This window comes from Haliotis asinina, chromosome 12, assembly GCF_037392515.1.
Source record: "Haliotis asinina isolate JCU_RB_2024 chromosome 12, JCU_Hal_asi_v2, whole genome shotgun sequence".
NCBI classification, from domain to species: domain Eukaryota; kingdom Metazoa; phylum Mollusca; class Gastropoda; order Lepetellida; family Haliotidae; genus Haliotis; species Haliotis asinina.
In genome coordinates, this window is record NC_090291.1 from 49938260 (window position 1) to 50069925 (window position 131666).

At 39.6% G+C, this 131666-nt stretch overlaps 6 protein-coding genes across 10 annotated transcripts; 3 read left to right on the plus strand and 3 right to left on the minus strand.

The window, feature by feature from the left end:
- Positions 1-233: 233 nt before the first annotated feature.
- Positions 234-5829, minus strand: LOC137257661 (tubulin beta-4B chain-like). Its single transcript, XM_067795022.1, has 4 exons — positions 5657-5829; positions 3643-3751; positions 2917-3272; positions 234-1297 (listed from the first exon to the last, which is right to left on the minus strand). Exons 1-4 carry the CDS (start codon positions 5711-5713, stop codon positions 482-484), a joined length of 1338 nt encoding a protein of 445 aa, XP_067651123.1. The 5' UTR covers positions 5714-5829; the 3' UTR covers positions 234-481.
- A 708-nt stretch (positions 5830-6537) lies between these two features.
- LOC137258230 (proteasome assembly chaperone 4-like) lies at positions 6538-30194 on the plus strand. Its single transcript, XM_067795823.1, has 4 exons — positions 6538-6771; positions 18807-18882; positions 28885-29032; positions 29927-30194. Exons 1-3 carry the CDS (start codon positions 6574-6576, stop codon positions 29001-29003), a joined length of 393 nt encoding a protein of 130 aa, XP_067651924.1. The 5' UTR covers positions 6538-6573; the 3' UTR covers positions 29004-29032; positions 29927-30194.
- A 4685-nt stretch (positions 30195-34879) lies between these two features.
- Positions 34880-43605, minus strand: LOC137257654 (FAST kinase domain-containing protein 1, mitochondrial-like). Of its 5 annotated transcripts, none has more exons than XM_067795013.1 (7): positions 43474-43605; positions 40287-42628; positions 38650-38766; positions 38025-38129; positions 37046-37127; positions 35895-36009; positions 34880-35554 (listed from the first exon to the last, which is right to left on the minus strand). In XM_067795013.1, exons 2-7 carry the CDS (start codon positions 42433-42435, stop codon positions 35486-35488), a joined length of 2637 nt encoding a protein of 878 aa, XP_067651114.1. In that variant the 5' UTR covers positions 42436-42628; positions 43474-43605; the 3' UTR covers positions 34880-35485. The 5 variants fall into 5 exon arrangements, with proteins under 5 accessions (XP_067651114.1, XP_067651111.1, XP_067651110.1 ...); XM_067795010.1 differs by having other exon boundaries at positions 43407-43593; XM_067795009.1 differs by lacking the exon at positions 43474-43605 and adding an exon at positions 43183-43252.
- On the plus strand, positions 43499-72194 carry LOC137257656 (large ribosomal subunit protein mL38-like). Its single transcript, XM_067795015.1, has 8 exons — positions 43499-43776; positions 44172-44315; positions 45302-45510; positions 47357-47475; positions 47795-47953; positions 49003-49139; positions 70594-70681; positions 70955-72194. Exons 1-8 carry the CDS (start codon positions 43620-43622, stop codon positions 71163-71165), a joined length of 1224 nt encoding a protein of 407 aa, XP_067651116.1. The 5' UTR covers positions 43499-43619; the 3' UTR covers positions 71166-72194.
- A 9592-nt stretch (positions 72195-81786) lies between these two features.
- On the minus strand, positions 81787-86799 carry LOC137258909 (CCAAT/enhancer-binding protein gamma-like). The gene is made up of 2 exons (XM_067796602.1): positions 86636-86799; positions 81787-82905 (listed from the first exon to the last, which is right to left on the minus strand). Exon 2 carries the CDS (start codon positions 82831-82833, stop codon positions 82450-82452), a length of 384 nt encoding a protein of 127 aa, XP_067652703.1. The 5' UTR covers positions 82834-82905; positions 86636-86799; the 3' UTR covers positions 81787-82449.
- A 572-nt stretch (positions 86800-87371) lies between these two features.
- LOC137258910 (CCAAT/enhancer-binding protein beta-like) lies at positions 87372-88664 on the plus strand. The gene is made up of 2 exons (XM_067796603.1): positions 87372-87607; positions 87749-88664. Exons 1-2 carry the CDS (start codon positions 87559-87561, stop codon positions 88336-88338), a joined length of 639 nt encoding a protein of 212 aa, XP_067652704.1. The 5' UTR covers positions 87372-87558; the 3' UTR covers positions 88339-88664.
- The last annotated feature ends 43002 nt before the right edge of the window (positions 88665-131666 follow it).

The following is a 131666-nucleotide window of genomic DNA, read 5'->3' on the forward strand; positions in this document are numbered from 1 at the left end:
CGTGTTTGGAATGACAAACCCAACCTCTAACCAATAGGCTTCCTCGCCACCCTGTATAAAACCTGGAGCTGTATGCCAGTCGATGATGGCATACACTCATTCCGCATGGTATCCACTATGCTTGGTTTACAAGCAATTACTAAGTATTTATACAGGTGTAACTTTAATACATGCAAGATCTTCACAGCCTGAACCTTAACACTAATCACAAACATACAAACTAGAGAAATGAAATTTGTAATACTGACAGCTTTATTTGAAATAATTTCCACTTAACATTTCACTGAGACAGAAGACAAAAGATCTTCAAAGCTGTGTTCTTTACACAAAAAATGTAAACCAAGAAACACACAGTAAAATGTGACTGACAGATACAGGCAGAATATAGGACAAGAAATGTCAAGAGGAAAGTAAATCGTATAACATTAAGCTTGGAAAGCCTTGTAGTTTGGTCGTGCTTTTAGAGGACTGCGCTGAATCTTTATTCAGCCTCTTCCTCTCCCTCCTCCTCAAATTCAGCATCCTCCTCTGCAGTAGCCTCCTGGTACTGCTGGTACTCAGACACCAAGTCGTTCATGTTGGACTCGGCCTCAGTGAACTCCATCTCATCCATGCCCTCGCCAGTGTACCAATGGAGGAAAGCCTTTCTCCTGAACATGGCAGTGAACTGCTCGGAGATGCGCTTGAACAGCTCCTGGATGGCAGTGCTGTTGCCAATGAATGTAGCCGACATTTTGAGGCCTCTTGGTGGAATGTCACAGACAGCAGTCTTCACGTTGTTGGGGATCCATTCAACGAAGTAGCTGCTGTTCTTATTCTGGACGTTGAGCATCTGTTCATCGACCTCCTTCATGGACATGCGACCACGGAACATGGCAGCCACAGTAAGGTATCTGCCGTGACGGGGATCACAGGCAGCCATCATGTTCTTGGCATCAAACATCTGCTGTGTGAGCTCAGGCACGGTGAGTGCACGATACTGTTGGCTTCCTCTGGAGGTGAGGGGAGCGAAGCCAGGCATGAAGAAGTGAAGACGGGGGAAGGGCACCATGTTGACAGCCAGTTTACGAAGATCAGCGTTCAGTTGTCCAGGGAATCTGAGACAGGTTGTCACTCCTGACATTGTTGCCGAGACGAGATGGTTGAGATCTCCGTATGTTGGCGTAGTAAGCTTCAGTGTTCGGAAGCAGATATCGTAGAGAGCCTCATTATCAATGCAGTATGTTTCATCGGTGTTCTCAACCAGCTGATGTACAGAGAGAGTGGCGTTGTAAGGCTCCACCACTGTATCGGAAACCTGGAAAGAAAAATAGATTATAGCACATGTTTAAAACATGACAGCATATCCAACAAATGGCAATATAAAATGTAACTTTCTTTTTAAAGGTGGAAAACATATGAGTCTCCAGTGGTTTCAACACAATATATTCCATCATATCTCACAAATGCCCTAAACAAATAACAGATAGCAGTAGTAGTTTCAAAGTCAAAGACAACAATACAATCACTAATTCATGGACTACCGCAAGGTAAAATTTATTTGGAAAGCACTAACAAAAATGACTTCATCATAAAAATAACTCAAGAAAGGTACTACTTCTACTATCCAAGTAGACACAAAACATCTAAACAACATTATCATAATCTTCTTAAAGCTTGATTTCCAAAAAAATGTTACATGAAACTATGCTGCTATCCTATGTTCAGAAGATTAACGTAAAAGTTTACAACACAATCACTAAAGGTTACTCTAAAGTTTCTAATAGATTCTGCTTATCTTCTTTACATACATCATTTAGAAATTTTTCTACCATAAATACCCAAGACACAAGTAAAGGGATCAATGTTACTTTGCATCAGACAGTGTTTGCCCATGTCATGAAATTCTAGTTGTAATGACACCCTGGTGTCAAGAGAGGGAGCCATGGGCATGTTTTTTGGAGTCGAGTTCAGTATGGAACTCAACTCAAGAAATCAACTGACTGTTCAATAACAATAAAAAACAATGTATTAAGCATGTATTTAATCAGCTATGAGCAGTTAACTAGCAAACAATGAACTAAGTTTTTAACAGCAAATTACCAGCTTAGAATATCTGAACTTAAGGCCCAGTAGCACTGTGTCAAAAATAAGGCAAGCTTTAATTTCAAGGTGTAATTGAGAATTTGAGCATCAAATGCCCCGGCTCTCTGCAGCTGGGGAAACACTGAGTCAGTCGTATAAGATCAACACTACTAATGGTGGTCCGATAAATCGAAACAAAAGGCCATCTATCATGTTTTCACTTAATTCAGCATGAACGATTTCTGAACACTTTTTAAAATTACCAACATTTTTTCCACAAGGTTAGTTTTGTTTGTTACACTTCATAAGCACCACAAGCTTGTTCCTTGTCATGGTTGAATTTATCTCCGACTCCAGGAAATTTATGTTCCTAACATACCAGTCATCCCTGATGATGTAAAATTTTTAAGAGCATTTTGTGCAATTTGTGCAATTTACAAAAAACACTCACTCAGGATTTATCAATCTTTATCACTGAAAAATGTATTTCATATCATCAACCATTCTACAACATGAGGTGAAGGTAACTTTGGTATATATTTCTGATAACTAAAGTTCAAATAAAAAAATACTGTTGATAAAATACTTTAATCACCTTGATAAAAATAGCTCCACATCAAAACATGCCATAGAATGGTTGAACATCTAATTCTTTCCATTATGGTTAATTAGGAACAATCTGTTGAATTTGTTGCAACTTATACTGAAAAGACAGGAAGTCTTTAAGTTGTTATACTGTTTATAAATTGCCCACCAAAGAAAAACTACTATTCTGCATGCCAATATGATAAAAACAAACATTAATAATCGCTTTCTTTATCCTGTGAGTACACGACTTCAGATGACCCTTACCTTTGGTGATGGCACAACGGAGAAAGTGTTCATGATTCTGTCAGGGTACTCCTCCCTGATCTTGCTGATGAGGAGGGTGCCCATGCCTGACCCGGTGCCGCCGCCCAGAGAGTGGGTCAGTTGGAAGCCCTGAAGACAGTCACAGCTCTCGGCCTCTTTACGGACCACGTCAAGCACAGAGTCTACCAGCTCGGCGCCCTCTGTGTAGTGACCCTTGGCCCAGTTGTTGCCTGCACCACTTTGACCAAACACAAAGTTGTCTGGGCGGAAGATTTGCCCGAAGGGACCAGATCTGACAGAGTCCATGGTGCCGGGCTCAAGGTCAACCAGTACCGCACGGGGGACATACTTTCCTCCTGCAAACATGGATTACATTATAAACCTAATACAATAGATTTGTGTTCACCTAGTGCTAGCTCTTAATACTACAACAATAAAGCCCTCCATACATAAATCACTGTTCGTACAATTAAAACAACCAATCTGAACCCTAAAGCCTGATAGGTTGCACAGGTGTACATTTAGATAGTACTGAGGGCAAGCCTAACCTTTTCACCAACAATCATGTATAAGCCTGGCTTTTATTTTCTTAATAATGGTAGTTATGCCCCTGTTATAACCATGGAAAGCATCCACTTTTGAAGTCTTTCAGAGAAGCCAAACCATCTGATATTGATCTGATAATTTCTTTGTTCATGAGACATCTTGCTTTTCCTGTCCACAAACCTGTTGCTTCATTGTAGTACACGTTTATTCTCTCTAGCTGAAGATCAGAGTCCCCATGATAGGTGCCAGTGGGATCAATACCATGTTCATCCGATATCACTTCCCAGAACTGGAAAATAATGCAAATAACTTAGAAAAACTATCAACATAGGTCTACTTTCAATTTGAAAATGACCATACCAGGGTTATGCGGGCATGCCAAAATTATGACTAATGCTCCTGAAAAATACCTTTAACTGGATATGACAAAGTCATTTAGACATGCTTTCAAAGTATTTGTTATCACACTGTCAAAACAAAGACTGTCTTATTCGTAAGAGCTCGTAGGAACTTTAATATTAATAAAACAGACACATGCCAAGTATCCCCCCCGGTTCATTTTGTACAAAACATCTTCCTAGATTTATTTTAAGAGATTTTTTTTATTTAACTAAGATTCGGCAGTATGTACGTCGCACTAGACGAAAGACATCGCCCAGTTTGTCTTATCACCTCTAAAGCTCCGGACAGAGATTGAAAGACTGATTCCGAATGCTGACATCCGTCTGTGGATATTGGGATAAACAAACGAAACGAAAGGTTTTCTACAGCACTTAAGAAATAATGTCATGCAATCTCGAGGCATCTACTAGACATTCTAAAAATGTTTTCTCTTGTTTTCAACGACAACTTTGGATCGAAAACTGTGTCAAAGATCGGTTCTAATAGACTGAGTTCAGAAACAGAAGACGCCATTTTGAAACTAATGCCATGATGCCAGAGAAAGCTGCTTTCTGATTGGCCATTGTCGACTTCTTGTCTCTCATTCCATTGGTCGGTCCAAGTCTGTTAAGGTTGTTCTAGCTTGACCCGTAATATAATGTCCCCTGTCTTCCGTGTAGCAGGAAGAGGGCACCAACATCGGCCAACATCAGATGTTTATGAAACTGGACGAAAAACTCAAATGGCTACACCTACCACGTATGCGCGCGAAATCGGTTGTGCAATGAGATAAATGTTCGGGCCATCACGGATTTATGACCATAGATAATGACTTAGTTAAAAAAAACTACCTTAATGTAAAATTCAAATATATAAATATCTACTTTTTGCTATTTTTTGCACTCAAAGCTGGAAACTATCACTCGGAAGTTAATTTTTTTCTTAAAGATGTTGTTAAAGATGCTAAACACTGACAATACAGCTCCCCTATTCGTTGATTAGGTCTGCTGGTACTTGGTGCTTCCCTTTATTAATGTATTATCTAACCTTTGGAAACAGTTGACTAACAACACCATCCTTCATGAACAAGCATGGCGTGATGATTCAGCGCCCGATCAGCTTTGGTGCAGTCGACCTGGCTGCCAACATCACATCACCTAATGCGCAAGCTCGACATTATTCATTCTCAGTCTTATTCACTCTCGTCTGAATCACGATACATGAGCTGTTTTAGGTAACAAATATGGCAAACATAGGCCCTCATTACTTTCTATAATATCGCCATTATACTACAAAATTTAGAGCATGCTGCCTTTGCGATACAAATCATAAGAATACGCAAGTATGCAGTACGCCTTGCACTGGATCGGTATTGAATGATCTCTTGGCTGTTGATGTATATTAATAATGTTATTCGGTGTATCTAATTTCTGTTTGTGGGATAGATAATTTATGTTAGACGTCACTGCGTCATCACATTAATATTAATATCCTAGACTATGAGTTACAGGATGAAAAAAAACGGTTACTAATCTAATGAAAGTAGGTCACTGAAGATGGGGATTTAAATGGTGTACTGCAGCAGTACTAAAAACCACAAACCAGCATGAAAAAGGTTTAAGCTTTTTCGGTCAGACTTAAGAAACGAAAGGTTTGAAGGCAGACGTTGAATCTGACAAGTCTACGGTGTCGTCTACTGACAGAAAATTATACCCCATCAATTTGTCGTGTCAAGATGGGGGCGAGCATCCCTTATTCCAAGGAATATAATTTGGTAAATCCCTGGAAAAAAACACAATTTTCGAGGGCTTACCTTAGCACCAATCTGGTTGCCGCACTGTCCAGCCTGGATATGGACGATTTCACGCATATTGTAAATTAGGAGATAGGAGTTTAAAGTATGTTGCACACCGTGCCTCTGAGTGGAATAACCGTTGAAACTGGCCCCGTATCCTTTCTGACAAGCATTTATATGCAGAGAAGAATTCCTCCGCAATTTCGTCTGTTTTCATTGGCTGAACCGCCTTGGACGGACTAATTCGTCTGCTAAAATATGACTTATGGTATCTGTTCTCGTGGTTACGCATCTGTATTAATCTTATTTTCATAGTTATGCTACTTCATAGAGATGATATGCACTGATGCACTTGCATATATGTCAATTGATATTGCATAATTATTATATCAGACCAAACTAAGCGTAATAATACTTCGCTGTGTGTGACGTCATGAGAATTTAAACTCTCCGACGATTGGTTGGTCGCTTTTCTCAACCTTTGTGTTAGGTGATTATGGACGTTATACTACTGTCAGACAAACGGTTTATGAATAACATCTAAATACATCCGTCTGTCGAGCATTTATAAATATAATTATCCATGCGACTGATCGTATTATTCATACATTTGTGAATATCGTGTTTAATGCTTTTTAATGCTCACAAATGTATTCGGACTAGAGTTTGGCCTGTTCCAATGATAATATTAATAATTTTGAAAAAGTATGTTTGTAGTTTTACAAGTGTCCGTGTATTTCTAAAGAGTTAAACTCACGTGTGTGTTTGTCAATGCTAGGGAATCTAGGCATAATCCATGCTTCTCTATTTACGTTAATACGAAAACCCGTGTTTTTGTTGAACATATACTGAGGTAGTTGTAGGGAATACAGTTCATGTGAACACGTGCTAGTAAATGAAAATAGTGAAGTGTCGAAAACCGGACAGCGTGGTACATGTCCCTCATTATTGATGCCATGGCAGAATCAGACATTAAAACGGGACCACCCTCAGTGACAGTGCACACATTTACTGAACATATCATGGATACCGCAGTGTTTTATCAAGTTATCAAAATGAGCGATAGTTTCCATCTTTGGGTCGGAGCGAAACCGTCTCTTGAAAATATGACTCTTGCAATGAACACCAGATTTGTAAGTCATCGTTTCATGATTGGAAAAGTAAATTTTCAAGTGATACCTTTATTCATATGTGTGCAATAGTACTATGGGAAAAGGTTCCCCGCTACCCACTTCGTTAGATTACACAGTAAAAGGGGAGTCCATCCCCGAAGTAATATTCCACTGATCACTGAAAAAAGTTCATTGTTTTTAATACCTGTTCTAGTTAATTGAATGTATATTTAGGGTGGGGCTTGTATGTCAGTTTGTAATTTTGGTTTTTGATTGGGTCGGGGGGTATGGGCGGGTATGAGGTGGTTATGCCAAGTCAGTCGATACTTCTCCGGTCTTTCTAGACTTGAGATGGACTCTTTTTTTTTATATGTAATCTGCAGTGTATACTCTGGGAGACCGCCAAGAATCGATTGTTTGGGGCAAGACGCGGTATTGCATGCATGTGTTAATGACAAATACCGATTTGTGAATTCCACTGAAAGTATGTATAAGCAGTTTACCATAATTTAAAGAAAAAAATATCCAATTTTGTATATTCAGAAGAGAAGAGAATAGTTTTCTTTGAACTCTGTAATAGGGCATTCCGCTAGTGGCCAGTCTGTTAATGACCAGATGACTCACACCGGGCAAAGAGGATTCGCTATTCTAAGATGCATTAAGAACGCTTTACAGCATAGTGCTTACTTGGCAGCATAATTTATATATATTTTGTTTTTATTTTATCATATTTCAAACTAATACAGATTTGATAACACATTTTATTATACAAACTATAAATATAAAGTTGCAATATTCTGAAGAATTAAGAATTGTATTAATAATGGAATTTTAGACTTGTTTTAGTAAACTTATATCTTTCTTTGTTAATATGAAGTCATTATCAAACTTTCATTGGTAATATAACCTAAAGGTATAATAATTGGAGTTGTATGATTATTTAAATTACATTATTGCATCGCTAAATGAGTTTGTGAATATTGCTTTATACCACATCAGTGTAGTGAAGTAGTCTTGTACATTGTAGGGTTTATAGAGAAGCCAATGACCGAGTTGCAGTTTTATACCACTTTTAGCAATGTTCCAGCTATGTCACGTTGGGGTACTCGAGAAATTGGTTTCACACATTGTACCCATTTTGGAAATCAAACCTGGTCCTCAGTGTGATGAGTAATCTCTTTATCCACTGGTCTGTGAACATAGTTACTATTTGTCATGCTATCTTAATATTATCAGCAGTGTGCAAGCAGTTCATGAAACAAGGAACTACATCTGGTTAACTACACACAGTCAGAACAGAGTCAGTTTGTCACTATTTTCAGATGGAAGGTGCACCCACATGACAAGAAGAAGTGTCACACATGCAAGCAGTTCATTGATTATTTTTTTGTTCCTGAAAGATAAAGACAAACTTTCCTGCTTTTGTTTCGTATACCTAGGTCATCAGAGGAAGTCAAGTTTGTGAAGATACACCTACTGAGTATATTTCCGTGTTCATGTAATCTTAAGTTTTGATATATTTTTATGGTATTTCTAAAATATGCCAGATGAAATGTTATGCATTTATATTACTGTGTTAGGGTAGTGGACTTTGTTGAAAATGTCTGTAAAATGAATTTCATGTGATTAATTAAATGTCCGGTGTCTGGTGCCAGTTGATAAGTTGAAAGCACATTGTTGATCAGCATGGGATTATTGCCAGTGATATTGGTGCCATTCTGCTTGATATCGACACCTAGCTGCTTGATATTGACATCTGATTCTTCTTGATACAGGTGCCATTCTTCTTGATACAGGTGCCATTCTTCTTTATATTGGTGCCATTCTGTTTCATATTGACACTATTCTACTTGATATTGACTCAGTTCTGTTTGATATAGACTCAATTCTGTTTCATATTGACACTATTCTACTTGATATTGACTCAGTTCTGTTTGATATAGACTCAATTCTGTTTTATATTGGCACCATTCTGCTTGATGTTGACTCAGTTCTGTTTGATATAGACTCAATTCTGTTTTATATTGGCACTATTCTACTTGATATTGACTCAGTTCTGTTTGATATAGACTCAATTCTGTTTTATATTGGCACCATTCTGCTTGATATTGACTCAGTTCTGTTCGATATAGACTCAATTCTGTTTTATATTGGCACCATTCTGCTTGATATTGACTCAGTTCTGTTTGATATAAACTCAATTCTGTTTTATATTGGCCCCATTCTGCTTGATATTGGTGCCATTCTGTTTCATGTTGGTGCCATTCTGCTTGATATTGACTCCATTCTGCTATATATTGACACCATTCTGTGTGGTATTGACACCAATCTGCTTGATATGGACGCCTTTCTGTTTGATATTGGCGCCTTTCTGTTCCACGACTCCAAGAGCTACCTGGAGTTGGGCTATATTGGTGGGTACTAGGTTTCAGACATACAGAGATGACACAACTTTATGCATGATCAACTTCTTTATTATAACAATGGCAATGTTTTGACATAGGTTCTTCTACTGTGTTCAAGCATATGGGAGAATGATGGGTTACACTGGTTTATATACGTGATGAGCTAATGCAATAACAATAACAAAGGCAGGAAAACAAAGTATGGAAGAAAGTTACATGATGAGGAGCAGTGACATGATGATGTGCGTAAGATAATAGACTGACACGAGTAGGATTACCATGAAAATTGTGAATGTAAGTTAGTTAGACAGAAACCATGGTGGGGGGGATTAATTAGGGAGAAGCCAGTTGTGAGGAATCTCTACAGTCTAAGTAAACTTAGTCTCAGTGTATTTCGTTACACTCCACTACTGAGTCTAACAAAACCTTATGGGAGGTTGCATCAGGTAACCTTTGACATTGACCAGTCAGAACACAGCTTACCAAATTGCAAAAGCGCACATTCGCACATACCTTATGAACATTTTTATCTTGAAAAGTTTCGTACCCGAAAGATTCGGAATACTATTTAGCGTACACTTGCTTCTGGGTGATACACACAGCATACCTACAACCATGACAGCGTTGAGTAAACAGTTGCTGAAAATAGTATTTTTATTCAATATTCAATGATGTCATCTTGCGGAAATATTAGCTAGTGGTAACCATGTCAACAAAAACCCCAAAGCGTATATACTGCAGGTCAAATAACTGTGTTATATGCAGTTTTTTTGTGTGGAGAGATCAGTGTCAGTGACCTGAATATTTTGAAAGTCCCTCCAATCCCTAAATAGTGGACGTTGTCTGATTGGTTAAATCTATTTAACAGTCTCGCGTTTGATTGGATGGTCATTGGTCGCTCAAAGGTTACCTGACGCGACCTTTTACTGGGTTTTGTTAGACTCAGTGGTGGAGTGTAACGAAAAGTACTGAGGGTAAGTTTACTTAGACTGGGAATCTGAGTTGGACAGATTCATTAGAAGCCACAGTGGGTTGAGTGGATAATTATTTGTTGATTTGGTGTTAGTAAACTGAGATGTTGTTATAGCCTTGATTTCTGTTGAGAGATCAAAACAGTGTATTTGTAATGGTTCAGCCAATTTCCCCTCAGTGTAATCATGTTGGCTGCTTCTAAGTGTTTTGACAGTGTCAGTAAGCTTATTTGGATAGTTAAGTTGGGCGAAGACTTGCCAGAGGTGTTTAAATTCAGGTTGAGGGATAACTGAACTGAACTTATATTTTCACTTAGGCTGCAAAACTGCAGCATAGGAGGTACATGAATAGTGTTTACATTTCTACAAATTATATACAAACTGTATGATAGATAAAATGTACATGAGAGAAGTTACATATATGTTATTGAAGTTATTTCTTAACCCCCTGAATGCCACAGGGACATATATGTCCCTCATCTTCACCCCTCACTTTGAAGTCCAATAAAATTCTACATTTACCATGCACATATATATATTTCACAGTTTTGAATTCTGTGGAAAATACCCCATTTCCTGATACCATCCACTATTATCTCAGACCAAGCTAAAGTGCTTAAAATTGCCTTTCAATTCAATGACATTGCTTCATTGGAAATTAGGCATTTTTCACACTATACAAAATCGCGATTCAGAGCATTATTTGCTGTATGTTTTGGAATGTGAAAATGGGATATTTACTGAGAGTATTGAATTTCAAAAATAGCCTATTAATGTTCACTGATATCATGTTTTCATGTAACCAGTAATGATAATTATGAAATGTCGCCAATGAACCCAGAATCGGTTGGAATGTTTTTGAAAGTACACTTGCATGAACGCCGAAGTGCGCTTTCCGCCATATTGGATAGTGTTTACAAAATCACGTTTTGAGAAGGCCAGTATTGAGATGCCTATCACATCATGTATGTTTCATTGTCAGCTGCGACAAATGCATCATTGAATTCCCCAAACATCTTAGAATCAAATTTACAAATGGTCTTTGTCACCAATACCAACTGTCTAGATCGATAAAACGAAACAAAATATACTTGGTATGAAAACAAACACTGTGCTTAAAAGACAGCAAGTGTTGAAATGTAAACAAAGAAAAATTCTGATTTTACACTGTGTAGCATTTTAGGAATATCATAGCAAGAAATAGGAAATTAAAATTAAATACAATGCAATCATGTGATAATTCATAAGAAACTGTCAAACTTTTAGTGCAGCTCGACGCCATAAATGACGCAAAATCACGCAGAACGACAACGGTACTTGTCAGCATTTCTGGCTTCTTCCGTCATTTACAATGCAAACGATAACAACATATAGCAATACACAGATAGTCAGAATATTTCTGATTACTTACATCTCACATTTATGTACAAAAGATCCCTGAATCAAGGAAAGAGTCCTCATAAAATCTTGTGTACCCTTGTCAGTGATGCTGCCATTTTGAAAGAAATCAGCCGTAGGTAGTGATGTCACAAGTGTTGGAAGACACATGTAGCCATTATTACAACATGTGCTTTAGTTAACTTTGATGTACAATTTTCAGATTTTTATAAATATTGCAGATTCATATAAACAGGTTGATAAACAGCGATTTAATTCCAACTTATAAGAAAAGCTGATTATATTAATGAAAATAATTTGTACATTTTATGAAATGTAGAGGCACACATATTTAAACGAATTGTCTTGTTCATTGCATTGGTTAGTGTCGTTATTATAGACAAAACAATTCTGAATATTGATTGACCAGATGCGAGTTTGTCAAAAATGTTTTATGATTCATTATCATTCTATTTGATAATAATGTCCATTCAAATTTGATTAAAACATATCTGATGGCAGAATATCTTACTCAAACAATATTTATATGAAATTTGTTAAAAATATATAAACCAAGTCATGTCTTAATGTGGACAAACCTTAGGTCCATATTCTAATAGTGTTGTACTGAAAAAGGGATCTCTTTGTACCTTTCACTGCATACTTATGAAGTGAAATAATTACATAATCATAAGAAGAAAAGTCTATTTCGTAAATGAATATTGAGTGAGTATTCAGGTGTTGTGAAATTTTCATTTATGCTAAACTGATGCCAGACAGGTGCGTGTGTTGATCACAATAAGATACGTAGTAAAACCATGTTATTGTTGATATATTCAGGACACTATTTCAGTGGTAAAACCATTGATTTTATGTTTTGTCTAAAAAGTGTGGAATTCTAACACAGAAGCCAAGATCTTTTACACACTGAGTGGAAATTAGGTTAGATATATACTAATCAGCAAACCAGTGCCGCCTTTTTCCGACATCACAAAATGCACAAAACATGCCATGACGTCAACTAAAGTGTCACATTATTTTCAGTTATTTCATTACATTTGAAAATATGGCTGTTACTCTGTTAATAATGATGCAAAATTAATCAAAATACATTTACACAAAAAGGAGAATATGGGAATCTAGGAACTAAGTTATGTATCGGATAGGTCCATCCAAATTGCTATTACCTGCTTTCTCATGTAGTGCATTGGCATCTTTTCTTACAAAATGTGAAACTACCAAAAGGTATCCTCTCACATTAGATAACTTTGTATTGGAATAGTTTTTTTCTCTGTGAACAAAACATAACAAAAATATACTGTCTGTATCCTCAGCAAATTCTCTCAATGTGATCTGAGTTACATTGACCTAATGTAAAGCACAGCAGAGTTATGCCCCTTATATTTATACGTGCATGACCTCTCTGTCGACGTTTGATGTCATAGAAGAAAATCGATTTTTGACATTTATTGCAGGTCATTTTGATTTTGTGAGTATGATGTTGTCGGATCCACCGAAAATAAGGATTTTTTATTTGGATGTGTTAAGTTTAAGCTTCCATTTTTTACAGTATTTGTGAAAGGAACATATTTTGCAAATCACAAGGGTCCGAGGATATAAAGACGGTATCATGAGCATACAGCCATGCTAAAAGTGTAATGAGCGTACCTAAACGGTGGTGGAAAGCACCGAGTTTAAGTTGTAAACCACAGCATGAGTCTGAGTTCTCTCCTTGGCAGACACCCTGTTTACACAAGAAGAAATAAGAATAATTTCTGCCGTTACAGACACATGATTTAATATTTTAATATATGTTTAAGATCACCTTGAAGCATTTCCCAGATATCTTATTTTACAGAAGTTTTTTCCAGAACCCAGATCTCCAGACGGTATCAAATGCTTTTTGAAAATCGATAAATGCGCAATATAATTTCTTTTTGCAACATATTAATAGTTCCGACATATGAAATAAACTGAAAATAGGGGTCTGTAGGTGAATATCTATGTACAGTGGGAGTGGTATTTGTATTTACACTGAAAGGCTTTGTATAAAAGAATACAGAAACTGTTGAATGAATGTCAGAGAACAATGGTTCAAAATCGTGCACCTTAAAACCAGCCACAGTCTGACAAATAACTGCACTTGCTATGGCGTAATCAACCACGTTCACACCTTTACATGTAATCCCTTTATCCTCTCCTCCAATCCGACCATTAAGGATATACAAATTATTATTTTTACAAAACTCCAGAGGTTTATAACCATGTGAGTTTACTCTACCCTTGTCTTCTCTACATCTATGGGTTGGAATACTGTATAATTGTAGTTTGTCACCATCATTCATAAAATCACACAGTTCTAATGGAAGTATTTCCTCATTTACAACGTCATAGTCACATGATACATAATCTTCCAATATTCCCATACAGGCATTTATATCCCCGATTAAGAATAAACGTTCACATATATCAAATGAAACAGTGTCCAACTCAGCGAATTTATCATGATCATAATACCTGGAGATCAGATTCAGTGCTCGGTGGGTAATGGTGGGTAGTGCTCGGTGAGTGGTGATAATGCCTGTTTCAGTTCTGAGAGGGTGGTTAGAGTCAAAGTGGATGTACTGGTCAGTGTGTTGGGGTTTGAAGTAGACAGAGGTTTGGATACTGTGGTCAGTCTACACGTGACTAGGACATCAAGGAAGTCAAGTTGAAAGCTAGTCAAAAGCTTTCTTTGATTCTTTGTTTCCCACCTTTGCTTTTGTTATCTCATTATCATTTGTACATCTTGTATATAAACTGGTGTACGCCATCATTGCCCCAAATCCTTGAAAATGGTATAAGAATAAGTACTAAAACGTCACCAGTGTTAAATTAAAAATATTTATTATGCATAAGGTTGTGTCATCTCTAAACCAGCAGTAAACCTCTAGTATAACAATCCGACATACACTCTTTGTCGAAGAAAAAACCACAGCTCTGCTGGCGACATGTCGGGACTAAGGAGTCAGTCCATTGTTCAGGTTGGTTACAATCTGTGTATGCTATGGTCTGACATGGCCATTTTGCAGTTCAAAATTTCTGCTAGTAATTCTTGTTAATGGAACAATAAAATGTCATGAATATATTGGTTCGATGCTCAGGTGTCAGTCCAGATTCATCTGTCTGGTGGTACCTTCAAAAAACTTCACTTTTTCATTAGCCAAACATTTGGGTTACAATGGAAACTGACACCTCAACTGACTTGATTGGTTCATTGTATGCTTGGAATATCTATCACTGGATTAAGGTCATTTAGTGGTATTTAGAAAAGATACACAGAAAAGCAGAAATGTACGGATACCAACTTCTTTAATATGAGAACCATGGTATTTCAGAATAGATTCTTACTCCTTTATCAGACATGCTGAATGTACTCTCAAACATTGTGTTCCTCATATTACAGGAGCTAGCATCAATAAATTGCCGCTTTCAAAGTCAGTGATTTACAGGCAACATTGGAAAGCTAGAATATTGCTGAAGGTGGCATTTAACAGCAAACAAACAAATCACAGTAAAGTTTATGTAGTGTAAGTTCATGAAACTAATGAGGTATATTCATATATTATGTATATGACAGTAATAGTATACACAATGAATCATTATAATTGCTGAACAGCCGGCTTAATGCTTGTATATTTAACCTGATTAGAAGCTCATGACATTACATACATATATATGTATATTGTGCATGTATATTTATGTCTGAACTTCTAATCAGCATCCGTGAAGGTCTCGGTGTAGAATAGGCCTTCAGCAACCCATGCTTTGCCATAAAAGGTGACTATGCTTGTCGTAAGAGGCGACAAACGGGATCGGGTGGTCAGCCTCGCTGACTTGGTTGTCACTAGTCATCGGTTCCCAAGTGCGCAGATCGATGCTCATGTTGTTGGTCACTGGATTTTCTGGTCCAGACTTGATTATTTACAGACCGCCGCCACATAGCTGGAATATTGCTCAGTGCGGCATAAAACTAAACTCACTCACTCACTCACTCTAATCAGGTTAAGTAATCAGTTGTTCAGCAAATAATGCTGCATAGTGTGTACTATTACTGTTATTCAACAGACAGCACAACCCAGTCACCCTGGGAGTAAATTGCCCAAGTACACAGCTATTACTGACATGACAGTAATAGCCACTGGCTAATGATCAGAAGCTTCACTCAGGTATCACTGAAACTAGGTCTGAACAATGCATTTACGGCTTCAGATTTCATGGATGCATGTAGGCTGTGGGATTGTTGGGTACACATTTTTCTCCATTAATTCCGCAGAATGAAAAATCAGGTTGCCACTTTCCAAGCTAAAATGGTTCAGATGTGGCACTTGGTTGATGTGCGTTATATGATTATAACAAGACTTTCAATATAAACAGCACTTAAGTAGTTGCCATGCTGGTCGAAAGCTTTAAGTTGTATCTTTGAAAAAAACAATCAGGGCAAACCATAATATCCCGAGGTATCTATGGTCTAACATACCAATTGCTTTCTTGGAATTAGTGAGTGAGCATGATCATTTTTATCCTTTAAAGATCAAATACTGAGGTCATAAACATAAAAATAAAAAAAAAACATGCTGGACCATGTTCAGATGGTTCAGTAGGTCATTTGGTCCAGTTAAGTGGAAAGATGAAAGCATCCCTGGAATTTTGCTGTCCCTGCTATTTGTTTAGTTGTGAAACAATGCTAAGTACATTTATGTAAGGTGTGGTATGGTAGCCTAGTGGTTAAAGCCCTCGCTGGTCATACTTTAAACCTGGTTTGATTCCCCACATGGGTACACTGTGAAGCACATTTGTGGTGTCATCTGTCGTGATATTGCTGGAATATTTTGATAAATGTAACATAAAACTATATTCATTCACTCGTTCATAATTGTGTGAACCAGTAAAGTTTTTTAGGCATAACAAATGTTTACTGTTATAAATGTTAAGTCAACATTCATTTTCTTCTGACAGAGGTATATAGCTCTTTTCCCTTTTTTGAGGTGTAACAATGTTCACAATTTGTAAATACAATTCATGTGTGAAATATAATGTAAGGCCAGACCAATTTTAAATCTTGTTTTATGGACTTTGTTTTTTGAATTGATATTCAGCAACCCATGCTTGTAGGAGGCGACTAATGGGGTCGGGCTTGCTGCTTTGGTTGATTAGTCATTGTAGTTTGTATCCCAATAGCATAGATAGATGCTCCTGATGTTGGTCATTGGATTCTCCGGTCCATACTCACTTATTTACAGACTGCTGCTACGTTTGGTTAAAAACAATAACTGAACAAGCATAGCTGAAGTTATCACATAACTGACATATTTTGAGAGTTATTTTTCTTAGTGTGCGAGGTATTTTGATGGGATATTTCTGTTTATTGTTTGTTAGCAGTGAAAAAAAAAGTCACCTTTATCAAGCTGTCATAGTAGTAACAAGCTTTTGACATGAATATATTTGTTGAGGAGATCTGACTTGCAGTTACGCTAGGTGTTGGGGAAGTTTTACACTGTGAGTTGATTCACATGTGTTGTAGGTACTTGTATTATATTTGCGTGTCTAATATACAGGTAATATGTACAGGTAAAATGGCCCAGGGTTAAAGTAAGAATGCTCATTTCACAGGAATGTGTAGATATGTACATAAACATGATAACAGATCTGCCTGATAGTATAACCTATGAGTGGGATGTTGATATCGTTGTAGGTACACTGTAGATCCGGGACAGTTTCCATATATTGAATACACAGATCAGCTATGATGTACTAGTGAATTTGGAAGTTAAAATTCCAGACGTTGGTGTCACTGCTTCTGGCAAGATAAAATAAAGCTATCACTTTATGCTGAATATGTTGCTTTTAGACTATTGACATTTCCCACATATAAAGGGGGTGAGTTGGTACACTGTCAAGCTATTTTCTTCTTGTTGTTTAATCCTGTGCTCAGCAGTATTCCAGTTTTCCGGCACCAGTTATTAAAGTCATGATCTATGCAGATAGCCCTAGAGGTCATGATTTTTTTTGTATTTTTTCCTGTTTTAATGTTTTCATGACAACCTTTGACTTGACTTCAATGAGGGTTGAACTTGTTTTTAGTGTTCCAAATGTGATCAGTGAAGTGGTGTCTTTCGGTTGCTTGAGATATTGAAAAAATACTGTTTAATGTTTAATACCTCCATAAAAAATCTCTCAGTTATATGATTGTGGTCTTTAAATAATTGAGTCTGAATCACAGACAGAATCAGTTTCAGTCTATAGTTCTAGATACAATGACGTGTGGTCAACCTAGTCAGCAAGCCTGACCACCCAATCCCATCAGATGCCTCTCGCAGCAAGTATGGGTTGCTGGAGACCAATTCTAACCCAGATCTTCATTTGTACCATTAAACAAGGAAATCTCCCTGCATTGAATCATCCCGCAAGCTGTCATGATCTTATGATCTGGGGTTTGAATCATTGATTCACTCTAAATATGAAAGATGAAGGTTGGCAGTGTGGTTCCACATTTGCATAAGAACAAAAAATGTTAAAACTTGGCGTATGAAGTTTTGGCAGATGAAACAAGCACGGCGAATACCATGTCGTGTCGTAAAGGAGCATCAGTGTTAGACTTGGAATAGTATCTCCTTGGTTCAGCCCTCTCAAGCAGACATTCACCCAGACTATGTACGAAAACCAGATCCAGTATTTATTATCACGTGACTTATCGTGAACGATTATCGACTGCAATTGCAAAATATGTACTTTTTTTTGTGTAACCACCGATCTTAAGGGGTTTTTTTTTTCAACTTTTTTCTAATTTGTGTTTTTTATACCTATTACTGTCATTCTTTGTATTTATACAAAACACATTTACCAGTATGTCACATTGCATTCACAATAGATGTTAAATATAAAAATGGACAGGGTATTGTAATATTTACTGTAGTGATGAATGCGAAACGTTGAATACAATCGCATAGCTTTACATTGTTGCTGTTTGTGAATATATATAAAACTAAAAAATTGTAATCCTTGTTTAGATCAGTTTTCAGTGATTTTTGATCATTGGATCACCTGTTAATCTGCTCACATACATGCTTCACCTTTACATACATGCTTGTCAAGAGCAATATTCAAAGCTGTTAGGGCTAAGATAGTCGTAAGTTAGTGTTAATGTATAGCACTTACGACAGTTTTAGTGCTGATAGAACCTCAATATAACTCTAGACCCAGATGACCTCACTTGACTGACTGTGGTCAGTGCCAATGCAGTGGTTTATTTCATTTTTTCTAGGAAACACAGCCACTTGCCAGCCACTTGTTCGGAGACAGCTCAAACTCGACTGCAATGAGTCTGGCACAGAGATTGGGTAAGACTGACATTTAGCTTAGTAATGTGTTCAGTTGTCATAGCTCTGGCTAATGGCTTAATTGGTCATATAGAATTAACATTCAGGGCAAACACATCATGAGAGCATTCATGAAATTCCTCATTGTTTGTAGGTCGTTTGCTATCTGAAAAGTCATCAGATCAAACTTTACGTAGGACTGTATATGAGATGAGATGTCAGTTTCTATAGACAGAGTAGGTGATAATTAAATGCACAATCCCTTATATTTATGTTAATATTCAACTGTTTACACAAAGCTACTTTGAGAAGCTGTTGACCCAAACATGTTGCAGAACGTGTTATCAGTTATGTCACTACTAATTCAGAAAGCCTTTGGAAATGGTTGGTAATTTCCTGTTTGAGAAACATCAAGCTCATTGAAATATGAAGAATGATAGTGCTCTTCATGCGTTCATGTCTCATCAGTTTAGTATCTAGAAAAAGTGGTGATTTGGTGACTGGAATGTGTGAGGTGGTTGATTGTTGTCATTTCTATCGTGCAGTGATTTATCGGGTTCAGATTTGATTATTTACATGAACAAGTTTAGTTTTATTGCACACTCAGCAATATTCCAGCTGTATGGCAGTGGTCTTTTAAACAATCAAGTCTGGACCAGACAATCCAGTGACCAACATCATGAGCATTGATCTACTCAGTTGGGATACAATGACGTGTTAACCAAGTCAGCAAGCCTGATCCTGTTAGTCGCCACTTAAGACAATGGATTTACTTGGGTTGATTATTTACATGAGCATATTTAGGTAGTCATGAGCATATTGAATGGATTTTCTTGATGTGTTTGGATGAATTTGACTTTAATCGATTACTGCAACTGACTTCGGTATGGTTTTGACAAGAAGTCAGGGACTTATTGCCAGATATATCTCCTATATAACCTTGGCAATGTTTTCTTATGTATAATTGGAGGATCGTGAAGGTCAAGGTCTCTCAGTATGAAGACATCCAATATCCAGATATAGATTTGGTACATTATGACCTATGGATACTATTTGATGAACCTCTCTCCATTAGGTTAAGGTCAAATCATGAAATGTGGTTGAAAAATCCGATAGATACATGAGAAATCTAAACCTTTTTCAGTCACTTATGACTGATATACAGATTTAGTTAATCCTCGTCCCATGTCAAAGTCATGTCAGATGTAAAGATCAGTTCCAAGGTCACACTCTTGTGCAAAGACTTTTAATAGTTTCATTTACAATAGATTGGCATTTGATATTGCAACTTTATGCATGCAACACCACTAATGTTTGCTTAAGTAATATTTATCGCATGTAGTTGAATGAACGTGAAGGTTGTTGTCACTGTGTCAAATCATTATCCAGAAAGCTAACAAGATAACCTGTGGCTTAATTATTGGAGTCGTCGAAACTTTGTGTATGTGATCTGTAGGAATGGATCTTGATTGCTTGAACTTTAAGATGACGTCCATTTAAAGTCAGTATCATGAGAGGAAGGCTAAAGGAATAGTTCAGCCTGCAATATTATCATTGAGTCCTTGTGTATGGAACGTATGGAGCTCGGAAATCCACCTTAATTCGAGAGACCTTCTTTTTTTCTGGTTTGTTCTGTCTGGGTGGAGTGTGCCTGACCCTGTTCACTAGAGAGAAGAGATGCCATACTGAGGCATACCTAAGTAAGCAGGGTAATGTTCACCACATTTGTGGAATCTGCGACAAAAGTAATACAGTGGAAGCTGTCAAAATCGGCATCTGACCAATCTGGCAAGTTGTCAACACCGGCATGAAATCACAGTCCCATCCATGACTTGTACATTTATCAGCTCTACAATCCGGCACATTGTCTAAACTGGATTATTTGTCAGTCCCAGTGAGTGCCGGTTTAGACAGCTTCCACTGTAGTTGAGAGGACGAAGAGGACGTTGTTCAAAGCACATTCACTGGGCCCATGGATCCCAGCTTGTTCCCGAAGTCTATTGTGAACAAGCAGTTCCCACCACCTCCACTTCAAAAGTCTAAGCGACCATTTACAAGGATTCAACTAGCGCCCACCCCCGCAACCAATTCAAACATTTAGTCATTGAACCAGCAGCTTATGTGGGATTCACACCATCAATGAGGATCAACTTATAACAGAACCATGGGTGGTCTACAGAGCCCCAGACAGGGAAGACATCCCACATCGATATGTCCACCCAATGACATCACTACAGCTGCTTTCCATCCTTCAAGAATATCATCAGTTCCACCCAGGAGCAACACATGAGGACGTCTTAAAGACTCCTGAGCTGCTTACGTTTATGGAGCTAACAGTCTAAATGGCACTCATTTGTGCGCCAAAGCATCAGTGTGCGCACATGTGTTTTGTACATTAACCATGTAGCCATAACACTCCAATCGTGAGTTTATATTAAATTATACGGATTACCTCACTCATAACAGTGTTACTTTTCCCTATTTATCTCTCCGATATCTGGGGACCCTGAATCATTTGGAGAGACCACATTTGTTTTCCTTAGCAAATAAAACAAATTCTTATTCTATATGCAATAAAATCTTTATTCATTAAGGGGTGTCACAGTGGTACAAAAAACAATTTTTTACAACAATTTACAGTGTCTTCACACTAACTACATGCCCCTTCATTGTAAGACAATACAATCTGACAACGTTTCACAAAATCACAAATTTTCTCAATAATTCTGAATAAGAATTAATACATTCTCAAACTCAAGAGCAAGTGAATCTATCTCCAAATAATGAGACTGAACCAAACACGGCAGGACAATGCTGACATTACTGACAACTCCCCACTGGTAGAGAGCTGTGAAGTCTTGACGTCAAAAAATGAACTTGTGTAAGTAATCCTGTTGCACTTCTAGTATGAAGGAGGCCACATTGAGAAGCTTTAAGTTTTGTCATGATCAGCGGTTAAAAAATCTCATCGCCTGATGCCCATGTTTTCATTTTTAGCAATCAAGATTAATAATGGTAGCTTACATGTCCATGGGGCACTAGATAATTTCTGCTAATGGTTTCAAACTGCAAAAATAAACTTGGATTTCATTTCATATCTGCTCAAAATGTAGCTATTAAATTTAATGATGATCATAATATAGAGTTATCTTTCTTTGCTATTTATCACTTCCGGTCCATTAGTCTTAATATTGAATATCATGTGGATATATTCTTTCATAATTTCATTATCATGATTATGTTATAGAAACCAGGGCAAGTGGAAATTTAGTCAGGACAAAATTTATTACTTTCTTAAAATCACTTAACCTGTAGCAGGTGGCTTTTTTGGAAATAAATTGAACCCCAGGTGATGTTCTGACGTTATGTAAAATCTTTGCCACATAAGTGTTGATAGTTCAATGGGAATATGCTTGGTTCACAAGAACAACTTTTACGGTCACTCTAATGTGAAAGTTTCATATTGTAAACTGCTGTGGAGTGTCTTTATCTCATTTATACAGGCAAGAGTACCAGTCATGCACTTACAGTAAAGACTGGTCATGATGTGATTGTGCCATTCACTTTGTTCTTTGTATGACAGTGTTGTAAATGTATCACATTGTTTCTGTTGAGATTAGGAACAGGGCAGTCATGTTCTAGTTGTTTAATTAAGTGATTGACATGGGTTTGAGACTACTTTTAGCAATATTCCAGCAATATCACAGCAGGGGACACCAGAAATGGGCTTCATACATTGTACCCATGTGAGGAAAGGAGTCTTCAGCATGACAAGCAAATGCTTTAATTGCAGTCGTCTGTTATTTGAAAACTTCTTGAACAACATAGACCTGATGCATGCTTGAAATGTTCTAGGGGTTGTTTATAGTCTATATAGGGGCATGTATGTGCCTCTGTGTTGTCCAATATTATCAGGACCAGCAGACTGATAAATACTATTCTTAGCCCTGGAAATGTTTTGAAGCATGGTCTTTGTCCCTAGTGAATATCATAATCAGTGTTCATTGTTGTCAATGCTGTCATTATTTCATGCACTGTCATCACAATTCCCCTGTAGAAAAATGTGAATCTAATTCTATAAAAGATCCAACTATTAATTGTAAATAACACACAAAGTTCTTCTAAGTACAGGTTTATGATAATGGGTAATTTATTGTTTCAAATGGGCAATAATTGTGTAATATATCACTGTTGTGAAAATCAGCATTGGCCAGATGGTCACTGCGATTTATTTTTGTTTTGTTTTATAAATGTAAACTAACAGGCCCCGTATGCATTAGCGTGAAGTTAGGTTCGATGTCACACCCATTAAAGAACAGCTACTGAATGAGTGAACAGGATGTGATAGGGTAGGACAGCTATGCCTTACACAAAGGAGCTTTTCATTTCTCGGACTTAATGATACTGACTGGGCAATGTGAAGAGCCTGAATGTAATTGTATTCTATACAAGTATGGGTGTAATGTTTTTCTCCGGACCATGGTAGTTAAAAGATAACCCCCAGGCCGTAAACTATTCACAAGAAAGAGATTTTAATAGCCAGTGAGATCTCTCAGATCAATTGTAAACAGAAGGTGCAGTTTTATGGTGACCGCGGAAGGTTTGTAAGATTGAGTGCAGAAAAAAAATTATAACTATGTGGTCCAACACTTTTGAGTGTGACATTTTCAAAACAATCCTGAATCGTTTCAAAATTTCTTGTTTTATTTTTGTGTGTTCCTGTTTTAAGGTACTTTTTAAAATTAAGTAAATGAGAATCTATGCACCCAAAACATGCCTGCAACACATGTTTTGCATGTTTTTATTATATTTTTGTGTGAATAACACAGGTTTCTGAGTTAACGCAAAGACTGATCTGAATTTCCCAGTCTGTCGTTGCTCAAGCAGTAACACTATATAATGACAACTAATGTTTCCCTGATCATGGGGGTAGCCCAGTGCTTGAAGCGTTCACTTGCTATGCCAAAGACCAAGTTTTGATTCCACACATGGTTACAATGTGTGAAGCCTATTTCTGGTGTCCCCTGTGGAGATGTGGGCATATTGTTGAAAGCAGCATAAACCATACTCATTGACTTCTGATATATGAAGTCTACCAACAGGTAATGATTTTGGATCCTCTTTGATGAGATCATGAAGTCTACCAACAGCTAATGATTTTGGATCCTCTTAGATGAGTTCATGCGGTCTACCAACAGCTGTTGATTTTGGATCCTCTTTTTAGAGTTCATACAGTCTACCAATAGCTAATGATTTTAGATCCTCTTTTTAGAGTTCATACAGTCTACCAACAGCTAATGATTTTAGATCCTCTTTTTAGAGTTCATACAGTCTAGCAACAGCTAATGATTTTGGATCCTGTTTGATGAGATAAAGTCTAGCAACAGCTAATGATTTGGTATCCTGTTTGATGAGATAAAGTCTAGCAACAGCTAATGATTTTGGATCCTGTTTGATGAGATAAAGTCTAGCAACAGCTAATGATTTTGGATCCTGTTTGATGAGATAAAGTCTACCAACAGCTAATGATTTTGGATCCTGTTTGATGAGATAAAGTCTAGCAACAGCTAGTGACTTTGGATCCTGTTTGATGAGATAAAGTCTACCAACAGCTAATGACTTTGGATCCTGTTTGATCAGCAATGCCAATTACTCATCTTAACTGCTGTTCACAAACAACTTATTGGAGAGGTTGAAGAAAAGAGCTTCAGGGATCTCAGGGAGCTTCAGATGAAGATTTCTGTACATGGAGGAGTAGCATGCTTTGAACAACGGATGTATATTGTCTGCAGGAGTCCCACAGTCATTGCAGTTGATGTGTGCCTGAGACATACACGAGCGAAACTTCTGTGGAGAAGTGGAGTAGCTGTGTTCTTGTGGCACAAGAACTAGGTGTGAATATTTAGGCTTGTACATAGAGTGTGTGAGCACTTAGTAAAAAAAATAGCCTCATTGAAAGCCATACTGTTGGCAAAACTTCATGGACTCCATAGAATGGTCATTGCTCTGCCTTTCTGTTAAGATATTCACCCAACCTTGTCACAAGCCTCCACCTATTCCAAGGCCATTATCATCAACAAAGCTGCTGAGATTGTGAGGAGACTTCTGATTGTCTAGAGGTCCCAGCTTGCTTTAGTTCTCTTTACTCCTCCAGATACACGGCCAGAGGCTAATGTCATCAGTGGGTCAGCTTTGAGGAAAGACATAAAAGACGTTTGAGGATGAACAGTTTTAGACAAGGTTCTCAAAGTGTAGTTTTATGTGCATGAATACAGACAATGAGTTCAATAAGCTCAAACGTGGTCAGAGTAAGACATAGGAGCCACACAAGGGGAACATTGCTTTACTCCTGGCAGAACATCTTTAAAGAGACTAGAGCAACAGGACAAAACTCTTTAATTATCCTGTTAACTCATTTGTGCGCTAATGATATTGTAATAGTGACACACCTAAGTCACAGAAATGCCCAACATGGCTGTACAAGGAAGTATTCACGGGGGACTGATACTATACATATATAATCCTTGCATCACAGAGTGAGATATTTCTCTGCAGGACCAGTTATGAGATGAAGGCCTGTTGTATTGCATAGTATAACATAATACACATGAATTTAAAATAACCTGAACTGAAAAATTCACAAATACGCAGAGCTTAGGGGTAGCTTGGTTTTTTAGAGCATTTGATCATCGAACTCAGGACACTGACACACTCACTCACTCCTTGGATACATGGGTGTGATATGTTGGGATGAATATCTAGCTACGTCAGCTTGCTGATAATTGGACATTAATAAAACATGACTAATATACTGATAGGGACTGTCTCAAAATCATTTATACTAATTAGTACTGAATCTGTGTGTGTACAGTGGTGTATGACAAAGTAATGCTTGTAGCGACATTTGAGGTGGCTACTGACAAGTGGAGTGGGGCTCAATCTTTGCGATTTAGTTAAGTGCATTTTGTCACAGCCCTGTGGTGAAGGACTGTCAGTCATGACTCCTGATATTGATCAGTGGTCTCAGATTTGATTATTTTCTGTAAATGTCATATGCCTGGGATACTGTTGTGTGGGGTGTTAATAGTAGGGTGACCAACCTACAGGGAATGCTGCTAAAACGAATGGACTGATAGTCTGGCAGTTTTCATACATTATCTGTCACAGACATCTGGACCAGTGAGGCTGACAATCGACCTTCCTTTTCCCAGTAGTAATGAAGTTCGAAGCCGGTGTTCAATCAGCTGTCAAGGCAGCCATATTTAGAATGTATTTGATGCCATACAGGCTTGTTACGTAAGAATTAGACGTCAAGGTATACACTGCCACTGACTGTGTTCACGAACTGTATAAATGGAATGTTGGGTAGCAATGTAAGCGTATCAAGTTCAATTCAAGGCAAATTAAACATTTCCCAATATTTACCCCTATAAAATTTACATGCATTTCAAGCCAACATATTTACCTATAAAATATGAACTTTTGTAAAGGGAAACCTTAAGACCGGAGATGGGGTCTTTAGGAAGCTCAAAGTGAAAATGTAATTTTCTGTATGATCCAAAATCCCTAATCACTATTTGCCATTCTTTTAGAGACACTTACACCAAACTGTCATGCAGAGTTTACATACATTTATTCATTGTAAGGAGGCTAGTGTTGTGCCCATTCTCCATTGGCCATGACTTACCCCCCTCTGAAAACAGATAGTGATCTGAATGGCTATAAATGCGATAAGTCCCATCAGATCATTTGTGGACATATCTGTGCCAATATGATGTTGCTTGGCTATTGCTTGAAGTGCTGTAAAACTTGTGTATTTCATTTCCATGTCATATAGTGTTATTTTGGTAGTCTGACCCACCACTGTTGTGCCTGGGTCCCTGTAATGAATCATTGATTATGAATCCCTGAATTAATAATGAGGTAACTATGTTGAAAAATAAACAAGTCTGTCTGGGGCATCAGTTTTGCTCCTTGAGCTTATGAAACATGTCAACAACATTCTATAAATATTCTCTCACAGTTAGGAACAAGCAGAATCTATTTTCTTTCTGAACATTGGTGAATTCTAAAAATAAACTGGCAAGTCTCTTACAGTACTTCATACATGCAGTAGACAGACAGATGGCAGAGTTGGGCCGTGCCTTGGAAACAAGACATGCACACTGAGGGGCAGATCCCAGCTTGTGTGATGTCTGTACAGCTGGCTATTAATATATCAAAGTTGGTTATCTCTTTCCTATTGCTATCTCACACTAATTGTTATCTTGAATTACTGGACATCTCTGGGTGTTGGATATGCCAGGAACAGGCTAGGAATGTAGAGAGAGGGATTAACATTTTTTGCGTGTATGTGTGTTAGACTGACATTTGAATCCTGAAATATAGTTAACTGATATATTAAAAAATAACACTGAAGGTAACAATTATTTGGGCCCTGTTCCAACAAATTTCTTTGGAGATGCTCAGGCTAAGGCATTGTCAAATGTTGTACAGTGTTTAATTTCTGTTTAGAAGCTGAGGCAGTCTAGACTTGCCCAGTTATTCAAGACTTAGGTTGCACTTTTTGAATGTGACCATGTCTTGAAAATTACAGCCAGATTCTTTTCTAACAAAATGGAGATTTGAAGGTTGATTTAAGTATTTCAATTATATTTTTCATTTTTAGACATGGATCAGGTAATCCAGTGATCAACAGCATGAGCATAAATCTGTGGAATTGGAATGTGATGACGTGTGTATCTGTTTTAGTGCTAATGGAGCTATTATTGAGAGAAACTCACAAAATTATTATTACAGAACCAAGCTGTTAGTTTGGAAGCTCAAAACATATAGAATTTAATGATAATTGTATTCATAGTATATAAGGCTTAGAATTGCAACTTGTAAGTTTTATAAGTGTGTTTGCAATTAATTGGTACATTTACTCTTCAGTAGTAAATTCTTAATAGTTGCTCGTTTGGTGTGTAGAAGTTCACCTCCCATGTTGCAGGGTGATGATGAGAGAAGGAGACCAAGGTTCATAGGTGTACAGGTATCCAGTTAGTTTATGCACACCTTCCATATGGAAAATGACCTAAGCTTCACACAGTTGTTCTTGCTGTCCTTGGTACATATGCAGAAAATATTTGAGAAATAATGCTGCTAGTGACCCTACAGGGTAGGGCTGAGATGATGTATCGAACTATCGATTCATTGCAATTGTTGAGTCTCCGATAGCAATCAATTATCTACAGTATGTGCGACTTTTGAAAGCTCAGTAATTGACGTCCATTGATAAATGCACAGCGCAAAATACAGGAGGTGTCAGATTTGTTCACTCTGATATAGAGTTATCTGCCCCTTTTACATCTGAAACAAATTTGATCTGGGTTTCAAGTTTCTTGTCAGTTATCAAAAGAGAGTTGAAACTTCAACTTGTTTTCATTCCAAATGAACTATACGTTCATTTAGGAAATAACTTCAAATGAGACAATTCTAGGAGAAAAATACTGTTGTAACAATACTGCAATAGTATGTCGCAATAGACTATCGCCATCGCAGTAGCTGTTTCCCACTTAATAGTCACCCATACTTTTGTGTCCTACTCTGTTCTCTTCGGACCCTGAAGGTCCGCAGTAGAATAGGCCTTCAGTAACACATGCTTGCCATAAAAGGTGACTAGGCTTGCCTTAAGAGGTGACTATGGTGTAGGGTGGTCACGCTTGCTGATTTGGTTGGCACATGTCATTTGTTCCCAATTGCGCAGATCGATGCTGATGTTGTTGATCACTGGATTGTCTGGTCCAGACTCCATTATATGCAGACAGCCGCCATATAGCTGGAATATTGCTGAGTGTGGCATAAAACTAAACTCTCACTCACTCACTCACTCACTCACTCACTCACTCACTCACTCACTCACTCACTACTTTCTTCGTATTCAGTCATGCTGCTGTGGCTCTATATTTAGGGCAGTTTCCTGGTATTTGTAAACCAGCAAATGAAAACTGATGACCTTGCATATGATTGTTCCTCCTACAGCTAAGAAGACAGGGAAGCAAGTGTTTGTGAGTTGTAATATTGGCTATGATCAGCTGGCCATGCCCGTGGTGGAGAAGCGCATTATAGAGGAGATGAAACAGAGGCCAGAGATGTTCTGAACCTTCTCAGAGACAACAGATGGTCAAAGGTCAGGTAACCTTTGGAAAAATAACAAATAAAAAATAACAAAATCACCAGTAACTGTTTGTCAAAATGTTAGATAAAATTTCTCTGTTTTACCTCAATTTCTTTTCAATGCTGAACTAAAACCTTTGTTGTAGTAAACACATTGCAAATTTTTGTTGAAAATACAACAAAAAATGTCCAATCTTACTGCAGGAAATACAAAAAAAAATAACAGAAACACATGAAGATACCTGATACATGTTATATCTAAGCAGCACAATGGCCATGCTGTGTATCATTACCAAGAAAAAATTTACATCTGAAGTCAGAGATGTTTGTTCAGTGACAAAGCAACATGATGTGCATATGTATGTTTGTTCGTGTCTGCTGATGTAAACTTGGAAGTAGAGTGCACTCCCCCAGAATAGTCCGGCATGGGTAACAACAAGTGAGGTTGTGGGCTTTACAGTAGTTGCAGAAACTTTAAGAACAGGGTGACATCGCTAGAGGTTTTCAAAATTCAAGACCCCAACTCCAATTGTGAATGCAGAGTGTGTTTGTGTGTGTGTGTGTGTCTGTGTCTGTGTCTGTGTTTATGTGAGTGTCTGTGTGTTTATGTTTGCATCTGTGATTATGTGTGTTTATATGTCTGTGTTTGTTTTCTGTGTGTCTGTGTTTATGTGTGTGTCTGATTATGTGTCTGTATGTATGTGCGTGTCTGTGTGTATGTCTGTGTCTGTGTGGGTTAAGGCAGGGTGCACTCATCTTTGATCAGACTCTATTTTTCCACCCAACTTGTCAACAGATCGTGGGTTTTGTTTTCTCACAAACTCTTTGTTACTGCTGCTCTTGTTCCTGAAGTATTCATGGCAGTTCCGATCTACTACCTTTTCTGATTCTGAGATTTGTTTTGTAGATCGTGGAATCATCAGAGATGTCCCAGGCAGGTCAACTGAGCCATTACGCTACTGATGTCTTTGGGTGGCTTTGGGTGACTGGAATGGACAAGGAAAGAGGACAGTCCATTCAGATGAACAGAGGTGTTTTGCACATTTTTGGTTGAGGAGATGACAAAATGTGAAGAAAATGTTTTGGTAGTAGAATATGTTACACACTCAAAGCAACATTAACTGTGATTGTTGAAACACATTTTAAGTTGCAAATAAAGCTTTTTGTTGTACATACATCTTTTTGTGTCCTCTGTACCACTGACAAGCAAAAACAAAATGCCTGTGGGTGTCCTGTATCTCAGATTTGTCCGTCATCTTCTCAGAGGTGGAGTTTCTACCCGTGCCAACAAAAGAGACTGCAAGTGTTGTGCAGGCTTTTGACCTCTAGGTTTTCACTGGACCAGATCACTTAATGATAGTGACCATGATGTTGCTGTAATAATTACTGGACATTAGATAACTGAGGAACTTAGGGACAGCTGTAATAATTGCTGGATGTGAGATAACTGCAGTGCTTTATAGCCTTGGGATAGCTGTAATAATTGCTGGATGTGAGATAACTGCAGTACTTTATAGCCTTGGGATAGCTGTAATAATTGCTGGATGTGAGATAACTGCAGTACTTTATATCCTTGGGATAGCTGTAACAATTGCTGGATGTGAGATAACTGCAGTACTTTATAGCCTTGGGATAGCTGTAACAATTGCTGGATGTGAGATAACTGCAGTACTTTATAGCCTTGGGATAGCTGTAATAATTGTTGGATGTGAGATAACTGCAGTACTTTATAGCCTTGGGATAGCTGTAATAATTGCTGGATGTGAGATAACTGCAGTACTTTATATCCTTGGGATAGCTGTAACAATTGCTGGATGTGAGATAACTGCAGTACTTTATAGCCTTGGGATAGCTGTAACAATTGCTGGATGTGAGATAACTGCAGTACTTTATAGCCTTGGGATAGCTGTAACAATTGCTGGATGTGAGATAACTGCAGTACTTTATAGCCTTGGGATAGCTGTAATAATTGCAGGATGTGAGATAACTGCAGTACTTTATAGCCTTGGGATAGCTGTAACAATTGCTGGATGTGAGATAACTGCAGTACTTTATAGCCTTCGGATAGCTGTAATAATTGCTGGATGTGAGATAACTGCAGTACTTTATAGCCTTGGGATAGCTGTAAGAATTGCAGGATGTGAGATAACTGCAGTCCTTCATAGCCTTGGGACAGCTGTAATAATTGCTGGATGTGAGATAACTGCAGTCCTTCATAGCCTTGGGACAGCTGTAATAATTGCAGGATGTGAGATAACTGCAGTGCTTTATAGCCTTGGGATAGCTGTAATAATTGCTGGATGTGAGATAACTGCAGTACTTTATAGCCTTGGGATAGCTGTAACAATTGCAGGATGTGAGATAACTGCAGTACTTTATAGCCTTGGGATAGCTGTAATAATTGCAGGATGTGAGATAACTGCTGTACTTTATAGCCTTGGGATAGCTGTAATAATTGCAGGATGTGAGATAACTGCAGTACTTTATTGCCTTGGGATAGCTGTAGTAATTGCTGGATGTGAGATAACTGCAGTACTTTATATCCTTGGGATAGCTGTAATAATTGCTGGATGTGAGATAACTGCAGTACTTTACAGCCTTGGGATAGCTGTAATAACTGCTGGATGTGAGATAACTGCAGTACTTCATAGCCTTGGGATAGCTGTAATAATTGCTGGATGTGATGTTACTGAGGTACTTATAGCCTTGGTATAGCTGTAATATTTTCTGGCTGTTGGACTCCATGACAGTGCCTGGCTGCATGTTGGAGTGACCTCATGGCCACATTGAATGCTGGGGATGACTTCACACATTTTGTAGTGTGTACTCTCTTATATTTAGGTAGATGATAATTTCCAGGCTCTTTATAACCTTTGATTGAAAACTAAGGGGATATAGCAGTTGGCATATTGTTACCAGAGGAGAACTCCTAAATGGTTGAATGTTTTCCTTTCCTATGCAGATAACTAAAGGAGAAGTGGTGCCTTATGATGGCTTGGACACAGGTTCTTGTAATGCTAAATACTGCCTTCAAGGTTTACACTGTCACTGATGGGATATTAGTATTATATAAAAGGATACTAGCATCCCGTCAGTGACAGTTTATACCTTGATGGTTTTTAGCATTACAAGCCTCTTGTGGATTTGGATTCGTATTTGTTTTCTGTTCATAATGTTTTCATTACAAGGTGTTGGACTTTACTGAAAATGAGGGTTGAGCTCTAAAACTTGTTTCTGGGGGAAGTTGATACTACAAATCAGTCTAGTCACGAGTGATGCCTTTTGGATGATTGGGATAATGAAAGATACTGAAGAGTATTATTGTTTCCTTGCACTTAATTGAAGGTTCCCAATAACATTGATCTGATACTAGGGTATACATAGCCTAACCCCATTTCTGAATGGCTCAGATGTCATCTGGTGATGACTTGTTACTGCATGGGAGGTCAACAGTGTAGTCTGACTTTGGAAACTTGAAACAGATCCACAGGAAACATGTTTAGTGTTATTCAAAGGACAAGGTCTAATGTAGACAGTGTAAGATCATATAGAGACCTCTTGGGCCTTGTTCATTGTTAATGTCCAGCTACATGTAAATATTAGAACTGTTTATTCTGCTGCACAGTAGAGCCCTTGGAACAATTGCTCCCAGCTTCATGCTATGTTTAGACGGGATGATAGCCTGGTTTTCTTCCCAAACAAACAGACATTCAACGTGCTTGTTGTGATAACAGATATGTATGTTGTATTTCTTCCCAAAGTATTTGTTCATGGAAATCTTATTGGTGTATTGGCTGTCTGAAAGAACATGTATCTCTTGTCACTTTATGGAGGAAATACTGTGTGAAGGTGAGCTGTTATTATTTCACAGCATGGCAAGGTGAGGATTGTATCAACAGAATTATCCCCCTTTGTGCAGCAAGGTGCTTTATCATTTTTGTGCTGTTTATTTGTTGTTGCTCCATGCTTGAAAAGCAGAGTGAAGTGACATAAAAGAGGATGGTCTCTCTAGAACCCCATTACATGAAGCCTTGTAAAACTCAGTATTGTTGTGAATGAATTGTGATATTGTGAACTGATGCTTGTGAAGCCATGTGAATTTGGTCATTTTGTTGGACTTGGTAATGTGCCACCTGCATGTTCAGAAAGTGAGTGAGTGAGGATGGTTTTACACTGATCCTAGCAATGTCACAGCTAGGGACACCAGAAATGGGCTTCCCAGATTGCACGTACTTGTGTGTATAATCGAACCAAGTCTGACAAGTTAACACTTAGACAACAAGGTACCCTACCACCCTGTATGTTATGTAATTATCAAGACAGTCTAGTTATTGACAAGACACATCAGTTTATGCTGTTAAAATGCTATAATGTTCATCAACCACGTCAGTGAGGTGCACCACCCAATCCAGGCAGCCACCTCTTGCAACCATCCTCGATATCTCCTAGGCCTACGTTCCGATGATTTTCCACTATACTATGGATGCGTCTACGGGTCGGCCTGATAATTCAATTACCTCCCTTTGCTGTCAATCAGCTAAGTCACCATTACAACCGAGCTTGCCAGTGTCAACAAAGCCAGCAGTCAAAGCTGCGAAGGTTTGTTTGCAGGGTGACTCAGATTTAGGGGAAATTATACAGACACATTGATAGGTCCGAAATTTATAGAAAGTACATGTAAGAACTCCTTCTGCCTTCAGAGAACCTCTGCTGGGTTTGTGTTGCCCAGTTAGATAAGTGAGTAGGTTGGTTTGAGCAACCTCCTACAGACACCTGATTGGATAAAAAGGCAGCCAAGTGAGATAATCAATTTATCGGGCTGAGTCGTAGGTGCATCCAGGGTATAGTGAAGACTGAAAGAAACGCTGGAGATATCAAGGATGTCTTGCAACAAGCATGAAGACAAATTCTAACCAAGATCCTCACAAAGCACTGGGTGCTTAAGATAAGTTCTAACCCTGATCTTCACAAGATATTACTTTGGTTCCTGCTCCAGATGCAAACTGCAGACCATCATAACTGACATATCTGTTGTGATATAGAGAACCCCTCAAGGTGTATTTTAGGGATAACATTTTGAACTTGATTCATGCTTACAAGTACTGGGAGCCAGTGGAGATTCATCAGTACTGGTGTTACACTGGATGTTTTCTTGCTGTGATGAATCAACCATGCTAAGGCATATTTCACTCTTGAAGCTTCATGAGTAGATCTTACCTGATGACATATGTTGATTAGCATGCTTTTGCCACAGTCAATCCTGGACAGAATAAGAAACTTGACTAACTGGCTAGGTGTGGCCATGGCCAATACATCTCAGGTGGTAGAAGCAGATTCTACAGATGTGCTGTATATGCTTTTTCCCTTGGATGTCAACTCTCAACTCAACTCATACAACTCTTGCGGTCACTAGGTGCACCATATTATTGAGGCATTCACATCTTCATGAGGTACCCATTCACACAGTACTTTGTTAAAGTATATTGGATGTTGTTGTACTTGCCACTAGGTGTTGACACGTATTATTGTGACCACCATCTGGTTATATACCAACAGATTTGTGGGTTCTTTTTGCACAGGGTTGTGTACTGCGCACTAGGGGTTGAGACAACACTGAAAAAGTCTGCATACAAAGCTGACTCCAAGGTGACCCCAGTCAGAAGTGGGCTTGATCTCGACACCTGAACCTGGCTGGATAACTAACCTGGTCCCTTTGAGAGCTTGCCCACCATGCCCCCCGTATGTGAGCCCAAGAACATGGATCACTGGCCTATCCAGGCCCATTCATTTCTGATCACTTTCACTTTTAGAAATCGTTGCAACTGAAAGATCTATTTTTTCGGCAATGAAAGAGAGAGTATAAAAAAATATGATATTTATTTTCTAAAACATCACAATATTTTGCAGCATGTATAACAGCAATGGCAAGTCCAAAATATTCATATGCTGGGGAAACAGTAAAGGTAATCACATTTTCATTTATCACACTGTAATTTTATGATAACACCGAAACTGGAAACTTTTTTCCAGTAAGAGTATCAAATCTCCATTCTGATCAAAAGAAATCCTGATTAATTTACCACTGTTCATTTTGCTCCTGACCTTGGAAATTTATTAACTCCAGGTCACTATAAATCGATTTGCTATTTCAGTTCTGGTGATATTGTCTTTTCTTTTTGTTGTGAAAGCACACTGCAACAAAGTTTGGTATCTAAAGTCAGAATGAAGGATCCTGTTTCTGACAGTTTTATGTGACTGGGTAGAGGGTTCCATGCCACTGTCTGAAGTAGGTCCTGCTTGGGATCGGAACAGTGGCATCAGGTTTCCTACGATATGACAGCAGTCACCCTGTCCATACACAAGGAGAACTTGAAATGGCCCTTGACTAGACACTGCTTGACTTGAACACAACAGTATACAATGCAGAAAGTGCAGTCGGCGATCGAGTATCAGAAACATGGCTTGATTACAGCTGTATCTTCCTTCTCAGGTATTCTCTGTTATCTCCCATTGACTGCCATTCATAATAAGGCACCTTGGAACAGAAACAAATATGAACATAACTCTCTCTCAACCAAAGCCATGCTGCACAAGAGCTACCAACAGCTAAATCACTCCTGACACTCAGTCAACACTACATCACTCATTAACCTTAAACAGTGTCACATTATTCGAAGAACTGTTTCTGTTGTTGACCACTACATATCTGCATAAAACTGGCTAACTTTTACATGGCTTGTTAATGTTTCATGTTATTATTCAACCAAATCATGCATTCTGTTTGGTGGTGAGGTACAGTAGAGAAATAGAATTAAATATGAAACAAACCATGTTGCCAGGTAATTTTGCAATGCATTGTTACACCACATACATACCGGAATAACTTTGTAGCCAAGGATTTCCAGATGGCGCTGTTTGCTGATCTTGTCATGGCCCAAAGTATAGCTGTTCAAGGGATAGCTGTCCTTCCCATACCACAGAATAGCGACCCTGAAGTCAGAGGACATTATTACATACAACCACCAATAAACACTGACCATATTCCATTCCTTGTATTGAAAGAAGAGCCAGTAATTATGAGTTAAACTTACTATACTTTTAAGGTATAGCTGGAATAATTGGTTGAATTTAGGCCTGAAAGTATTAAATTTTCATAACACTCAAGTCAGATACAGAAAAGGCCCTTAATTTGAACCACAGTGTTTTCCTTAATACATGAAGTGAATCTACACTCTTTAGGTTGATAGTGAGTTTCACTGCCAACATCAGTTCCAACATCTAGTGCCCCACATATGTCAAAAATTCCAGTAACTGGAAGTCATCATTTTGTAACCTAACTTCCTTTTTAATGTATGTCTATCTAGAATTTAAGACATGAGATTTGTTCAGGTTCAAGAATTGTCCCAAGTCATAGTAGAATAGATACTCCATTAATCAAGACAACAAAGCAAGCAAATGCACAAAATATGGTTAAAATGCCATTTAAGCTTTCTGTACAAGGGGGGATAACTCTAATATGGTTCAGCTGATGATATAGACGTACCTATTGTGATGAAAAGAAATGACATTTGACATTAACCATTACTATATGAAGTACTTTGAGTTTTAATATATGGAAAATACACAAACAACTCCTTAGTGATTGAAATCAATCATTATTCTGGTGGAATGACAAGGATTCCTGCAAGGAATTTAGTAGAGAACCAACTAGTCTCAGAAAATATATTTCACAGAAATAAAACCAAGTTCCTTCATCATATTAATGGAATATAACAAAGGAGGCCATAATATGGAATATAACAAAGGAGGCCAGAGACTTTCTTCATTCCTTAACTGTGAATATCTACACTGATCACAAATTCTAGACTTGCATGGGCTCTCTTGGATATATTTGTTTCCAGTCTGAATGACAGACAGGGAATTTATTCTTATTTTAAATACATGATGACCTCCTACACTAAACTTAAGTGTCAACAGACTTCATATGGCTTAGAATGGCAGAGATGTGATATGTTGTTCTGTATACCTCTGATACTCTTGGTCTTCATCATCCTCAACAGATGTGTGCTTCACAGGTAGACCATTGGCATCCAGCAACACCTCAAAATCTGAATTACAAAAATTATGTGATGTGAGTGAATGAGTGTCAGTGTCTCAGCTTGACCATGTGGACGTGGAGTTTGCCTAAACACATAACTACTGTGACAGTGAACATATAACCGGAGACAATATAATATATTATAAGGTCTCTGATATCACTACTTTCCACTGCCCCCTATGCCCCCAAGCAAAATATGTTACGCTAAAAGGAAATGGGTTTATTTGATAGAAATATGAAAGTGTTTGTGTGCTTGTAGCATAATGGAGTCTAGGGATACACCTCTGAAAGTCTATTATATGACCCATGAAAACAAATGAAAATGAAGTGTGCAGCCCACTTCTCACAACAGTGTGCAGCCCGCTTCTCACAAGAGTGTGCATCCTGCTTCTCACAAGAGTGTGCAGTCCCCTTTTCACAAGAGCGTGCCGCCCCCTTTTCGCAAGAGTGTGCAGCCCCCTTTTAACAAGAGCGTGCAGCCCCCTTGTCACAAAGTGTACAGCCCGCTTCTCACAAGAGTGTGCAGCCCGCTTTTAACAAGAGCGTGCAGCCCCCTTTCTCAAAGCACCTGTCCTTACCAAGACAATGATGGTAGGGTGTGTAGGCTTGGTCTGGTAGTACTCTGCCTCCTACACAGTGAGTCAGTTTTCATTTCATGCAGAATATTTGACTTAGTTATGTCACAGCATCTCAGCTTTACCATACTGACATGGGAGTGAGCCTAAACATGTAACTACTGTGTCTTGCACTGCCCCCTACGTCCCCAAGTAAAATATGTTATGCTGAAATCAAATTGATTTATTAGATGGAAATGTGTTTTTGTGCCTGCAAACCTCCCCCTTCCCCTCCTTTCTCAAGTGTCTGCAGCCCCCTTCCTCAAAATGTTGTACTGGCCCCAGGTCCATACCGAGACAATGATGGTAGGGTGTGTAGACCTTGGTCTGGTAGTACTCTCTGCCTCCTACAGTATTCTTTACCAACGACTCCAGTTTCCGTGGATACCGGTTGTAGTCTGCAACAAATACATACACCAACATGATTAACAGTAACATTTTATGAATTCAACATCTGCTGCCATTACATCCTCTGGGCATACAAATGTTAACAGACAAAACTCAAGAAATATGAAAAGACAGCTGTTGCAGATGGCAGTTCAGTTATCAATTCCATCGATGTTCAAGGTTACACATGGTCTCGTAAGCTACATGGCTTAATATGATTACCGACTCTGAAAACAATTCTCAACTGCACTTCTCCAATCATTACTTGCCCACTCACTAAACCACACATTAATCAGACAGACAGAAACTAATTCATTATTGAATATTTGGCAATTGATGCTTACTACATAATCTCCATACAACCAGAATTGTCATCATATTAAAATATACACTTGACATGTTAAATGAAACATTAAAATATTACATGAAAAGACATCATGGATATTATGCACAGTGATCGATGCCGTCTGAGTAAAATTATGTGTGCTAACCAAGTTATTCAATAGACATTCCTTTTACATAGTTACTCACGACGTTCATACTGGATGTAGAAGTCCTTGTGGAACCAGGGGATGTCCAGCTGAGGGCAGTCCATCACCATGTGTCGGTTAAGGAGCATCATCGGCAGCTCCAGAGTTCTTTTGGTACCTAATGATCAGAGAAAGTGATGGAGAATCTTGTTTTAGCGTATAACATTACTATTTGTCACAATGTCCAGACTTGATACATGAAGGTCAGTTCGTTAGAAACACAACACTGTGTTTCTAACAAGGCTATCGTAAAAAGTATCTCCATAAACTCTGGTTGATCTGTGGATTCAACATCAGGGAAAATAATCAGGACGTTTGGCATGATATTTTCAGGCATTGCAAAAGTCTGCCTTGATAATGTACTATAAATTATGAAATTAATGCATGACATGGTCCATTCAAGTGTCAATCTCTTGTCAAGAGTGAGTGAGTGAGTTTCGTTTTATGCCGCTTTTAGCAATATTCCAGCAATATCACGGCGGGGGACACCAGAAAATGGGCTTCACACATTGTGCCCATGTGGGAAACCGAACCTGGGTCTTCAGCATGATGAGCGAACGCTTTAACCACTAGGCTACCCCACGACCCCATCTCTTGTCAAGAATGCATTAGGACATTAATGAATGTATCCCTGCCTTTGAACTATGAAAAGTATTCATCCAACAAAAACACCAAAACAGTACACTGTGAAGAACTCTTTTGCAGTTACCCTATGTTAGTTTGCTGCAGACTGCCCAACTCAACGATGTTCCTCTTAAATGAAAGTGGTGTGTAAATAATTGAGTCCAGACAATCCCATGATTAACACCATGAACACTGATCTATGCAATGGTGATATGATGACATGAGCCTGACTGATAATAACATTAGTCACATCTTATGGGTTGCTGAAGACCAACACTAACCCAGATCTTGGTTTGCAAGTGCAATATGATTCACATGCAAAATTCTGTTTCTTTCATTTACATGGCCAACCATGAGAGAATATCGAGTGTCTACCAATGACTGTCATGACATCAGGAACTAAATATGCTTGATTTGTAACTTAAGCTGGTCCATTATTATTAATACTTTAAATGATTTCTAGCAACTATAACAAACAATTCCATAGATGTCAATCATATGTCCAAGTTGGGCAAGTGTCATTGGTAGTATAACCATCGTAACTCACTGGGCTCCATGTAAGGGCTATGACGTACATACAGATATAAAATATACATGATATGGTAGGAAATATTCTTAGAAGCGTAGTAGCTACGCACTACAGCACTGGTGTACGGTCTTAGAATCATTTACAGACGTATTTATCTGAAAAAGCATTGTTTTATTGCTTAGTGACCTGTCTACAGAAAAGTATGTGGTGGAGCATATACTTAATGAAACACAAGATTACACCATTGCATTCAATGCTGTAGATGTCTCCCAAGTTTTTCCAATACTCATAAATTGATAAAATATGGAGTATGTATTCCTGATACTGAAAACTTATATGGAGCCCTGAAACCCAATGAAAGAGATCCTGGGATGCATGACGTCTGCACTTTTACAGTTTGAATCTAGGGCCCACTAAATATATAAATCATAACAAGAAACTATAACAAAACCCTGTGCTCACTCATGTACACTGGCAACACTGACCTTCTCGCATCTTGTCAAACATTTGCAGATAGTCGAGACTGAACATTTGACCGAGTTGCATCTCAGGGTAGATCTGGAACCGACAGAGGTTCAAGGCCAGGGAGACCTGAACATGAACGTCATTCTTCCGCAGAGCAACATCCATCATTTCACAGCACACTCCACTGAAGGCCTCCATGTTCTTGGGATTATACCCAACTAAAACAAACCATTCTAGAATCCTGCTTGCAATACTAGGGCTAATCTTCCACCCATAGTCAAGAAAATACATTTCTAAATTCTCCGACACCTGAGGATCATAATACCGAATATGTTCCAAGGTGTCAAGAAGAGGAGACACTTGGGATGAGGTCAAATATTTCGTCACCTGCCCCAGGTGAGGCATCAGCACCTGGAGGGGTGTCATATCTTTGCTAGAGCTGTCAAGGTACAATCCCTGGATGATTCGGTTGATCATATCAAACTCCCTCACAGCCTCTAACTTTTCGGACAATTGTTTCTGAAGGCTGAGGTGAAGTTCCAGAACAAGGTTTGGATTTTGTTTCACAAATTGTTGATTTTTTATCCGGATCATTATGGAGCATATCTGTTCTGGATGCAGCCATGATATGTTGGCTTGTAGATTTTTGACAAACTTTTCTGGCAATTCATCCCTGAGGTTTGAAAAGATTATGAGCGTGCTAGAATACATTAGTGATCGTTTGAAGAGAACTTCATCTCCCTGAAGCTGAATCAGTTTCTCCACAAGCTCAGTTCGAATGGATTCATTTTCAGCCGCCCTTCTTACTAGGAGTCTGAGAACTTTAAGAAATCTTGCCTTGAAAGTAGTTAGATTGTCAAACAGATGTAAAGCTTGTTTTTGAAATGCCATCATCACATTCTTGTCATCTATCTCAGCGTAAAGGAATATTTCAGCCAGAGAAGAGAGAGCATACACATCGGCATCTTTCATTTTACTCAGGAGCAGGGGGTAGATGCGGGTTTTCACTCGAAGAGGTGTTTGAGCAGTGAAGGACTGACACACTTGTACTATATCCCTGATTTCTATAGTGGCTGATGATAAGTCAAAGAGGTCCATGCTTCTCTTCTGCAAATCGTTTGCTATTGATCCATCAAACCTATGAACTAATTTCAAGCATCTGCAGCATGATGCAATATCCCCTGAGTCAAGTCTGTCAATATGATACGGAAGCTGACACACAACATAGTCCACTAATTGATATATGGTCTTTCTTGATATGGATTGCATTAGGAAAAGACGCTTCACATATCTCAAAAGATGTCCTAAAATGTCTGAGTTGGAGACACTTGGCAACTTTTGAAGCATATCGACAACACTGAATAGCAGTCTGCTGGACAGTTGAGAGCTCAACCATGGAGTCTGTGAGATGTGGAACAAACACATATTCCTCACCAGCTCTTCATCAATGGTTTTAAAGCCTTCATTTAGCAGCTCTTGAATTCTTGACGTCATCTGTTTAAGTATGTCATCATCAACATCATTCACACTCCTCAGACTTGCAGCAAGTGTGGCAAGACTTTTTATGTCCATATGTCCTATCCTGGTTTGAATCCTATCAAGAAGCTTCCTCACAATGTCGTTTTTCTCCATGCCCAGATACTTGAGATGCAACAGCAAGCTCAGGCAGTCCTCATGGGGAATCTCACATGATCGTACCGTTAACTCTCGCAGAAACTCTTGCATGGTCATGTGATCAACCACAGGACCGAGGAATGTTTTTACTTCCTTATTTAGAATCATCTGCATGAGTGTTACATCGGGTGAGTTGAAGTAAAGCCAGGGAACACTATACAGCTCCCTGTATCTGGCTCTTTGTATGGCTGCAACAATATTAGAGAAATCCTTCCCTGTAAGTCTACCTGCTTTCAGTTCTCTTTGAATGTAATGAAAGATTCTTTCTATTTCAAAATTTGCATCAGGTATTACTGCATCCGTTGTAGTTTCCCTGAAAACAGAATGTTTTAAAAACATGGACACATGGCTAGCTTTCACCCGATGCCTTTTCTGTACTGTCCACACATTTTTACATTGAATGGTGTGGATTCCAAAGGGAGATAACACTCTTGCAAAGTTGATGTGATACTGTGACAGCCTGAATCCTCTACATATCCAAAAGAGAGCTTGCATGTCGGGACACTAATGAAGGTGTGCGTCACTTGCAGTTCATGTTGCCAGAGTAGAGGACTTGACCGTTCAGTAGTAGTGGCCCTAGCTTTTCAGGAGTGATAAATCCTTTGGGCTGGGGTGCCTTTGTCAGTAACTCTACATCAATGATCCATATCCAGAGGCTGTTACATATGCCAGCCCAATATCTTTGTACCTGCAATATTTAACAAAATAGTTACCACTTTTACATTAAATACCAGAGTATGACAGTTTTGGTCAAATAATTGGCAAGAAGCGGAATGACCTCATCCTAAGAAACATTTCAGTATTCAAGTTTGGCCCAGGGTACGTTTCTCAAAGACTTCAGATAGATCTAAACAGGTCAATGCAGGCAAACAATAAAAGTCCAGATGGCATGCCTGTTGCAAATTTCTCTATAGTTCCTTTCAAGTTACAGAATTTACCATGTTGTTGCACTATTCTCATATTTTTAACAGACAAGTGTCCACACCACCAGTCATAGTACTCTAGCTGTTCCTTTGCATGGAATGACAGATATTTAGAGACACACACAAGAAAGACACATACTTCCTAAAGTTTCTGCTCATGTAGGGAACTGAACGCAGAAATTAGATCTAAAGACTATCAATACCAGTGATTTAACTTCCAGAAACACATGCGTGGATGTTCCGGATTGAGACCGTGGACTGTTTTCATGGTTACCACGGCTACGCCAATTTCTGCCACAATACATTGAGTTAGTGTTACCTAAGGACGGGACATTCGACGCACGTGACTGTGTTTATAGAATGTTATTAGTTTATCGAGTGGTAAATACTTCGAAGGGAGATAATTTGAATTATATTTTCAAATTGCCACCCGTATCAACATGGCATGGAATGGCTATAAACCATCACATAAATGGGTGGCGATAGCCGTCTTAATTACTCCGTATCCGAAAAAAAAATATGAAAAGTTTAAAAAATGATGACCGTTTCTCGTTATATCTGCTCATTAACGTAGGAATACGCCCTGAGTGTCGTTCTGATGGAATACTACTCGATAAAGTCGTTGTTCGCCTTTCGTGAGAGGCTCCAGCTTGTGCGTGTTACTACCATCCCTTTTCTTGAAGGTCGTTTCATTGCAAACACTGTTCGGAGCATCCGCGCTTCGCAAAGTATTTCAGAGTGACGTCCCTTTGAAACATGGCGACGTCCTTGGTGTCACTCGTGAGATGCAATGCTGTGAAGTTACTTGCAAACAGGGCCTGCATTACTTACCAAACTGTACGATTCCGTCGTGCAAAGAGGGTCTGGGGAACAAGTTACGAAAATGCAAGAAGTTACGAGGAAAGAATGGCAGGTAATGAAGTAGTGCGTTTGAAATCATACACTTAAAATGTTCTGAACTTTTGTACCAGTTCCATTGGCACTCTAGCTTGACAGCCTGTTTGCATTGAACATGGAATAAGTGAAATGTCAAAGTAAGTGATGTGTTACATATTGTAAGCAGAGCACGACACAAGTCATGTGATATATATGCGATCCCCGGGGACCCAGTGATTGTCTTCCCCTGTTCCCCACTACTCCTGTACAGTCAAGTCATGACCATCTTTGGCACTATTTCTTGTGTCCCAGCCATTATTCAGCTATAACCCGTGCAAAACGCAACTTATGGCATTTGTATGTTTGGGGTTTAAATTTTCTCACTACAGACATGATATTTGCCATTGAGAAACACAATACCTATTGTTTCAGAGCTGAAAAGTCAAGAACCAATCTTGAACCAAGGTATAAACATTGGGTTTCCCCTGAGAACAGCCAGTTTCAACTCTGACCAACTTCACAAGGACTGGCTAAAGAAGAGACTAGGAAAAGAACAACAAGCACGGAAAAGAGAATGTAAGATCCGCAATTTCTGTTTACCTGGCTCAAAGTCAAGTGTGCATATGTGTTGACATGCTCATCAAGATTCACTAATCATTGTATTTTGAACAGCATCTCTGAAACTACAAAACCTGTTAAGTTGAACCTAAGTATGAATTATCCCAGCAATGGTGTTTGGAATCAATTATTTACACATTGCCATCTTCAAAGTCATATTACTTAAATAATGCTATGTTTATGCCTCAAACAAAAAAATATCTATTTCAGTGGAACGTGATGGTCATATTATTCAGTACAGTTTCAGTCCACAAATTAGGGGTGCAGCTGACTAAGTTATCAGTGCTATAACTATTTGTTGTACAGAGTTCCATCCCCTCGGCTGTATCTTGGTTTGTCTGTAACACACTAGGTTAATGACTTTTATCAGTGAATCCACGGAAATACACGTATTTAAATGCAAATCAATCAATCCTTGACCATTTTGGGGGCTTGTGGCCCCCAGACCCCTAGCGGATTTTCAACTGAACTCACATGGCCATCTCTCTTCTGCTTTTCTAAGTTTCCATGAAGTTAATTAATATGGTATAACTGGAATACTGCCCTCAACTGCGTCAGTCATTGACTGGGTGTAAAATTCAAAATTCTTGGCATCAACTTTGTGTGCAGACTCTTTCAGTGTTGTCACAATGTCTACTGTACATTACACAACAGTGTCCACTTGAAAGAACCAATGAATCCATTGGTAAATTATCAGAATGCTTGTGAACACCTAATTTACATTAAACCTGGACCAAGTACTGTGACTGTACTGAAGATTTCTGATTGTTACAAAGTTTTCCGAATGCAAGTCAAAATACTGGTTTTTGATCGCAATACAAATCATTTTCATGTCTGAATCGGTAAATAGTGGTAAACCGGTTATATTGCACAGCCCTAACCATGATAATGATTAGGATAACCTCACGAAAAGACTACTAACATAATATTATATTCTGTTACAGTAATTATCTCCCTGGAGGATGTTAAAGCAAAATGGCAGGAAGAGCAGGGCAGCAGACATGTACACCAGATAGCGAAGCACCATGGCATTTACCAGGACATGTTTGACCATGCTTTCTTCTACCCAGCGACAGACATCGACATCAGTTACGACTACAATGAGGACTTTGTCACAATGGTCTTCACAGGAAATAAGATATCACCAGCTGATGTAAGATATCTGTTGAAACCATTATTTCATAAAATCATTCCTATGAAAAATGTGCAGTGTAACCTTTGTACACTGCATTTTAATTACATATAACTCAGTGTCCTTTATGATATGACATTCTTGTTCCATATGATTGTATAATGTTTAGATGATAGTATGTCCTTCATCATGTTTATGTCTGTATTGGCAGTGATTGTTCATATGATGATATAGTCTTGTTGATCCTGCAAGCCATCCTTTTACAGGCCATCAGTGTTATGCTCTCTTTGTTTTTCTCATACTGTGGATATTTCAATGCTTCCATTAAAATGTCGTCAATGTATGCACACTTACGAGGTTTAATGACATGTCTGATATGTAAATAGTTGCTTGATTAGTGGGATTAATATTTGAATTAATTTAAATATTTTTGGATTCAACTTTTCTGTATTAAGCACAGAACAAAACAGCTGTGTCACTGGTATAAGTTCATGTGGGTCTTAGTTTTATATTGAGGTTGATGTTAATGTTACTGTTAGCTTGTTGGTGATATGATGCAAGGGAGGCAACTGTTACCAGTAGTTAGGAGTGAAAGATAAAGTGGGAAGGTAGGCACTCATGAGTTTTAACACATTACCGATAGGTTAGTGAGAAAAAGATTTTCAGTTTGGCCTGCTGTTATACCACATACTTATATTGTAATTTAATGTGCAGTTACCACAGAACCTCATCAGATGGTAGTCCATGGAAAATCAAGGCAGGTGGTCAAAACCTGCATGTGATATCAAATTGTCTAAAATTTTGAGATGTGTTTCTTTAGCTTTCATTAAGATCTTATGGCTGAATGTTGCAATTCATTTATCTAAAAGTTTACTTCATTAGAAGATGGTTTTCTTGCTGATTGACAAAGTCCCCAATGATCAGTTTGGTTTACATGTATACTTGTTACTGGTTACTGATGTAAAGATACCAGACTGTTACAGTTTCAGTGTCATCTCTGAAACCCAATATCCAATGCCATAAATACTAGTATCATGCACATTGTGAGTGAATTTGCGTTTCTGCAGTTTTAAACAATGATCCAGCTATATCTCACTCAGTGTAACATTATATGGTAAAGCTGTCTTGGGGTGGCCATCATCAAACTGTGTATCATGACTGTAGTTTCATCCGTCACTTGAGTTGTAAGAGGCGACTAACGGGATCAGGTGGTCAGGCTTGCTGACTTCGTTGGCACGTCATCGGTTCTGAAATGTGCAGATTGATGCTCATGTTGTTGATCACTGGATTGTCTGGTCCAGACTCGATTATTTACAGACCGCCACCATATAGCTGGAATATTGCTATATGGAGTGCGGCGTAAAACTAAACTCACTCACTCACTCCGTCACTTGAGCTTGTCTAGTCCAAAATGGATTATTTACAGACCACCACCCTCTTGCTGAAATATTGCTGAGTGCAGTAAACTCACTCACTCTGTCACTTGAGTTAATCATAATACATGTATCTCATTACAGATTATCCAACTAGTGATAGTGTTTATGCATTATATCATGCTTGTCGTAACATTGCCATATATGTACTTTTATAGTAAATACTGTGTTAAAATCCATGATAGTTATCATGGTGCCATGTCAACATATATCTGGTATATGTTGAACAGTATTCATTTGTGGATCACAATTATTCCATTTGACTTTGTGCAACAAATTGTTGTGAGGCTGAATTATGATCGCTTTTTGTGAAAGTAATAATAAGTGTCAGCAAGTGTTCTTACAGTTACACATTCTGACTTTCAACTGAGTTGAAACTTTTTGAAGACCTTGTCAGTGTTTCAGTGAGCTACAATGCATTGCATGTTTTCCAGGCTGCTGAGTGCCCATATGTTACGTACCAGAGTGATGACAAGTCATTGTGGACGCTTGTCATGTCCAGTCCTGATGGTCATCTAGAGCAGGACGACAAGGAGTGTCTACATTGGATGGTGTGAGTACAGAACAGGTGCTTCCTGAACCTGGATTCCATGGTCCACACTCAGTGGCCTTGACCATGCCAAAATCTTGCTAATTGTTAGACATGTCACCATCTCTTACATCCAACATGTAAAGGAATCAGAAGTTAGTGTAAGAAAGGTAATCTGACATGTTGCCCTCGGATATATAATGTATGCAGTGATTGCCATCTTAAACCAAAAAGACAAATGAAATACTTTCAGCCAATTAAAAAAAACCCCTGGATTCATGAGTTGACAAAGTGTGAGATGTTGTTTATCGAAATGTACATTATGATGTATATGTTTTCTCAGTGCGAACATCCCAGGTAATGATGTAGAGAAAGGGGAGGTAATCTGTGACTACATGCAGCCCTTCCCTCCGAAGGGCACAGGGCATCTCCGCTATGTATTCATCCTCTACAAACAGTCAGAAAAACTTGACCTCGGTCAGATACAGAGGCCATCAAAATGGTAAGAATTTGTTTTTCAAGTATGTCAAGTGCTGATTCATATTTTTATGTAAAATGAGGGAAAGATTTTTGGTGTTGTGAATTCTTGTATACTGATAATGACAGTGTGTTGAAATGTGCTACCGGTAGATGATTTAAATATAAGGTGTTCATATGTTTATGAATTTATTCGATAAGAGGACTCTGTTTAGACAATATTCATGACCTGCTCTAAAGATAGTGTAGACTTCTAGATTAAAGTAAGCCCCCAACAGATTCTGGTGGTATGTTCATTGACAAAATTATGGATGATGTCAGACTTGGTCAGTTAGTGCCTTGGTTGTGGATCATTGTATATGTTGGTGAATACCTTACAGCTTTGGTTGGGTCAAGGCTCATATTAGATTTCTCATTTATCAGTGATTTTAACCTTTTTTCCAGAGTAGATAACCAACTGGACAGTCCATAATAAAGTTTTAATTTGAAAGGCTGAATAATTTAGCCAAGTTAGGTTACCATATTTCAATAGTGAAATAGTCTTGGCTCATCCAAATTGGCAGTCACAGTTCCTTTAATTCAAACACCATTTCTTGTGGTGAGTGAATGAATGAGTGAGTTTAGGTTTATGCCACACTCGGCAACATTCCAGCTATGGTGGTGGTCTGTCAATAATCAAGTCTGGACTAGACAATCCAGTGATCAACAACATGAGCCTCGATCTATGCAGTTGGGATATGATGACATGTGTCAACCAAGTCAGCAAGCCTGACCACCTGATCCCCTTTGTCGATTCTTATGACAAGCATGCCTTCTGAAGATCATTTCTAACCTGGGTCTTTTCTGTGGTGACATAGTACAATTTTTGCACACCATATGGATAGTTAATGGTAATAATAGTTACACAGTAACAGTTTTTAACATTCACACGACACAAATGACAACAGATATGAAATCTGGTATGTAGTGGTCGTCCCTTTAAGGAATGACATTTCAGGTTTGAAACGGGCATTGATCATTTAGACTTATGCGTACATGAAGTGGAAACTGTGCATCACTTTGTGTCTGTTTCAGCCTGTCTCTACAGGAGAGAACGTTCAGCACACTCAGCTTTTACTCGGAGAGACAGGATGTTCTGACACCAGCAGGACTGGCCTTCTTCCAGTCTGAGTGGGACCCATCAGTCAGGGAGTTTTTCCAAAATAAACTAGGTAGCTGGCAACATAATTCTCTATATTTTTCCTTATCCTGACTCATGCTTAATAGCTTATCTCCTCCACCCTGGCGAAGGTAGTGCAATACCTGAAATCCCTTGAAATTCTCTTCCAAAAGAAGCAGACGTAAAATACACTCAACCAACCGGAAGCCTCCCTTTTCCTGCCAAAACAGTCATATGACTTGCCATGCTTGTCACTCTCTCCTCATCGCCCAACTAATCGGCTGGAGGCATCCTGGGGTCTTGAATATGTCAAGAAGTTTTTCAATTATTTTGGTCCTTTAACTAATTTTATGTCATATGTGGTATTTGGCTTATGTATAAGCATCAGAATTTGTTAAATTTGTGATGATTTTGTATCTATATAGCACATAACTTCGTGAAATCGTGCTTTCAGTGTAGATTACGGCTGTCAGTGGTTGTCCCTCACTTAGTTTGTCTGGCGTGTCTTTTCTTCTACTATTTGTTGTAAATTTTGCAGAAATTTATCTGATTCAGAATTTACATTGTATGTTCGTTCTGTTCATAGACATGCAAGGGCCAGACAACTTTGGCTTTCATTAGTCATGTCTAAATCGACTCATTTAGCCTCGGCTAACCGTTTGTCATTAACTGCTAAAATTCAACATTCTAGTGACTGGTGTGTCTCCGGGGCAGTGTCTTGGTTCGAGTGAGTCGTCCCCTAGACAACACAAGGGAACCTCAACGTAGACGGAGTCGTCTCAGCCTAAGAAGTGTAGGTCATCGAAGACGTCAGTGAGTCAACATACTTCGACAGCAAAGAAGTCTTTCGGCAACGAGATCGTCCCTCTGCAGGAATGACATATCTACGATGAGCCACCGCTGATTCTACACAGCGAGCAGAATGTCAACTGCCTTCATCTAGACCAACTCCAACTACATCGTCACTATTACTGAACGTCAGCCTAGGTCATCGCAGCAGACATCTCTACGAGTCAGACATCACTACACACAGCTCGGCCTTTCAATGCCAGCGTCTTCATGCAGCAGTTCACCGTGCACATAATGTAGTATGTAGTGGTCGTGTGAGCACTCCATTAGATCTGCACTCCCTCCAGAGGATGAAGAGGCATCGTATGCATGCACCCGCTCAAGGAGATCATCACCATCGTCTTTGTTATTCCGTCACAGTCTGGAGAGAGATCCACCCAAGCACTTGTCATGTGAGTCTCCCCAGTCCGTCAAAGGCACCGTCAGTGCTCGTCATCCCCTTCAGACCCAGACTCACATAAGAAGGATCATCAGCATTCGTCGAATGCATCTCACTCATGGAAGGATGGAGACAGCTATTACCTATCGTCATCTCTAGAGGAAGACCTCTTCTTGGACTCTGAAGTCACGTCGTGGATCACAAATGGTCTGGACTTGGTCTCGCCATTCAAGAACTCCAACGAAGCCAACATTTATAGGATAAAGAATGAGGACATAGACACGTCAATGTTTCTGCCAATAGCTCGGATATCTACAATTACTGAAGATTTATTTTGCAGCATTCCAGTTGGCAACCAAGTTTCTGCAACAACATATGCCACCTCTCAATGCTCGCAGTTTCCTCTTCACCACATGGGGCCCTTTATCAGAGCCCCAAATGTAGATGAATCATAAAAGATCGTCAGTGATGCCCGCAGTAGATCTTACAAGATAGAGGACAAGCGTCTTGCTCAGCTGGACACCACTACGAGATGTACCTTTTTCGGACTAGCTCGATCTAGAGCCATCAAGGAGACTCTCATCCCCAAGTTCAGCAACCCTGCCAATGAGGAAGAGAGAATGATCCTGTCAGCGCTCATCACACAGAAGGATCAGCAATTTATGTCCGAACATCTTGTCTCAACTACAGCGGGATTGAATCTACTACGTCGACAAGGTGTCTTGTCCACCTCATCATGGAGTGAAAGTTTTACATCAAGCCCCTTGGTCGGCGCCTACAGTTTTTGATGGGAAAATTGAAGAGGTAGCAAGGTTGGTCGCCCAAGATTCCAGAGAAGTTATGATGATAAAGTCCATTGACACCTTGACAACGATGCTCAAGTAGACAAGTCTGTGTTACTCTAACAAGTCCAAGTTCTTCAGTTTCCAGAGAGTGAGATGTAAGAAGTTTAATACTCGAGGAGGCAAATCTTCTTCTTTTCGTCGCCCCTATGGAGGAAATAGCTGCTCTCAGACATCAGGCCGTTCGCCCAAGGATGGTAGAGGAGGTAAACGTTGAAGATCAGGTTCAGAACGACTGGAGTCTTCCACCCCCAGCCGTTCCCGTACAACTGCCTCAAGTGGGTGGACGTCTTCAACTCTACTGGAAGAATTTGGGAATTCTCAATGACGATTACATCACATTCGAGACGGCTACGAGGTTCTGCTCGAAACTACACCTCCGGTCACAAGAGTAACAGCTCCCATCATTTATGCAAAGGATCAAGTAGACAAATTGACCAATGCCATAACAACGCTGTTACAGAAGGAAGCAGTAGAAGTAATACAGCCACAGAGTCTAACACCCAGCTTTTACTCCCCAATTTTTCTGGTACCCAAGAAGAATTCCAAAGAAAACTTTCGGCTCATATACAACATGAAGGCATTCAACAAGAAGTTTCTATGGAAACCAGAGCGCTTCAAAATGATACATCTTCCACAACTACAGCTCCTCATCTGAACAGCGGACTATCTCGCTAGCATCAATCTACAGGATGTATATCTACACATCCCTTTTCCTGCCAAAACAGTCATATGACTTGCCATGCTTGTCACTCTCTCCTCATCGCCCAACTAATCGGCTGGAGGCATCCTGGGGTCTCGAATATGTCAAGAAGTTTTTCAATTATTTTGGTCCTTTAACTAATTTTATGTCATATGTGGTATTTGGCTTATGTATAAGCATCAGAATTTGTTAAATTTGTGATGATTTTGTATCTATATAGCACATAACTTCGTGAAATCGTGCTTTCAGTGTAGATTACGGCTGTCAGTGGTTGTCCCTCACTTAGTTTGTCTGGCGTGTCTTTTCTTCTACTATTTGTTGTAAATTTTGCAGAAATTTATCTGATTCAGAATTTACATTGTATGTTCGTTCTGTTCATAGACATGCAAGGGCCAGACAACTTTGGCTTTCATTAGTCATGTCTAAATCGACTCATTTAGCCTCGGCTAACCGTTTGTCATTAACTGCTAAAATTCAACATTCTAGTGACTGGTGTGTCTCCGGGGCAGTGTCTTGGTTCGAGTGAGTCGTCCCCTAGACAACACAAGGGAACCTCAACGTAGACGGAGTCGTCTCAGCCTAAGAAGTGTAGGTCATCGAAGACGTCAGTGAGTCAACATACTTCGACAGCAAAGAAGTCTTTCGGCAACGAGATCGTCCCTCTGCAGGAATGACATATCTACGATGAGCCACCGCTGATTCTACACAGCGAGCAGAATGTCAACTGCCTTCATCTAGACCAACTCCAACTACATCGTCACTATTACTGAACCTTTCGAGGGTTTGCAGTCTACGCAGACTTCGTCAGCCTAGGTCATCGCAGCAGACATCTCTACGAGTCAGACATCACTACACACAGCTCGGCCTTTCAATGCCAGCGTCTTCATGCAGCAGTTCACCGTGCACATAATGTAGTATGTAGTGGTCGTGTGAGCACTCCATTAGATCTGCACTCCCTCCAGAGGATGAAGAGGCATCGTATGCATGCACCCGCTCAAGGAGATCATCACCATCGTCTTTGTTATTCCGTCACAGTCTGGAGAGAGATCCACCCAAGCACTTGTCATGTGAGTCTCCCCAGTCCGTCAAAGGCACCGTCAGTGCTCGTCATCCCCTTCAGACCCAGACTCACATAAGAAGGATCATCAGCATTCGTCGAATGCATCTCACTCATGGAAGGATGGAGACAGCTATTACCTATCGTCATCTCTAGAGGAAGACCTCTTCTTGGACTCTGAAGTCACGTCGTGGATCACAAATGGTCTGGACTTGGTCTCGCCATTCAAGAACTCCAACGAAGCCAACATTTATAGGATAAAGAATGAGGACATAGACACGTCAATGTTTCTGCCAATAGCTCGGATATCTACAATTACTGAAGATTTATTTTGCAGCATTCCAGTTGGCAACCAAGTTTCTGCAACAACATATGCCACCTCTCAATGCTCGCAGTTTCCTCTTCACCACATGGGGCCCTTTATCAGAGCCCCAAATGTAGATGAATCATAAAAGATCGTCAGTGATGCCCGCAGTAGATCTTACAAGATAGAGGACAAGCGTCTTGCTCAGCTGGACACCACTACGAGATGTACCTTTTTCGGACTAGCTCGATCTAGAGCCATCAAGGAGACTCTCATCCCCAAGTTCAGCAACCCTGCCAATGAGGAAGAGAGAATGATCCTGTCAGCGCTCATCACACAGAAGGATCAGCAATTTATGTCCGAACATCTTGTCTCAACTACAGCGGGATTGAATCTACTACGTCGACAAGGTGTCTTGTCCACCTCATCATGGAGTGAAAGTTTTACATCAAGCCCCTTGGTCGGCGCCTACAGTTTTTGATGGGAAAATTGAAGAGGTAGCAAGGTTGGTCGCCCAAGATTCCAGAGAAGTTATGATGATAAAGTCCATTGACACCTTGACAACGATGCTCAAGTAGACAAGTCTGTGTTACTCTAACAAGTCCAAGTTCTTCAGTTTCCAGAGAGTGAGATGTAAGAAGTTTAATACTCGAGGAGGCAAATCTTCTTCTTTTCGTCGCCCCTATGGAGGAAATAGCTGCTCTCAGACATCAGGCCGTTCGCCCAAGGATGGTAGAGGAGGTAAACGTTGAAGATCAGGTTCAGAACGACTGGAGTCTTCCACCCCCAGCCGTTCCCGTACAACTGCCTCAAGTGGGTGGACGTCTTCAACTCTACTGGAAGAATTTGGGAATTCTCAATGACGATTACATCACATTCGAGACGGCTACGAGGTTCTGCTCGAAACTACACCTCCGGTCACAAGAGTAACAGCTCCCATCATTTATGCAAAGGATCAAGTAGACAAATTGACCAATGCCATAACAACGCTGTTACAGAAGGAAGCAGTAGAAGTAATACAGCCACAGAGTCTAACACCCAGCTTTTACTCCCCAATTTTTCTGGTACCCAAGAAGAATTCCAAAGAAAACTTTCGGCTCATATACAACATGAAGGCATTCAACAAGAAGTTTCTATGGAAACCAGAGCGCTTCAAAATGATACATCTTCCACAACTACAGCTCCTCATCTGAACAGCGGACTATCTCGCTAGCATCAATCTACAGGATGTATATCTACACATCCCTTTTCCTGCCAAAACAGTCATATGACTTGCCATGCTTGTCACTCTCTCCTCATCGCCCAACTAATCGGCTGGAGGCATCCTGGGGTCTCGAATATGTCAAGAAGTTTTTCAATTATTTTGGTCCTTTAACTAATTTTATGTCATATGTGGTATTTGGCTTATGTATAAGCATCAGAATTTGTTAAATTTGTGATGATTTTGTATCTATATAGCACATAACTTCGTGAAATCGTGCTTTCAGTGTAGATTACGGCTGTCAGTGGTTGTCCCTCACTTAGTTTGTCTGGCGTGTCTTTTCTTCTACTATTTGTTGTAAATTTTGCAGAAATTTATCTGATTCAGAATTTACATTGTATGTTCGTTCTGTTCATAGACATGCAAGGGCCAGACAACTTTGGCTTTCATTAGTCATGTCTAAATCGACTCATTTAGCCTCGGCTAACCGTTTGTCATTAACTGCTAAAATTCAACATTCTAGTGACTGGTGTGTCTCCGGGGCAGTGTCTTGGTTCGAGTGAGTCGTCCCCTAGACAACACAAGGGAACCTCAACGTAGACGGAGTCGTCTCAGCCTAAGAAGTGTAGGTCATCGAAGACGTCAGTGAGTCAACATACTTCGACAGCAAAGAAGTCTTTCGGCAACGAGATCGTCCCTCTGCAGGAATGACATATCTACGATGAGCCACCGCTGATTCTACACAGCGAGCAGAATGTCAACTGCCTTCATCTAGACCAACTCCAACTACATCGTCACTATTACTGAACCTTTCGAGGGTTTGCAGTCTACGCAGACTTCGTCAGCCTAGGTCATCGCAGCAGACATCTCTACGAGTCAGACATCACTACACACAGCTCGGCCTTTCAATGCCAGCGTCTTCATGCAGCAGTTCACCGTGCACATAATGTAGTATGTAGTGGTCGTGTGAGCACTCCATTAGATCTGCACTCCCTCCAGAGGATGAAGAGGCATCGTATGCATGCACCCGCTCAAGGAGATCATCACCATCGTCTTTGTTATTCCGTCACAGTCTGGAGAGAGATCCACCCAAGCACTTGTCATGTGAGTCTCCCCAGTCCGTCAAAGGCACCGTCAGTGCTCGTCATCCCCTTCAGACCCAGACTCACATAAGAAGGATCATCAGCATTCGTCGAATGCATCTCACTCATGGAAGGATGGAGACAGCTATTACCTATCGTCATCTCTAGAGGAAGACCTCTTCTTGGACTCTGAAGTCACGTCGTGGATCACAAATGGTCTGGACTTGGTCTCGCCATTCAAGAACTCCAACGAAGCCAACATTTATAGGATAAAGAATGAGGACATAGACACGTCAATGTTTCTGCCAATAGCTCGGATATCTACAATTACTGAAGATTTATTTTGCAGCATTCCAGTTGGCAACCAAGTTTCTGCAACAACATATGCCACCTCTCAATGCTCGCAGTTTCCTCTTCACCACATGGGGCCCTTTATCAGAGCCCCAAATGTAGATGAATCATAAAAGATCGTCAGTGATGCCCGCAGTAGATCTTACAAGATAGAGGACAAGCGTCTTGCTCAGCTGGACACCACTACGAGATGTACCTTTTTCGGACTAGCTCGATCTAGAGCCATCAAGGAGACTCTCATCCCCAAGTTCAGCAACCCTGCCAATGAGGAAGAGAGAATGATCCTGTCAGCGCTCATCACACAGAAGGATCAGCAATTTATGTCCGAACATCTTGTCTCAACTACAGCGGGATTGAATCTACTACGTCGACAAGGTGTCTTGTCCACCTCATCATGGAGTGAAAGTTTTACATCAAGCCCCTTGGTCGGCGCCTACAGTTTTTGATGGGAAAATTGAAGAGGTAGCAAGGTTGGTCGCCCAAGATTCCAGAGAAGTTATGATGATAAAGTCCATTGACACCTTGACAACGATGCTCAAGTAGACAAGTCTGTGTTACTCTAACAAGTCCAAGTTCTTCAGTTTCCAGAGAGTGAGATGTAAGAAGTTTAATACTCGAGGAGGCAAATCTTCTTCTTTTCGTCGCCCCTATGGAGGAAATAGCTGCTCTCAGACATCAGGCCGTTCGCCCAAGGATGGTAGAGGAGGTAAACGTTGAAGATCAGGTTCAGAACGACTGGAGTCTTCCACCCCCAGCCGTTCCCGTACAACTGCCTCAAGTGGGTGGACGTCTTCAACTCTACTGGAAGAATTTGGGAATTCTCAATGACGATTACATCACATTCGAGACGGCTACGAGGTTCTGCTCGAAACTACACCTCCGGTCACAAGAGTAACAGCTCCCATCATTTATGCAAAGGATCAAGTAGACAAATTGACCAATGCCATAACAACGCTGTTACAGAAGGAAGCAGTAGAAGTAATACAGCCACAGAGTCTAACACCCAGCTTTTACTCCCCAATTTTTCTGGTACCCAAGAAGAATTCCAAAGAAAACTTTCGGCTCATATACAACATGAAGGCATTCAACAAGAAGTTTCTATGGAAACCAGAGCGCTTCAAAATGATACATCTTCCACAACTACAGCTCCTCATCTGAACAGCGGACTATCTCGCTAGCATCAATCTACAGGATGTATATCTACACATCCCTTTTCCTGCCAAAACAGTCATATGACTTGCCATGCTTGTCACTCTCTCCTCATCGCCCAACTAATCGGCTGGAGGCATCCTGGGGTCTCGAATATGTCAAGAAGTTTTTCAATTATTTTGGTCCTTTAACTAATTTTATGTCATATGTGGTATTTGGCTTATGTATAAGCATCAGAATTTGTTAAATTTGTGATGATTTTGTATCTATATAGCACATAACTTCGTGAAATCGTGCTTTCAGTGTAGATTACGGCTGTCAGTGGTTGTCCCTCACTTAGTTTGTCTGGCGTGTCTTTTCTTCTACTATTTGTTGTAAATTTTGCAGAAATTTATCTGATTCAGAATTTACATTGTATGTTCGTTCTGTTCATAGACATGCAAGGGCCAGACAACTTTGGCTTTCATTAGTCATGTCTAAATCGACTCATTTAGCCTCGGCTAACCGTTTGTCATTAACTGCTAAAATTCAACATTCTAGTGACTGGTGTGTCTCCGGGGCAGTGTCTTGGTTCGAGTGAGTCGTCCCCTAGACAACACAAGGGAACCTCAACGTAGACGGAGTCGTCTCAGCCTAAGAAGTGTAGGTCATCGAAGACGTCAGTGAGTCAACATACTTCGACAGCAAAGAAGTCTTTCGGCAACGAGATCGTCCCTCTGCAGGAATGACATATCTACGATGAGCCACCGCTGATTCTACACAGCGAGCAGAATGTCAACTGCCTTCATCTAGACCAACTCCAACTACATCGTCACTATTACTGAACCTTTCGAGGGTTTGCAGTCTACGCAGACTTCGTCAGCCTAGGTCATCGCAGCAGACATCTCTACGAGTCAGACATCACTACACACAGCTCGGCCTTTCAATGCCAGCGTCTTCATGCAGCAGTTCACCGTGCACATAATGTAGTATGTAGTGGTCGTGTGAGCACTCCATTAGATCTGCACTCCCTCCAGAGGATGAAGAGGCATCGTATGCATGCACCCGCTCAAGGAGATCATCACCATCGTCTTTGTTATTCCGTCACAGTCTGGAGAGAGATCCACCCAAGCACTTGTCATGTGAGTCTCCCCAGTCCGTCAAAGGCACCGTCAGTGCTCGTCATCCCCTTCAGACCCAGACTCACATAAGAAGGATCATCAGCATTCGTCGAATGCATCTCACTCATGGAAGGATGGAGACAGCTATTACCTATCGTCATCTCTAGAGGAAGACCTCTTCTTGGACTCTGAAGTCACGTCGTGGATCACAAATGGTCTGGACTTGGTCTCGCCATTCAAGAACTCCAACGAAGCCAACATTTATAGGATAAAGAATGAGGACATAGACAAGTCAATGTTTCTGCCAATAGCTCGGATATCTACGATTACTGAAGATTTATTTTGCAGCATTCCAGTTGGCAACCAAGTTTCTGCAACAACATATGCCACCTCTCAATGCTCGCAGTTTCCTCTTCACCACATGGGGCCCTTTATCAGAGCCCCAAATGTAGATGAATCATAAAAGATCGTCAGTGATGCCCGCAGTAGATCTTACAAGATAGAGGACAAGCGTCTTGCTCAGCTGGACACCACTACGAGATGTACCTTTTTCGGACTAGCTCGATCTAGAGCCATCAAGGAGACTCTCATCCCCAAGTTCAGCAACCCTGCCAATGAGGAAGAGAGAATGATCCTGTCAGCGCTCATCACACAGAAGGATCAGCAATTTATGTCCGAACATCTTGTCTCAACTACAGCGGGATTGAATCTACTACGTCGACAAGGTGTCTTGTCCACCTCATCATGGAGTGAAAGTTTTACATCAAGCCCCTTGGTCGGCACCTACAGTTTTTGATGGGAAAATTGAAGAGGTAGCAAGGTTGGTCGCCCAAGATTCCAGAGAAGTTATGATGATAAAGTCCATTGACACCTTGACAACGATGCTCAAGTAGACAAGTCTGTGTTACTCTAACAAGTCCAAGTTCTTCAGTTTCCAGAGAGTGAGATGTAAGAAGTTTAATACTCGAGGAGGCAAATCTTCTTCTTTTCGTCGCCCCTATGGAGGAAATAGCTGCTCTCAGACATCAGGCCGTTCGCCCAAGGATGGTAGAGGAGGTAAACGTTGAAGATCAGGTTCAGAACGACTGGAGTCTTCCACCCCCAGCCGTTCCCGTACAACTGCCTCAAGTGGGTGGACGTCTTCAACTCTACTGGAAGAATTTGGGAATTCTCAATGACGATTACATCACATTCGAGACGGCTACGAGGTTCTGCTCGAAACTACACCTCCGGTCACAAGAGTAACAGCTCCCATCATTTATGCAAAGGATCAAGTAGACAAATTGACCAATGCCATAACAACGCTGTTACAGAAGGAAGCAGTAGAAGTAATACAGCCACAGAGTCTAACACCCAGCTTTTACTCCCCAATTTTTCTGGTACCCAAGAAGAATTCCAAAGAAAACTTTCGGCTCATATACAACATGAAGGCATTCAACAAGAAGTTTCTATGGAAACCAGAGCGCTTCAAAATGATACATCTTCCACAACTACAGCTCCTCATCTGAACAGCGGACTATCTCGCTAGCATCAATCTACAGGATGTATATCTACACATCCCTTTTCCTGCCAAAACAGTCATATGACTTGCCATGCTTGTCACTCTCTCCTCATCGCCCAACTAATCGGCTGGAGGCATCCTGGGGTCTCGAATATGTCAAGAAGTTTTTCAATTATTTTGGTCCTTTAACTAATTTTATGTCATATGTGGTATTTGGCTTATGTATAAGCATCAGAATTTGTTAAATTTGTGATGATTTTGTATCTATATAGCACATAACTTCGTGAAATCGTGCTTTCAGTGTAGATTACGGCTGTCAGTGGTTGTCCCTCACTTAGTTTGTCTGGCGTGTCTTTTCTTCTACTATTTGTTGTAAATTTTGCAGAAATTTATCTGATTCAGAATTTACATTGTATGTTCGTTCTGTTCATAGACAACTTTGGCTTTCATTAGTCATGTCTAAATCGACTCATTTAGCCTCGGCTAACCGTTTGTCATTAACTGCTAAAATTCAACATTCTAGTGACTGGTGTGTCTCCGGGGCTGTGTCTTGGTTCGAGTGAGTCGTCCCCTAGACAACACAAGGGAACCTCAACGTAGACGGAGTCGTCTCAGCCTAAGAAGTGTAGGTCATCGAAGACGTCAGTGAGTCAACATACTTCGACAGCAAAGAAGTCTTTCGGCAACGAGATCGTCCCTCTGCAGGAATGACATATCTACGATGAGCCACCGCTGATTCTACACAGCGAGCAGAATGTCAACTGCCTTCATCTAGACCAACTCCAACTACATCGTCACTATTACTGAACCTTTCGAGGGTTTGCAGTCTACGCAGACTTCGTCAGCCTAGGTCATCGCAGCAGACATCTCTACGAGTCAGACATCACTACACACAGCTCGGCCTTTCAATGCCAGCGTCTTCATGCAGCAGTTCACCGTGCACATAATGTAGTATGTAGTGGTCGTGTGAGCACTCCATTAGATCTGCACTCCCTCCAGAGGATGAAGAGGCATCGTATGCATGCACCCGCTCAAGGAGATCATCACCATCGTCTTTGTTATTCCGTCACAGTCTGGAGAGAGATCCACCCAAGCACTTGTCATGTGAGTCTCCCCAGTCCGTCAAAGGCACCGTCAGTGCTCGTCATCCCCTTCAGACCCAGACTCACATAAGAAGGATCATCAGCATTCGTCGAATGCATCTCACTCATGGAAGGATGGAGACAGCTATTACCTATCGTCATCTCTAGAGGAAGACCTCTTCTTGGACTCTGAAGTCACGTCGTGGATCACAAATGGTCTGGACTTGGTCTCGCCATTCAAGAACTCCAACGAAGCCAACATTTATAGGATAAAGAATGAGGACATAGACACGTCAATGTTTCTGCCAATAGCTCGGATATCTACAATTACTGAAGATTTATTTTGCAGCATTCCAGTTGGCAACCAAGTTTCTGCAACAACATATGCCACCTCTCAATGCTCGCAGTTTCCTCTTCACCACATGGGGCCCTTTATCAGAGCCCCAAATGTAGATGAATCATAAAAGATCGTCAGTGATGCCCGCAGTAGATCTTACAAGATAGAGGACAAGCGTCTTGCTCAGCTGGACACCACTACGAGATGTACCTTTTTCGGACTAGCTCGATCTAGAGCCATCAAGGAGACTCTCATCCCCAAGTTCAGCAACCCTGCCAATGAGGAAGAGAGAATGATCCTGTCAGCGCTCATCACACAGAAGGATCAGCAATTTATGTCCGAACATCTTGTCTCAACTACAGCGGGATTGAATCTACTACGTCGACAAGGTGTCTTGTCCACCTCATCATGGAGTGAAAGTTTTACATCAAGCCCCTTGGTCGGCGCCTACAGTTTTTGATGGGAAAATTGAAGAGGTAGCAAGTGATGATTTTGTATCTATATAGCACATAACTTCGTGAGATCGTGCTTTCAGTGTAGATTACGGCTGTCAGTGGTTGTCCCTCACTTAGTTTGTCTGGCGTGTCTTTTCTTCTACTATTTGTTGTAAATTTTGCAGAAATTTATCTGATTCAGAATTTACATTGTATGTTCGTTCTGTTCATAGACATGCAAGGGCCAGACAACTTTGGCTTTCATTAGTCATGTCTAAATCGACTCATTTAGCCTCGGCTAACCGTTTGTCATTAACTGCTAAAATTCAACATTCTAGTGACTGGTGTGTCTCCGGGGCAGTGTCTTGGTTCGAGTGAGTCGTCCCCTAGACAACACAAGGGAACCTCAACGTAGACGGAGTCGTCTCAGCCTAAGAAGTGTAGGTCATCGAAGACGTCAGTGAGTCAACATACTTCGACAGCAAAGAAGTCTTTCGGCAACGAGATCGTCCCTCTGCAGGAATGACATATCTACGATGAGCCACCGCTGATTCTACACAGCGAGCAGAATGTCAACTGCCTTCATCTAGACCAACTCCAACTACATCGTCACTATTACTGAACCTTTCGAGGGTTTGCAGTCTACGCAGACTTCGTCAGCCTAGGTCATCGCAGCAGACATCTCTACGAGTCAGACATCACTACACACAGCTCGGCCTTTCAATGCCAGCGTCTTCATGCAGCAGTTCACCGTGCACATAATGTAGTATGTAGTGGTCGTGTGAGCACTCCATTAGATCTGCACTCCCTCCAGAGGATGAAGAGGCATCGTATGCATGCACCCGCTCAAGGAGATCATCACCATCGTCTTTGTTATTCCGTCACAGTCTGGAGAGAGATCCACCCAAGCACTCGTCATGTGAGTCTCCCCAGTCCGTCAAAGGCACCATCAGTGCTCGTCATCCCCTTCAGACCCAGACTCACATAAGAAGGATCATCAGCATTCGTCGAATGCGTCTCACTCATGGAAGGATGGAGACAGCTATTACCTATCGTCATCTCTAGAGGAAGACCTCTTCTTGGACTCTGAAGTCACGTCGTGGATCACAAATGGTCTGGACTTGGTCTCGCCATTCAAGAACTCCAACGAAGCCAACATTTATAGGATAAAGAATGAGGACATAGACACGTCAATGTTTCTGCCAATAGCTCGGATATCTACGATTACTGAAGATTTATTTTGCAGCATTCCAGTTGGCAACCAAGTTTCTGCAACAACATATGCCACCTCTCAATGCTCGCAGTTTCCTCTTCACCATATGGGGCCCTTTATCAGAGCCCCAAATGTAGATGAATCATAAAAGATCGTCAGTGATGCCCGCAGTAGATCTTACAAGATAGAGGACAAGCGTCTTGCTCAGCTGGACACCACTACGAGATGTACCTTTTTCGGACTAGCTCGATCTAGAGCCATCAAGGAGACTCTCATCCCCAAGTTCAGCAACCCTGCCAATGAGGAAGAGAGAATGATCCTGTCAGCGCTCATCACACAGAAGGATCAGCAATTTATGTCCGAACATCTTGTCTCAACTACAGCGGGATTGAATCTACTACGTCGACAAGGTGTCTTGTCCACCTCATCATGGAGTGAAAGTTTTACATCAAGCCCCTTGGTCGGCACCTACAGTTTTTGATGGGAAAATTGAAGAGGTAGCAAGGTTGGTCGCCCAAGATTCCAGAGAAGTTATGATGATAAAGTCCATTGACACCTTGACAACGATGCTCAAGTAGACAAGTCTGTGTTACTCTAACAAGTCCAAGTTCTTCAGTTTCCAGAGAGTGAGATGTAAGAAGTTTAATACTCGAGGAGGCAAATCTTCTTCTTTTCGTCGCCCCTATGGAGGAAATAGCTGCTCTCAGACATCAGGCCGTTCGCCCAAGGATGGTAGAGGAGGTAAACGTTGAAGATCAGGTTCAGAACGACTGGAGTCTTCCACCCCCAGCCGTTCCCGTACAACTGCCTCAAGTGGGTGGACGTCTTCAACTCTACTGGAAGAATTTGGGAATTCTCAATGACGATTACATCACATTCGAGACGGCTACGAGGTTCTGCTCGAAACTACACCTCCGGTCACAAGAGTAACAGCTCCCATCATTTATGCAAAGGATCAAGTAGACAAATTGACCAATGCCATAACAACGCTGTTACAGAAGGAAGCAGTAGAAGTAATACAGCCACAGAGTCTAACACCCAGCTTTTACTCCCCAATTTTTCTGGTACCCAAGAAGAATTCCAAAGAAAACTTTCGGCTCATATACAACATGAAGGCATTCAACAAGAAGTTTCTATGGAAACCAGAGCGCTTCAAAATGATACATCTTCCACAACTACAGCTCCTCATCTGAACAGCGGACTATCTCGCTAGCATCAATCTACAGGATGTATATCTACACATCCCTTTTCCTGCCAAAACAGTCATATGACTTGCCATGCTTGTCACTCTCTCCTCATCGCCCAACTAATCGGCTGGAGGCATCCTGGGGTCTCGAATATGTCAAGAAGTTTTTCAATTATTTTGGTCCTTTAACTAATTTTATGTCATATGTGATATTTGGCTTATGTATAAGCATCAGAATTTGTTAAATTTGTGATGATTTTGTATCTATATAGCACATAACTTCGTGAAATCGTGCTTTCAGTGTAGATTACGGCTGTCAGTGGTTGTCCCTCACTTAGTTTGTCTGGCGTGTCTTTTCTTCTACTATTCGTTGTAAATTTTGCAGAAATTTATCTGATTCAGAATTTACATTGTATGTTCGTTCTGTTCATAGACATGCAAGGGCCAGACAACTTTGGCTTTCATTAGTCATGTCTAAATCGACTCATTTAGCCTCGGCTAACCGTTTGTCATTAACTGCTAAAATTCAACATTCTAGTGACTGGTGTGTCTCCGGGGCAGTGTCTTGGTTCGAGTGAGTCGTCCCCTAGACAACACAAGGGAACCTCAACGTAGACGGAGTCGTCTCAGCCTAAGAAGTGTAGGTCATCGAAGACGTCAGTGAGTCAACATACTTCGACAGCAAAGAAGTCTTTCGGCAACGAGATCGTCCCTCTGCAGGAATGACATATCTACGATGAGCCACCGCTGATTCTACACAGCGAGCAGAATGTCAACTGCCTTCATCTAGACCAACTCCAACTACATCGTCACTATTACTGAACCTTTCGAGGGTTTGCAGTCTACGCAGACTTCGTCAGCCTAGGTCATCGCAGCAGACATCTCTACGAGTCAGACATCACTACACACAGCTCGGCCTTTCAATGCCAGCGTCTTCATGCAGCAGTTCACCGTGCACATAATGTAGTATGTAGTGGTCGTGTGAGCACTCCATTAGATCTGCACTCCCTCCAGAGGATGAAGAGGCATCGTATGCATGCACCCGCTCAAGGAGATCATCACCATCGTCTTTGTTATTCCGTCACAGTCTGGAGAGAGATCCACCCAAGCACTCGTCATGTGAGTCTCCCCAGTCCGTCAAAGGCACCGTCAGTGCTCGTCATCCCCTTCAGACCCAGACTCACATAAGAAGGATCATCAGCATTCGTCGAATGCATCTCACTCATGGAAGGATGGAGACAGCTATTACCTATCGTCATCTCTAGAGGAAGACCTCTTCTTGGACTCTGAAGTCACGTCGTGGATCACAAATGGTCTGGACTTGGTCTCGCCATTCAAGAACTCCAATGAAGCCAACATTTATAGGATAAAGAATGAGGACATAGACACGTCAATGTTTCTGCCAATAGCTCGGATATCTACAATTACTGAAGATTTATTTTGCAGCATTCCAGTTGGCAACCAAGTTTCTGCAACAACATATGCCACCTCTCAATGCTCGCAGTTTCCTCTTCACCACATGGGGCCCTTTATCAGAGCCCCAAATGTAGATGAATCATAAAAGATCGTCAGTGATGCCCGCAGTAGATCTTACAAGATAGAGGACAAGCGTCTTGCTCAGCTGGACACCACTACTAGATGTACCTTTTTCGGACTAGCTCGATCTAGAGCCATCAAGGAGACTCTCATCCCCAAGTTCAGCAACCCTGCCAATGAGGAAGAGAGAATGATCCTGTCAGCGCTCATCACACAGAAGGATCAGCAATTTATCTCCGAACATCTTGTCTCAACTACAGCGGGATTGAATCTACTACGTCGACAAGGTGTCTTGTCCACCTCATCATGGAGTGAAAGTTTTACATCAAGCCCCTTGGTCGGCGCCTACAGTTTTTGATGGGAAAATTGAAGAGGTAGCAAGTGATGATTTTGTATCTATATAGCACATAACTTCGTGAAATCGTGCTTTCAGTGTAGATTACGGCTGTCAGTGGTTGTCCCTCACTTAGTTTGTCTGGCGTGTCTTTTCTTCTACTATTTGTTGTAAATTTTGCAGAAATTTATCTGATTCAGAATTTACATTGTATGTTCGTTCTGTTCATAGACATGCAAGGGCCAGACAACTTTGGCTTTCATTAGTCATGTCTAAATCGACTCATTTAGCCTCGGCTAACCGTTTGTCATTAACTGCTAAAATTCAACATTCTAGTGACTGGTGTGTCTCCGGGGCAGTGTCTTGGTTCGAGTGAGTCGTCCCCTAGACAACACAAGGGAACCTCAACGTAGACGGAGTCGTCTCAGCCTAAGAAGTGTAGGTCATCGAAGACGTCAGTGAGTCAACATACTTCGACAGCAAAGAAGTCTTTCGGCAACGAGATCGTCCCTCTGCAGGAATGACATATCTACGATGAGCCACCGCTGATTCTACACAGCGAGCAGAATGTCAACTGCCTTCATCTAGACCAACTCCAACTACATCGTCACTATTACTGAACCTTTCGAGGGTTTGCAGTCTACGCAGACTTCGTCAGCCTAGGTCATCGCAGCAGACATCTCTACGAGTCAGACATCACTACACACAGCTCGGCCTTTCAATGCCAGCGTCTTCATGCAGCAGTTCACCGTGCACATAATGTAGTATGTAGTGGTCGTGTGAGCACTCCATTAGATCTGCACTCCCTCCAGAGGATGAAGAGGCATCGTATGCATGCACCCGCTCAAGGAGATCATCACCATCGTCTTTGTTATTCCGTCACAGTCTGGAGAGAGATCCACCCAAGCACTCGTCATGTGAGTCTCCCCAGTCCGTCAAAGGCACCGTCAGTGCTCGTCATCCCCTTCAGACCCAGACTCACATAAGAAGGATCATCAGCATTCGTCGAATGCGTCTCACTCATGGAAGGATGGAGACAGCTATTACCTATCGTCATCTCTAGAGGAAGACCTCTTCTTGGACTCTGAAGTCACGTCGTGGATCACAAATGGTCTGGACTTGGTCTCGCCATTCAAGAACTCCAACGAAGCCAACATTTATAGGATAAAGAATGAGGACATAGACACGTCAATGTTTCTGCCAATAGCTCGGATATCTACGATTACTGAAGATTTATTTTGCAGCATTCCAGTTGGCAACCAAGTTTCTGCAACAACATATGCCACCTCTCAATGCTCGCAGTTTCCTCTTCACCACATGGGGCCCTTTATCAGAGCCCCAAATGTAGATGAATCATAAAAGATCGTCAGTGATGCCCGCAGTAGATCTTACAAGATAGAGGACAAGCGTCTTGCTCAGCTGGACACCACTACGAGATGTACCTTTTTCGGACTAGCTCGATCTAGAGCCATCAAGGAGACTCTCATCCCCAAGTTCAGCAACCCTGCCAATGAGGAAGAGAGAATGATCCTGTCAGCGCTCATCACACAGAAGGATCAGCAATTTATGTCCGAACATCTTGTCTCAACTACAGCGGGATTGAATCTACTATGTCGACAAGGTGTCTTGTCCACCTCATCATGGAGTGAAAGTTTTACATCAAGCCCCTTGGTCGGCACCTACAGTTTCTGATGGGAAAATTGAAGAGGTAGCAAGGTTGGTCGCCCAAGATTCCAGAGAAGTTATGATGATAAAGTCCATTGACACCTTGACAACGATGCTCAAGTAGACAAGTCTGTGTTACTCTAACAAGTCCAAGTTCTTCAGTTTCCAGAGAGTGAGATGTAAGAAGTTTAATACTCGAGGAGGCAAATCTTCTTCTTTTCGTCGCCCCTATGGAGGAAATAGCTGCTCTCAGACATCAGGCCGTTCGCCCAAGGATGGTAGACTAGGTAAACGTTGAAGATCAGGTTCAGAACGACTGGAGTCTTCCACCCCCAGCCGTTCCCGTACAACTGCCTCAAGTGGGTGGACGTCTTCAACTCTACTGGAAGAATTTGGGAATTCTCAATGACGATTACATCACATTCGAGACGGCTACGAGGTTCTGCTCGAAACTACACCTCCGGTCACAAGAGTAACAGCTCCCATCATTTATGCAAAGGATCAAGTAGACAAATTGACCAATGCCATAACAACGCTGTTACAGAAGGAAGCAGTAGAAGTAATACAGCCACAGAGTCTAACACCCAGCTTTTACTCCCCAATTTTTCTGGTACCCAAGAAGAATTCCAAAGAAAACTTTCGGCTCATATACAACATGAAGGCATTCAACAAGAAGTTTCTATGGAAACCAGAGCGCTTCAAAATGATACATCTTCCACAACTACAGCTCCTCATCTGAACAGCGGACTATCTCGCTAGCATCAATCTACAGGATGTATATCTACACATCCCGATACATCGAGAATCCAGGAAGTATCTGCGCTTTCTTTTCAACGGTCAGCACTACCAATGGACGGTTCAACCGTTTGGAATATCTTTGACCCCGTGCCTATTTCCTCGAGTAACCAAACCCATCGTCAATTATCTACACCTGAGAGGGCTATGCAGCACATTTTACCTGGATGATGGCATACAAACTCATCATGAGAAAAGTCTACTCACCATCAGGCTACTAACACAACTGGGATGGTTAGTAAATCACCTGAAGTCGGAATTGGAACCTCAACAAGATCTAAAGTTCCTCGGGATTCGTTTCATCACCACATTGAATCAGATTGTTGTCTCAGACAACCGGTGAGTCGAGACTGAAGACAAGATAAATCAAGCACTACTCTCTCCATTGAGAGTACATCAGTGGCAGTGTCTCCTAGGTCTTCTGCGAAAGCAGTTAGCCTTAGCTTTACGGAAATACACTAACACCTTATATGATGACAAGTGGAAACGGTTTGAGACATATGCGAGGAAGAAAGGATTCACAGCTATGAAGGCTACTCATCCACAAATAGCGGATTATCTATGTCATTTACGACATTCCAGAGGTCTGAAAAGTTCTGTATTACCTACATACTTGATGGCCCTCAGCCTGGTTATAACCATGAAAACAGGGATCAAGCTGACTAAAGATCAACAACGCAGGTTTAGAGCTCCAGCTTCAGAAGATGCTGTTTCTACTTGCCTTGGCTACAGAAGCACAAATGTGAGAAATTCATGCTCTAGACTTCAATCTAGAGCCTCTGCAAGCCTCCAACCCACATGAAGTCAGATCCTTGGCCTCTACAATAGCTCTGCACGGAAATTGCTCACTATCAACTATTATGGAGGGCTGCTTCTGGAAATCAAACACATGTACAGTGTTTGCCAATCATTATCTATGAGACATAGCCACGGAGGATGTCACTGGCATTCATCAGTTTGGGCCTGTTGTTGTTGCACAGCAACTAACAGTTCCTCAAAGGCGCTGAGGCCCTGTACTCGAAAAGAAGATACTTCTACAATAAGAAGGTTTGCAACTGGTCTTGATTTTAACATCTTGACATTTAGTTGTATTGGATAATAGTAGCAGGCTAGTTAATCTAGATATCATCAGGTTCCAGTCAACGAAGCCCTCTTCAGAAGACAAGTTCGACTGGATGTGATTCCCCCTGGAAATTACAGATGAACATTGGAAGGTACAGGACAGAATTATTGCAATTACAAGTACTTTTTAGTGGGGAAATATCAGATGTAATTTGGACAGAATCCAGTGTGGCCTTACACATCGCCGTTTCCATCGGATTCTGTAAGCAATCAAGCATGAGTCAGGATAAGGAAAAATATATAATTTTCTGAATAAAATTGATATTTTATACTTATCCTGACTCATGAAGTAAGCCTCCCAGTCACCCCTCTCAGGCACGCTTAATTCGAAAATTCTCATGTCTGATGATTTTTTGTTAGGAGAGAATGACAAGTATGGAAGGTCATGTGACCAATTTGGTGGGAAAAGGGAGGCTTACAAGTGGGCGAGTGTATTTTACCTCTGCTTTTTTTAGAAGGGAACTTCAGGGGATTTCCGGTATTCCGCTACCTTTGCAAGGGAGGAGAACTTAAGCAATTAAGCATGAGTCAGGGTAAGTATTAAATATCAATTTTATTCAGAAAATTACATGCTTCTTTCAATTACTGTTGACCCTTTGTGATGATTCAGGGTTAGAATAGGTGACTTAGCAACTCCTGTCAAATGTCGTAGAGATTCTTGCTAAGAATAGGTTCCTCAGCAGCATATGCTGAACCTTGCAATGGATTCTAGCTTAGAAAGGGTCCTCATGCAACTTATGAGTGTTGTACAAGGTAAATGTTACAAGAACTGACTTCCTTTTATCAGTCGGTTTGTTTGTCCTCTCCTCTGTGGGAACTCTTCGTCTCAAAACTATATAAATTCATTAAATGAAAATTTAGTCTGCAGTGCTACGGGGTCCCAGTCTCAAATGTTTCCAAAAGAACATTTGCCCATAATTCTATTTTCAGAGTTACCCTGTCTTTTACCATGCTTTATATATTTTACATCCTGTTTGTTGGGCATGCTTTTAGAAAGTCAGGATTGACATAAACACATCCAATTCTCAGAAGGCATAGGGACAGTGATAACTTGTATTATCATTCCAGGGGCAGATACAGCTTTTTGAGAAAGGGTGTGCACTCTATTGAGAAAAGAGGGGGTGCACACTTCATTTTCAACCGAGTTTAAATGGTCATTTAACAAAATTTCAGAACAAAAGGTGAGGGGTGTGCACCCATGCTACCCCTCTCTGGATCCGCCTTTGCAATCACGTGTTTGTCTGGTCCAGGCTTCATTTACCAGTTCATTGATTTTGTTTACAGAAATGCCAGAGCCAGCATTTGAGTTCATGCACCCCCCACCATACCATCCGAAACAAGTGAAATACCCACACAAAGAACCATTTAACTTGTGAGTATGCCCTTTAGCTCTGTTTTCAAGGGGTGAAATAGGATGGTGTCCATCTTTAGAACCTTAGAGCATGGCTATAATGTATGTCATGTGACAATTATGTGTGTTGTTTGAACATGTTTAGACTTCTCTCTGATATTCCATGGCAATGATGAATTATTTTCAATAGACTCCACTAATAGTAACTAACATTATAGAAACAATCTTTAAAATTCCATATTTACACACATCGGTTACAAAACATGAACTAAAGTGTTTTTTGTATGGTTGCAGATATTTAGATCGATATAGACACATCAAAGATATCAACGAAGAAGTCTTGAAAGAAAAGTTAAAAAGAATATCCCCCTTCAGGCCAAACAAACCGAACCCTTTGTACCCAGGAATAGTTCCTTTGCCAAAGTCGATGCCAAGCTGGCTGAAAACACGGACCAGGAATATTCGGTTCGGTCGGCACCAGTGGAAGGGCCTACCAGGAGAGTAGTGTTGTGATGTTGCCATGGTTACAGACTTATAAACAAGTGAAGAACCTTTGGACTCTACATTGTCAGAGTTTCCATTGACTATGAGGTAATGGTAGCTGTATTTCAAAAGACAGACGAAGGAATGTGTAGATGAGGTTGCAGATTCTGGTACAGCGAGCAATGAAATATGACAACAGATCTCTTTAGTGCTTGTCCACCATTAATGGTGTGACAGGGACACAAGAATATTTCATGACCAATGTTCGATTCTACACATTGTTGCAATGTGTGAAGCCATTTAAGGCGTCCCTGATGTGGTGTGGCTGAAATGTAACTGAAAAAACACTGTATTATTTCCTAGATCACTCATGATATTGTTCAGGTAGACTCACAAATAGAGAGATAGATAAGACTAAACTGAAAAACAGTTATACAACAGAGATGATGTATTTAACCATATATTGATTGTTTAAGACATGTATAGAATGTGAGATTGTGGGTTTGAATCCCATTTACCCTGGGCTTGTTTCCTGGCATGTTGGGATTATGTCCATGATCAGTAGGTTCACACTATGACCCGCATCACTTTGGCGTTCTCTGCAACATCAAGTTTACATTCTGATGTAAAACTGAATGAGTGTTCAAAGTGACATTACTTACAGCTTACGCACTCACCCACTGAATGATGGTGAACTGACAGTGTGAGAAGCCCATTTCTGGTGTCCCCAGCTGTGATAGTGCTGGAGTATTGCTATAAGTAGCTGAAAATCCAACTTACTTATTAGTATTCATGATAGGGGATAAATATCAGCTGTTGGACACTTGACCGGATCAGTTCGCTAGTGAGGGCAGGGCAGACATGAACTGTTACCTGTCTAAAGTTGTGGACTACAGACAGGACTGTCATGATATGTCACCAGGTTCAGACTTTACTGAGAAACGTGTGACATTGTGTCAGAACATTCAAGGATGTACGTTTCCATGAAATAGCTGAATTGAATCATTTGGACAAAGATGTGATACCATTAATAAAGTGCTGATGTGTTTCATTACTAGGGTTGGCTCATATTTGTTTCCAAATTCACATTTGTCACATGACAAATATTAAACTTTGAATAGTCTTAGTGTCCAGTTTGATTGTAGGTCCACTGATGCGGATCAGTGATGGTCAGTACAATTCAATTAACACTCCACCATAATGTATTCTTGTTATTGCTGAACCTTGCCTTGATGTCATGCTACTCTCAACAAGGTTCCACTTACTTGACAATAATCTATAAACAACTTCATAATCCTCAGCCTCGATCTGGTTGTACCAAGACATTCATCAAACATGTCAGCCAATCTTAACTTCCTGATCGTGGTATCCTAGATGCATAGATTGATACTTATGAAGTTGATCACTGGATTGTCAGGTTGAGACTCAGATATTTACAGACCACCGCTGTATAGCTGGAATATTGCTGACTGTGGTGTTAAAAACAAACCAACTAATGTTAGCAAGCTTGGAGGACAAGTTTTAGCTTGGATCTTCAGAAGCTTCACATTTGGTTCCATCTACCTGCTGACCTTTTCCCGTTACACCATGAAAGGAAGATTTCTTTATAACTTGATGTAAACTTTCCTTCATTAATCTCAAGTGTTTCAACCTGTTGAGATAGTGAAATCCACGACAAAATGTAGGTTTTTAAGTATTACTGCTGACAAAGTCTTAATATGTAGGTGAAGTTTCTCGGAAGAGGGCAGAGAGTTGTCTCCCTTTCACCAGTGAACTTTTCCTTCGTTATTGTACACGTATGCTGGAATATTAATACATCTTGTCAAATGAAAATCATGAATTTTCCGATATATTAACTACAGTAATTGACTGTATTGTCTTTTCGTCCTGACAATGGTGAATGTTGGATATTATTGTGGACTATGGTGCCTGAAAAATTTGGAATGTTAAAATAATCTTTATTTCATCGTTATATTTTACTGACAATGCTTTCTCGGCTATATTGCCAAAGACTAGCTAGTATTCAATTTATTAAGTAGGTCAATTACTTAGGCTCTAACGTTTATTACTTCCCAGTGTCATAATACATTACTATAAGTAAACCAGGCAACAACTCTGTGCATCATGATGCAATAACACTAGGAAGTTGCACAATCTGATGTCAGCTGCCCATAGGATTTGGAAAAAAATCAGTTATTTTGATGGTAAAATGACACAGCACAAAGTGTGACTTGTCCTAAATTCGAAAACCAAAAAATTTATATTGGATTTGCTAAACATGGCGATCTGCGACTGTGGTGACTTACACAATGGCGAAACCTTCCACCGAACACACACCCGCTGGAAGAACATAAAACTTCAACAGCCAAGACAGACGACAAACAAGTTCTCCTGACAACTAAACTTCATTGGGGGGGTCATATTCATTTTCACAAAGTCCATGCCCTCTCAACCAAACCCCAGGCCTTTTCAGAAAAAACTTCTCACAAGCTGTAACAATCTGCCATCACGAACCATTGTTCGGTAGAATTCAACTACAGTGACTGTACATCTCGTCTTGTTTCTAAACAGCCATATCATTTATATAATTGGTATACAATCATCTTGTAGGAACAGGCATCCTTACCTGGGTGCTGATTTTGTCACATTCCCCTCCTGAGTTATAAAGTTGTTAATCTGTCACAGATTATATCATATGTACATGTACAATGTACATATAGTGATTTAACCCCCACACCTTGATGTACTCGTGTTAGTACCTTGTACAGTGGCGGATCCGGCGGGAGGGGATGGGGTTGCAACCCCACTTTTTTGCCCAAGGTCATGTTCTGATTCTCAATACAAACAAACAAACAAACACACACACACACACACACATGAAGAATATTAATGAATAAACGCACCTCTCAGTGCGTGGCTATAGTCACCCTAACTTCATAACGCAGAAAAACTCTACAGCAAACATCGCTAAATGCAGTTAAGTCGTTATGAATTTCTAATTTTTTTACTCACCAGCTCCCAGAATGACAGCTACAGTCAAATATCCAAGGCAGTGAACTTTAAGTAGTGTGATTGTAGATATGAAAAACATTGGTATATCTTGCCTAGATTAACGTCTTCTGTCTCCCAACTGGTTTGTGTTACAGGGAAACAACTCATTTATATTGAAAAAGGGCCTCAGAGATAGAAATTCCGACTGAAACCTCAGGAAATCTAGACTTACTTCATTTAGAGCAGTTGTATTGTAAGAAAGGGTTGTTATGGGGAAATGATATGGTTCAGACATTGAAGAAAGCCTGCCAAGTTGGGAACGAGCTAGTCGGCAACAGTGTTATTGGTGGCAACGCACCCCGCGAATCGAAACGCCTGTAAAATACTCACACTTCGCACACTGTGGGGAAAAACCAGCAGTCTCGGTTGGTAACGTCCGGTGTTGACCCTATTTCTTCAACAGAGACCATATTATATGGTATCTGGTTTCAGAAGGACAGGACTGCTATGTACATAAAGACCTAAAATGCACTGAACTCGGCCCATACTACTGATATTTCATCTGCGTCATGTTATTTGAACATCGGACTGAACGGAAATAACGGAACAGCATAGCGTTATTGTTCATAGCACAGTGTAATTAATCATAACAATAAAAGTACCATCATCTAACATTTCGACAACTACGTGTGAATGTTTGTGTCTCTGGGCTTCACTCAACTGAATTTTATTAAGATAATTTCAGGATTGTTCTGATTCTGCCAGGTACGGTAATGCTTGAGATTCGTTGCATGTTTCGATTCAAGAGTACACCCGCACTTGAAGCAGGCATGTAGTAACACAAGCTGCGGGATCTCGCGAGGCAATGAGCCGTGACACCAGTAAGGAGGGCATGTCCTACATACGTGACCTGACGGAGGAACTTACATTGTGTAAAGGGACGAGAGGGATTGCTGGGCTCTGACTGGAGACAACAGAAACCACATACACTCTATTGTTTATCCTCTCTCGAAGTAATTCATGCAAGTTGACTGAGGTCCCACTACAACCCCGATTTCGCTTGCTTAACCAGTAAACACGCACGACATAAACAACATTGCTGAGATAGATGAAATATCTTTTGACTCGGAGTAAGTCTTCCTTACAACCGTAAAACCATATTCCCCACACTCGCACCCAGTCCTTTCACCAAAGCCCAAGCCCCAAGTGAAGCAAGTCTTGATTTCCTCCGGTTAAGGACTGAATATCCATCTCAGTCTCAACGGAAGTCAGTAAGTCTCGCGTACAGTCCCTGAACCACATCAGTTTCCAGACTGCCCAACCCTCCCTGGCAAGGCTTAAGCCCTAAACAAAACAAGTCGACATTTCCTCAGGTTAAGGACAGAATTTCCATCTCTTTATGGCTCCTTTTTCACTGAAATGGAATCAGCTAGTGGTTTAATGCCAGTCGAACTTATACATACATCAAGAGATTAAGAACAGTCTAGCCTTAAGATATTTTACTTATACAGAGATCATATTGGGGATTGTGAAGTGTCAGTCCTCAAATACACCTGTATTTTCTATGGATGTCCATCACTAAACTGCCCATGTGTTCATTTAAAACACGATGCCATGGATGACCAGGACTACATTCATATTCTGTGGAAAGTTCAGAGAAAACAGGGTTAGAGTTCCGCACGTACCCCCAACCCCAATCAAAAGCCAAACTTACAAATTGACATGCATGCCTCACCCTAAATACACATTCAGTAAACTAGAACAGGTATAAACAAACAAAACAATGAATTTATTGGAGTATTACACCGGCGAGGGTGGAAATCATCTATGTAAAAAGAAAAACAGACAACCGGTTCGATCAATCTACACGTCAGGAAAGAAACATTGTTGTGTCCACGTCCTTGGAACCACAGGGGCTTGTATCGCTTTGAAACGGCGTTCGAAAGACATATATGTGTATAGACCCTACCCTAGTACTATAGTACTAGGGTAGGGTTTATACACATATATAGTACTAGGGTAGGGTTTATACACATATATGTCTTTCGAACGCCGTTACTATAGTAACTATAGTACTATAGTACTAGGGTAGGGTCTATACACATATATGTAGTACTAGGGTAGGGTCTATACACATATATGTCTTTCGAACGCCGTTTCAAAGCGATACAAGCCCCTGTGCTTGGAACCAACAACTGAACTCGGCAACTGAACTAGGCAACCTTCTTTATCTGAAGCCAGGAACATCTACTGATAATCCGCTCTCCCCAAAACTAGGTCGCATAGCTTCCCGTGTCGACTTACTTCCCATCGCCTAGCTCGAGTGTCGGGCGTACAACTGGCGATAATCCCGAGAAACACGGGGAACAAAGAACGTTACCATGGCATTGAGTGACTGACGTCGTTCCAATCACGTGACAGGTCAGCAAACAATATAATTATTTTCGACGTTTATCACGTGCTACAAGAAGAATTTCCATATGAGTATATTGTCTTACCGATTCAGAGTGGAATTATAAGTTCAAATAACTGAATAAATATTCATAATTATATTTTTGTCGTTCAGTAGTTGGTATCACGTGACATCAAGTAACCGTGAATACAGTGTCATTATACATCTGTCCAGAAAATGACATCAACACCTCAAACACAAACATTGTAATCATGAACATAAAACACTTTTAATCATTTACAGTTTCTAAAAAAATGTTCACTTTACGACAACGTTTACGTTCATATACATATATCTTGATAAATCCAAAAGTGGCATTTTTATTATTGTATGTTTTAGCGAAATTCATTGATCAATGCAAACCTTCGAAGCTGAGGGACGAGAGGAAAAACCGGGAAACTTGAACGCTCGGTCACTTGGTTGTTGTTCGGGTTAACAATGACGGCAAAATATAGCCAGTTTATTTTTCTTTAGGGGTTTGGTGTTTTTTGGCTGTAGAAATAGTTTACGTTGTCAGTCAACAAACTGCTTGTTCAACAAAATCAGTGGATGCTGACTGTTGTGAAGGTAAGGGTAAGCGCCAGGAAGTGTAGTAAGAACGTTAACTTCATTGATAGTTGTAACATGCAACCATCTCTTGACAATGATGACTAACCACACGGATTTGAAATGAGTTGAACTGGTCAGCAAATATGAATGAATTCTGCTTGAAAGTCTGAGTTTCAAGATACATATGTATACTTCAGTATAAAGTGTTCAAAGAACCCGATGTTTGGGATGGAAGCGATTGAGTGGGTATGGTTTTAGCAGGGATACGCTACAACAGTCTCCCTGGTTTTACGCCACTTTTGGCAATACTACAACAATATCAGGGCGAGGGACACCAGAAATGACCTCACACATTGTGCCAATCAAACTCCCACACCGCCCCCTAGGATGCAAGGAAAATTATAAAAATACATGTCTAAATGTTTTTGGTGAAAATGGTGTACAACTACTTTAAATTGAAAACAAAATCCCGTTTCTAATAATACAATTGAGGCTGGCAAGCTGGCACATGTACCTGTATACGTGTGTATACGTGTACCTGTATACGTGTGTACTTGGAGAAATTCCACGATGCGAATAATGAAGCCACTTTAAGAAATTTCCGCGATGCGGTTGTCGGACTACAGGTGTAGGTCACACTGACATGAGGAAAATTCCAAAGATCCATCATATACCAGATCAATACCTCGAGGATGCCAGAAGTAAGGATCGCTGTTAAAGAATGAATATCTTTTCTGTGTTAATCAGTTATTATATGTTTTGTACGTGGGCCATTGGCCTTTATACCGAAATAAATCACTACGTAGTGTTTGAATGCCGGAAGTTTTAGGTATATCTACACGTGAGGTAGTTATTGATGATATGTATGCCTATATATTCGCTAACAAAAGTACTACGATAATGAATCGTCCAGTGAGCCTATCGTTTTTTTTCACTTAAGCCCAGTGATGTTTAATCCGAAACTATGCTTACATCGTATTTTCAGCTGTTGAATGGATTTATAACTCTAGGACATTCCATACCTTTGCAATTCAGAAAACAAATGAAAATGTTTCCAAGCAAAGGAAATAGACTGACAATATGTGAGAAACAGGGTTGTATTTACGAGTGGATTCCGGGAATTAATATTAAATCCCACATCAGTAGTTGGATTTAATTAATAATAAATGGCCTTTAGTTGGGGCCACTGAAATGTCTGACCGAACATTTTAGATATAGCAGATAAGTGCGTGAATCATTTTCCATGCATGTCCGCTTACAGAAACATCTATGAGAAGGGTGCAGCAAGGAGGATTGGATGTCGATATCCTTCAGTGGATTCACGGAAAGGTTTATGTACAACAGGCGGGCACAGCTCCAGCAAATGTATTATACGACATGATTCGTAATGAATATTCCAAACGTGTATACGATAGAGAAAATATATCCCTGGACATGTCATGTCGCGACAGACGACGTGAAACCAATGAAGTCAAATCACAGGAAACGATCAATCGATTTATTTCCGTGAACTTTTCCAGTATCCTTGACCTTGTAGGTCAAGGCCGCGGAGTGAAGCCCCCACACATCCGGCCTATCAGGGCTGGTTAAATACGACACAACGGCCGCTCCCACGAGCGGTGTTTCATTCATGCAAAGCCTCGTTGTAAACCCAGAGTCATGTGGTTTTGACTCAAAGCTTAAAGTGGAATGTTGCACTTGTGTCTGGGTGTAAGTAAACAGCTTGGGCTAGCCTATTCAGATTGAGCCGACCTACATATTCCCCTCTGCGAGCCAGAACATGATGCAAACCTTTACGATAATGATTAAATACCATTCGGTTGTAAATCCCCCCCCAACGGAAGCGTATGAATGAAAGTTGTCATAGTGAGTCCATATTGTACAGATGTAATAAATACTTCTTAGCATGGGAAATATATGTGGATTACTCCCTAATGTGACCCTCAGTGGATTACCCCCAAATGTGACCTTCAGACATACCCCACATGGGTAAACAGGGTTTTTGGAAGGTTTCTGTGTAGGTGGAAGACTGGGATAATCTTTGAATTTTAATCAGCTGATTATAAAAAAGTGTATTTAAATAAGAAGGAATTCCTAGACTTTGTTTGTCAGTGCGGTATGTCTCCCATTCACCTTCAACTACCTCCCCATTATTTCTGTGTATGCACCCCCAACCCACCATTCTTTCTTAAAGCTGTATGACTACATCATTTAAATTTTTCGCTGAAAGGTCACGTGTTTCAGAGAATGTCATTATGTTAAAGGAGGTGAACACGCCCATGCAAGAGTCATACAGGGCTTATTCACACCGGTCGGGATATACAATCAGTAATGTGGCATAATATGGTGATATCATGCAGATTCTTGATTACATGCTCCATGTTAAAAGAGCGTAGATTGGTACCTGTACATCGCACATTATAGTTTAGGCACGACCAAGCATGTACATGCAATTGTATACTGTTCTTTAACAAATTACACACCTGGTGATGGCAAGTGGGTCAAGTCGGATTGAGCCAAACCACAAAGGTTGTTCAACTTCAGTGACACCCAGATACCGACAGTTCACAATAATGCTGCTCAATAAATTAAATACGTTAAAATGTACGTGTCTGTTTCCTCCAATGGAGGTTATCAAATCACCTAAGCGTGAAAGAAGCCTTTATATGTGAATTCATTTAGTCGAATCGACAATATGCTGACTCAAAGTATAGCAATTTTCGATTCACATGTCCAAGTGATATCACACTGTCTTTAAACAAGACTATTTATACGACTGACACGTGATTTCACAATGAATGATTTCCCACAAACACCATGATTGGTACTATGCGCTGCAAGTGTTCTAGTTTCAAACGATATATTGCTGGGGTAGTCTTCAATGTTCGATTGTGATGACGAGTGCATGCCGTGCTGAGGTATAGTGATGTAATGAACAACAAATACGTGAGTGACTAACAGGGTGAGTTTGAGTTTGAGTTTGACTCCGCATTTAGCAATATTCCAGTACCAGAAATGGGCTTCTCACATTTTACACATGTGGGGACTCGAACCCGGGTCTTCGACGAGACGAGCGAATGTTGATTACAATATCATTCACTGGTTTGTCTTGTACATGTCCAGCCCGTTAATACACATTCTGCCAAACTGCACAAAGCCATTGGTCGGCGACTTTGTCCTGACCATACTATGACTGAATGTTTTTGCTTGTCAAACGCCCCACTCAACAATATTCCAGCCATAGAGCCGCGCTCCGGTGGTTGACATCACGAGCATCGATCTAACAATGAGATGTGTCAGGCTGACAACCCGATCTTGTTAGGCGCCTCCTTCGACAAGCACGGATTGCGGAAGATTTGTATTAAACTTCACAACAGTACAGAGCAAAACGGACAGACACATGATGTGAAAAGCCTACTGAGACCAGAGGAACCCATCCTATATCTTAACAAACCCAAGAGCCTTTTCAAAAGACGTTCAGCTGACTACCAGAATTGTCCGAAATCGACTGAAATTACTCAGTTTGAAGACATGGACGTCTTTTGAATAAATACCTGCGTCAAACATTGTTTCGACGTCCTTCGAATCAAGCGACGTGACCAAGATCCGTTGGTAAGGCGACGTGTGATCGTGTGCAGGCAGTTTCAACGGTATTTGTTGCCCAGCGAACTTCGCTTGTGCAGGCCTACGATACACAAGGCGCTCTTGCAGTCGCACATGGAACTTTCTTGTATGGAATATACAGGTGAGAATGCAAAATCGATCGCCCCCTTGTGTCCATCAACCCCTCTATATGCTGTTGATAGTTTGAAATATTGTATGAGCACAAGAGGAAAAGATATTTGATGTAAACGGCAGTGTCATCATATCTGTAAGAATATTTCTTTTAATTGTAAATACAAATGATTATGATATCCCTAAAACAGTTACCAGATGAACCTTCTCTAAATGTAGATTGGTCTTCCCAGTTGGTTCAGCTTAACATTTCCACAGCTTCACATCTTAGTTTTGAAATAGGCTGGCGCTTAACTCATTATTCTTGGTATACATTAACATACGACTATCTTAAGAAAGCTTCGAAAATCTAGCTCCTGAACCACAGTCGGTGGCTATGCAAGTAAAAACAATTGATATGTTTGAGAATTGGTTTTGACTCGTCGCTGTAATGAGATATTGACTGTTCCGCATAGTTTTCCTCACCCATTTCCTATCCACATTTGCACAGCACTAAAAGCATCAACACGTAGCCACAAGAGAGTGGTCAGCAAGTGAATGTATCAGGATCTGAAGACAAATGTAATGATTCACTTCCTGTCAATATTTACGATCATGCAACAAAATATCTAATATCGGATTGCAAACGGGACTGTATATATGTGTTAATCGCCACTGCGTTCAGAAACGGCAGCCAAGTAGTCACTCAGTAATACACCAGCTATATGACAGCGGTCTAGAATCCAACTTGGACCACATAATACCGTGACTGACACAACAGGCACATATAGGTCCAAACAATATGGCTGGGATGAAATGAATAAACCACACCTACTCCCGAATCCGAGGACGCCGGGCACAAATGGATACATATTCTGAACCGTCACAAGTAGGGATTTACGGAGTTACCTTCGAACAACAAAACGAAAAACATAGGTAAATAAGAAAATGATTTATTTCACCGAATGATACATGACCAACTCCATAGGCGGACACAACGACATGTCTCCGACAACCCATCACACCATCTGCAACCCTTGATTATGAACATGCTTCATAGGTTTTGCTTACGTCTTCGAAGGACGATATCTGACTGTGGTACAAGAAACATATAAAACACATTACAGGGTCAGTGCTAAATTACAAAAAAACAATATGAAAAATGATTTGAATCGAAAGCTAGATGGGTGATGTCTACTGTAAATACCAAAGGCCCATGAGGTGTTTAACACATATAAATAATATAAGTATAAATAACATATTTCGGTAAGTTACTTTCACTTTTCATTTCTTGTGATAAATTGTCCATTATATAAATCAGTTTTCAACCCCAATATTTTTAAAACATTGATGACGGCATCAGAGCACTACTGAGACAATGAAATGTTGAATTTTCATATTCAAGATAATACAAAACAATGCACGACACAGTGTACAAATACTAGTAGAAGAATATCAGAAACAGTACTCCGCCCCAGTCATTCAGTCATATTTACACATTCAACCAGAACTACACTCTGTATTCTTCACAATGGACTCTCCCGCGACAGTGATAACATACTGTGGGAGCTCCCATGTTCATAGAATAGGTGTGTCCATTTTATTCTTGCTTCACATCCATTGAATACTTGTGATCGTTCTGTACGGCGTGGTTGCTAGCTACGTTGCAGTTTCCTTCGGCGACAGTACCCGCGTGTGCCAGGAAAAGATCTTTCAGAACGCTCAGTTCCTTAGTGAGGATCTTCACTTTCTGTTCCAGCTGCTCGTTTTCGTTTCTCAGACGGGACACCTTCTCCATCGTCTCTTTGGCCTTGAACCTGCTCTTGTCACGGCTCTTCCTCACAGCGACGTTGTTCCGGTCACGTCGCTTGCGATACTCCTCCGGCCCTCTCTTATCGATCTTCCTCGACCTCTTGGCCTCATATTCCTCCTCATCCGTGCCCTCCATGTCTGATGAGTTAAGCATTGTACGTTTGGGAGCCATTGTTGCTGAGTGTGGGTTTGCTGTTCTACGAGCAGAGGTGGGTACTATATGGATTGCAATGGAGGGCACAACCTAAAAATAAACAGAATATAGTGATTTGTTCCAAATAAAGTGGTAAAACATACGTATTTGAAGCGTATGAAATGTCAGAATGCTACCTTTCTATATAGTACAAAAGGATCAGAAGAAAGAACCAAAATATGCAACAAGTCAAAATGTAGTAGATCATCCTGAATAGACAAATTGGATGCATGGCTATGTGCGTCTTAAGGCTGTGAGGATACGTCGTGGTTACAATTATAGAAACTGCTGAATTACCCTGACACCGACTGTCATTAGACAATGCCAGAAATTCTACACCACAAGATCAAACAGTTAAAATATTCTGTGTAGGCATGTACGCTAACAGTGGCATTATCGATACTTCCTGAACAAGGCCTCTTTGTTCGTCCTGTTATTATCCTTTCGTTGACCCTAAGTTAGTGGGGAGTAAGTTTAGGTTTAAGCAGCTCTTATCACGTCTCCTCCATGTAGGACAATGAAGCAAATTATAATCAAAGGGCTAACAGACCGAATGAGTTAGAATTACTGAATGTCACTTGAGCTTCCCTATATCATAGCTTAAGTAATCTTCACAGTTGGTGGTTAAATACAATAGCGAAACTCACCGAAATATATTCTGATATCAGTTATATCTACACAAGTTGATGAAGATACAGATATCTGCGGCTTGACGAGGACATTATTACTTATACATAATTGAACACGGTACTGCCATCAGATTCGCGGTGCAGCGATGTCGTAGCACTGTGACGTCATCGGGTTCTCATCACTATAATGCTGGAACAGTACCATTGTGACGTAAAACCCAACTCGACTCAACGGATTCATGACCTCACAGCGTTGTAATAGCATTGTATAAGAGCTCATGTCAAAACGATATCTCATAGGAGACATCGTTTGTTATCACACTAGCACCAGGGGAACACGGTTTGGGATGATAAACAGAATTTTGAACTTTCAGCTCAGTAAGTCTTCTTATGAATGAAAAAAAAAATAACGAAGGTCAAGCCTGGACTAAACCATGATTGCGAAACGATACATAAATCATTGTTATATTTGGGTTAGAATACCTGTTTCGGCATACAGTATTCACCTTTACTAAGAAGGGTAATAAGCTTCATTTCACCCCATACCATCTCTAATTTAAACAGTGTTGCCCCTACAAAACCTGTCAACATTCACTCAACTCTCTGGTTTCAGAATTATTTTCTCGGTCTCGCAAATTAAAACTTTTAGAAGGCGCTATATTACGTATGCTCCTCACATGTTAAGATCATGGCATTAAGCCAAAGGTTGTACGCTACATTCACATCAAAGCTGTCGGATCGAATTATCATATCGCCGTACGTGTCAGCTGCAAAATGATACGAGAGAAAAAAACCAAAACAGTCATGACAATTCGGTGAGTGTTAAATCTCCACTTGTAGTTGTGGTTCGCGGACGACGAAAACTAGGTCAAAGGACGCCTATGTATGAGTTACTTCCCCTGGACCGTACTGCTATCGACTGAGGTTAACCCCAAACCGCGCGTTCGGTGTCTTGTTCCTCATGTCTTGGAGTGTACCTTTCTCACTAAGCGTACTTTCCTTAACCCTTACCTTAACTTAATTTTATATACATATAATAATAATTATAAGTTCTCTAATAGCGTGTTCACCAAACCAACACTCTTGATGTGATTAACTGATATTTCTTTACCGAAACTAAACTGTCAGGAGCCGTTTTAATGTGTTGGCCACGTTAACCTCATCTAACCCTGACCCCTATCCACCCGAACCCTAACCCTTTCAGTATCCGAGGAAAGGATTATTGGTATCATAAGGTAAACATTGTGGCACAATAGTTACAAAATTCAGTGGCGAACGTATTCTTTAATCGCACCAACAGACCAACGCTTAGTCCCTTAATACATATAATTTTGATAGTAACAAATACACTCCATTTAAACTGAAAAGGAGCCCCAGTGAGTTAGGGAATTCTGAGTAAATCTAGACTGCTTTATTTGTGGCTTAAGGAATGCACGAAGAGGCTGTGGAGAAATGAATGTGGTTCCCGGACTGTGAGGAAGACAATACAGCTGAAACTGAATGTTAAAAAGATTCTGATCAAAGTTATCCTCATGTTGATTTATTATGATAAATGATCTATTCTGCACCTGATATTTCATGACATTTCAATATTTATGTATATCAAGAAAATTTGATCTCTGAACTGTCTCCTGGTACCTTCTATACTATGAAAATAAATGATATTTTTTCAATGTGTATTACTTCGGACACCTCTGTCTCATACATAGGTCACCATTTGAACACTTATAATATATGCTAACTTCATACCTAACTGTGAACAGTAAAAACTACATACAGGCACTATAGTCATTTGTGTTCATAAACCTGTCAAAACTGTTAACTGTTATAGTCAAATATCAGCTAAGTTGATATTCCATAAAATTACATATATGCAGACAATAACAATATAATATTGCCAGTGAAGTGACCTTTCATAATTGGTGGTGGTTGGTGGGTGGTGGGGGGGAGAGGAAGAGAGAAAGAGAAAGATGATGATTGATATGGAATAGCATGTACCATGTCAGTGACCCCCTCACAGTATTATGAACAAAGTGATCAATACATATAATATTGCTGGCTCCCCTAGTACATGAGTACAAATTCAAAGTAACCCCCTTCCCCTACTTCCCCAGTAAAACAAAGGGTGCACACCCAACCGCAACCCCACAGCCATAAATTATGAACGGTTCCTATGACAAAAAATTATTTCAAAAATGATCTCCTTAACTGAAATAAAACAACCTTTGTAAAAATTACAGATGAAATAGCAAAATATCAATAAATATGTTAAAGGTGGCAACCAATTGGATTGGGGTATCAGGTTCAATGACATGTCAGACATGTGTCATCTTAATACTTACTATGTTTGAACAGGCAGATGTTCACTATACCAACAATGGACTAACTTGACATGACTTGACAATCGACAGACCATGTGCTGCATGCAGTGTTAAACAAGAAACACCTACAAACACGTTTGATGACTACACCACTTACTTATTTTCATGACAGTCCCTGCACAACGTGTACAGTACATGGATTGTTAACTATCTGAAACGGTTGGTTTGTTTGTTGTCGTTGATGGTAGTAAATATCTCCTTCATACACGCATTTTTAGGACTTCCTCGTTTGACATGAAATTGACATACATGCCACCGCATATGTACTGGGAAATAATATATTAAAGTAGAATACAGAAATGGGTTTTATGGAAATATATTATACAGACTGGTGTCTTTAATTCATTGATTGATGCGAAATCAGCTTTAAAAAAGGAGTATCTGAGAATTATGCCAGTGAAATCAGTTTGCACCTAGACCGGAGGAGGCCTTCCGTATCAGCTGATTTGCTGTACTCACAACATGACGTTCATAACGAGCAAACAACATGGCAGAATGACCTGTGTGTGTAATACACCCTACACACCCATACAAAAATCGCTGTTAGCAACATCATTCTTTCCCTGAATCCATGAAATGTGTTATTAAACCCACTGCATCAGAGGTGACTGCGTCGCCAGCTATATTGGTAGCACAGCGTACAACTGACGTGATCAACGCTAGGCTCACACTCTGACATTTCAACAATGATGCGCGAGCAAAGGCGGAACGCTATGGGCTAAATAATAAATAATACAACATTGAAAACGAGAAAAGTGTTAAAATTCACACCTGTGCTTAACAAGCACTGCTTGAAAACGTCTGACCTACGGTTGATAGTCTAATTACTCCATTTCTTCGTCTTCTTCTACACAAACTGGTAAAATGTCGGAGGAGCTATCTAAATTTAGAAACCTGATGCAATCGTTTTGGTTAGCCAATCAGAATCGACAACCGGCTTTCTCCCGGTGTAGCTGTGGGAATTTTCCACCGTTCAATGATATTACTGGTACAATTTTGAAACTAAAATTATTCTTTGAAAAATATGTGTTTCAATGGTATAAACTATAAATAAAATATGCACTTCAAATCAACCAACATTTAATTAAATAAACAACACGAGAATTAAATTGCCACCCTATTGCGCAAGACTCGACGGAGAGGGTTCCCTATGCACGTCACTGCTTGCTGCGAGCTCGCGTCATTTCTATTTTTATGATCAGTGGTAAAATTGGAAATTGACGTAAAGTGCTAAAGTTAGCAACACGCACACGGCTGGGGAATACTTTATCCTTTCGCGCAAAATATAGTTCAAAAGCCGGTAAGTGTAATTTATGCATTTTCAACCATTATGTGTGCCAATAAGCCATCGCGTTACAATACTTGGATATTTTGACTTACGCCTGTTGGTATATAATGAACTGACAACGGCGTGAAATGTTTATGTGGTTTAATGGCGTATGAATCTGCATTCTTGGTGAAGTGGCTGCCGGTGTGTATATAAGGGCCGACAGGCAAACGTCACACCATTCAACGAATTTTACTCTGAGAGTAAACCTGACATTAAGACTAAGTCGAGCCTTAAGAAGCTGTAGTTGACTACACGTGTTGTGTTGTCGTTAACCGCCAAGATAGATTCCCTACACTCTGCCTTCCAGATTCCGTCTTTTACAGACGCTTTCCCTGGATCACCATGTCCGAGCGTAGGAGAAATTATGGATACACTCCAGATGTACGACACGCCTCTTATCGAAGCCAGTAAAGGTGAGGTTTCGAAAAACTGTGCAAGTGGTTTGACATTTGACGAAAAACTGTTGTTTGAGCTGGATCCAGCCCATGAACTATCTTTCGATATCTCAGCATATCTGAATAACTCATCTGCAAATATTAACGTACTATCCTCAGATACCACCCTGGCTTCACAGCAACACGCCCAGGTCGTGAAAACAGAACTGACAAGTCCGGTTCAAACGGACTTCGTGGCACTTGGACAGGCGTCTTCTACCGCGTATCCAACTGTCTGTATGCCTGAGTTCGAGCAGCTAGCATCGGGATCGGAGGATTCCCAGACTATATGGGACCAGACGATCAAGACGGAGAAGACGGGATACAGTGCCTGCAGTGAGGGAACTACCTTCACACCACTCACGAACTTGGCTTCTCCAACCGTGTCATCCTCCAGTCAGGCCGGAAGCCCGGGAGCAGGACGATCCTCAAGTGGAAAAGGGAACTCCCGGAAACGTCAGTTACCCAAAGGTACGGAAGAGTATATAGAGAAAAGGGCGAGGAACAATATCGCAGTGAGGAAATCCCGTGCAAAGGCGAAGGAAAAGCAGAAACAGACAGAGGGTCGTGTTAACAGCCTTGTTGGAGAGAACGAGAGACTGCAAAAGAAAGTTGATCTTCTGACCAAAGAACTGAACGTATTGAAAGGGTTATTTATTAATGTTGGAGCTGCACTACCATCTAGCTTCGCCAAGCTGTTGGAATCGTGACCCCAACTCACAACATAGTGCTATTGAACATGGACATGAATATCGTCTCTGTGAATGTGACATTGCCGACTCCAATTCATCCTGTTGTGATCTAGGACCCCCTGTCTGTATCCCCGTGTGCTCATCTTGGCAACTTGACAACTTTGACAATGACATTTTTAGTTTCAAGTGTTCATTTCATTTTAGTGGATGTCGGATGTGTCATGACAAACACAACGCCTGGATTAATCATTTCATAGTGTATATTGTGCATTTTGAATTCATATATCATGTTGTCATTTTTACATTGTTATCACTATTAAATGTCAGATATTTAACAATCTCAATTTTTTTGTCTGTTTTCAGTAATTGCATTTGTATACTGTTGCAATGTATCACAATATTTTTTCTGTCGCATGTGTCTGCACGCCTTGACAATGTATGAGAATTTACAATGACAAATATATGTGCTTTCAAACAACATTCGAACCTGCATAATGGTGATTTATTCTCACCCCGAACGATCTAAATGTCCGCTTCCTAAGAGTACAATACTGTGGGATTGAAGCTCAAACGCCTCCCATCCTGGGCATTCTCTGTGTACAGGTATATCAGCTATCACTTACCTGCGACCACAGCTTGTGGAATTCGCGCTATTTACACAGCCTTCTCACAAGATATCTGGGTCTCTCGATCGCCATGACACCCGCTACCTGCGCTGGTTTCAGTGTTTGGATTGCTATTCGAGGTTGGAGAGAACGATTTATGGCAAAACATACACGCGACGCAGCTACACGTAAACCAACTAATTAGACAACACGACACTCTCCATCTTGTAAATATCCCCCATGGTAACACACATATATACAATGTACATTCGATCGACAGTGACACGACAGTAGTCGGTCTGTGAGAAATCTATTTGACTACGCCACCATAACGCTCCCAGAACGAGCACTGTATCAGCTATCGCTAAATACATCCCTTCGGAGCGATATATACGGGTTACATACATCAACACACCAATGTAGCGCACGCAGTTTGCAGATGTTACAGGAGGATGAGAAAAATAAGGGAAAGAAACACAATTTCATAAGGAAAACAACACACACACACACACACACCACACACGCACCCTCCCTACCATGGGTTTAGTAAGAATTCGAACACATGCATTTACGCTAGAAGGCCTCTACGATCCAACAACCGTTGCAATTTACAGGACTAACAATGCGAAAAACGATTTGGGCGGGAGTGAAACCCATTTCATCGTCCATCTGTTTGCCTGCCTGTTGCTCAGAGATCCGAGTGAATATAGATGTGTTAAAGCCATGTACACCTACAAACATTTAAACAGAACAGACATGGCTAAACTTCATATCAAATAATTATTTCGTGGTGTAGAACAAAGTGTGTATGTCATTCTGTCACCCACAAGTGTAAACACTAGACAACTGAAACGTGTAAAGTATGTCATTGTAGTGTATCATGTTAGATACACATCCCATTTTCCTGACATAATTAGATACAGAATCGCTGAACTATTTCATATGAAAAATTCCATCGGTCAATACACGCACTGAGTTAAAAAGGTATTATAAAATATAACAAACACCAGAACCTAGTTTCACGTGGCTTGTGCATGGGGTTTATGTAGTTAAACAGCATTTAGTAACGGGCACTCGTTATAAACGAGCTTAGGAAATTCCCCATTTCTCGGTATTGCTTCATCGCGACGTTCGACTTTGAGAGGTTCAACTGAGTGAAAGGATTAATCATCCTCCAACAGCTAGGAAATTTCCTTCACCATCATCAGAATATATGTGTTCGGTTACGACATAAGAGCGACAGAACCCTTTCAGCAACGTCCATAGGAAATCACTGCTGAAAGCAGAGTCGATTGTACAATGGAACGAAATGGTGTAATCATAAAATATGTCTAATCATATAATATTTCTTCTACGGAAGCATCTAGTCGGAGATACACTATAATCATGATTAATCGACGTCTATTGAATATATCTACCTTAGAGTCTTTTGATCACTATCGGATACTGTATTATTTTTAAACATATGGTAGATACATTTAAAACTGTTTTTGAAAACCCTTTAAAAATACCACACGTCGAAATAATAAATACTATAAATTACAAGTGAAATATTTTTAGAATCAGGAATATGAACATATGAAGAAAATTAATAACATAAAAAATGGAAAAACTAAATAAAAGCAAACTAATGCAGCATTAATCCATGATGAGAAAAAAATTTAAAAGTTAAATATTTCATTAACAGTAGGATTATAACGGATTTATATTTATAGAAAAAATAAATTTAACAAAATTAAAATGAAACCAATAAACAAACAACATAGCCTGAAATGAATAGTATAATAGTGTTTCTTCAACCCCTTAGTCAATTAGTATACCTGAAATACAGCAAGAAAGAAAAAAAACTAACAAAAAAACCCCACGAAAAACAAAAAAACGGTACCCTTTTGATATGGTAATTTAGAAATCGTGAGACAGGAAGATGATAACACGGATAATGTGATAATTATAAAAGTGTGAAGTGCAGATTTGAGTGGAAACATTTCGACCTTGACCCTCTACAAAGAATGTCCACACCCAGACCCTACCCCATGCACCCTTCCCATGTTTCGCAATAGAGTTTTAAAGTCCCTATCGTCCTCAGCTCTTATATGTAAATTCCATAGTGATTCATTATCAGGCTGTATCTCTCTGAAAGAGACAAGCAAACATTTCGAAATAAAGATATTGTGAAACTGGATGAAAATTCGAAAGATATTTTGTGTCGAAATATAACTCATAACTGCTCGCGCACCGAAAGGAACACACGCGAGTTTACAGTTAGGATACATATTGGATTATATACTCACAAGGTAAGCCAAAGTAGTAATATTTTCACTACATTATTCCGAAACGGGTCACATTGGATAGGCACCTTCATACAGTGAAACCTCATGAATCCGGAACCCCTCTTTTCGGGCGATGATGTTTGAGGAGCACAGTATACAGTTAGATGTACTTTAACGCACCATGGTTCGTTTATCCGGGTTGTTTCAAAAACAGTTTTATTAGAAATAGGTCGTGTTAGCAATATTTCAGCATATTTCTCTTTGGGCTACACAGTGAGTTTTGTTTTACCCCGCACTCAGTAATATTCCACCTATATGAAGGAAAGTGCTTCAGGTATACCCGTATAGGAAACAGAACTCGAGCGTTTGACATGACCAACTAACTAGTACGTTACCTCACCGCCGACCAGGAATTTTATGATATTACTTGTCCGACGTTTGAGCATTTCAATGAAAATCAGCATTTCTATTACTTTCCCAGCCCTAAAATGTATGAATATCAGTTGAGCCAAACATTTAACCATTCATATCACATTCGGATTTGAATCAAAGCTAAATCACTGAAAACGGTGCTGTCAGAAATGTGGATTATTTGTAATCACTGGTCTGTCTGGTCCAACACAGAACTATCCACACCCACCATCACTCATATATAATAACGCCGAGCGCGGTGTTAAACAACAAACATAAAAGAGAAGTAAGAATAGCACACTGGACACTAAATACCAAGTGCGCCGCCATTTTGGATTCTGAGGTGATAATTTGAACGCACCACCGAACAATGAAGCGATATTTGAACCATCCATTGCTCCCTCCTACACCGACGCCGGGCCTACGTTGTGGAATCAGTGCTGATAGTGGAATATCATGTACACAGACAGAGAAAAGGTCAAGTGCAGAAATGCTACATTTCCCTATAATAATACACCTTCATTAAATCACGGACTTGGATCTATGACGTATTGTAAAGGTCAAGTAAAATTGTTACATATAAAGTTTGTGTGTTTGAAATCTTCACCAATACACGATGTGACGATAGGTTTAGTCTGGCATGTGTGTTTCATGTATGTGTGAAATAGATGACTATAAGTATAACATTGGCCTCCTAATGTTTAAGCATACCCGAATGTAGAGGGGCATGTGGCAGGGATTCTCACAATACAAACATAGGTTCTAGTTTTACCAAGACAACGATCATTTCAACATGGAACATACATTTACAGATTTAACATCAAGAAGAATTAGTGAATGAGTGCTTAAGCTACCCTAATCAATAATCACACAATGCCTGGACGGGTAATCCCTGATCAAGCTCCACATTAGGCAGGGGATTCGAACACGGACCTCGCGACTAGCAACTGTATAAACCACTAGGCTATAAAGTAGTAAGAACAACAGTAGCTGATGCCGTCGGTTGTTATGACAGTAAATGAACAGAGTAAATCCGTGTGCAGAATTGAAAACTAGATTTTATACAAAGATTACAAACGCTTACAAAAAGTTAATTGTCTGAAAACAAACTTGATGTATAATCGTATCATATACAGCGCCACAAGAGAACCTCATTTCGTTCACGTTTAACCATAAGTAAAATAGCTGTATGCTCTCTCTTTCTCTGCTGGATCAGGATAACAGTCACAAGGTTGTCTGGGCCGTGAGTGAGTGTGGTTTTACACTGCTTTTATTGTCTATAGCAATATTCCAGCAAAACTACAGCGCAGACACCAGAAATGGACTTTACTCATTGTCTCCATATTGGGAATTGAACCCGAATCTTTGGCGTGATGAGGGAACGCTTTAACCTCTAGGCTACCTTGCCGCTCCTTCGGATTGTCCGATTGACTCGAGTACTCACAGATTTCAGTCATATAGTTGGAATATTTCTGAGTTTGGCACCGAACAACAAACTGCAGTTACGGCTTTAGCATCAAGGTGATGGATAGCAATGAACATGTTGAAGTGTTTTTTCTCTCTATAAATCTGAAACTTGTTAACACATTGTTCGATATTCAGGGAATAGAACAAGTTCAACGATGTCATTTCATGCTAGTACAAGCGAACTGTAACTGTCTTATCTGCATGGTGATTTAAGTGCGTTAGCGAGTTTAGCTTAACGACGCTTGCAGCAATATTCCCGCAGCCGAGGACATCAGCAATAAGTTTCACACATTGTACCCATATTGGGATTCGAACCAGGATGTTAGGCTAAGACGAGTGAACGCTTTAACAATTAGGCTACCCCACCGCCCTGCATGGTGATTTAAAGCTCTGTATATGCAGTATATGCAGCTAAGAAGATATCAGTCACCTTTCGTAGAATTATACTGCCGAGCGACGGTTGGCCTAGTGGTTAAAGCGTTTGCTTGCCAGGCAGGAGGTCGGGGTTCGATGCATTACAAGCGCCCAACTGAAGCCAGTTTCTGGTATCCCAAATCTTGATACTGTTGGAATGGTGCCACACGCGGCGTAAAACAATGCTCATTTATAGTGCTGTCGTTGAAATTCATGTAGTACACGACCGTGCGCCAAAATGGCTATCGTACTGGAAACAACATTAGTTATATGTTTATCTGTACGGCACATCTACAACCGAGAATCGTCAGTCTCAAACAAACATTCAATGCGTTATCAATTAATCATATGAAAAATAGTTACACGTGACAGGTTTTAATATGCGCTAAAAGTGTTCTTTAATAGTCAGATTATACATTAAACCATGTTCTCTCACCGAGACGTCGCCAAATTATTGTTAAACCGCTATTCTGCCATGACTTCAGCAAATGCTAGATTGTGATTGGTTAAGCAGTCATTCAGACGTATCTAATCAAGTTATATACCTCTGATTTCCCAACACAGTATACATACATACATACATACATACATACATACATACATACATACATACATACATACATACATACATACATACATACATACATACATACATACATACATACATACATACATATGGAGATAAACGCACTGTGTTGGAAGATCAGACGTATATAAAGGAATAATAATAGTTCTAAATGTTTTAGTTAAAACCTCACGTTACGTGCTCGGGCTTAAATCAAATTTAGAGCTGCCATTAAATTGGCTACATACCTCAAGACAGTATACATATCTTTCAATTCTCTTAGCAATACATTGGTCAGTATTTTAACCGGCACAGAATGAAACATACAACTTCATAGCTGTCGTTTTTTTTATCTTTTGCTACATCAAAACTTTGCTCGATTCAATACACAAGATGTCGTCATCCACAAAGTTGAATGTTTCATTTTTAAATCACCAACTTCTAGAATTCCGAGAAAACAAATAACGTACAAAAAAGCTAATTCATCAAGATGTCTGTACAGAGAGTCCACGTGTTCTTCAATTTCTTTCAGATGCGATAATTTGATACATTTTATCTGCCGTATCAAATTGTAACACACAAAGAACGACAAAATTATTGCAAAACCTTTCATTGGAAATAAAACCCTGTGTTTGTTTGTGCGACACAGATTGCAGAGAAAGATTAAATTTTTATGTTAGCCCGACATCCATTCCATAATATGCCAATAAACACCCTATAAAGTATATGAATAGACAGGTTATAAATGGTTCTCAACGATTGTGTTATAATCAGTGCAGAGACGTAACTAGAAAAGGTCCAATTGTGTTGTTTGTTTTTTTAAACCTATTATATTCAATGTTGAAAAGGATTGGGCACAGGCGTGTGTAACTTATTACCGCCTCTCCCATCAGGAACATGAACAATAATGAATGGACGTAATGAATGGACATAATAATATTAAGACATAGTAATCATTAATCAAAGCGCTTACTTCGTGTAAAGTATTTATGTACATGATTAAAGATATTTTCATAATTCTTATTTCGAAGAGCAGGGTTGTCGTAAAGAATGGTGTCAATGTCTAAGTGAACTTTTCATAGTTCAAACTCTTGCTTCAGATCAAAACGGCAGCTGCCAAATTTTGTACATTTTTAATATGTGAAGTTAAATATTGTTGAAGGTTTATGCGATTTCAGCACTGAGAGCAAGTACCAAAGTTAAGGTCATTGCATGCTCGAATGCATTTTTTTAATATTCAAAGCTGACAGAAATACGATTGGCAAATAATCTTATTTACGAATCTATGCGTTGTGAAAATCAGCTTACCGTTGGTTCGATATGTTCTAAGTTCAGCCGTACCGCCAGCACATCCAGATACACGTGGAGAAAGCGTCAGACGCCAGTGAAGGTTCATGAACACGTATGACACAAAATACTAAAGACAATCGACGCGCAGCAAGAGTAACAACAAAGAGAACACCGGAATAACCAGAGCATATCCGTAGTAATAAGTAATATACTGAACTGCAAAAGAAAAGTAATTTTCGAAACAATGAAATCTGATAAAAGTAAGCGTTCATGTTGATGTCATCTATTTTTAAAAAATCTTGACAGAAAGCCACATTTGCGTTTCTTTTGCTGGTCAGTATTCGTTAGATTGGACGTTTATTACTAACTGAGAAGTTACATGTTTTCATATTCATTTTGAAACTTGATGCCATTAATGTACACCGTAAGAGGTACTGCATATCATCCCGAACTACCAGGCTCTATGGGACCATCTGAAATTAAAATCCGAAATCAGAACCATCTTTGTTCAAAATTTGACCAATAATAATCTTTTACAGAAAATGTTTATGTATATTTAGATATTGATAGGTAGAAAGGATGATGCGACGAAATCCATTTCCACATCTATGAGAAATCTGTGCTAAAAGCACGTTCGATTGTGAATTTCTCTTGTTCTCCATGACGATAATCTAATGATAATATCGAAGCTAGTTTACTAGCTGGTGCTAGTTTATACTCAACAAAATAGGTTTAGCATAAGAATTATTGTTTTATGAAAGCATGTGCTTAGTTGTCACCACACAAATTTTTCACTGCCACAAAGTTTTCGCTACCACAATACGAACATGATCTATAGTTTTTGTATATCATTTATATATATAATATCATATTCACCATTACGAGTACAAAGTAACCTTGAAAATATCTCCACCTACGCTACGAATTATCGTATTTGGGTTTGTGGCAGCTATGTGAAGGTCCATTAAGTGTTATTAGCGATATTCCATCTCCCTTTCTGTGCCGGGAACGTTTCCCATGCGACGTATATAATCACTAAGTTATTATATGGACGGAATAGATCTTACTTCCGGAATAACAGAATAACAGCAACAACATCAGGTCTGTAAATGTAAGGAATATATGCGAATATCACACTCGTGGGTGGGCGTCCGTGAACCAGTATCAATTTGAAATGAACAACTTTGTCTAGAGTAGGTACAAATAAGCCGAGAATGAAAACACGTGCGTGTGTTCGTGCCGTATTTCGCTCGCCGTAGTTCGTAGAAAGCAAGGGCGGTGGCCTAGTGGTTACAGCGTTCGCTCGTCACGCCGAAGACCCGGGTTCGATTCCCCATATGGACATGATGTGTGCAGCCCATTTCTGGTGTCCCCCGCCGTGATGTTGCTTGAATATTGATAAAAGCGACGTAAAACCAACTCACTCACTCACTCGCGGCGAGTGGGATACAAAGGACACATGCAGTGCCTATACGGGTCCAAAAATAATAAATTTGGATTTTAATAAATTCATTTCTTAAAACAGATATCAAAGCCAGAAAGTAGTCAGAGAAGATTATCCACCGAAACAGATTCCGATGAGCTTAAAAGACAAGGCGGCAGCGAAATTTATGTGAATAAATCACAGAAAATTGGCGACGACATCCGATGTTCGATATATTTCGAATCACACATCACAGTAGACAGTGTTCTCGCTAGTTCAGTGTCGTTTGTTTCCAACAGTTGTACTTGAAGATAACAATCGTCTTCTGACAAAGAGAGTGAATGGCCATTCAAATATTGCTACCAAATCTGTAGGCATTTTGACATGAATGTTCAATTTACAATATTACTTGAAGTATATACCTTTCAATGGTATCAAAATCAAAATCAAACGATTTGTGAAAATTACAATACGTCTCTCAGTAATAATGTTCTGTTGAACACGTGCGCATTGACGTAGCGTTGTCAAGACTTTGTTTACGTGTTAGGCCTGAAGTGCAAACAACTGACGACAACACAATTAGTGGTGATGTTAATGGTAATATACTCAATTAACTCCCTAAAGAACCTACAGATTCTCCCCAATGTAAAATCAGCAAAATATTTATGTCTGCCTGAGTCATGGTTAGCCATTTCAATCGGACTATAGCTTTCATGCCGAGAGCTTGGTTCGGTAACAACATACGTCCCTTTTCAACGTGTCCCTTTTCTGACATGCCTCACCAATGATTCACTATGTCCACTTGACCATGGAGCCGTCTCATATGCGTAGTCGAAGACATTATAGCATCACTTCCAGACGAATATCCCCTTATTATACTGCCAGATTCTGTTACAACATACACCCGCCTTCATGTATGCAGTAAAAGACGTTATAGCATCACTTCCAGACGAATATCCCCTTATTATACTGCCAGATTCTGTTACAACATACACCCGCCTTCATGTATGCAGTAAAAGACGTTATAGCATCACTTCCAGCCGAATACCCCTTGTTATACTGCCAGGTTCGGTAACAACATACACTCGCCTTCATGTATGCAGTAAAAGACGTTATAGCATCACTTCCAGCCGAATATCCCTTGTTATACTGCCAGGTTCGGTAACAATATATACCCGCCTTCATGTATGCAGTAAAAGACGTTATAACATCACTTCCAGCCGAATACCCCCTTGTTATACTGCCAGGTTCGGTAACAACATACACTCGCCTTCATGTATGCAGTAAAAGACGTTATAGCATCACTTCCAGCCGAATATCCCTTGTTATACTGCCAGGTTCGGTAACAATATATACCCGCCTTCATGTATGCAGTAAAAGACGTTATAACATCACTTCCAGCCGAATACCCCCTTGTTATACTGCCAGGTTCGGTAACAATATACACTCGCCTTCATGTACGTAGTCAAAGACGTTACAGCATCATTTGAAAAAATGGGTTTCCGGACTTACCAGGAACCACTGTATTATGTGCGTGCGTGCGTGCGTGCGTGCGTGTGTGTCGAAGGTTAATTTGTCTATAAGAAATGGGTGTTTTTTCAGTAGTACCATAACCCCTATTTTTCAAACAGTGTGCACAGCATTTGTGAGTTCTCGAGGTTTCAGTGGGTTTAATGAGTCAACATATACAGGCCTCCCGTGGTGGGCAGGATGAATAAACCTGTGCTCCAGATCACACCCCACCCCCACACAACCACCACAAGTCCTTGATATACATCACCAACTCCTAAATGTCACAAGAGGACTTTTGGCTTTAGCCTGACTGGCATTTATATACGTGCTTAAATATGTGACCGCTCAACATTATGTGTGACTAAGCTGATGAAAGTACCACTTCAAAAATGGAAAGAATTACAAACGTTATCAGAACGTAACTGAGCTGAAAACAGTCGTAGAAACACAGCCAACGTAAAGTATCAAACATGTTACCACACTGAAATCAAACATCACCTCCGAGTAACCATTTTATTTGCTTCACATAAAGCCATAGTCAAACATAGTTTTATACTTCATACTTTCAGCAGGTGTCCAGGGAAAATATGATGTGATACACGCGAAAGGGTTCACATCTTTGCGTGGCATTTCAGAAGTTGGTGGTAAGTGTAAAATTGCAAACTTTATGAGTAACAACTTCTTTTATTTCTGTACCGAGACGTCGCACTCACGAAATAAAATAATGTTGTTCTTCAGTAAGTTTGTTAATATTACACGAGAGAATGTTATGAGGAAATACCTCTCGCTCTTTTTGTTTTTCCTAATTATCCATTGTGCTCTTTATGGTGTAAACATTTATCAACAGTAGGGTTACTGCACATCATGATGTTTCTCTTTCATTTCAGGAATATTTATATTATTGTTTCAATATAATCCGTGAATTATTGTTTGTTATGGTTGATGACCATATTGTTGAATTTAGAATTCTGAATAACGTTACATATTAGTTTATTATTAAACATAATAACATAAAGACACAACATGATTTTACCTTCAAGTACCGATTAAGATGGAACATGTAATAACTGAAGTAGAAACGCGTAGTAGGGATATTTGTGTTGCACTATTAATTTGTGGATTTTATATATATATATATATATATATATACACACACACACACACACACACACACATACATATACGTGTGTGTGTGTGTGTGTGTGTGTTCATCACTGTACAATGCTGAACTTTACACCTTTATATATCCGCATAATACTTTAGTATCGTTTTCTTATTGCAATAAATATCTCGAAAGATTTTCATTCTCGTATATCATGTAGTTCATCAGCTTAGTATAATCTCATGTATGTGAAGTTCAATAGTTCGATGACTTTCATGATTTTATGCTCTGGTTATTAGATTCGTGTTACATACAAATATTGAAATACATTTGACCAGGTTTGTGTGTGTGTCATGGTATGTGTAGTCAGTTCAGAATCGGCCAAGGACACCACGAAACATACTGAGGGAAAAAATAAGGGATCACATGAAAGCACAAGTGTTCCCTTATTTTCTTCCAGGTTTCTATGCCCCTAAAAGATTGTGAAGAAACCTGTAAAGCAATAAAGGAACACTTGTCCTTTCATGTGATCCCTTACTTTTTCCCTCGGTATATTTCATCGGCTTTTCATCCTGCATTATTTGTTAATGCATTGGATCAGATTAATGTCTCCACGAGTATCATGATGTTTGTGCCCGGTTTAGTGTCTTCTTTGTATCACATGATATAGCTGATTATTTTCATATCGCTGATATGTTATCAAAATGATTTTCCTAACGTTTACGTCTTTTGTTTTGCTTATATTACACAATGACAGATCTGTTCTTTAATGTCACCATATGTATCATTTTACACATACCATTATTTGTTTTCTTGCACCTCGTTTTTTATGCCTTGATATTTGCCAGGTTTCTTTCATCAATGTTGATCATGACATATTCATTGGATCTGCATTTCACTTATAAATACAATTCCCATTTTTCAGGTTACTTTTATCACTGTATACATAGCTATTTTTGTATCGTTTGATATATGTCAATACGAGTATATATGTTTGTTTTGATATATTTGAATAGTTTTGTGCCATTCATGTATATAACATGCCTTTCATCATTTCATCCTTCTTGCATATATTTCATTTGTATGTTTCCGGTATTCGATGTAGTACTTAGTTGTCATATATTTGTGTGATGCAAGTGTAGCATGACATGCTTTATCACGTTGCTATCATGATATATTTCATCAGTTTAGTGTCGTTCATATTTAACATGGCATTTTCCCAGCTTACTGTCAGTCACGTGTATCATGACGTATAAACTTTATTTCAGACCAAACTTAGTTTCAGATGCTGGTTTAATCATACGTGACTGTTTTCGTTTTCATGGTCAGGTTTTTGACAGGATGTTTTGTCCGGTTTAAGGACTTACTAGTGTTTTTGCAATTATTTTCTTCCGTGAACCTTTGTTTGTCAGTGGACAATTCTAACCTTTAAACGAATACGTTCTACAACAACTAGATAACATCATTTGAATTCCCCCATCACACCTGCTGTCTCACACTGTCACTTCGCTGGTAAATCTCTATAACGTGTTTAGTGCCTGATTCATTTGGGACAAAAACTGAAGGAAGCACATTCTCCCAAGATTCTGTATGACTGCCAAGAGTCGTGTTGTATGCATGTGTACTGCCAGCTATGGATTACAAGAATGACCTATACTACTCTACCTATTGTCCTTCCACAAGACATTGCATGTGCTGACGTCCTTTCTGGATAGAGCCCTTTCTTCATGTCCTCGTCATGCTACGAATGTGTCCTTGCACGCATACTGACACACCCACGCACCCACACATACATACATGTATATATTTGTGCAAGTACAAAGAATACTTATACACGGGCGCACAAACGCTTGAAACAAATCTTATAAATGAGATGTTTCTTCAATAATATTTCTGAATGGAATTTGAAGGTTAAGCAACATACGTCATTGTTGAAAAACAGTCGGTTGCAGCTATATGGCTTATATGTATCAATCTGTATAAAATCCATACTACGACAGTATAACTGTATCACATGTGTACCTTCCGTTGTATCACTGCTAAAAACCTTATATCTTATTTGTAGAATTCCCAAAAGCTTTTGATCGCGTGAACAGGTCGAAATTGTGGAAGGATTTGATAATGATGGCCGTTTCAGGTTTCTCCAAAAAATTTATACGGTGTACAAGCTATACACAATCGCGTAGGTTCATTTGTTATGCCCTATAATATGAATTCGGATATGTTTGACTGGAATTTGGGTGTACGACACGGTTGCGTCCTTAGTCCATATCTATTTTCTGTCTTTACTAATGAACTAGCACAGGAAATTGGATCCATGTGTAAACCTGGTATCCGGCTTCATCCAGAGATGATTGAACTGTCCACATTATTGTTTGCGGGTGGTGTCATTTTGATATCAGACGCAATAATTTGTCTTCAGAAAAGAATAGACATTTTAGAAACGTGTGGTAATAATCACCAGTTATCAGTTAATGTGGATAAGACAAAAGTGGTTGTTTTCAGAAATGGGGCCATTCTCTCTAGAAGGGAAATATGGTTTTATATAGAGATAAATGCCTCGAGTGCCTGCCATTTTATAAATATTTGGGTATTACATTTACTAAAACATTGTCGTGGAATAAACATACGAAAATGCTGCTGACAAAACTAGAAACGTTCTGTTAGGCATACATAGGACATTATATAGATTTAAACCAGTTCCGTTTGAATTATCGTTTGTTATTTGACACCAAAAGTATGCCTATTTTACTCTTTGGGGCCGAGGTTAGGGAGTTAGACAGTGTAAGAAATATCGAAACTGTTCATATGTTTGCGTGTAAATGCTTTCTTGGAGTGGACATATTACACAGTACTGGGTAAATGTGGCAGATACCCTTTTGTACATTTTTGTATTGAAATGTTCCAAAAATTTTGGATTAGATTATTATATATGCCTAATGCAATATATCCAAAGAAGTGTTATACCATGCTCTTACAAGCGGCTATTAATGGTAAAAATAATTGGCTTTCCAAATTGAAGTATTTATTGTTTCGACATTGATTTGTCTAATTATGGGAGTCTCGAACAATAATTAGTAAAGAATCCATTATAGCGGAAGTTTTGGCAAGTTTGAAATGTTCGTGTGAACAAGGCTGGCACTCCTATCTTTTCAACAGTTCTAAAACCAGAAATTATAATTTCTCTAAAGGTACCATTGGGACTGAGTTATATATCAAACAACTAAGAATTGCGACATTCCTCGTGGTCATGGCACAATTTCGTTTAATTGCCATGGACTGAAAATAGAAACAGGCAGATATGTTAATACCCTTGTAGATAAAGGGTGTGCACTGTGTGTAATGAAGGCTACATCGAAGACAAGTATCATTTTGTAATGGTTTGTGTTCGGTATGAAACACTGTGTGAGAGGTATGAACCTATTAAATTCGTAGCACACCCTAAGCGTGATAAATTTAACATGCTTTTTGGATCAACGGATGTTAATGAAAATTGGCCATGTATGTCTCTCATGCAGACAGTTTCAGAATAACCTGCTTATAACCACTCTCTTTATATATGTGCACACACAGACACACAGACACACACACACACACACACACACACACGCACACACAAATAACATAGATAGAAAACTAAGTGTGAGCAGTGTCGTGTAAACGTGACTGAAGCTGAGTTTCACCCGTTCCTTTGTGCCGAGGGAGAAAAATCTATCGCGACCTTTTTTAACAGATAGCAAAATGTATGACGATCATATGGAAAAGTGACAAATTGACTCTAACAAAACTATCAAAGTTCATTTATCATGTTATACTGATTGTAATGTGAACTGGTAGTCATATTTGAAACCACTGCCTGAAATAGAATTGTACTATGACCCTGTGGAGTGGTACTGTGGAATAACTTGCCCTTGCCTATCAATACATGTATGAACATGTTACCATGAATCGACAAATGTGACAGTGTTGTTTTGCTGCCATTTAATATATTTATTATCCGGATTGTCTCGTGAAGGGCCAACTCAAGTACTGGAAGAACATACACACAGAAACAATTTCCCTTCTGTACTACTTCTGTAGCAAATGGCGAATCACTTCTCCCACTTCCGGATAAATCCAAAATGGCGGATGATACTGTCTTACAGCAAACCTTTTATGTAGATGTGCTACACATACATAATTTAACATACTACAAACATACAGAAGCATATTCATTTTATGATTAAGTTTGGGTGATAGCTTGCACTCATTACATCTGATCCACTGTGAATCACTGTAATGGCAAAAACGTGTATTCGGTGTTGTCATACTTATTCAACACAGACCACACTTTATGGGTAACAACTTCAGTTATTCGCGAGTGCGACGTTTCAATACAGACTCTTGCACCGTTGTCTGCATAGAAACATCGCACTCGCGAATGAAAACAGCATTGATATCCATACAATTTGTTCTGTTCTGCCTAACCTGTCATCATCACTTGTTGCCATCACTGATTCTGAGGATGATCGAAACTTTAAAATTTTAATTGACTGACGATACACATCTATAAACATGTTTGGTGGTGTCAGCTCGTTTGTGGTGTTGTGGGTAAATAGTAATTTAAGGTCTATGCTCTTAGACACATCACGAAACATAGCGAGGGTGAATCATTTCTCAGACACATGAATAAAGGCATGTTAACTGAAAATCCTGGTTGCCAGGTGTCGTGTTTCAAGTGTTCAGAAACTTTAAGCACGTCAGTCGGTATTTGCAATTCAAATTCTTTATTGAAACTTTTCGCACGTCAGCAATTGAGTTCAATTTCTTTATTGAAACTTTAAGCACATCAGTCGGCATTTGCAACTCAATTAAAAAAGAGAATAAAATTAAATAAAACAAAATGACAAAAATAAAATAAAATATAAACCTGTTGAAATCTGAAGGTTTCATTTACAATCATTTTATAGTTTGATAGAGATTTTATGCTATAGTACTTACTGGTAGACAAAAGGTTTGGCCATTTACAGTAATAGTGTTTAATTTAGGCATGACTAATATTAACGAAATCTCTACTGGCAAATGTTGATAGGACCCGTGAAGGTCCCGGGGTCGAATAGGCCTTCAGCAACTTCCCAAACTGCGCAGATCAATGCTCATGTTGTTGATCACTGCATTGTGTGGTCCAGACTCGATTATTTGAAGACTGCCGCCATATGGCTGGAATATTGCCGAGAGCGGTGTAAAACTAAACTCACTCACTCACTCAAATACTGATCGGACGTTCTAAACCGCATTATTGAGTTCGAGTTTGTCGAAAGTTGGCTTATCCTTTAATAGTTTATAATGCATTACAACAAATCTGAACGGGCGGGATCCTGTATTAAAGGAATCCCCGGTCGAAACCCCGTATATTTTAATGAATGCTAATTTCAGTTGTAACACAGAGACTAACAAGTCTGGTGATTATAACATCCGGGTTATACCATCCAGGTTTTATGCATAGCTGTTCATCGGAGACTATGTCAGTAACGTGGCTATTTCCCTCACGTAATTACTTCTCTTCCGGCGTGGATGTCATGGTACCTTTGACCTTACTTATTCGTCGGCCATACAGTGGTGTAAATGGGGAGTTTTGTAGAATTTCAGTTTTGTCAGAATTCATTTTGTGGTGAGGTGTTTGTACAATATCAGAATTCATTATGTTGTGAGGTGTCAGTACAATGTCAGATTTAATTATGCTTTTAGAAGTTTGCACAATGTCCAAATTCCTTTTGTTGTGAGGGTTTGTGCAATGTCAGAATTCATAATGTTGTAAGGATTTTATACAATGTCAGAACTGATTATATTGTTTGGACATTTTTCAGTGTCAGAATTCATTATGTTATTAGGATTTTGTACAATGTCAGAACTGATTATATTGTTTGGACATTTTTCAGTGTCAGAATTCATAATGTTATTAGGATTTTGTACAATGTCAGAACTGATTATATTGTCTGGACATTTTTCAGTGTCATAATTCATTATGTTATTAGGATTTTGTACAATGTCAGAACTCCTTTTGTTTTTAGGATTTGTACAGTGTCAGAACTCATTTTGTTTTTAGGGTTTGTACAGTGTCAGAACTCATTATGCAGCGAGGTGTTTGTGCTATGTCAGAATTCATTTTGTTGTGAGGTGTTTGTACAATGTCAAAATTTAATTATGCTTTTAGAAGTTCGTACAATGTCAGAATGCCTTTTATTGTGAGGGTTTAATAAAATGTCAGAATTGATTATATTGTTTGGACATTTTTCAGTGTCAGTTGTGAGGAGTTTGTACAGTGTCAGAACTCATTATGTTTTGGGGGGGTTTATACTCTGTCAAAATTCAGTATGTTTTTGTGGGTGGTTTGGCAAATGTCAGAATCCATTAAGAATGAGCGCGTTCTCATATAAAGAAGTTGATATCCATAAAATTCTTCATTCTTATGTATTTCACTTCTAAATGCCCTTCAAAGACTTGTCAGAATCCATTGTATTATCAAAATATTTTATGTTGTGAGGAAAATGTCTTTTGTTTATGAAGATTTAATACAATTTCAGAATTCATGGTGTTGTTATGAGAAGTTTGTACTATGTCAGAACTCATTATGTTATTTTTTAGTTTGCACATTATCCAAATTCAGTATGTTATTGTGAGTGATTTGGTCAGTGTCAGCGCACCTGCATCAGTCACTTTGCTGTGATGATATTTCACAGAAATATAACGCGATGAAGATTTTGTATAATGTCAGAATTCATAATGTTCTTGTCAGGAGTGCGTAATAAATATATGAAATGGATTTAGTGGTATAAATGAGAGCTTGCACATAATTCATTTAGTTGTACATTGTGTCTACAATGACAGCATTCCGTCATCATAAAAAGTTGTGAATGATAGGATTCACCACTTAAAATGATGTGCAATGGCCTCTGTAGAGAAAATATTCAAATTTAGTCCTCCACATGGTTAGTTTTGTATAGCATTCTTGCGACACATAGTAAACCTGAGATACGACAGAACTGATTGTATATCACTCTTGGGTAATGTTTGTGGCACTGACAGAACTGAAATTCAAAAATTGATTTTTAACTGTTACGTCTCTTCACATTTTTCAATTAAAAGGCATACATATTTAAGTCTACACATTTAATTATTTACAGTTTAGGGCTTTTGGTGAGCTTAAAATTACATTGTTCATTGATACATGACGGTTTTCCAAGGTAGAAGGTTTAACATTGATTAGCAGTATTGTAGAGGTGTTTGTCTTTTCCTGTAGATTTTAGTATATAAACTCTCCTGTCAGGGTGGATTATCTATTCATTTTTTTATTATAAATTTTCGCAATTATCGGTGATGATTTTTATATAATGAGTGGTAAATATATCATAAAATGAAATCCATCTCCAACTTTTTTGATGGGATAGGGTTTGGAAACGCAACACTTTCGAAGAAATTAACTAAGATTGGAAAGTTTAAGACTTCAGCACTCCCTGCACGATACGTATATCAAACTGTCAAAACTTCAAAAGTTCGAATTGGTTTACACGTTTCACATATGGTGTGATCATTGTATTTCAGTGAGCTATTCCCATGTTATTCCTTCACGTCAGTGATCTATTCTTGTTATTCTCTTGCGTTGACCTTAAAGGTTTCTGTAGTTTCAAGTGAGGGCGTATGGTTGAAGTCACCCCGATACAAAAGGGAGAGGAGAGAGGTATGTGTCTCTCGGCTGTTTCTCATGATACGTGTCAGAACGACGTGAAGGAGGATGATCAAGGTCGAGGCTATTGTTGTAAACGTTACACCCTGTACACTTCGTGTATGACTGTGTGTATCACCTGACTGGTAATGAAGAAGTACAATAGTACACTATGCAGGTTATACAGGGGTTACAAGACCACCCTGATTAATAAATAAATTAGCGAGGAGAATAGACGAGTTATTGAATGAGTTTGGTTTACCACTTAGAACGTTATTCCAGTTATATCAAACCACGTGTGTGTTGTCGGGATGTAATACCTTTTCCACGAACATCTCGTGTCATACACCAAATGGTGGGAGAGAGAACGACAGAAGAGAATGAGGGAGCGAGAAAGCGAGAGGAGAGACTGAGAGATTTAATGCCGATACTCCTGCAGAAATTACCACATGTAGTTTTTTTTGTTTGTGTGTGTGTGTGTGTGTGTGTGAGGTGAGAGTGTGTGTGTGTCTTTACAACACACAAGGGTACACACGATGTATAACACCACTTTCATACACAAACACACAAAGTTTAAGCTTACATAAATAAATACATATGTGTGTGGATATCACACGCACACACACACACACAAACAAAACGAGAAACATATATGTAACTGTGTGTGTGTGCGTATATGAGACACACGTACAGACACACACACACTCGAACACTCTCATTTGCACGCTCACATGTGTGAGTGAGAGGAGTAACAATCAATCGGTCGATAGATCGATCAATGGTCGCATAAATAAATTATCACTGAATAGTACTAAAACAAACAAAAGGGTTGATAAGTAATTGATAAAGTTGTGCCACATGCGCCGACGAAGCGTTCAAGACAAAGATGATTATTTAAACATACGCTTACTCTATACCCTTGGTGGCTAATGTTTGATCAGTAAGACCTGGCGTTATTTGTACGTGTTGTCGTGCATTTAACCCGCACTTTCCCATGGCTAGGTTGTCAAAATGCGGCGTGATAACACTGCTGTTTTTTTCCCGGGTCTTGTTAAACTAGGTTAAGTAATGACTCTTATTTGTACTAGTATGTCATGTCACGAAAACATGTATGTTACTAAAGCTTATAAATGTGGAGTTGTTTTACAGTCGTTGGCATTGCTACCATATACTATCGTGGACATTATTGCCTCTACTGTCGCGGGCATTATTGTCATATACTATCGTGGGCATTATTGTCATATGCTATCGTCTATTATTACTATATACTATCATGGGCATTATTGTCATATACTATCATGGGCATTATTGTCATATGCTATCGTCTGTTATTACTATATACTATCATGGGCAATATTGTCATATGCTATCGTCTATTAATACTATATACTATCATGGGCATTATTGTCATATACTATCATGAGCATTATTGTCATATGCTAACGTCTATTATTACTACATACTATCATGGGCATTATCGTCATATGCTATCGTCTATTATTACTATATACTATCATGGGCATTATTGTCATATGCTATCGTCTATTATTACTATATACTATCATGGGCATTATTGTCATATACTATCATGGGCATTATTGTCATATGCTATCGTCTATTATTACTATATACTATCATGGGCATTATTGTCATATGCTATCGTCTATTATTACTACATACTATCATGGGCAATATTGTCATATGCTATCGTCTATTATTACTATATACTATCATGGGCAATATTGTCATATGCTAACGTCTATTATTACTACATACTATCATGGGCATTATTGTCATATGCTATCGTCTATTATTACTATATACTATCATGGGCAATATTGTCATATGCTAACGTCTATTATTACTACATACTATCATTGGCATTATTGTCATATGCTAACGTCTATTATTACTACATACTATCATGGGCATTATTGTCATATACTATCATGAGCATTATTGTCATATGCTATCGTCTATTATTGCTATATACTATCGCGGGCATTATTGCCATGTACTATTTTGGGCATTATTTCGTAGGTATGGTCATGATGCCTAGTGTATTACGTGAGATTAGTTAAGAATAACTGATATCAGATTAGCTACATTAATATGAAAGAACTGGAGGGTCCTTAACTTATTTTCAAAAGTAGTACATGTATACGTCTATTAAAAGGCAAATATTATGGGTGACAACGTCTTTATTGTGTGTCACGTTTCTGGGCCATTCCTTTGGGTGAATTGTCCTGATGAAGGCGCAAGGAATAGGGGTAAGGAATAGGGGCAAGGAATACGCCAGAAGTGTTGTAACATACAATGAAGCCGTTGTCTTCCATAATGTTTGCCTTTCACTTGAATAACAACTTCCAAATGCTACTCAAGAGCCTCAGTATAAATCTTACAATTATATTCACGACGGACAATCCAGTTGTTGACACTGATATTCTTGTTATTTTAAAAAAAATTGCTAGATAAATAGATACCGGTGTACAAGACAGATAAGTCAGATAAGCGTCAGACTTTGAATTGTGCTTTGTCAGCAAATCTCACCACTTGTCCTTGTCTTAATTCTAACATCTTTAATGATACATCTTCCTTTTTGATTTTGAATAACTCGTAACAACTTAAAAACAAATCAATAAAAAAGGAAAAGAAGAAAGACAGAAAAAATAAAGTTTTCCCACTACTTTCCGGCTGAAACGTCAATGACGAAAATCGATTTTAAACACCAACAAGGAAATATATCTGTAAATGACTCCATTGTACATTGGCAATGAAGCAAAGCACGTGCATAAGCAGTCTGTCCAACCCAACCTAGTGACGTCATAGTTGATCCCATTTAGGGACAGTCACAGCATTATTGATGCGCATAGTTGGGGCATTAACCCCTGAAGAACCATTCTGTGACTGGAATAGAATAGTTTCCATTTCTCTGGATACCTTGTAACATTAAGTATGCATGTGAAAACAAAAACTACATCTGTAGGTTTGTTAATATTGCTCGTTATACCAAGTGAATATTACATTATAGAATAATAGGTTACTACTAAATATCCTACCACTTAAAGGGTTATACTGCGTCTTTCGTGCTAATTCACAGAAACGGTCGTGACATCACACTGACTTCCGTCTTTCTTCAACCTAATGAAGGATGTCCACGTGCAGGGCGCGGCGCTAGGGTCAGCACATGGCCAACATATACTCTATCTGGTGAAATTGCTAATGTGTGTACTGTTGTCCACATATTACACAAAGATACACGTTTAGCCCCTGGCGCTGATTTTGTAAAACGATTCTAAACTAGATTTTAGACAACTCGGTATCATCTATGAAATGGACGAACAGGATGCATTTCTCAATGTTTAAATACCTTCACAGTAGTAAAACCAAACTAGAACTTGTTGTAATATCTACCTTCACAGCATAACATACATTCCTACTTCTATTTTGAGGCTAATAGTTGTTAAAAACGCCACTCCAATATATTCCAACAAGGTTATTTTTGGTAAGTGATTCTTTATCGTAACTATTGTTATGTTCAGCTTCTGGTTTGAGAAAAAAAACCCACCAACATTGCCTCAACGCGACTTGTAATATTTCCCGAGTGTAATAATTATCCGTCGTGTCCCAAATACACGAAAATTTAATCTATAACAATTGATAATCAAGCCACTAGTAACCTTGAAATAATGACATTTGCAAAAGAAAAAAAGTCAAATTCTAATTCTCCCGAGCGCACACACGTAGCCACAGAAATGTTGTGGTTTGCAAAGAAAAAAGCTCAAAATCTAATTTCTAAGTTTTAAAAGATGATGAGCTAGAAAATGTACGATAACAAGTACACAGGTGAACCTTTCGAACTGTCACTATTATACAGTAATAAACATATACTAGTAGATATTGCAAACATACTCTTTACAAAGGTAGGGGGAACCTGAACGTTTAATTTGAATAGCAAGTTTATGCGTTAATAAACTTTTCAGATACATCACACAACGCACTATGCAGTAGCATCATACACGTGCATCGGGTGTCATTCTTGATTTTGACGGTTTCAAGAATTTCGATAAATCATTGTGGACCATCAAGTTTGACAATCATCTTGCATCACACAGTTGTTAGTGTTTGTTTCTGTAGCCGTGTTTGTTTGAAAATGTAAATCGTACACATGCATATTTCACGTCATGCATCAATCATTTTTCAAGAGTGATTACTAATATAGGTATACAAACAACTGTGGTCAAGTGCAGTGGTGATGCACTCACAAACCATTTATCATTAACGTATCAAAACTGACCGAGTCCGCTATATCTCATTTTTCAAAATTAAAAATGTAGTTCCGCTACTTTTTATTTCTGAACTTTCTTGTTTTAAGCTGTGAAATCGAAAATACTCAATATTTTAAAATGTTCTTTACGAATTCGTTTGTATACAACTATCTATCATTCCCGCAGTAGTTCTAATATGTGGCTATGTGATGTTATATGAACATGTTCAATTAATAGAAGACTGAGTTCAGTTATGAACTGCCAGTCACAGCTTTTGCATATTTTGAATGTTTCAATTTTGTGCCTAAAAATGTTCAAATATGATACGTGTTAGCAACTAAATATCTGCGAATTTAGATGAAATGATATTTTAGTTAATAAAAACACACAGAATTCATTGACACTTTAAGTAAAAGTAAGTGCAGATTATTATTTTCAAAGTAAAATCAAACTATGACAAATTTGACTGAGAGGCCGAAATCCCTTGATTGTCAATTTATTTTATGTTAATACACTCAAAATACGAATTTCTCTTTACATTTTCACGTTTTGAATGTGTGGATACAAAGAATATTCCTTTCAAATACATATTACTTAGCTGTTCAGTTCCCATGGTCTGTAAGGACATGAGGACTATACATGAGGACTATACGTGAGGACTATACATGAGGACTGTATGTCCCCCTGTTGTCCAGAATAAGCAGTGTCTGGATTAGTAGGATTGGTTTCCCTGCGAAATAATAATGTCTATCTTTTTAACCATAACAATGTCATCTAATATCTCTAACAGCTAAAAACGCATGGTTTTGTTTCTAGAGACGGAGGGAAAGCTTAAAATTCATAAATTCAGTATTTTGCTCTCACCAACAGGTTTATACTGCGCTCCGTATTGAAATGTAAATATTTGTTATAGGGAATATGCAAATTATTATAAAGTTGAACCACCAGGCGGCCGTAGCTCAGTGTTGTACTGCTTTTTTATTTCTTGTCCTGAATATATTGAGTGAGTAACTGAGAGTGTCGTGTGAGCAATTTTTCTTCCCTGTCATGGCGGATGAAATAACTCCAGAAACGGCCTTTACAAACTGCAGTCGGGAGAAAATCGAACCAGCAGTTAAGTGTGACGAGCGAACTGCTTTAACTCCTTGATTGGAAAATGGACTAAAAGACGTAACGTGGTATGTCCTTGTTTATATATCTAGCAAAGATGCGATAGATGCTGCAATTCAACAGTGCCTAAAAGTCCTGAAATCTATTCAGATTTACCTAGATATAACATAGTTTTCCGTCATTATATCCTCTGAAGAAAAAGGTAAACACACATATTAGATATTGCAATATTTATTTCTTGTAGGAACCTGTTTTTGACCAGAGATATTTATAGAGATATTTCAATACTTTTATTCACCCGAACTTCTTTTGAATCCATACCAACTGAAAAATATAATAATTAATGAATAAATAACATGTACAATGATTCATAATTTCAATACTATGCTCATACATAATTAGAGGACACTCTTAAAGTGGACAAATGAAAAAGTGCAACGTGTACATGATAGAACCAGTTTATTGAAAGCGGCGGTGGCGCATGAGCTTCAAGCATGGACATGGAATACGGGCCCTGAAAAACAGATAATGCAAAAATAAATCGGCGAGGAACCATAGTGAGGTTGAGCAATTCATCGCACTTTCGCATTACAGGTGTGCGGGAAGGATAGTAATCTTGTTCATCGAGAGTCAGACAGGCCGAGGTCTGAGGTCATGAGGAGCTGGCATGAACCCCTGCTCCATTGGTCTGATGCTTACTGTCCACTTCACACAGTATTTAATTTACAACCTACTCATAATGTTAACATATTTCTGCAGGTGCATAAGCAACAAATATATAAATATATAATATATAAAATATGACTTTTCATTGTGCACATGAAGAGCCGTTGAACGGCTAAAGTTCTTACACAGATATACAGACGTTTTTGAAATTTAGTAATCTTAGTGACTGTCGCTGTTATTAGGTTTGTCAGAAACCTAATGTTTACATGTACATTTCTTAGAATGCAAAGCTGATTTTCGGTCATTTCAATGAAAATATTCTGTGTCACTTATCAAGTCAGTTTCCATTCACTGAAAATCAGTAATGACACCAGGTGGTCGCAAATAGGATAAGCATCAGTCTACTGTTAGAATCCATCCGGCATGGAAAGTGATTACATGTACATATAAGACAGATCTGATGACGAGTTCCTTTAAATCTGTAGACAATAATGCCGATATGGACAAGGTATATTTACAAGGATGCAAAACCAATATGTGAATCTATGTACACGTGTATTTGTATATTTTATTCACAATGCTGCTGATTTTCAATGCATTGGGAACTTTCATCACACATTTAAGATTACATAAAAATAGTAATTCTCTGGGACTCACGAGTTGTATATTCACATGAAACAGATTATCAAGAAATACATTTTTGTTGTCCAAATTTGTAGATGCAAAAGACAGATGTGGAACACGTGAGTGGGTGAGTGAGTAAGTGAGAGGCTAGGTGACTGGCTGAGTGAGTGAGTGAGTGCGTGAGTGAGTGAGAGAGAGGCTAGGTGACTGGCTGAGTGAGTGAGTACGTCAGTGCTATATAGTAAATGTACACACCTACCCACAATGCCAAACACACCTTCCTTCTTTGTGAGACATATAGGATATCTAATATATAACGTTTGTTCTGATTAACGCAGACATTCAGATCGCAGTCTCTAATCGAACCAGACATTGATTACTTGTGTAGGTCGAGTAAACACGGCTCTATCAGTTGACAGTATTATCGATGGGTATAGAGCGACCTCCACCGTAGCAAGTACCATGACACACATGCCACGTTATCTGCAGAGGTCTCCTTTTTAATCTTTTGCTCTACGGGCTGAAGGATATCTTAGTTCATTGAGTGCGTAATAAGCATAGACATTTTGAATCACACAGTGCTTAGTGAGCAAGGACATTCATAGTCACATATACTGGGTGCTTAATAAGTATGGGTATGTTAAATCATACAGTTCCTCGTAAACAAGAACATTCAGAATCAAATAAATATGGTGCTTAATGAGCATAGACATGTTGAATCACACAGCGCTTAGTAAGCAAGAAGATTCAGAATCACATATGTGGGGCGCGTGATAAGTGTGAGCATTTTGAATTACACAGTGCTTAGTAAGCCAGAATATTCAGAATTGCATATGTAGGGTGCCTAATAAGCACAGCCATTTTAATAACACAGTGCTTAGTAAGCAAGAGCACATGTCAACCCTGATTACTAATTCTATTCACGACAAAACACTTTTCATACACACATCTAAAAATCTCATTAAGAATTACACATCAGTAACCGAGGGCGTTTTGAACACATACAATGCTCAGAAAGCATTAACAATAACAAATGTTTGATAAACAAGCATATACAAGGACAGTTATAGCCATATTACAATATGCCACCGGTGCTCCACGGACGTTAGTACCTCCCACGCTTCTGCTCATTACTTAACACATCATTTGTCTGCTCAAGAGACTATTTTGAATGGAAGGTTACATCCAGCGTCATAGTAATTGAATAGAGGCCTAACGTGTCGCCATGATAACTACTATATCAGAGTATTTATTAATTGTGTTTGCGTGATTGTGTGGTTTGTATTTGTTATAACATGAATAATCAAGGGCGGTGGGGGAAATGCGAACATACTAAATAATATTCCAGTTATCTGTCAATAAAACAATGAAACATAGACTTGATTACGTATTGCTTGTTGTAAGAACATAATTAGAAAAAAATATGTTCTTCCTGTTACAAAAGTACAAAGGAGCATTACATTTCTGTCCTCAAACACAGCTATCAACAGATACATTTTATGTTCTTCAAAGCAATTTAGAAGTTGGTGAGGTTTGTGGATGATCCACCTGACGAAGGGGCAAGAATTAGCCTTGAAACGTCGTGTTAAAAGAATTAAAGAAGTTGTCATCATGCGAAAACATAATTTAAAAGTAAATGATAGGTTCACCAACTATTATAAAATCATTTCTCACATGCTTTCAAATACAAGTGTCATGTAAAAAAACCTATCAAGTGAATCATAAACTAAAATCAACTGCATGTTGTTACAACGCTGCTTATACACAAATGACCTTCAGTCCTGGTGTTCTCTTTTTGCCTGTACATATTGTTTGTGGATTAAAATTACCGGACATTACTAATCCTTACAACATGATTTCTTATGTATGTACAAGGGGTTTTGCCACCAATGTATACTAACAAAATGAGTTGCACATCCTGTTTACATGCACATCTACACCCTCGTACACACAAACACGTAGAGAGTCACTCGTGGGGCAATAAATTCTGTCTCCTTATACCATGCTTTAATGCGTACAGACAGTTAAATAATGAAATTTCAGCTTCTTTTTATGAAGAAATTGATATTGGTATAAGCGAAGATGTTGTTATTTCATTTTGAATCTCTATGGAAGTAGGTTGTGGTGTACTGCTAGTGTCCCGTCAATCTATATGTCTCTTAAAAGGAGGAGTCACCGACTGAGACGCGTGGGGCATTATCTGGGGTAATGTGATAGAATGTCAACAAGACACTGGACGTTGAAGTTTGTTCGCTACCTCGCTGTACAAAGGAGCCCGAAATGTACTGTTAGAGAGCTGTCTAAAGAATGTCACTCACATTACCGATACCGAATACCGGAAGGACTCTTTGGGTAAAAAAACCCTGTCCTTTCACATAGAATCTGATCGCGGACGCATTGTTTGAGTAGAATATATCATATTTACATACATTCTGTTCTCCCATAGTTCTAAACAGTACTAGTGTTGTAAAGGGGAAATGCCCACCGGGGTACCATGAATCATTCTGAACTTTTGTTTTTGACTGACGTTGCTCATTACTTTACCATACATTGTGTGCTTAGAATATCCATTTGTACAGAGAGTATGAAACCACGTCGATCCATCTTGGGATTCCATGAATACATAGCAAAAACGTTTCATATACCACTGATTGTCCGCTGATCAGAAGCAAAAAGGAAGGCTAAAAGTACAAGGCAGCGTGTTAAATCGGCGGTGATTGTTCAAGGGATGACATTCATTATCTGCCTCCATTTATAAATGCTTATTTGGTTGATCAGTGACCCTTATCGAGGTAGAACGTGTGGATATACTGCCATAGGCGTTAAGCCAGGCATACCGAGGGCGGATCAATAGTATGAATAGGGTCATTAACTATAGCTCTTGGGTACCTGGTCCCATGGTCATAATACATATTAAAACGTACTTCTATGCTAAGCTTCTGTCAACAGAGATCCACTGGCGTATCCCAAACCCTGTGGGAAAACATGTGACGTTATGAATCATTACAGTGATTTTTGTACCTAAAAGGTTGAAAAGTGAAGCCCAAGATCCGAATCACAGCTTTGTTGTCCGTATAAAATACATCACATGTGAATAATAGTTTGTTGTTTGTTTCCTAAGAAGCCACTAGGAAACCATTGTTGTGTACTTACTTTGGCTCGGAACAGTATAATATTCAAAACCTGTCGAGTTAATAGTTTTTAAACCTTTTTTTTCTCATTTAGTGAGGCGATTGTTTCTATTTTCTACCAGATGGTGAGTCTATATGAGTGAGTCTATATGAGTCTATATTCTTATGTTTACCATTTTGAATCGATGACATTAACGAAAATAGGTGACAGTGTCTTGCGTTTATAAGCGACGCTTGTTATCTAGGAAAAGATCTTACAGTATCTTGTTGTGTATAGAATCTCTCCACAGGATGTTCAAGACAGTTTCCGTGATCTAGGCTCTACGGTGACTGACCCGATGCTTTCTCCTCACCCACTCACTTATGAACAAGGAATGAGTTTAGTTTTACGCCACACTCAGCAATATTCCGGCTACATGACGGCATTCTGTAAACAATCGAGTCCGGATCAGACAATCCAGTGATCGATCTACACGATGACAAGTGTCAAGAAAATAGGGTGCCTGACCACCCGATCCGGGTAGTCGCCTTTCATGACAAGCATGGGTTACTGAAGATAATTTCTGACCAGGATCTTCACCGGTTTATGAACAGGGACACGCTGCTACAAGTCTTTGACATGTAACACGACTACGATATCTGTTCAAAATAAATATCGCCATCGAACAGCCAATTTTATTAATTTTTTATAGCCCACCATGAAACACAGGCGTGCATTAACCTTTCCCTTGTATTTCATTCCTATGTCAATTTTAACCATTATTCTCCTTTAGAACATGACAGATATCCTTATATCCCTGGAGTTGTCACCCGGAATATCTTTATGTCCATCAATGTACCCTGAATACCCTGAAGTTCAATTAGCGTTGTTTGTATTATTCTTGATCATAATGTGCAAATTGTCTCGATAAGCATTTTCAATATTTTTGCCATTACAAATCTTTCCTGAAATCGATAATCCACACGAAGAACGCTGTGATGTTATGTAAATATATATACATTTCTCATTTGTGATTTCTAAATATGACTAAAATAGTGTTATAACGCTTGGAATAACTATATCCTTGTGCAGATTTAGAAATAATGCATTCCTCTTTACAAATAACGCTTAATGGTGTAAAAATAGTCTGACCACGCTCTTGTATATAAGCTATGACGCCCATAACATGGTTTTCTACTTCAATGTGTTAGTGATTCACAGACAACATGCGATGATTCGTCACTATACACGCTGACGATAAATGATCTTTGTAAATACTATTGACGTTTACAACATATTCGGTGTCACAATATAAATAGATAGTGCGTCTATTCCCATCAACATGAGTGGCTTGAAATAGCGCGATCGGATATAAATACGTCGGTGATCTATTTTTACATCAAAACATTATGATAATAAGTGGTAATGATCTATGTTTAAGCGTTGTGACGTCAAACAACACAAAGTGCTGACGTACAACGCACGGATAGGGAGATTCCATCTACGTCATATATCACGTGAGTCAACAGATATCTATTGATAGCCCTCGTGACAGGGGATGTCGCCTAGCGCAGCAGAATGTGAGGTCATCACAACGCGCGATATCGATTCAAGCGCTACTCATTGAGGTCCAAAGCGCACGTCACGAGTATTCGAGTAACTAATGTCAGACTGGCGATCTATTTAGGCCATTGAAATACAACAACAAAGCAACACAAATAGAAAAGAGCTTCGAGGATCGATGAGGACCGGGGGAGTGGGTCACTGCGTCTCTAGGGTCGACACGGTGACGTAGTGGGCTACGTTGGGTGGTGGTCGGGGGTGAGTTAGAGGGGTGGGGTGGGTGGGACCCGACCTAGCGTTAAAGTGGGTCAACATATTGGGACGAGGTTCCGAACGCCAAAGTGCAGGATATGGATGTGTGGTAAACTTAAAAGTAGTCTCTGAAATGAACATATTTTACAAAAAATGTCTAATACTAATAATAAAAAAACATCCCGAAATAAATAAATAAATAAATAAATAAATAAATAAATAAATAAATAAATAAATAAATAAATAAGGAGCCCTGAGACTTTATTTTTGAAATGTAGACTTGTCACATTTTCTAGACTTTCACGTGGGCTTTCCTGGATGTGTTTGCGTCAGTTGGAATCTGTATAATAAATAGGTCTGTCTGCAGCCACGGTACAACGATTATACTGTATTTGGTTGCTATCTATATTGTATCGCATGCTCGACATGTTGGGAGTTACCCGGCAGCCACGGGAATGCGAATGGCCTGATGTGGTCGAGATGTATGCTGTTTGTTGAAACCATTTGTTGAACTCCAGACACGCTGACGGAGGGCATATTATTACACTTAACCTGTATTCTTTGGACTTGATGGCCAAATGCGGTTGTTTGAAATAATTAGATACCGATTAAGTACATAATGACGAAATTTTAAAACAAACTGAACATCTTTCCACAGTATGTAGCGAAATGTCGTCTATTTTACGTGAAATATATTAACATTTGCGAATATTAAATTTCTTGAATCTTGTTTTTGAAACATAATTATAAAATTCACTAATTCAGAATTGGTGATGTGTGTGTTTACTTTGGAGATGGACAAAGGTTTGAAAGGCGGTCAAAGATTGAGGTTTGACATGGGCGGATCCAGCCTTTTGAAAAAAAAAAGGGCGGGGGTGCACTTTTGTCATTTTTATCTTCAGGGGGGTTGGGGGGTGAAGGGGGTGGGGGGTGATGGTTGTAGATTGAGAATCAGGACATGACCTCTGAAAGAAACACACACACACACCACCCCACACCACCCCACCCCACCCCGCGGATCCGAAACTGATTAACCTTCAATAGCCAAGTATTAACTATCTGTGTCTTACTACTCTTCCCGCTTAACAACACCGGTCATAGTTGGTTAACGTCATTAGAAGTTATTATTTCCAGTTGATGGAATGATCACACGTGCATGCGCAGTTGTTTTGTTTTCTCAATACATTACAACATAAAATGATGACATAATATGACAATCACGATAACATTATTACAGGTTACTATTAAACATCCACCCCTCGATTATTCCACAGGGTATATTCCACTAGGGGCCCTTGAAGAGCACGTGAACATTTCCTGCACGGGGTAACACCCTCCACTCCTACGTTTTTGGGCAGGTTTGACTTGAATTTGTTGCCGGATATCACAGAGGATACTCCTGTCGTGTGAATAATGTGAATAATCTAGACAATCAAGTGATCAAACATTAAATATGCGAATATATTTGAAAATAATTACATTTTGTATAATGAAAACTAACTAAATAAATAGTTAAGAAGTTTACGTTGAAATAGGTCGACAAGTAACCGTATTATCGTCTCCTCGCATTTGAACGTAATTCAATCTAAATACGATTTTAAACGTATATACACCATTCAATGAATTTAGGGGGTGTTTGATTTACACGACTGATAAAATACAAATGATGATGCCGAGGAGGAAACAGACGAGAAAGAGAAATTAAGAGAAAATATGACAATTTATTCCATTCCTTTGGAAATGTTTCATCTGTATGGACATGTATTACTTTTTCTCACATGCATTGACATTGTCTCGTGCAAAATGGAATATACCGCCTTTTGTTGAATGATATGTTAAACGTCAAAACTTTTGTTTGGTGTATTCGTATTGGTACTGAATGACTAACCAAGGAAATGAGATTTCGTCTCATCAAAGACTCCAGCCAGGCATGACCCTTCTGTGTTTATCTGTGTGTTTACACGACTGACTTCATTTGCAAGGATCTGATTTACCTTAGATGTTCTAAAGCGCACAGTTAACAGGCTTCTCTGCTCTGTTCGGAAAATACTATTTCAGCTGTCACCTTATACACCCCTCCAATACCTCCTACATCGCTTGATAACAGTGATGGAGTCTGCATCCAAACACCACTTCTCCTTGTAAAATATAAATTGTTTATTCATAGATCGTATCCTCATTTTAACAGTTATTTCTTTTTGCTTGTATGAAAACGGCTCTAAAAAGACTGTCACAGATGCACACACCTGGCCGTTGAAACGTGTGATGCATGTCTTATCAGATTAGTGGAGAGATATGGCGTCTGTCATTCACCAACGGTATCGCTTGATAACATATCCTTGATGGCAATCTGCTGCTGTCGTGAAAGGTGGCCAGGTTTCACCGGTCAGGTCTGGACAGCAGGTTTCATTCCGTATCATCGAAGACCGTGACATTGGACTCTGGTCCTGATTGTACAGTCAGTCACCCGTTTGTTTGGCCCCAATTCAGTCACATGCAGACGAACATCATGTAGACGGAATATTGCACCGACAAACAAATAATCAAACAAAGAAAACACCAAACAAACAAACCAGCAAACAAGCAAGAAAGCAAGCAATCAAACAATCACTTCTCACAAGGATCACCTAATCTGTCATATAGTGCCTTAAACAATTATGTCAAAGCACGGCTATAGTCTATGACAATTACTGTAGGGTCAACGTATGAAGAAGGTCTCTTGGCAAGTTTCTGTTACATTTTAGAAAGTTCATGTGAGAACAGTTTTTCTGTAAAAAATGTTCATTCTCTGAAATGACTCCATGTAAATCTAGGAATAACCATGCATGATAACCGGATTCAACTTCAGATACCTCAGGTATATCCTTTAACGGACTATGCTGACGATTTGAGTATGAAAAACTGATCTTGTACTACAAAGCGGGGACAGATATGTCGACGTGGCGGCTTGCACTAACACATTATATATATAAAGAATTTCAACTGTGTCACAAGATCCTTGAAGTCAGCATTGTATGTGTTCCTTAATGAAAGCCAGTTTAATCTTACCATCACTGAGTGAGTGAGTTTAGTTTTACGCCACACTCAGCAACATTTCACCTATAAGGCGGAGGTCTGTAAATAATCGAGTCTGGACCAGACAGTCCAGCGATCGACAACATGAGCATCGATCCGAGCAATTGGGAACCGTTGACATATGTCAACCACGTCAGCGAGTCTGACCATCAGATCCCGTTAGTCGCCTCTCACAAGCATAGTCGCCTTTTGTGGCAGGCATGGGTTGCTGAAGGCCTATTCTACCACGGACTTTCAAGGGTCACCGTCACTGAGCAGGACAAATGAGGAAGTTTACCAAATCTTTCACTGCACACTGCAATTTCTGTCTTTTAATTTTTCTACATCCGATTTCACAGATACCCATTACTTTGCAAAAATCTGTTTTGATTTGGATTTCATTTAATAAATACATTCATTCTTCAATCAGGATGCAAGACGAAGACATGTGTATTGAATGCACAAGATTATGGATCATAAATGAGTTCGGGGTATTTTGTTGCAGTGAAGACCGAGTCCTCAGTATCATGGACATGTCCTAGAAAATGCTCAGGATTCTTAACTGTTTGTTAACAATAAGTGACACATCAACTCTGGAAAATAACGACATTCGATTTCCGAGAAAAATTATGCTTTTTGAATGTTAGAGGAAATCAACAGTGAATATTGCATAAATGCATGGAACTCATCCTTTTGCTACACCACCCGTTTAAACTGGGGAGGTAACGTTGTGGGTATGTGAAGGGTAGGATGGGTAACCTACGTGTAGTGAGTAACACGCAAACTGGAGACTCTCTCCTCCCTCCATAACACTGCTGCCAGGTAACACCGTCAACACAGAGGTCATTAGCAATCGCGTGGTGTTCCGACACTTATCATCTGCATTGCTACCATCTTAGTTCATACACTCCTATTGGTTTTCTATTTTACTTGATTTGCATGGAAGTATATGACGTTTGTCATACAATCACTAAGTTTTCTTTGTAGGCAGGTTGATTTGTTTTCATGATTTGACATTCTGTACGAGCTTTCTGGGCTAAACTTCCACTCCTAGATTTCAAGACTAGTAATTAACCTGTATTTGTATGGACTAATAATCCCATTCCTAGGTTTTAAGACTAGTCCTTAGACCTATTTACGGGACCAAAAACTCCCCTCTTAGGTTTCAAAGTTTGTGATTTCACCTGTGATTTTTACTTGTAATTTCAGTTGCTAAGTTTTATGACTAGTATTTCTGCTCTTAGGTTTCAGGACTAGTAGTTTTCTTCTAAGGATTCAGCACTGATGATTATGTTTTGCGCTTTTATGACTGGTAATCCTTTCCTCGTGTTCAGGACTAGTGGTGAATACTAATTTCAAATTAAACACTTTGTTCCCAAGTTTCTAAATGTTGAGATACCTGCTCGTGTGTCGACGGTGTACCACAGCACACAGCCTGTCAGTCTTGCTTCACGTCAACACTATTGAACGTACATCGACACTTGCCGGATATTGTTACTGAAGGGGGCTTTGCGACAACAATGTCGTGTTCGATAGCTTGGTGGAACTGTAACAGGAGATCAATAACAGAAACATGACAGTGTTATAAAACATGGCAAGTAGCATATTAATTAAATGACGAATAAAAAAAACCCCTAAATATTGAAACATTTCAAAAACATGTCATAAGCGTTCCAGACAGCCATGACGCCAGGTTTGGGGGAAACTGTCAGCGTATCCTCTCCCACCTGTGTGACGTCATAATACGTAACTTTACAACAAACACTGGGAGATAGGTCAGTTTTCCTTGTCTCTGAACGCAGAGGCATTTCGGCTGAAAGATGTTGAGGGCAATGCTCGAGGGAAGTAACGCTCAGTTACTTTCAAGTAATGGAAAGTTCGATGACATTACTCTTCTTAAATTACATTAAAAGTGCTGTAATATCCATCTTATCAAAATTTAATGCCAGAATGTCAGAATGAAACGAACTATCAAAGTCTGACACTGGAAACTGGTACACATCGCTCGATCTATTCCTGAAAAATAATACAGTGAACAGGGATGGAATGGCGTCACACATGTCATTTTATTTTAAACAACATGACGTAAAACCGACATCAGTCAGATGATATCGTGAGTGAATTTGGGTTGTTTATATATAATACCATCTTTTCCGCTAACTGTTTATGACCGCGTGACAGAGTTGTTCTAGTTGGCTGTTTGCCAAGTATTAGACACATCTTCCGTAAACTGTAAAACACGTCACGCCAAATCTCTGCCTTTATCCCGGACAGCATTTCGAAACCGTAAAAGTTTTCCTTTTACCTGCAGTGGAATTAAAATTCAATCTGAAAAGGAAATACTGACGCAGGTATAGTTACGAATTGTAACCGCCATACCTTGTATAGCCAGTGAGCACGACGCTATAATGTTGTTTATGATGCATAAGGAGCTATGAAAAATAGGTTTTAGTAATTCAATGTAGTTATGTCTTCAGTATGTTTTCTTGAGTGTGTTTTTGTGTGTTGTGAGTGAGTGAATGTGTGTGTTGTGAGAGAGTGCGCGCGTGCGTGTGTGCATGCGTGTGCTGTCATAAGAAACATCTAGATACGGTTGTTCAGTGTCATCGTTTTGGCTAGACAGGGAGTACGTGTGCTAACCAAGGCTCATGGTCGGCAGTAAACTTTTAGGATTTGAATGTAAGGGATGCATTGCAACCTCCCTGGCCCTTGTTTTCAAGTTATCTTCACAGATACACCTAATTCCAGAGCTTTGATACCAACAATCGTAAATCAGCGTGTTTAAAGTTCCCAAGAAGAACCAATTTACAACTGGGTATTGACAAAGGGATTATTTCAACCTTTAATTATAATTTCCTGAAAGATGGGGTCTAGCATTTGCCACCAATGCTGTTGATACGACTAGTATTAGATTACACCATCCTGCTTCGCTGCCTTCAATGAGGATCGGATGGTTCCAATACGTTACTGTGCTTCTAATCGGCGTTGTCGATGACATATGGACACTTATATCTCACGTATATGAAACCCGAATATACCTCACTGTTGTCTTCTCTAAGTCATTAGTTCCATAAACGACTGTATGTTCTTTGTGTATGATATATGGGAATACATATCGTCTGTTACTGACGATTGCTCAGGCTATCAATCACTAGTTTGTCTCGTTCAGATTCGATGTTTACAAGTCATCGTTATATAAATTTGATAAAACTGACATTTACATGAAGCAATTCCTATAGGTTGCAGAGCATACCAACCATGCAAGAATACCTAACACATGAACTCATTCAGCCATCAGAATGACTCAGTCAACAGCTGAGCTATAATCTCAGCAAATGCGTTTTGGTCCAATGACTTCTGGTTGTAAACACACTGGTAAATGAGAGGGTATTCCCCTCTTGTCTTGTGTGTGGAGCGTTTCCAAGAAGTGTGTATTCGAGCGGAACCTGACGCCTTGACACTTTGACCTGTTTATGATATACCTCACGTTCACAGTTCACCATATGTTTTCTTTAACCTTTTGACGGGCTCTTGGATAAGGACGATGGCCGCAACGTCGAAGAAGAAGAAGAAGAAGAAGAAGAAGAAGAAGAAGATGAAGAAAATGTAGATGATGATGATGATGATGATGATGATGATGATGACGATGACGATGATGACGACGACGACGACGATGGCGGCCAAGTCGAAGATGATGAAAACGATGACGACATCGACGACAATGATGATAATAATCATGGTTTTGACGATGAAGATTACAACGACAATTTATATATCTATAGTGCGTCTGCGCAGAACACCTTAGCGGCTTGTCTACAGTTTCATTCATAGTGTACTGTACTAACATAGTTTAACATATCTTATATCAGGGATATACATTTTATTTGGAAATTACAGATTCTGGTACATTTGTTGGGTCGAGACCAATCTGTATTTCAAATTCTCCGAGTCAGGCACCTAATCTCCATACAAATATATGATTGCACTTCATTTCAAAACAATACGTGACATCGTGCAATTGTGCCGCCTGACATCTGCAATGACATCACATATCCTCCTCAAAGCGTACACAACACGCCAGTATAGCATATAACACACGTAATTTTAAGCAGAAAATCAAATGCATTCATACGTCTTCCGTCTCTTTCTAAAAACTTGTTTGATCAGGTTTTCACTATTCAAAGCCTCAGTAAACCTCTACGAAGAGTATGTTTGACATGTTCAGGAAAATATAACATACTTCCCATCAAAATAGACTCACTAGTGTAAACATAGCCGTTTACTTCAGGCAACTGTTCTATACTATACATTTTGCAAAAAAATTCAATGTAGTTAAGAGGTTCTGTTTACCCATGAACTGATGGTTTGTAAAACAAATTCGTAACGTTGAAAATGTTGTTTTCATGAGAAAATGATAAAAATCAATGAAAATTAACGAATTACACCCAAAAAAGCAGTTGATATGCACGATATTTGCGCATGCGTTTCATCAATTTATCGGCATCCCGTTTGCTGCTTGTTCTCCAAAGTTAGTGAAGAAATCAATCTTCGATGTAACCATATTAATATAAATAATATATAATAAGTGTTTTAGGTGAACATGAACCGTGAAGGTCTACCTGGGGTAGAACAGGCTTTCAGCAAACCATGCTTGCCATAAAAGGCGACTATGCTTGTCGTAAGAGACGACTAACGGGATCGGGTGGTTAGGATCAGTGACTTGGTTGACACATGTCATCGGTTCCCAGCTGACTTTAAAACAGCCTAAACTTTGGATGGGAAGTATATTTGAGTGCAAACCAGTGTGATCGGGTACAGTTTCTTAATATGAAGGAAGCCTATTTTTCAGCTGGATAGTTTCTTTTCCTTTGCGTGTATTTCTGACTACTGTCACTAGTGGGGCAGGATATGCTTCACGCGACACCTTAAACCATCTTTATTTGATACTGATTCAGAAATACAAGGTTATACTTAAGTCGAAATCAGACAATGGTTGTGGAAATGCTCTTATTTAACTATTGCATATATAATATATCTAAAAATCATTAACACGGACAAACAAACCACTCAGACGAATGGTTGATGTGAGTAGTGTATGCCATGTTCAAAGACTAAAGGTTATCTCCAACTACACCATGTTAAAGTAGGTATACAAAGGCATGTAAATCAAACAGATATATGTCCATACCTGTAGTGAGGGACTGTTTGCTCGACGCCCTAGTTTTCGTTATTTTGATAAATAGGTCATTTTAGGTCACACGAGAAATCCGTGCATGGCTTGAAATCACCAGGGGTGTAAAATGAAACGCTTTACTTATCATAAATGGGAAGCTCAACATTTATAAACATGAATGAATATTTTACATATGCATATATTTTATTTTGCATTATTGCACAATATGCCCGACCCCTTGGTGCTATTCTTGGGGGTATTATTAAGGATAGGTTACTATGCAGCATATATTACGGTTATGCATCACACATATCATAAAATAAGCACGTATTATTCATTTCGATAATAAGGACTGGTCCGGTTTAATGCGAGCACCAGGCAGGGTGACAGTAACTAATAGGTCTTATGGTACGACGCGGAAGGTGGCCAAACAACCGCCATATTGCTCTGTCGTCAGACGTTCAATTCTTAAAGCCAGTGAGTAACAGAGTTTAGTTTTAACTGCTTTTAGCAACATTCCTGCAACGTCACGGAGGGGGACACCAGAAATGGGTTTTACACATTGTACCCGTGTGGGGAATCGAACCTGGATTTTCGGCGTGACGAGCGAACACTTGAATACCTTGTCTGCTGCACTGCCCCTATTAAACGATTTGGAAATATTCAAAATGAATCATGAATAAGATAATAAATCTGAATTAATCTATCCTTTTATTGTGTAGTCTTGCATATTTATTGCAGTAAATTTCGACATCTCACCAATGCATGCGGAATAATGTAAACGATTGCACATAACATTATCTATGAAGAAACTGATATTTTATGTCAACCTTTTCGCGCATGTAGTATGATATTATATACGCGTAGTGCATAAACACGTCACACAGTCGAAATATATCTCACGCCGAACAACTACATGGATAAAATGTTGACGAGTAAGCCCTACACTCTGACGTCAGTAGTGTCAGAGGTACCGTTACTGTATATTGTGGTAATAAAACGGGACAAAGCAGACAGCCCTGCATTGGTACCACCGCTGAGTCATTCAATTCACAATACGTACCCGCCACGAACTAACCAGTCCCGATTATCAAATTATGTATGCATGGATTCATATCTGGCTATAGACCGATCAATAGGTAGTTCATATGACAAAGAATGTACCGTACCTACTAACGTCAGAGGGATAGGTATATTCCAGGCAAACACTGTTGATGTTTCGAAACACTAATAAACAGACATTGTATCAATGTGTATTTTTAGACAAGGTTTCCTTCTTACTGTCCTTGGGGTTTCACCTTTAATGTATAGGACCCGTGAAGGTCCCGGGGTAGAATAGGCCTTCAGCAGCCCATGCTTGCCACAAAAGGCGACTCAGCTTGTCGTAAAGGGCGACTAACGGGATCGGATGGTCAGGCTCGCTGACTTGGTTGACACATGTCCTTGATTTCCAATTGCGCAGATCGATGCTCATGTTCTTAATCAGTTGATTGTCTGGTCCAGACTCGATTATTTACAGACCGCCGCCGTATAGCTGGAATATTGCTGAGTGCGGCGTAAACCTAAACTCACTCACTCACTCATTTAATGTATAGCCTAAATTATATTTACGGGTATACGTGTCCTTTATGGGTATAAGTCAACCTAAGATGCATTTATGCCTTACAGGTACAAGTAATCTCAAGCTGTAATGAACGCTTAATTACAGGTATGCCCCTTATACGTACAACTCAACCTTACATGCGTATCAGGTCTTTGAATGTCATTTAGAAGTGAAAATACATAAGAATGAAGATTTTTATGGATATCAACTTCTTTATGAGAGAACACAACGTTTCGGAGTTAATGCTTACTCCTTCATCAGGCGTATGTCCGCTTTAAAGGTATAGGTTGTTACAGGTGCATCCTCATCACACAGCCGCAGGTAATTATAGGAAAATGGAAACAGTGAAAGTACAACAATTGTAAGTCCATGTGTACCTTACAGGTACAAACAATTATAGGCACATGCTCACATTACAGCTACAATTAATTACAGGTAAAGACTCACCTTACATGCACAAATAATTGTAGGCATATGCTCAAGTTACAGGTGTAGATGATTACAGGCACATGGTCACCTTACAAGTGCCAATAATTATATGGACATGCTCACATTACAGTTACAAACAATTATAGGTGCATGCTCACCTTACATGTACACGCCTTGCCCAGGTTCACGTTTATTTAGAGGCTTTTTGTGTCCATAATAACAATTATTACTATTATTATTATGATTATTATGCTAATATTTGTACAGCGCAGATACCCAGTTAAGCCTCTCAAAGGCGCTTTGTTTTCTCCTCTATCATTGGATGTGTATCTCAACGTGACGTCGTATTTTCAATCTCTACTTTTTAAGGAATTATGATAAATATGATAAATAGTTTTGGCACCAGTTTCACGAGCAAATATGACCGGTAATACGTGAACTAACGGTTCAGTGTACTTATTTCCATGGAAAGGAAGTGTATGTTTCTAACATTACAGAAGAAGGTGGTGGTAAGCGATAGTGAAGTGTGGTTGTACCTAACTGAGTAGAGAACGGATAATAATATAAGCTTTAAAATGTAACGCCTCTCCTCTTTAATATTGTTCAAAGTCGGGATTAGAAAGTGTACTCTACAAATCACGTTAACTAAACGTCATTCGCTCTAATGGCACAGTGTTACATCGTGCTATGACATTACTCACTCACTCACTCACTCACTCACTCAGTTCGAACTTTCCTCGACAGTACAGCATAACAGCGAGATCGCACATATTACGTGCGCGCTGTATGTAAAACTTAAAATAGTCGGCACGATCGCCTTTTGAAATCGGCCAGGAATTCCTAGCAACGTCTTTGAGTGAGTGAGCTTAGTTACACGCCGCCTTTACCAATATTTCAGCAATATCAGGGCGGAGGACACCAGAAATGGGCTTCACCCATTGTACCCGTGTGGGGAATCGAACCTGGGTCTACAGTTTGACGGGCTAACGCTTTAACCACTAGGCTACCTCACCGACTGCAATGTCTTTTTTCACTGTATAAAAATGTTCTCAACAATAATAACCCGTCTTTAGAAGTCTGGATTAACAAGGTTTAAATTTACTTTGTAAATCGATTTTATACATGAACGTCAGGTATATATGCTATTTGCGGCGACCGCTATCTAGGTGAGTACTTGCCAATAGTCCAGTTTAATTATATCTGTTCGCCAGACGTATGCTGGCTCCATGTTGCACACCCTTCACTCCACAAATATACCACGACGTCATGTAACAATGACGGATATAGGTCACATCGGCTAACATTCCTTGAGCCGTGGAACAATTAGTCGCGCATCGGAAAATCTTCGAACTTGTATCGGGGATAAAAGCTATCCATGTGAACATGCATCGGGTATTTTTCCCTTCGCGGAAGTGACTGTGTGGAAAGACTTCGTCCTTGAGGACTTGTTCACTACGTAAATGAAGATAGCATGTATATTTAAGCTATCATAAACATGCCTCGAAGGGATAGCTGCCATCCTTAACAAATGTACCCAATGATCAAAAGTGATTAGTGTTAAAGAGGTCAAGAAAGGGAAAATATTGCTGGACTGTCCGGCTGGGTGACTGAGTGAGTTTAGTTTTAAGCCGCACTCAGCAATATTCCAGCTATATGGTGGCGGTCTGTAGGTAATCGAGTCTGGACCAGACAATCAAGTGATCAACAACATGAGCATCGATCTGCGCAATATTGACATGTGTCCACCGAGACAGCGAGTCTTGACCACCTGATCCCGTTAGTCGCCTCTTACGACAAGCATAGTCGCCTTTTATGGAAGGCTTGGGTTGCTGAAGGCCTATTCTACCCCGGACCTTCAGGAGTTCTGGCCCACTGGGTGTCGGTTAGAACAGTGGGTGAGGATAGTTTTAAGCCGCTTTTAGTAATATTCCAGCAATATCATGGCGGGGGATACTAAGAATGGGTTTCGGTTACAGTAGTGAGTGAGTGGGTGAATGAGTATAATTTTACGCTGTTTTTAGCAATATTCTTCCAATATCACAAATGAAAGAATATTGATACGTAATCAAGTAACCTGTCAAAAAGGACGATTCATTAACAGTCCGTACTGCGTTTCGATATTCGTGTTAACGAATGTACGCGAAGTCGGTGTATATTTGTGGAAGTGTTCGCTCATTGATATATCGATCTACTGTCTCAGGTTGCGGTGATACCATCTCACACTGAGGTCCCGATGTAGAGTAGGTCTCCCGGACAACGGTCAACGGTGTCCGGTCGACACGACAATGTCCACTATACAGGTGTTTGTACAACTGGCGGTCAGGTAGACAACAGCTGATTCAGAGAAAACGGCCCATTAACCCACATTTCTGACACAGCAAAACAACCTGTCTGTAAATGCATGTCTTAAATTATAAACTCGTTTTAAGTACATCAGCATGAATGTTTGTGGTACCATCAGGTACTAGTCCTGGATGAATTATTGAAAAGAACTTAGGATGATACGACCGTACGTAATTTGTTTAAAAAATGACCTTCCGTGACTTTGCAAAACAGCATCGATTTATCTTTGTGAAAAATCAGTGATCAGTGGTGAGGTAAGCATGATCGAATGAAGGCGGACACGCCAGCTTGGATTCAGTGCCTAGGGCGTTTCCTTTTTTGGCATCTATCCCGTGTGTCAGGTCAACCTCGGAGAAAGGGAAATCCCCAAGTTGCGGCATATTGCGTGT

Bases quoted from the DNA above. Each gene is read 5' to 3' on its own strand.
- LOC137258910 (XM_067796603.1), top strand. From the start codon at position 87,559: ATGGATACACTCCAGATGTACGACACGCCTCTTATCGAAGCCAGTAAA. The intron at 87,608-87,748 runs GTGAGGTTTCGA...TACTATCCTCAG, and splicing joins TCTTATCGAAGCCAGTAAAG to ATACCACCCTGGCTTCACAG.
- LOC137258909 (XM_067796602.1), bottom strand. From the start codon at position 82,833: ATGGCTCCCAAACGTACAATGCTTAACTCATCAGACATGGAGGGCACG.
- LOC137258230 (XM_067795823.1), top strand. From the start codon at position 6,574: ATGTCCCTCATTATTGATGCCATGGCAGAATCAGACATTAAAACGGGA. The intron at 6,772-18,806 runs GTAAGTCATCGT...CATTTTTTCTAG, and splicing joins TTGCAATGAACACCAGATTT to GAAACACAGCCACTTGCCAG. The intron at 18,883-28,884 runs GTAAGACTGACA...TTCCTCCTACAG, and splicing joins GAGTCTGGCACAGAGATTGG to CTAAGAAGACAGGGAAGCAA.
- LOC137257656 (XM_067795015.1), top strand. From the start codon at position 43,620: ATGGCGACGTCCTTGGTGTCACTCGTGAGATGCAATGCTGTGAAGTTA. The intron at 47,476-47,794 runs GTGAGTACAGAA...ATGTTTTCTCAG, and splicing joins GAGTGTCTACATTGGATGGT to TGCGAACATCCCAGGTAATG. The intron at 49,140-70,593 runs GTAGCTGGCAAC...TTTTGTTTACAG, and splicing joins GTTTTTCCAAAATAAACTAG to AAATGCCAGAGCCAGCATTT.
- LOC137257661 (XM_067795022.1), bottom strand. From the start codon at position 5,713: ATGCGTGAAATCGTCCATATCCAGGCTGGACAGTGCGGCAACCAGATT. The intron at 3,273-3,642 runs GTTTGTGGACAG...CCATGTTTGCAG, and splicing joins GTACTACAATGAAGCAACAG to GAGGAAAGTATGTCCCCCGT. The intron at 1,298-2,916 runs GTAAGGGTCATC...TTTTCTTTCCAG, and splicing joins CCGTTGTGCCATCACCAAAG to GTTTCCGATACAGTGGTGGA.
- LOC137257654 (XM_067795013.1), bottom strand. From the start codon at position 42,435: ATGCAAGCTCTCTTTTGGATATGTAGAGGATTCAGGCTGTCACAGTAT. The intron at 38,130-38,649 runs GTGAGTAACTAT...TATTTGTTGCAG, and splicing joins CTACATCCAGTATGAACGTC to ACTACAACCGGTATCCACGG. The intron at 37,128-38,024 runs GTATGGACCTGG...TTTGTAATTCAG, and splicing joins ACCCTACCATCATTGTCTCG to ATTTTGAGGTGTTGCTGGAT.